Source organism: Tauraco erythrolophus, chromosome 6 (assembly GCF_009769465.1).
Source record: "Tauraco erythrolophus isolate bTauEry1 chromosome 6, bTauEry1.pri, whole genome shotgun sequence".
Classification (NCBI taxonomy): domain Eukaryota; kingdom Metazoa; phylum Chordata; class Aves; order Musophagiformes; family Musophagidae; genus Tauraco; species Tauraco erythrolophus.
In genome coordinates, this window is record NC_141470.1 from 14,528,122 (window position 1) to 14,672,300 (window position 144,179).

The 144,179-nt window shown below is 43.1% G+C and overlaps 1 protein-coding gene across 1 annotated transcript; it reads left to right on the forward strand.

Moving 5' to 3' along the window:
- Positions 1-21,108: 21,108 nt before the first annotated feature.
- Positions 21,109-65,264, forward strand: RRAS2 (RAS related 2). The gene is made up of 6 exons (XM_086612699.1): positions 21,109-21,228; positions 52,399-52,486; positions 53,221-53,323; positions 55,682-55,790; positions 63,346-63,464; positions 63,882-65,264. Exons 1-6 carry the CDS (start codon positions 21,124-21,126, stop codon positions 63,967-63,969), a joined length of 612 nt encoding a protein of 203 aa, XP_086468825.1. The 5' UTR covers positions 21,109-21,123; the 3' UTR covers positions 63,970-65,264.
- Positions 65,265-144,179: the final 78,915 nt, after the last annotated feature.

Below are 144,179 nucleotides of genomic sequence, written 5' to 3' on the forward strand. Positions count from 1 at the left end.
AACATTAACTAACTTCCTGCTCCCTGTATTTTGTTGTTTGGGGTTTTTTTACTTAAAATTACTTTAACCTCTGGCACTGTTTTCTACCTTCTAGTCCCTTCCTCCGTTGCTCGCCTCCTTCATTGCTTCCCTAACCATGCTCTTAGTGACATCCCAAACTTTTAAATCTTGTTCTCTCTCTGTGTTTGATAATGCTTAAGGAAAGACTCCAGGGTACAGATCGTAGATGATTAAGAGTGTACAAGGAGAAGTCTGAAGATACTTTCTTACTTTTCTGATGCACAATACCTTTCCTTCCTCTCTGCGAAGGGAAAACAAGCTACGACAAGCCTCAAATGATGTTCCCAACATACCTGCTAGCTATTCATCTGCACTTAGGGGATAATGGGTTCCCATTCTGTGCTCTTGGTGGGGATGAGCATCAGGAGAGCTCACTGCAAAACCGCAGTATGAGGGGCAGGCAGATGAATCTAACCTTGGTTACTGGCATCTCCATCTTTTATCCCTGGCATGTGCTACAGTTACTCCTTTCCTATACAGTTATTTCTCTTTCCGGTTTTACAGATGCATCAAACACAGCTTGAGGACACATTTTAATAGACACTGTATTAGACTAATATATGATCTCTGATTCTAGACATTTATGATCTGAAAAAAACTTCCATTAGCTGTAAATCCGTCTTCAAAGTGCTTGAACAAAATCTCTTTTTTAGCACGTTGCAGCTGAAGAAAGGAGATGATGGCAAAGATGCGGGGTTTCAGCAAGAGGAGATGCTTAGGAAAGCTTTAAGGAAAGAAAGGGGGAAATGGCAGCAATGATGTAAGTGAGATTGTGTCAGTCATTGAAGCTGGGAGACAGGAACCCAAAGGCAGGAGGCCAGCAAAGGAATTCCTTGAAAGAAGTGGACTCCAAGACACTGTGAAGGGGGAAATGACTTGGTATTAGAGCTCTACTGTGACCAGCCTAGGGGGAAGTAAGGAAGAGCTGTAAGGGGTTTGGGAGGCCACGGAGTGAGGTCAGCAATAATCCTATTGAGTGGTGATTGAGCTTTTGCAGTGAGGGATGTCTGGTGACATTTTAACTGGAGAAATGAGTGCTAGTGAAGTAATGCATCAGATGCTGTGACTCCTGACTGCGGAGAGAATAATGAGTGGCAAGGAAGACAGGAATAAGAAACAGGTGGAGACATAAATAGAATCTGTTTACTAGAGATTTGCAACAGGGTGGGCATGAGCTGCTTTTTATTGAATAAATTACTATCACTGCAGCTTCTCTGTAAGTGAACCCATTCTTTATCCCTAACATGCATATTAGCTAGGTCATGGCTGTCTGTTCCAGGATTTCAAGTGGAAGTGAAGGGCTACTGCAAACCAGACTGCAGCTCTCCTTTCACATTTGTTCAGCATCATCATATGTGATGTGGGTTTATTCTTTGCTTTTTGCATTCTACTGATTTCTGTTTCAGCTGCTGCTGGGGGGTGAGTGTTATTATTTGTGTTGTTGATGTTTGTTATATGTGTTATTTAAGGAAAAGCAAAGTCCAAGATCACTAGTAACTACTGCAAAACCATCTTCTGGGCAGGTGCTGTCTGGAATTGAAAGACTTGGGAGGCTTTGCCCTGTAAGGATGTATGGATTGAATCTCAATCCTTGTGCTTCACTTCTCCTAGGCTTGGCCTTTAAAAATGTTAAATAAATATAGATATTTGTTGCTGGACCGTAGAATACCTCCTGTCTTGAGTATCTATATTTATCATATTATTTTATTATTATTAGTGAAATAAACCCAAACATTTCATTGCCACAGTGAAGTGTGAATATCGCTTCTAAAAGCTGGAACCCAGCCCCTAGGGCAATGCCAAAGGAAGGTCCTGGGGACTCTCTAACAGTGCAGGTTCCATTTTTGATGACTAAGATAAGGTGAGTGACACTGTGTTGCCTTGAAGAAATCTTCTTTTGCATGCCCAGAGAAGTTGTAGATGCCCCATCCCTGGCAGTGTTCAAGGCCGGGTTGGATGAGGCTTTGGGCAACCTGGTGTAGTGGAGGGTTTCCCTGCCCATGGCAGGGGGGTTGGAACTAGATGATCTTTGAGGTCCCTTCCGACTCTAATCATTCTATGATTCGATGTGACCTGTGGCTTGCCCCACCGATGTGCAGAGGAAGGCTATCTCAGTGTAAAGGTGAAAGGGAATTGCCTCTGGTTATCAGTTACGGAGGACTAACGTGCTTTGTGTGAACTTACAGATTACTTTCAGATAAACACTAGGACACTTAAAAAGTAAATTTATTTCCTGTTTCTTCTTGTGCCCTTCATAGTGACTGCAGGAGCCCTTTTTTCTGTCATAATTTATAGCTCACAATTCTTATTAACTCTACAGTAAAATCCTCACCAGTTTCAATCAGTGTTGCATTAATCCCTTAATGAGGGATAGGTAAAACAGCACTCTCGGGGTGAATTGCTGAGTACTTTGCTTACCTTGCTGTGGCTTCCAACTTCCTCGTTCGTTGTGCTTGCTGTGGATACTTTGAGCTCAGGAACCCAGTATTGAGATCAAACCAAATTCATCTTAATCTCAGTGTAGTGTATCAGCAAGTGGTACAAATACATATTTATTATTCAGTAGGGAAAAACCTGGGAAACTATAGCCCGTTACTCTGATTTGGTTCTACAACTGACTTTGTATTGCCATATATTTTTCTTTTAATATGGTAATTGCATGGTTAGAAAACTCGATAGGTTGTTACACAAGTGCACATGTGTGACTACTATTTCTCTAAAAAGCATTTTAGTGCTTTGGATGGGTATCCAGTGTTTTAAGCAGGTAATTGTCTAGTTAGGGATTCATTGTCTTAATTTTTACTGTTGCAAAAGTCAGACTGACGTATAAAAGACAAGTACACACTGAACGCATTGAGATTTTACAAAAGCTTTATGAACTTGCTATGAACCTATTTTAAAATGCTTACTATGTTCCTAATATGTAAGTGCTGAGTTGAAACTACTAATACAAGACGCCACCTCTGACATTTCTAAAGAAAAAAAAAAATCGACTGGAGAAATGAGTAAATTATACATGTGAGTAAGGTGTGTGGCAGGCACGCAAGGGCTTCTTCTTAATGCTGCTTGTTGAGGTTCTCATGAGACTCCTGGGGCAGTCTCTTCATGCTCATGATTAAAAAGGTAGGAGGTAGAAGTCTGTCTGATGCAAATTTCCAGTAGTGGGGTTACCCTGTTTCCCGTGGGCTTTCACCCTCAAAATCCAGCCTTCTCAGGGGTCTTGCTACCAGACTTCTCTCCTCGCCACAGAACATTGCTGTCCTATGTCAAACACGTGCTGAAGGACACAGGAGCGTATGGCTGTGACTGGGGACTTGTGTTGGCTTAGCTGCCCGGAGAGGGTGCAGTCTGCTGGACATCCCACAGCACCCGTGTTCTTGTTAGTCATTCAGTGAGGTAAACTGCATTTAGTGAAGTTCACCCTGGTATTTCAGGGATAAGAACTCAAATCAAACTCATTCTTACAGAAAAAATAGATGATCAGTTGGAACAATTAAATTAAGAAATGCCACGTCGTGCTATTTTGGCAGTGATCTGAATCATGACACACCTTCCCCCATTTGTGTGGGAGAGATCGCAAGTGGAATGCAAGATTAATTATTTGGTGACGGTTGGGTGTTTTTCCACCGGAGATTACCTCTTTGCAGAACTATGAGCTGCAGTTGGTAGTTTCTGTCCATATCCCTAACAAAAGCGCAGCCCTTTATCATGGAAGCAAGTCAGAGACAGCTATCAGCTACGGCTTCATCTGCTGCAATAAATAGCACTTGTTCCTCTATACGCTGCAGTTTAAGCTGCAGTTCTAAATTGTTCTTATTTAGTAGTTCTCCCATGAACTGCTGTGTTTGCTCAGAGACCAATTTGGTTTCAGGAAGGTTCTATGTAGTCACTGCAGCCCGTCTTGATGTTATCAGCTAAAGGATGAGAGCTGCAGATCTTAATTCTCACCATTAAGGAGTGTCAAAAATACACAGTAGGAGCCCATATGTTAGGTGTGTGTTACTTAGACCTGCCTGTTATCCCTAGGGCAGCTTTTTTAATACTTCGAAGCACAAAAATAATACAATCATGCTGCTTGTGGATGTAATTACTATAACCGTGTCCGATCCATTCCCAAGTGGTGAGAAAGGATGGTCTTTGCACTCTGCCTCTCGTTAGTAAATCCAGACTCACATGAAAGACAGAAGTGGTGAGAATGAATCCCTTCTCAGTTACACGCCACATTAAAAGGTCAACAAAGAACAAACTCAAAGTTTTCTCTACATTAGACATTGTTCTGTTTCTTTCTGGAAAAAAGTCTGTCTCTAACTCCCTGCCCCAGAAAGCATTAATGCTTTGTTGCTCAATTATCTAGAAAGGTTCTCCAACAGTAACACAAGTGCCAAAATAGTTTAAAAAGTCTGTAGGGCATGAATGAATGACAGGTTTGTTTTTATGACTTCCTACAATGAAATGAGAAATGACTTGACTTTTCTGAGAGCAGGAATTATGAAGAAGTTTGGACAAACATGTAGTGTGAAATCTTGCTTTCAACAAACTGAGAAGCGTTTTCAGCAAATGCGAAGGCACGGCTTGCTGAAAGCGTTTGGAATCCACAGTCTCTTTACCACTTTGGGCCTAAGCGTAAATAGCGCAATGCCAGTACCAACGTGAGACTCTCTCGTTTCGATAACATCAGCTAAATCCAAACAAAAGGAACAAACCTCACCTTTTGGCTGCATCATCTAATGACTTCTGGCGATGTGATTCTCATGTCCCTCTTGAGGAGCAAGCTAGCTTGCTTCTTCCTGCCTCGGGCATGAGGCTGTTGTGGAGGAGGCTCCTTGGCCACAGCTGGCCGGCGATCCTCACAGCTGGCGCCTGCGGCTGAAGCCACACGCTCGCCTGCTCCCGGGCCCTTTGGGGATGGCCGATACTCCTGGCAAAACGTGGTTTGACTGTGCCTGTGACCTGGTCTGGTGCCAAGCTGTAATCAGGGGTCTGCTCGTTCTGTCTTATCGCGGGGCTGTATCACTGCCTTGTCCCTGGTTTGGAATTTCCTTACTTGTAGCAGCGGTGTTTGTGTTTTATGCAATGCTGGCCATCGGCTGCGGACACATACGTGGTTTGGCTTGAAGTGCTGATGTGGCTCTGGAGTGAATGCTCCCAGTTGTCCTCACTTGCTGCCTGTTGGTTTGGACCACAGAGCAGTTTTGGTGTGTGCAGACTACGTCCTTTCTAGAGTAAATCAAACTGCTCTCGGGTGGGTACTTACTGTGTGCCCACTCTAAAAGCGCTCAAAGCAGCAAGTGGGCCACACCATCACAAAATCCTCTAGCACGGACTAAAGTTCTCTGGGAACTTCTGTGACACTCTGAGGTGCTTTTCAAAGGCCCAAAGCATGTCAAGCCCCTCCTGTTCCCTGCTGACTGTCAGCCCTCTGACCTTTGCAACTGACTACTTCTTCTTCGCTAAGACTTCCTCTGCTTCATCTTTTCCCTGCTTTGCTTGCTGTACCTTCTTTTGTCGTTCTTCCCTGCTGAAGCACCTGTCCCTTTTACGTCTCTTTTTTTTTGTCTTGGTTTCGTTTGGTTTTTTGGTTGTTTGATTTTTATTTGGTAACATCTATCCTTTTCTCCTCCCAGGAAATCCAGCACAGAGCAACCTAGAGCTTGAAGGAAACAGCATTGCAGGACTATCAGGAGGTTGCCAGCTGGTAATGAGAACAAGTTCAAGGCGTCCATGTCCTTGAAGACCTGAGGGAAGAACCATGCAGGGTGATAACATGGCAGCTGTTGCCTATGTTATGATATAATACAGACACCTTGAACAGATCTTTGAGTAGGAGTAGACCACTAGTTGTTGTGGTTGAGTAGCCACTCATTTGGACATCCACGCTCTGGACAGATCATGCAGGAGAGTCACAAGGAGACGGTGCCCTTTAGATCCCGTTTCTAGATCCCACAGAGTGCCCCAGAGAAAACAAATCCAGGAAACCTCTTCGGACCACTGCTAGCCCCAGCCTGCATCAGCGATCCCCTGTGCTGGTACTTCTTGTTCCAGCCTGAGTAAATGGGATGCTTTCTATAAGCTTCTTTTTTGGGGCAATTAGTGGGGGTACAAGTGGCAGCTTCTGCCGGAAGAGTTTCTGGCTCCCTCTAGAATCACTGAGTTATGCTCCCAAGAACCGCCAGGTAGGCCAGTTAATGGAACATAAGGAAAAGTAATGCCTGCTGTGTGTCCATCTTTTCAGAGATCTCTTTAGGAGTGGGCTGAAAGGACACAAAATGGCAGCAGGCTCCAGACCACATGGTGACCGTTGGGGCATCTCCTCTCTGTAAAAGGTAGAGGCGCAACATCTCAAATGCAGGTGGCCTTTCATGAGGTTCTAGAAGGCATGGCCAACCCATAAATAGAGCGTTTTGCCCAAAAGCCTAGGTACGGGGCAAATAGCCAGTTTCTCTAGATATAAAAAAGGGATAGAACGGCACAGGACAGAAGGTCTTGTATCACTGTAGATGGGGGGAGGAAAGGTTTCCTCAGTGAAAGGTTGCCTTTTTTGTCCTATGGTATCCAACCAGCTTGTTCGACCCCTTGCCTTTCTAGCCCTTGTCGAGTCTCACTCCCCCCATCCATATGAGGTACCTACACAGCCTTGTTCCCTCTCCTGCTTTCTCCACCATCTCCCAAGAAGCAGACAGCAAGCAATTCTCTCCTTGCCCTCCCCCTTTTCCTGAGCTGCATGGCACAGCCACTTTCTGTCAGCTGCATTTTTCTCCAGCAAAGCATGTAGCCGTCAGCCTGCGATGTTTCCCGAGGGTTGTGGAGGCAGCAGGCGCAGCTGCATGACGGAATGCTGGAAAGGTCAAAAAAGACATAGGTGGCCAAGGCAGACACAGAGTAACCATGCTCTGTGGATTGAGGTCTGCTGGGGAGTGAGTGGGTAAAGCAGGCAAACCTAAACCCCTCCTCTGAGAAACAGTACGCAATAGAAAAGTCATGTAGAGTTAATTGGGCTCCACCCTAACCTGCTCAGTTCACCCCACTAACGAAGGCATGGTCAGACGTAGGGCATCATCTGGCTTCTCCAGCTTCTCACAGACTGCAGAAGATGGGCAGAAAGCCGCTCAAGAAACTGGCCCTTGTTCTCCTGGTCCAGATGGAGAGGCTCTGCCAATTCCTTGCAGAAGCTGTGTAGGACACATCAGTCATCAGGGCTGCACTGGTTTGTGCAGCTTGTGCGGTTTGCATGTTCATGTCTAGTCTGTCAGTCAGGACCTGCCATATTGCAGTCAAAGAAATATGCACATTCCACTTATCCATAGCATTTCACAGTGTGTGGTTAAACTAGCCCTGTCCTCCAGTGTCGTGCGGGTATGGCTTCATCACCCAACAGCCTCTTCCATTTTATGTGGTGGATGATCCTACTTGGGAAGAAGATTTTCAGCATCCTTTTTGAACCTGATGCTGGAGACGGGGAAAACACAGATATCATGAGACTTTTTAGTGAAGCCTCACAGAATATCTATAAAGCTCTGTTCCTGGGTCCACTGAGCCCTACTGACAGTTGAGTGATAGTCCTTCTGGGTTAAATAGTTACAGCTGCTCTGGGATGGGCACCAGATGGGACAGTGGGCCTTGTCAGATAGGGAACCTGTGGCATGTGGTGGCCTGGATGGATTCAATGGCAGACTTGTGCAGTCTAAACTAAGAAGGTTTGGAGGATGGCCTCAGGACCTCTAATCACAACTTTGCCCGTCTTGAGTTTGTCCACCACAGCCTACTTGGCCACTGGCTAGTGGGACTTGGAGGTCATTGTGAGGGGCAACCACTGCACAGTGCAGTGGTGGTGAGATGGTGGTGCCAGCAGGGTTCATTCTGAAGTTTTGCAGCTTGCTGCCAGTTGACCCACTGGTCTGAGCTCATGTTGCTGTCTCAGAGCCTTTTGCTGACAAAGGACAAAGTGATTATAGAGATAAAAGCTTTCAGAAGCTCAAAGCCTTTGTCTCCTTTCTCAGGCAAAATGTTGTCCAGGAAGAGCCAGTTCATTTTGGGTGTCCTCCAAGAGGAGCTGCCATGACTGCGATATGAAGCCTCTCATGCTGCCTCCGTCTGTGACCACACTCGGTGCTGTGAGGAGGTCTGGAGAACAGGCCTATGGCATCACCTGGAACAGGACAAGGAACAAGTGAGGCAGATATATGACCAGAAGCAAAAAGCTTGTGCATGGGATGCCTTGTACCAGGGAGGATGGCTGGGGTCAGAGGTGGCAGGAGGAAAGACAACTTGCAAGAATGCAGAGCTTCAAACTCCACGCACGGATTTTTAGGTCCAGGGAACCAGACTGCACCTTGTCCAGAACAGTACAGCAGTGCACGCCGCAGGCATAGGGACCTCGGCACAGTTTAATTTAATTTCCTGATCCACTCTTATTTCACTGCGTTCCTTGTTAGCAGGCAGTGCTCAAGCAAGAACTTAAATGTTTCCATCCGTGGCGACCCAAGTGCGCAAACATTTGCTTGCGCCTTTGATAAGCTGCTTCGTAGAAGCGCAAATCTACCGCACCGGACCCCATGCCAGAAGCCAGCAAAGCTGCAGGTCGCTCACTGCGCTCCCCGACACGCTGCCCGCTGGCGTGATAACACGAGAAAAACTCGCTGGATTCCTGCAGCAGCTCCGCCATGGCCAGGGAAGGTGTGCTGACCACAGGGTGGGATATCTCATCCCCACGGAACGTGCTGTTTAGCGTTGTCTCTGCCGATTCTCATTTTGCTCGCTTTCCTTTTTGTCCTCTGCTTTTTAAAATGTTGCTGGTTGAAGTCAGGCCCCAGCCTTGCCAACGCTGTTGGAAAACATCCACAAACAAGTTCTACCTGGGGAACCAAGAAACAATTTAGTTGGATGAGAGTTTGCTGGAATATTACTGGTTAGCATTCCTTTACTACAAGGTAGTAAAGGAAAGTGCCGTTTTAAACACAGGAGTGAATTTGGTGAGTGGTGAATGCCCCCATTTCGGTGGGCTCGCAGCGTAAGCTCCTCAACGTGACTGTTTATTCTGTGTAACTATTAAAAAGATAAATCTAGATTTAATGGTAGTTTTAATGATTATTATCATTTGTTCCATTATTACTTTTTGTGATTGCTAGGTGGTTTTTTTTTTTAAGTATACTTTCCGTTAATAGAAATTTAGATAGTGAGCCAAAGCATCTTAAAAATTTTGCCTTATTGTGTTATGGACTTTTAAAAATGGGAGTTGGAGTCGCTAGTAACAGAAAATCCTAGAGATGTGTTTGTTCAATTTTTCTGAAGGAAATTATTTAGCAAGTAGAACATTTGTCTTGCACGACGCTTATCAGAGAAGACAGAACTTAAAAAAATTATACATTGAAAAAAATAGTGTCTGATTACATACAACATGTTCTGCCGGATATTCTGAGACAGCACCAGAAGGCACCACATTTCAAGTGGCAACAACATGTCACAGAAATATCTGAAAAGTCTCCTTTTCAGTAAAATGTCTGTTTATCATGCCCTTGTTATCAAGCTGGCCTATTTGTTTTTACCTTAATTTCCCCATTCTTCAAATAGTAGGTACATTTTTGCTTTTCAGATAGATTCTGATTTTCAGTGATTTAAGAGCATAAGCAAGCATAGTATTTTTTTAAAAAAATATATATTTTAAATTAATTAATTCCTACGGCAGCAATATTGATCTCATTGATTCATATTGTATTCAGTCCCTTGTTCTCATGTACTTTAAAAATGTCAACAAAACTAAAATCTATCTCAACAGCTTCTTCACCTGTGGTGCTGCCAGTGGTGAATTAATAGGCTGATTTAAAGGAAGATACAGAGTGTCTGGAGAAGGAGTAAGGAAAGGGCTTGTGTTGTTTATCCCCCAGTTCAGCTCACTTGACTGATGAAGGCTTTCTGCATATCCTCAGGCATATTCCTTAGCGTGTTCACGCTTGAATGCCCTGTCTGCAAACGGGATAATAATATTTCTTCTGTCTATTTAGACTGTAATTTCTGTGTGACAAAAACTGAGTCTTACGGCATGTTGGTACAGAATCCACCAGTGTGATCCACTAATACTGGTTCTGTAAATTGGTGGTAAAAAACAACTTGTACAAATATGAAAAATTAAATGTTAATTCGTCAGCTGAAATGTCAGTACAAAATAATTTCACATATTTGAACAAGTGCTTTTCTTCTACTCAGCAACGGGCCTCACTGATCAAAACACTACCAATTTGACAAAGCTTGCTAGCATCACCAAAAGCTCAAGTGCCTTTGGAGCCAAACAGAAGGTATTCTGAATATAGGGCTTTGTGCTATGCATACAGGGATTCCTTGAGGTATGTAGATTGGGGCAGGAGGAAAAGGAGAGGAAGAGGAATTGCTGAAACTCTGAAACAGCCTATTTTCTTGCCTCCAACAATTCTTCTACTTCTTTTTCCCCATACCTAAATTGGGGCAAGCCAAAAGACAATAATTTCACTTGGACAGTGTCTGTCTGTTGAGTTTTGGAAAAAACATCCTTCCTGGTGTAGGCTGGTGTTCAGTAGTACCTCAGAATACCCTGTGTCCTGAGAAGGGGCTCCTTGGCCTGTTGTTGATGGGAAGAGGGTGGAAAGGGAGACGACTTCATTGTTCATCGTGTGTTGAGATGTACAGGGGGTGTGATGAGACCACCTGCAGAACTTGCAATAGCAGTGTTTTCAGCAAGCTGTGACATTTGAAAACACAGATAGACTAGCCTGTCCTTTATTCACTAGCAGTAAAGATGTTATGTTTAATAGGCAACCATGGTCGGTAGCTAAGAGTTGACCAGACTAGTAAGGGAAGCTTCAACTGTTTGGGCATCTTGGAAGTATGAAGAAATGTGGCATTTTGGTGATAGGATGCATGAAAAAGAGCGTGAGGACAGGAAAAATATCTCCTTGAAAGAAATTTGTGTCCTCAAGCAGCTTTTAGTCAGAGAAAGAATAACCTATATGTATCTTTGAAACTCTGTATGGAGAGGACCTTGCTGTACAAACCCCATTGCTAATGACAGTACTGGTTTTAAGACACCACCTAGGTGAAGAATACATACTGCTCTATTTTTAGCACCCCTCTATTATTTTTAGCTCTATTTTTTATTTTAGGAGATTTAAAAGATGATGTGAGTGTTTTGAAGGACAGCTCTTCTGGCTAGATGCTGATCCCACATGATGCGGATTTTTGGTTGCTTCAGTCGCCACCAAGAGATTGGAACGTGGCGTCTTGAAGACTCAAACATTGAACAGCTAACAACAGAGGGTTCATTGCCACCTGACCAGTTCTGATGGTTCAAGGAAGAACTCCACATTTCGTATAAACAAGGGGCAAATCTTCCATTCTCATCAGGATGTGCCTGCATTGCACAGGTAAGTGCACACTGCAGGCAGGGTGGGTAAACCAGTCTGGGTAAAAGTTTGGGCATCAAAAGCTTCAATCCGTATATAAATGTGCTTGTTTAAATATACCTCCAGTATCTTTACCCTATACTGAAATCTCAGTTGTTTAAACCACGCCAAAGTCCAGAGGAGGGCCGCAAAGATGATCCGAGGGCTGGAGCACCCCTCCTATGAAGACAGGCTGAGAGAGTTGGGGCTGTTCAGCCTGGAGAAGAGAAGGCTCCGGGGTGATCTTATAGCAGCCTTCCAGTACTTAAAGGAAAGCTGGAGAGGGGCTTTTTACAAGGGCGTGTAGTGATAGGACAAGGGGCAATGGATTTAAACTGAAAGAGGGGAGATTTCAATTAGATATAAGGAAGAAATTTTTTACAATGAGGGTGGTGAGACACTGGAACAGGTTGCCCAGAGAAGTTGTGGATGCCCCATCCCTGGAAGTGTTCAAGGCCAGGTTGGATGAGGCTTTGAGTAACCTGATCTAGTGGAAGGTGTCCCTGCCCATGGCACGGGGGTTGGAACTAGATGATCTTTGAGGACCCTTCCAACCCAAACCGTTCTATGATTCTATGATTCGATTCTATGAAGTACTGAATCTTTTAAATCTCATCATTTCAGAGTCTCAGACATCTGGTAAACTCCATCTGTGCTATGGAACTGTGCTATTTCAAGGTCATGCATTTCAGTAAATGATTCCTAGTGCGTTTTGCTCCTGTGTGGATTTAGAGTTCTCAGAATTAACCAGATGGCTCTCTGTATCCGGATGAGGTACAGAAATACTAGGACAATGAATTCTAGAAAAATTGCATCAGAAAATTAATCCATGGGAATGGATCATGAAGGGTAAAGGGAAACAGAAATGAGGCTGCAAGCGAGTGGCCTTACAAAAAAGTGAGTTTATAGGAAATAGTGGAGTTGGCAGTTTGCTAAAGAAACACTGTGAAGCACAAGCACACACCGCCTTAGTGCAAAAGGAGGACGAGAATTTTAGTAAGACCGGAATGCCTCAATCATTAGCTCTCCTTTGATCTCAGAGGAGTAAGGAGATATGCAGAAAATGAAATGTAGGTCATCATACTAAGAAGTTATACTAAAATGATAACATAAGCACTTATGGTGGAAATTACAGTGTAAGCTAGCAAAAGAAATAAAATGCAAGGAAGGATATTTCTGAAAGTATGTAAGTAAAAAAGGAGTTCAAGCTCAGGTGTTGTACAATACCAAGAAACGAGGAAAGGCACCAGGGAAGGGGAAAGTAATAGTAAAAATAATTTCTCATTCTTTTCTAATATACTAAACAGCAATCAAATAATTAACAAATTCTGTCTACATATGGAACAATGCAGGTGTTGTTTCTGAATTACATTTTCTCTTTTTAGAACTTTTCTTTTAATTCTTGCTGTCATTCAGAATTCTTGTTTTCTCCTCCCAGCATACAGCTTCTGAAAACTTAAGATGTGTTTTCTTGTTTCATCATCCAGGTTATTACTGAAATATTCAATAATATTAGATTGGGTCAGGTCTTCTGGATAGTTGTGTGATACTGTCCTCACTTTTGTCAATGAACCACTGAAAACCACCGAGTCCAGCGTTCTCACCTGCCCTGCTCCTGCTTTAGGGCTGCCATCTAACATAACACGGGGAACCAGCCTGTTTATAAGCACGGCATGGAAGACAGTATCAGAAGCTTTACTAAAATCAAGATATAGAACGCATACTGCTTCCTCCTACTCAGATGCCTGTTACTGAATCATAGGAAGAAAATGTTTTGATTTGGCACAGTTAGTTCTTGGAGGAGAACATATTGGTTTTCAGTTACCTCCTTGTTTTCTTCCAGGTGTTTACAACTAGTTTAATTATTTGTTTTAATTCTTTTTTTCTAGAAAATGAGATTAGGGCAACAGAGCCATAATTCTCTACTCTTCTTTTTGTCCCTTTTAAACATATTTATCCTCTTCAATGTCCTGGACTTCTCACCCATCTTCTATAAAGTGCTGAGGGTAACCATCCATTCCTCTGAGACTGGTCACCCTGTACTTTACAAGAAATGTTGTCAGGCCCAGCTGATTTAGTCCGGTCTGCCTAAGTAATTTCTCACTTTTTCTTTCTCTTTTCAAGCTTATCACAATTAAGTGGATCTAGAAGAGCAGTACCAGTCTGAGAGCTTTGTGAGAGCCGTGGAAATGTGGCTTTGACATCACAGCTCTCTTGGCTGCACTGTCTTACCAACTCCAGGAAATCAATAGAAGCCAACTAAGATGTGCCCACAAACCCTCAGTTTATTTACAAGGTGAGTGGCAGAGGTGTCTTGGGGCAGGTGGTAGAAGTTAACCCGCTCTTTCCAGTTTGGGGCAGCAGGATTATGCATGACTGAAAGGCGCGTGAAAATCTGGCTGTTCCCAAGCTTGAGATTCAGAGGCTGTTCTGGATATCCAGGCACTTCCTACACATGAACTATCTTTTTCTTATCCTGCCTCTCTCTCATCGCTCTGTGGAAACATCATGAATGCAAGAAAGCAAATAGGCTTATGAGTGTTAGGGGAAAATAAGAAATTTCTTATACCCCGTACGAGGGGAAAGGAAACCAGCAGTGTCTCGCCTTTTGACGGTGAAGAAAAAAACCCCCGTTTCTGTGTCTTGTGCGGGGCAGAGGCTCTGGTCGTACTGCGGTACGGGAAGCAGCCATGCGCATCAATTAAGGTAGCTCATTTTCTGGCCGAGGAAATCCAGCTGAGGTTTGTGGGACTGTCTTTCACAGCACTGCTGGTTCGTTCCCATCTGAAGCCCCCCAAATTGTGGAGGCGGCGGACAAAGTGGACTCGGCTGCCAAGCACCGTCAGGCTGAAGGGGGCTCTCCCATGGGGAGACACGAGAGCGGGGCAGCCCACTGGGGTGCGAATGTGGGCCTGGCAGGTTGGGAATCCCCCAAACTGCCCTCCCGCAGGTGGCACGTGCTGCCTTTGGGGATGTGCGCCGAGACAAATGTGGAGACAGAGAGTCACAGGTGTCGTCTCGGCTCTCAACCCCGCGCTCACCACCCACGGGTTCGCTGCAGCAGGTCAGGAGTCACAGGGCTCTGCAGCAGCTCTCTCACAGGGGCTCGTTCTAGCCCTGCATGGCAGCTCCTGACAGTGCTTGACGTGCCCCCTGCTCTGGGAAATCATGGCTGCAGTTATCCACCAAGGCATGGGCACCATAACACAAGCTCCTCTGGGATTCTGGGAGCCCCTTAGCCAGCAAGGTCTAGCCTTTCCCCATCCCTCTGGCCCAGAGATGGGTCTCAGAAGATGCCATGAAGTCCCTTGTGATGGTCTCGGGCAGCTCTCTGCAAGACATACGAACGGCGACTGAAGTCACACGTGGGGCTCACCTGCCTCCGGTCAATGCTCTTGTGTGGTCCCATGCTGTGAATAAGGTGGGTCAGTGGTGACCACAGTAGATGGAAAGAGGCTCACAGTGCAAGGGATTGAAGGCACCACGCTTCACGGTGCAGCATGGACATGCCCACTCTGCTGTGGAGGGCCCTTGCTCTCAGCAGCAAAGAAATGCCATCTGCCCCGAGCTTGCTTCTGCTGCGTATCACAACCAGCAGTTGTACCCTTCATCTACACTCACTTTATCTGTATTCACTTTCTTTGGAAAGGGTAAGGGTCTTCTTGAAAGTAGTGATTTATAGGCGATTTGTGGAGAAATTTTCTTTTTATTGTAGGCTTGGGCTCACTTTCATGTTTTTAGGATCTATGAGGAAAGTCTGAAAGGTAATAGTTTGGGTTTCTTTCCTGCTTGTTTTTTATCAACAGCAACAAAAAATGTATAAATAAAGATACATAAATACATAACGTCCAAATACATATATTAAAAAAAAAGAAAATCAAGATTAAATTGCTTGCTTTGCCAGAGGATTGCCTGAATGCCTGGGTGTGCAAAGCCTGACCTGCTCACGAAAGGCCTGATGCTGGTGCATTCTCTGGAGAAAAAATAAAAATCGCCTGCATGCTAATTGCTCAGTGCAGTTATGTAAGTGTTAGAGAAAATATATACCATCATAAACTTAAACAATCTTGTCTAAAACTCCTGTTCCTACTCAGTTTCTTTTACTCTTTTCTCTTGGGATGTTTTTGTTTTGTAATTACTATTGGGTACAAACACATCTGAATTGCTAAAGTAATCATAATAGTTAATGAAAATTGTCAAGCCAGTCTCACAAATTACAGGAAAAAAAAAGCAATACACAAAGTATTTTTCCTTTGTATATGAATTTCAAGCCTCAGAGAAAATGACACATTCTGAAGTGTTTACTACAGACCACTTTACTGGAATAGGTAGATACAAAAATAGATGAACATTTACAAAAAGTGGTAGCTACTTGGCTGAAAATAGTTTTACTTCTTACTCAGATAGAAACTGATAAATGTGTCTGAGGAGAAATAATTTATCTGCTCTTTTAGGTTGCTGGGTGCTCATTCTAAGTGTAACAAATAGTTCACATTTTTTATACACAGGAAACATTATGTCCATTTTATTCTGAATTATGTCTTACATTTCTATCCCAAGGAAAATCAAATTGTTTATAACTTTTCTCCCAAGCTTCTTGTTTTATGGCTTTGAGAAAGCTGGTTTCCTCCCATCTTCTTATGGTTGGCGGTGGAGTTCTTGGTGGCAACTGCAGCACGTGGATCTCCTTAGGTCACAATATCCACAGAGTATGAGGAGTGATGTTTAAGGCCTGCTTGAGCAAGGTAGATAAACAAGTGCCACCATTAGGTATACATGTAGTCCTAAATTAGTGAAATAACCCAGTGTTAAAGTTACCTATCATGCTGACTCGTGTCCCGAAGGTTTTGTAACTTTTTTCTGTGGTACGCCTGTGAACAAGTTTTCTTTTAATTAAGCTATTACGTTCTCACAGAGCACTTTTTAGCTTTCAATATGTCATTTACTGCGTACATGTCTTCTAACCTTCCAAACCCACATCTTTGCCAGGCTGCCAATGTAAATAAAGTTCTGGATCTTCCCCCCAAGCACTTCCTGAAATATTTTTTTTCCTGTCGTTATATAAAGTGCTATGGTGCTCTTTCTTTTAGGCTTGCCATCTGGATGCCATTCTTGGTTTTGTCTCTTTTTAAATATGCATATTCAGGCTAGACCTGAAATGACGCAGCTTCTTTCTATCTAACAGTTCTAAAAGCTGTACTTTCTTTCCCAGCCGTTTCATCAAGACTTTGATCATGTCTTTATCATCTCAGGTCTTGGTATTTCAAGTTCTTCCTCCCTGTTACGAAACCTTGCATTTTCTACCTCCCTAGGGATATGCAAACTGGTGCTGCAAAATTTATTTTCCTGACTGCATGGACTATACAAAACCTCTTTTGAATCATCTCTCCCTACCACCTCGTATCAGTCACGAGTTTCTTTTCTTCACCTTCTAGGCACCTCATCACTCAGCCGTCCCTAGGTTAGCTGATCTTGAAATGAAACACGGCGTGTGTAGTATCCTCATCTCCACGTCTTTATTCACATGTAAACCCCTTCTCTCCTGAAACCAGGGTGCACAGCAACGGCTGCTCCTGAGGGAAGACAAGGTGCTGGGTCTCTGCCAGGGCTTGGGGTGCAGAGAGACTGGCACTTCCAGGGCTGGTTCTGCCCTGGCTGCCCTGGTATCCTCGTCTGGAGGGTCTGTGTCACAGGAGAAAAGTCAGACATCACTAAGACAGATCTGATCTAGTAGTTAGTTTATTGAGTTCTAATCAGTAAATGTGGGGATGTAAAATATTTAATAAGTACAGACAGATTGGCAGTCAACAATCTACTATTTAGTACACTTAAAGTTAGTATGGGTTATAAAGATTATTGCTTATTCTTACTACACATATCTTAAATGTTACATGCATGCAAAAAATGTCACCAACCCATCGATGTCTGGTGTCACGTAAGGGATCTCTCAGCCTTGAGAGGTAACCTTCAGAGGCATCTCTACTCGAGGGGACATCACCGCCGTGCTGGCGGCTGCTATGGAGGGAGAGCTCAACGGGCCCTGATGGCTGCAGATACTTACAGCATAAAGTGGCTGATTAGAGGTCAGATTTTCTGCTGTGTTAATGCAGTTTTGGTCACTCATCAGTCCAGTCTCCAGCCAAAGCATTTTTGGAGGGGTTTGGTGCTGAATTCTCACTAATAGCCTCACATAATAGGATTAACTTTGATTAGGTCTACTTGCTGAGCATCTGCCTGCACCAAAGTTCAGATAGTTCAAGCAGGAGGAGTGCACCCGTCACAGTTCAGCTTCTGTCCATTGACAGCACGGGGAGTACAAGGCAACTGTTCCCATGTATAAAATTACTATTATGCATAGATATTTGAACACCCAAGGTTTTATACTGTAACATCTCTGTACTTGAGACTTTCTCCCTCTACCTATGTTTATACAACAAAGAGAAAACAATTTTTACTGGGATCTTTGGATGCAGTTATAAACAACAAAAAAATGCTGTTCATTATTTGCTGTCCATCTCTTGTTTTTCTGTGATCACTGCCTTATGCTTTGCAAGGATGTCACTCTATCTGTGAAACTGGATTTCCTTAACAAAAAGAACAAATGCAAAGAATTTAATAGTAATAGGTTTTTTTTCTTTTGTAATAGAGTGTTTTTTAAAGTAATGGATGATTGTGTTAATTGTTTTAATCCTTTAACATATCTGTTAGTGTTATTTTAAAAAAACCCGCAAGATTTTCTTGTAGAATTCACAAGATTAGATAGCCACATCAGCCAGAATAAATATTTAAAAGGATGTATAATGAAACTGGAATCTAAAAGAATAAGGGAAAATGTTGGGTTTCTATGTATCTTTAAACCAAGAAATCAGATATTCTGCTGCAATAGTTTGCATAGAGGTTAGTGTGTTCTTAAAACTCACTTAAAATCTGCTTTTCTGCTTTTCAGTGCTGTTCCTGACAGTGTAGTTTACTGGTTACTGTACTAACAGCCATCTGTGAGACCGTAACTGTATTTTTATCAAAAAATACTCGACAAACTACTAGCAGGTCAGTTTCTGTTTTCACTTCATCATAGTCTTTACTTTGATTTTTCTTAAGCTAGAGAACATAATTAAGAATCAGGAGAGAAGAATTGTCCTGTAGCTTAATACTCACATGGGTTCCTGATCCTGACACTGGCCAGTATGCGGTTCGTAGGCAAGAGCACCAGAGCCAGGACATGTGGAAAGTAACTCGTTTCTCACAGGCAACCCACCTCCAGGCTGCCAGTTTTAGAAACTTTCCGAGTCAAAACCGTGTCCTTGACGGCTGTGCTTTGTAGCTACTTTATTCTCTGTGACTTTTTTTCAACCTTTTGTCACTTAGATGCAGTTTTGTCTTCCACAGCCCCTGTGGCAGCGGGTTCCACAGTTCCATGATTGTGTCTGCACAAAACAGTATCTTTTTCTGTTTGTTTAAATTTGTTTCTTCACACTATCACTGAGTGTCCCTTAGTTCTCCTATTTGGAGACTTTCTCTGTTCAACTTCTCTGTGCCACTTAGGACTTTACAGACCTCTCTTATATTTCCCACTCACTTATCTCTTTTCTGAACTGGAAAATGTTAGACTCTCTATTCCTTCCTGTATGAGTTGTTCCTTATTTCTGATCAGCCAGGGCAATAAGGAAATGGATGCAAAGAAGTGGCTCATCACTGCAGGAGAATACCAAGCCAACGAGGCCTGAGTCCTGCCATTCTGCTTCCAAAATACAATGGTGAATCCCGGTGACAAAGTGTCTCCTCATCTCTCTCTGATACAGTGACCCCATTAACTCTGGAGGTATTGGTTTGTTTCCTATGTGTTGAACACTCTTCCCCTCCGCTGAGACAGAATAGGTGTTGAAAGATGTTCATTATGTTGGTTTTAGATTTACGGTTTTGTCTTTTTAAGCAGAGAAATCCAGTGAAAGAATTGCAAAGTTCAGCATGACAAAGGAGGAAATGGTGGAATTAAGGTTACAGGTACATCATTGATTTACCCTCATGTGTATATATGGTATCATGTTAGTTCTTACTTAGCTCCACAATATGTTATTTCTCTGTGGATCTCTGTTAGTCAGTGCTAACTAACGGGGTCTGTAGCGGGAAGGAGGCTCCTGCCTGTGGGACCCTCCCCTCACTTGGTGCAGAGCCGAAATGTGTCTCGAAGGCAGAAGGTCTGGGTTTCTTGGGTGAATAAGCAGAAGGTTTCTTGGATTGGTGTCCCTGCCTCCCCGCACAGCTCCAGTGTTGGTCAGGGCAAGTTTCTTCGACAAAGCTTTCACACACGGCCACTACTTCTGGTTTTGTTATTTTCTAGGCAGGAGGAGTATGTCTACGTTACAGGCTTGTTGGTCTGACTACGCCATTCAGGAATGTCGTAACAACTAACTGTCATTCCGTGCTGGAAAGAGGCTGTGTGTATGTGTATATATGTATGTAAAATTATGCATATATGATTTTGTTGCTATGTATGTTTTCAAAAAGGGGAGAGGAAAGGAGGAAGGAATTATCTGAAAGTAGGTTTTACCAACAAAAGTTCTGCTTCTCTGTAATACATGCCAATGGCCATCTGCCTGGTGTTTTGTGTGTCCAGGAACATACTGGAGAGGAAATTATTGCCCCACTAGGCAGGTCACCACCGCAAGCAGTAGCCTGCCCAGCCAAGGGAGCAGAGGAGCAAGGGACCAGGGTGAACTTACCACAGGCTGCACCCAGACTGCTGGGAGCACCTACGGAAAAGGATGAACATGGACCTGTGACACTCGGCAGAGTGGATGGCCTTGGTCTGAGTGGCCAAAACGAGTGGGAAACCCATTCGCCACATGGTGACAAGAAGACCTGACGAAGAGTGGGGAAGGGCTTAAAGTCTCCATGACTCTTTTTCTCCTTTTCCCTCCTGGCGAACCCGTGCCAGATACTAACGACGCTTCGGCTTTAAACCCCTCTGCGCCTCGGCCCGGCATCTGTACGCAGGGGCAGTAACACCTCGCCCCGACCCCCTGGGCATTCAAAGCGGCTCATTAACGTTGATGAAGCACTCAGCGGTGGCGGGACCGGCGCCTGAGTAAAGCCCATGAGGAAATCGGTAATTACCTATTTAGCGCTCCGTTTGGAGGCAGAGCGTGGGGGAGACGGGAGGCCCAGGGGTTACCACAACTCGCGCGTTAAAAACACCGAGATGTGGTGCCGAGGAGCCGGATCTGGGCACTCGCCAGCGTCGCCCCCCTCGCCAGCCCGCTCCGCTCCGCTCCGCTCCCCTCGGGGTCCCGCCGGGCCGGCCCGCCCGCAGGAGCGCAGCGCCCGCGCGCGGAGCGCCAGGCCCCGCCCCCTCATGCATATGCGCGCGCCCTCATTAGCCTACAGTTGAGGCAGGCCCCGCCCCCCGGCAGCCATTTGTAGCCGGAGCGCCGTGGCTGCGGGGGCGGGCGGTGCTCCCTCGGCTCCGCTCCGCTCCGCTCGGCGCTGCGGCACCGCACAGCGGGGCGCTGCCGGCGGCGCGCTTGGCAGAGCGCAGGGGCGGCGGGGCCTGCGGCTGCTCAGCCCCGGCGGGCCGCGGAGGAGAGCGGGAGGGAGAGAGGCGCCGGACCCGCCGGCGGCGGCGCGGCCGCCGCGATCGGCTCCGCTCGGCTCCCCCATGGCCGCGGGCTGCAGGGACGGCCCGGGGCAGGAGAAGTACCGGCTGGTGGTGGTGGGCGGTGGCGGCGTGGGCAAGTCGGCGCTCACCATCCAGTTCATCCAGGTGAGGGGCCGCGGCGCCCGAACGGGGGGAACCGCTCCGCCCGGCCGCGGCGCCGGGGCCTGGGCGCTGCCCTGCGCGCAGCGCGGGGGGGGGGGCCGGGGCCGGCGCGGCGAGCGGCAGCTCCCGGAGGCGCCGCGGGCTGGTGGCGGCGGCGGGTCTCGGCGCGCTGCCGGGCGGGGAAGCGGGAAGGCAGGGCCGGGGGGGCGGCGGCGGCGTGACCTTGAGGGGCCCGGGGCGGTGGTCGGGGCGCGGCGCCTCGGGGCGGCGCGAGCCCCCGGGAAGGTTCTGGAGGGCGGGAAGGGGTGGACGCCGTTCCCGGCCCGCCGGGCGCCTCCGCCGCGCTGCTCCAGCGGCCGGCGCCGCCGGGGCGGGGTTGCGCCGGGCCGGGCGCACGCAGCGCCAGGGGTGCGGGATGTCCGGGGCCGCCGGGGCGCTGGGAGCGGTGGCCTCCCGGTGGCGCGGGCGGGGTGCGGCCCCGCGCTCCGCCCGGGAAGCGGCAGTCGCCGTAACCAGCCGCTGCCGGGCGAGCAGTGACACTCGGCGTTCGGCTCCGAAATACCTGCCCCGGCGCGGAGCCTCCGCCGCCTGTGCCGGCCCCGCCAGAGGCGAGGGGGCTCTGGCAGCCCCCCTGGGACAGGAGAGGGACTCGCAGAGACGGGCCACGACCTCCGACCGGCCATCGCCCGCCGCCCCTCCGAGCTCTCGCCGTTCGTGCTTCAACTTCTACGTAATTCAACTTTTTTCCCTACTAACGTCTAGTAAAAACCATGACGGAATAGGTGATGTAAAGTCTGCGTGTTGGTCTTATGAGGAAGAGTCCATTTTCCTGTTCTGCCACTAATTCAGCCATAACCCTGTTATTTATTTTCATCTTCTGCCCTGTTGCTTTTAGTGTTTCTGCTGCTGTCAGGGGAGCGTTATTCATTTACCTCTCTCTGTTCATGGTGGAAGGAGGAGGTAGCTACCTGCGTTCTGCTTGCTCTTGTTACTGGTGGCAGAGGAGCAAATCTGGAGAGAATGACTTTTTGTTTGTTTGCTTTAATTCCACCTAGGAGAGGTCGAAATATTCTACCTACCCTTAAGACAGGCCATTTGACAGTGAGGCAAACTTGTCTTTTAACCCTTGAGGCAATGATGTTCTCAAAATATTTTGTTAGAGCAGATGATTAGATAGCAAATAGACTTTTTTTTTTCTTCTTTAGATTTTCTTCACTAATGCATGCATCTATGTGTTGGTTAGCTGTGCTATTCTGCTGAGAATTTAAGCTCTGCGGTGTAGACTAAGTAACTGCATAGAAAATAATTTTAAAATCTGGATAAGTACTGGATACTGAATGCTTAGAAGATCCAGTATTGTACAGAACGTTAAAATAACTGACACTAGGAGAATCCGTTCTTTGGAAATTAATTTGAACAGTGGATTTGAGATGAAATGGAAATCTGTGTTGTACAGGTGCCTTGTTCGTTGGATGTGTAGATGGCTGGTCGAAGGCTGGTAAGATATGGACTCGCTGGTCTGTTTGAAGATGATGGGGCTAGAACAGCTGCAGTCCTCTCGGTGCATGCATTGAATTCGTCATCGCTTGTATATGGAGATAATAAATTACTGTAGTTGACTGAAGCTGGTTTAGAGTGCTGTTCACTCTTAACATGGTACTGTTGCTTTAAATGGTATTGCCTGTGTCTTCCTGTGGTCACTCAAACTGGTTGTGACAGTAATGTGGCTTATGTTCAGTTCTGAGATGCTGCTGTCTTGGAAAATGTTGCGGAATGGATCTCTGGAGACCCTGGCTATGTTGAAGGCTTTTGGATAATTTTAACTTCACAAAAAGAATCGGTGTAATTTCTATGGAAGATGTAAGGGGAGGGGGGGGAAAGTGCAGTTCACACTTGGTGCCTCGATATGTCCATTTAATTTAATAGCAATAAGGTTCTGCCAAGTACTGGATAATTTCAATGTTTGCATTCCGGTAGACGTTCCTTCTTTAAACTAAAAGCTTGAGCTGCACCCATAAAGAAATAAAAGCCTTTGCTTAAGTGCTGCGTCTGAGACTTGTGTGAATATCTGCAAAATAGGAACCTGCATCTGCTTTGTCATGTATAAGGATATCTTCAAAGTAATAGCAGAAAAAGAAATAGTTCACTTTGAAAGAGCGGTGAGGGAGCAGCACTGTAGCTGACATGTTGAGGGTGAATTTTTCAAAGCAACTTATTGTCAGTTTGTATTAAGTTATCGGCATCTTTTTGCCCTCTCAGGTGCTTTGTCTTGGGATCAAATCTTGCCACCATGAAGTGATGTTTAGCAGAAAATTCAACCTTTTGAAAAAATGAGAAATAGTTGGGAAGTGAAGACTTTCTGAGCAGGACCTCAGGTGCCTTAGAGGAGAGCTCAGTATTGTTTCTGTGATTGCTACGTAGTTACGGACAATCAGAGATGAGGCTTGGTGTATGATTTATATACCACCGTATCTTGCTGAGCTCTTAAAGCTTATGATGTTATCAAGCGTGTGCGATGCTATGCAATCGCTTCTGTAGCTTCTGTATGGCAAGTGTATTGCCAAATATGTTGTTTGTAATCAATTTAAAAACCATTTAAAACAGTTTCTATGCAGTCTTAAAAGACAAACAATTCATGTGCTTCGTTTTCGGAGTTTCTTAGGATTAAGTGACAAACTCATAGTTGCTTCAGTAAAACATGGATCGGTACTAGTTCTTACCATGTGACAAATCTTGATGTCAGTGAAGGATTTAGGTTCTCTTTTACTTCTTTACTGCTTATGTTTAAATATTGTTGTCAACAACTCAATTTTGAAGCTTCAAAACTAAAGTTTCTTCTTACTAATAGTAGCAGATATTTTTGCACTTGGTCTTGCTTTCCTATAATCCTGTATTTAACTTTTAGTAAATCAGTGCTCAAGTATAGTTACTCTTGCTTCTCCTTCAGTGCTGTTGATTATTTTCTAGTAAGCAAGACTGTTGTGGTGATAGGATATCGTGGGAAAGCCTGTGTTGTGATTTGTGTTGTATCTTTGAAAGACTAAGGAGGATTCATGTTTGAAAATGGGAAAACCCTTCGTTTCAGATGGAATAAATGAAAACAAGAGGAACTGGAGATGTAGGAAGAACCAGTTCATCTTCTTTCTTTTGCCAGCTTTCTGGGGTTTGTGCACAGCCCATCCTTTCCAGCCTTGTTTGGTGGAGAAATGGATAGCGTTCATTCTTACAACAGTAGTAATGGCTGAGGTTGGACTCTTACTATGATAACAATCAGCACGTAAAGTGCTTGGGTGCACAGTGCCCTGGGTGAGAGAGTGTCAGTTCCTGAAGGTTGTTGTGCCTCAATCTGAGCCGAAACAACCATGTTTTTCTAAGGAGACTGAGTGAGCACATCCGTGTTGTACAGTGAAAGCTCTTGCGCGTACTGCGTTGAGCATGGCTGTGCTGATACGGTAGGAATGGTACACGAGATGTAAACTGGTCGGTTGTGTGTAATTGCCGGTGATCTGGGGTTCACTTTTCAGAAGTTCATCTAACAGCTTGGAGAAACTTCAGAGTACAGATTAGCAGATCAGAGCTTTCAGTGATTGGATGACTGGTGTGCTCCTCAAAATTCTTCCTCTGGGGAGATAAACACAGCTCGATATTGCTGTTGGTGGGCCAGGGTTTTGTCCTGGAAATATCAAATCATTTCCTTTAAATCAGGATATGATATATGAATTTAGTGCTGTCAAGTCTGTGCCCTGTTAAGACGGGAAGTGAAGACGTTTTAGTTGTAGAGGAGAGCTGATGGGATCTGTCGCAGCTATAAATGCTAGGAAAGCAGCAGTGAATGATAGTTCAACGTAACACCACAGTATTCTGTAAAACTTTAAGTGATAGAACTAAGCATTCCTTCTCTTATTTAAAACATACAGAAATAATCCATCATGCTCATATCCCAAGAGGCAGGAAACTCTTAAAATGCATTGCAGGCAGTTAACTGGCCTCTTAGCAGGCTGAGGTATTTGGGAGCCTGAGCTGTGCAGAGCACACAGCTGTTGCCACAATAGCTTTTCTCCAGCTGTCATGCAGAGGTCTGTCACAAAATACCCCACATTCCCTTCTAACTCAGCCCTTTGTAATATTCAGGTTTCCTTGCTCAAAGGGAGTGCAGCCTAGCAGATACCTAATCACCCTCTGTGTTTTTTTTTTTTATTCCTGCAGTTGCCATGAAGTTTACTTCATTCTTTTTTTTTTTTTAAGCTGAACAATGTATAGCCAGTTTTAGCAGCATACAGCAAGAAAGCCACTAACATTTTGTTCTTTCAAATCTGCTCTGCAAAACAGTGGATGCTTTTGATGAGAATTGTTAAAATTTTGTCATGCTGTTTTTCCACTACTTAAAACTAAAGCTTTTGTTTTGAGGCAATGACATGTATTTTTGCATGCGCAGACTTTGGTGACTTACAGAAATGTATTAATTCCTGTTAATAAATCTCACTAGAACCTTGAGGTGGTGTTGACTGAATGTAATTCAGTGTGGCTGAGTTGAGCTTGGTTTGTCAGTCAGCTTAATGTTAACTATAGCAATGCATGAACACATTTGAGACAGCTAAAATAATTAATATAATATAAAATATATGTAGGGGTTTGGGTTTTTTGTTTGTGTGCTGACTTCATGCTGTGTTTATTTATTAAGCTTAATTCTTACTGCCAAATTTGTAAAATATTTTTCCTACTGTTCTTAACTGTCAGTGACAAGTTCTAATTGGAGCTGAGCTTACTGTTATACTAACTGGTGAATAAAATGAGTTGGATGTAGATTTGTTGACTCTTCAATGTTCATATCAGACACTTTTCTGAAAGCAAGCATATATGACTTGCAGATGGGTGGTGAGCAGCTGTTCAGACTTTCCTCCTCCCCTTTCCTTTTCCAAGCTGCTACTTTCACAAGACTCTTAATTCTCATTAACTAGTAATAAAGCTAAAGGTGGGTTAATCTCAAAGTATCTTTTATGTCTGATGTAGCTGTTGGACATGAAAATAGCTTGTTCTGAATTTTATGGTAAAGCTCTAAAATAAAGTAAAGCGATTGAAAAGCAACAACTGAAAATGCAGCTGGTGTTCGAGCCAGCGTGTTGGATGTTTGACAGACCCCGATGTCTCGGTGTACCACTTTTGTATGCTGGACTTGGCATGTGCGAATCCCCCTGCAGTTTCTAGGTACTCCGACTAACTGTTGCTGACCGTCCAAAAAAGTTCTTCGAGTAAGCGCATGAGAAAATCAAAGGAGTAAAATGCCATGAATTCCGGGCTGCAAATCCATGTAGGGTTACACCAGGATTGGTATGCTTACATTTTGATAAAGCATGGGGCCTTCTTACGGTAAGTAGTACAGTGTAATGTGAGGTGACAAAACACAGTTCAGGAGAGTGAGTGACTGATTGTTGGTATCTCTTGAGGTTAAAGGTGGGAAGTAAAAATCCTAATCAAAACAAAGCACTTGTGATGCAGTCACCTGGAATAATAAGGGCTGCTTGTTGAGCTGCTTGTGAAACTCGAACCGCTGAGCTCCTCACTTCCTAGAGCACTGCTACCAAACAAAAGATTTGTCTCGCTCAGGTTAGTGTGGATCTGCAACCTGGGGAAACGTAGTAGGTGACTTCAGGCTTGACTTGCAGGCGAGAAGGAAGTGTTAGTGTTCTGGTATAACTAGCAATAGTATAACACATCATCACTTAGCCAGCAGGGATGCTGTGTGTTAAATGTACATGTAGGGTAGAACTGAGCTGGGTTTGAAAGCTGGCATAAATTTGGAGTAGCGCTTCAGTTTTGAAATGCTGTTCGTTCGATTTTGAGGAATTTACAGTCTTCTCCCAAAGTGAAATTCCTTTGGGATAACTTAAACCACACTGCAGTCAAAGCACCGTTCCATGTGTTAACCCCTAGCAGCAGTTGCTTATATAGCAAGTAAATATTGATGTACCTTTTAGTTATCAGGTTGTCTGCTACTGCCACTTGCACAAGGAGTACTGGCACAGCTTCCCACACTGGCCGGTGTGCCCTTCGCACTCTTGGGGATGAATAGGCAGCCGCTGGCCTGTAGCCCAGTTCCTCCTTCCCGTGCTGGAGGGAGAGGCTCCTGCTTCTGGCTTGGGCTGCAGCTCTGAATTCCAGTACTCAGTAGTGGTGGCAGAAGGTGGCTTTTGTAAGTAGAGCCCTTATATTGAGAGAATTTTGAAGGACCGGAATGGCTTGTGTTTGTATACCTTGTGCAACCCATCTGCATTTACCAAAAGCATTGCCAGCACTGAAAACGTGGCTGAGCTCCTTGATGTACCCGAAGAAAAATACCGACATTATGAAGTAATATGTGGCAGTCTTCTAGCCGGCTGGTAGGAAGCTAGTTCTTTTTGCAGACCTTCCTAAAAGAGTCACTCTTCAGGTCTAGACTGGTATGATACAAGGGGATAGTTTCTCCATTGATTGTGACGATGCAGATGGCTTAACTGCACTGGATTGGTAGTCTTGTCATAGGCACTGTTAAAGGAAAATGTAACGTGCAGGTAAATGCAGTACTTAACTATGAACGTGTTCTATTTCAAGAAGTATGTAAAACCAGCATTAAAACTGAAATCGTACCTGTAATTGTTTGGGGTTTTTTTTGTTTCTTTTTTACTTTTCCCTCTTACTTTGCATAAAACATATCCAAAGATTTCTGGATGTAACTCTGATCAACCAAGAGAAATTTTCGCAGAAAGGGATAGACTGAAGGGGATCCAGTTTAAAAAGCCTAATTGTAAGTAATACCGGTAGGCGATGTTTGCCCTACAAAGCTGCTGGAGTTTTATTTTGAAATGCTGACAGATCGTAGCAGTAGCCAGTTACTACAAATTTAGAGTGTTGAGTTGGATCCCAGGTGAATTATTTCCATCTAAGCAGTGAGTGATGCCCTACCTATTTGTCTTGAATTGTTGTGTTTTTTTTTTTTTTTTCCCCCCTCAGCTCTATTTTACCTTCTGTTATTTGCTGGTTTTATGTTCTGTCTCACAGCTTAAGCATGGTTGCAGCTTGGGTCTGGGATAGCCTGTAAGGAACTCTGTGGGAACAGGTAATACGAAAGAAAATAATTCTTTCCTCTCTTTATAACTTATTTACCTGAAATAGATAGCAGATGAAAAGGATGTTTAGTTAATCTGTTTGCTTTGCCTTTTCTTGCGTATTCTCCTTTGACGACACACCATGCGTATCCTTAAGCTAGTCACATCCCAGTGTGTAAACTGCCTGATACGCAGCACTGCCTCTTGGATGGAACCTCCATCAAATGAGAATTAAGTTTTTTTAATAAATTGCTTGCTTTTACTAGTCACTTAGAGGGCTGGCTGGAATGCGGAGCACAGGCTGTTCGTGGTTAGGTTAAAGAAGGTCACGTATTCGCGTTTGAAGCGCTCGATCTCGCGACTAATCCAGCGCTGTGTGCAAGGCTGCCATCGTTAGCGTGAGGTCGGGCTTTCCGAGCTGCTGCTGGGAAGGGAAAGGTTGGAGAACCAGCACTTCAGCTGCATTCGGGTGTACACAGAGCCTTGACCCTGAGCTGGGTGGAGGCTCCTGAGCTGACCATCCCGCGCTTCCCCGCTTACATGGGGCAGTGCTGTCAGCCCTCTGCACCGGTGGACATCCTCTTGGACGGTCAGGTTCTGTGGGTTTGATTTGACAAGCTGGTACTACCAGTAAGGAAAAATGCTCAACAGGCCCCTGTGCTGCCACAGCAACGTACCACTGTAGCTATTCACTCCATCTAGTTCGCTGAAACTCTACAAGCACCCCGAGTTAAAAATAACCAGGGAATGTGTTTTACCCAGGATGGGTTACCCTGTCTGGTTCGCCGTGCGGCTCTGCAAACAGCTTCGTCTGGCTGTCATGTTCATTTAACCAGGCCTGCTCCAGCTTCTCTGCTGTGTCCAGAAAATCATCGGTAGTTTCTGGTGAGTCTAGATAGGGGCGAGTTCAGATGGTAGGAATGTATGCGAAAGGGCGCTATTAAAGATTGCGTGAAGTACTAGCTGTTAGGACCAGCGTGCATTAATAATTAACTAGATGTTAGCACTGACACAAAAATGCTACAGTTAGAGCAAAAAAAAATAGCGTAATACTAATTACCACAGTATTCTGCAAAGATGTTTATGCAGAAGACCTACGAGAAGTGTTATTTCTCAGCAGATTAACCTTTGGTACACATACTCGTAACTATCATCTGTGTCACTTTCTTCAAGTCTTTTAAGCCAGAAAATAAACTTGAGCTTCCCCAAAACTTCAAGGAAATTATTTTTCCAGTCCTGTTCTAAGTATTCTGTAACTGTAGTGATGTAATATGTTGAGTTGGTAGTTATATTTGCTAGGAAAAGGTGGAATCTTAAAAGCACTGCAGTTACTGTTTTGAGTTTTTAGGGCAAAACTAACTTGCTCAGGTCGTACCACAGAGCATCTTCAGCATTCCTCATTTAAGCCGATATAAATCTATAAACCTGCAAGCAAATCTGTATATTTTGCTTTTTGTGTGTTAAGTAGACCGTGAAATGGTAGGATGCTGGTAATAAATCTGTGTGAAAAATCTGGCATCTTTGGGTAGAAAAGTGATCTGCTAAGCTTCTGCTGTTATTAGACTTAATTCTATGTAAGGAGAGTAAATGAGGTTACAGTAATATGCACTGCTTGAGGTAGGAGACTTATAAATTGTTTTTCTAATACTGTTTTTGTGTTTGTCTTTCCTTTTATGGAGGTTCTTTGTAATCGTGTGTAAAAAATAGTTATTGATAATTTACTTGTGTATGTGCTACCAGCTCTACTAATTAAGAAAAGTTATAAATGCATGGCTCTACTAATTAAAAAGAGTTATAAATGCATGTTATAAATCCATACAATGTTTTCTTCTACTCACTCACACTAAGAAGTCTAACCTGAAAAAATAAGTAATGGTGATGTAATCTAAAAGGATTCTGGCTTTGCATGACCCGACAATACTAAGAATGCAATTAAAAGTGTATTTTAATTTCATCTTGCAAATTCAGTTGCTTCTTAGGATTTTTTTTTTTTCTAGTTGCTTGTCTTCAAAGTCCTACAGAAACATCCTTGCACCTTTTTCCTGCCTTCCCCAAACTCCAAACAAAGCTATCTGAAACTTGGCCTTGTGTCCCGATCGAGATTTCCAAGACACAAGTATATGTGCTGTGTCATTTTGATTTCCCATACTTTGACTTTAAGTGATGTCCCTTCTCCCCGTGAATTGGGTTCTCACGGTGCTGGGAGTTCTCAACTTGAGGTCCTGCTTGGGGTCTTAAATATCATGGGTGGAGACAATGTCCTCCTGTAGCACTGCAGGGAATTTGGAGAACTTCATCAGTAGGTTGTATGCCATGATAAACAATTTCCAGACCCTCGAGTTTGGAAGTAAATGTGAGGCCAAAATCCATCTTAGCACATAAGCAAGGTAAAGCAACTTTATCGATGAAGCCAAATGTGTCTTGCCTTACCATCTGAGAGTATTAAAATGAGAAGTTTTAAACCGTGGAAATGCATCTTATTTCCATCTCTGTAGGGATAGGTTGTATGTGTGGTGGTATGTTGTGGGATTTGGATTTTCTTAGATATTAAGTATTCTGCCTGTGGCATCCAGTGGACTTTGAATATCCTGCCTTGCTACTTACAATACTGACCCTTACCAGGTTGCCACCGACTAACAGTGCTGTTGACTGCTTCAGTTTGGTCCAGATGCTTGTTCTTCGAGCTGTTTCATGTCCAGAAGTCTCTTCCCATAAACTAAGGGAAAAGGTATACTAAAGCTCTGTGCAATCTTGTGTACGGTTTAACTACTTCTCTGGCTTTTGGTGCAATATTGTGTTATACAAGTGATGCTGTCAACTGCCAAGGTACGAAACCTGAAAGCTCTCATCTTGTTTGACTGCTGCAGTAACTAAAGGTTTAAGCTGTGTTTCGTACCTAGATTATCAGAGGATTAATAATCTGGAGGCATGCTCTGAAATAAATCAACAGAAGGGAACTGGGCTGCTTGCTATAACTTCTTGAGCCTGATTTTAGCATTAAATGTTACATGAAAGTAGGTTTTCAGCAGTCAAGATAATTTAAGATGCTTCTGTTTTTAGCAGTTACGTGGTTCAGAACTTGCTGTGTCACATCGCTTCAGCCGTGGGGGGTAATGCTGTAAAAAGGATCACAAAAACCCAGGTAAAATTCTCCGCAGCTAATGCAGACCGACGCAGTTACACTGAGCACCGTGTGCAGGCAGAGCTTGGCAGGGAGCAACGGGACGGGACAGGCAGCAACTTCTGCAGCAGGTTAACCACTGAAGATGATGTGTGTACAACTGCATGAAGCCTTGTACACTGGGGGGAAGTTAACTTGTTCCAGCTCTGCTCAGGATGGAGAACGAGACTTAAGAGCGGTTGCTCTTATCGTGTAGAGCAAACATAAGATGACTTGCAAAATGCCTCCTGTGTATAATACTGATGAGTGAGTCTCGTTATCTGATAAGAGGGTGTTCAGCTGAAGTCTCTCAGCCTTTAGACTGTGTCAGATCCGCTAATGGAGCAAAAGGTTTGATTTCTTTCAGGTTCAGCTAGAAACGTCAAGGCAACTCTGAGGCTTCAAGCTATTGTGGTCTCCTGGCTGGCGTAGCTACAGTGGGTGCCTGCGTGTGTCTCAGACCACTAAGGCTGACAGTTTATTGCGGGTCAATGGCATAGCTCTCCGATCCCCTCAGGTGTTGGTTCTGAGAGCATCACTTTGTGTGAGGAGACGTTTTCGCATTGAGTGTTTTACTTTTAACAAGGATGTTTAAAGCCCCAAAAATTTCTGAATTCCTGCATTTGTGGCCTAAATCTACTAACTACAGAAAATGTTTTGTGTCTTTGGAGTTTCTGCTTTGTTTCTGTCGTGCTGGAAAGGTACACTCAAATACATTGATGTACACATCTCAACTTCTTTCTGTTTAAAAAAAGGCACTTCAAAGCTCAGGTTTTGAAGTAGTTAAAGATACTTTTTGCTTTTGCTCTCTAGAAGTTTTTGCACACATTAGAATGGATATAGCATGTATCAGGTACCCAGAGGATTTGATAATTCTTCTTATGTCTGTGAAACTAAGTCATGTATATTCTACAGAGGTTGATGAAACTCAGTAACGCTTGTAAATTTGAAATTGACCGATCTCTATGTTGGTGAGACTGTGTGGGAAAAGAGCCTCAGATCTGAAGTAGTCCCGCTCCCTAGTCCCAGTATTATCTGCCTCCTTCCAAGTAGGTTACATTCCACACATTTTTAATATGGCTTCCCCTCCTCCATAGCTGCTTTGACTTGTTTTGTGGGGAGACTCGAATATTTTGACTGACACACCAGAAGTCTTCTCCTAAAAGAGGAAACCAATAGTAGAAGTGTTCACTTTGAGCAGAATTTGAAAATAATCTGATCTGTGCTGACTGGATGTCTGTTCAGAGGAATTGCGAGGATGTCTGTTCAGAGGAATTGCGATGTGGGGTCTTAAAATACCTCTGAGATAGAGATTTTACTCAAGGTTTAAGAGTTTGTGATTTTTCTAGTGTAAGAGCTAAAATCGCACCTTGAAATTGTGTTCTGTGCACTTCTTCAATTTACAAATATTGTGAAGAAAATAAAAGCCCTGCATCTCTTGACATGATCTCCTGAAAAAGGTGCTGACATTGTCCCTGCGTGAAGGAGGGTGGTGATCTGGAAGAATTTGTTCAGGGTGTTTGCAGAAGATGAATAATTTAAGCTGCAGCCACTCACTTCAGACTGGCTGATTGAGACCAAGTTTTATAACAGCTGAACAGTTTACGTTAAAACTTAAAAATGTACTGCACTGCATGTACTTTTAGCTGTTTTGTACATGAGTGCTTCCATGCCACTCGAATAGCCTGAGAAATTTAAAAGTATCTCAGCTTTTCCCTGGTGCTAGTAGTTACTATGAGATACTAATGTGATTGCCTAACACTATTCAGCTAGGTGTGTATCGTCTTCTTTAACTTCTTCCTCGAATGGACTGTGATACCTCTGATATCTCCTAAGTCTAGAATAAATACATGAAACATGGTTAGTGAAAGGCTCTCCTGCTACTTGATTCTCCTGAGCAAAACCGTGTCAGTCCTAGCTCTGTTGCTGGCTGAACACCTCTGAGCTGGACCGCTGACTTCTTGTCAGCTTCCACGCTAGTGTTTTCAAGCGCGTGCACTGTCGCAAACCAGCAGCAGTCTGCTCTCCAACAGTGGGCTACCACGGCGATTCATAGGAAGATATCCCTAGATTTGTTTTAACGTCTTATCTTCAGGATCTTACAATAATTTCCTAAACCTGAAGCGCATAGGCTGTAAGTGCCAAAACATATTTGTAGAGGACTTTGTTGTAACTCTGCTTTCTTTCTAAAAAAACAAACAAACAAAACCCACAAACAAAACAAAACAAAAAAAACCCAAAACAACAAAAAAACCCAAACCCCACAGTAATGCTATCTTGATTCTGTTCAACAAGTTTGTAATGCATATGGCGCATCTAATCAGCTTTGGGTTTTGGTCCTTATGAAGATTGCTTTTAACACATGTGCAGGAAATGAGTCTAGAAGACTTACGATTTAAATTAAATATTTTCTAATGCTGGAAGAAGGCTCAAAAGAGAAACTGCTTGCCTTTAACTGGTAGCATCCACCCTGCCCTTGTAAATAATGTTAACTTTGCTGCATGTTAAAAGGTGACAGAGCTGCACGGTGGTAACGCTGCGTTCAGAGGTTACATTCACGCTTGGCTACGTGCGAGTTAACCAGCAAGAAGATAAGGTCTTCTGAGGGGAGTTTCTGCTTGTCTTACTGATGTGCTGCCTGCCCAGAGACTTCACCTGTGATTACTGGGAATCTGAACAGCACTGAATAGTCCATTATTCTAAGTATGATGAAGTTGAAGAACCTGTTTCTAATCTATAAAAATGAGAGAAACTAATGTGCTTTCCTGTGGTTTGGGTGCAGAAGGCTGGCTGCCTGTGCATTCCACGCTCTGTTTTCTCTTCACTGAATGCCTTTACCACAAGATCACTACTCGGTAGAATATGGGAGCGGAAATAGCAGTATGGTTTTTTTTAGTGGTGGTTTTTTTTTTTTTTAAAAAAAAAGACGACAAAAAAACCCTCTGATCAAAACCCGTGAATTCTAAAACCTTCTTCTGAAAGTAAACAAATTGAAGGTGTTTGCACACCACTCACATTTTAAGATGACATTCACTGTACTGCTGCCTCTTTATACCTTTAAACAAAGCATTTGCCTAAGTTCTTTGCTCAAGAAAGCAATCAGATAATGAGGTTCTCTACTTATTTAAAGTCATGCTTTATTGTGTGTGCCTGTCAGACCAGGGAAGAATATTGCATGTTACAGTTTGAATTTAGAAGTTACAGTGTAGATGATTTTCTTAATGACAGTGAGTGCTTTTAGGTGATGGAGTATGTTCTTCCCTTCAGGACAAGATGTTTTAAGCTATCTTCCCCACCAGATGTACGATAAAGCCACTTTTTCAAGTGCTACTAACCTGTTACAGTGCTAGAGGCTGGCAGCATACAGTGGATTTGGCTAGTTTGGTATGAGTTCCTCACTTCTGTACATGTTATACATTGGGCTCAGGTAATTTATTTATTAACTGCTCAGTTTCTATCAATGTGAACTTTCTTGGAGAGAGGAGAACTTGAATTTATGTTGTTTCTAATGTTTTTGTTTCAGGATTTTATAATTGCTGTATTTCATGCTATCGAAACTCTTGGGTTGCCTTCTGTCTTCTTGCACTTTGCATGGGGTGGCTAATTCTTCTGTTGCTGTGCCTTCTGCACTGTAGCATCAACCTCTGCTTGGATTATGGCCACTAGAAATGAGGTGGGGAATGGGTGGATTGCTTTGAAGGAGTTGGAAAGGCAGCTAAGAGCAGCAAGGTTACATTTCAAGAGTAACAGATTCCCTCCTGGAAAATCTTATGGGACCTGTTAAGTTGAAAGACTAGTGTAGTGTAGCTGATTATGGAATTTGGTAGTGTAAGTTTAATTTGTCATGTTAAGACAATAAACAAAAAGGATCTTCCTTGTAAGTCGCTACTAGCCTCTGTAGAAATCTAATACTTTCTGTGCTGTTTGTTGGTTTCATACTAGTATCCTCTTTTCTGAGCTTGCTATCTGCTCTAAGAGTATTCGTATAAGTAACTTTTTTTTTTAAAGGCAAAATACCTTATTGTTGAACAAATTGCTGAGTTGCTTTTGTGGCAGTGGCTGGTCACAGAATCTGTCCTGAAGAAGCTAGCTTACTTCATTGCACACTTGTTGCAAGTTAGTAATTGTAAAATCAGAGAGAGGTAACAGCAGGGAGTGGAACCAACTCATCTTAAGTGGAGAAATACAACTAGCGTGATCATTGTTGATACAACTAGGTGATCATCATATTTTTCGTCAGCCCTTGTCCTTCCTCGCTTTGATCATACTTGTACGTGGTTTAGATAATATGTTTACTGATACTTTTCATGACCCGTATTCATATGATGTGCACCTGTTTTCCAGATAGCGATGCTCTTCTCTTCAACTGATGTCTATAAAGGAATATTATATAGAGAAGTCAGCATGTGTCCTCTAATGCAAACGAGGTAAATCATGTGAGCTGGCTGCTCCGCGCAGGCTGATGGCAGCTCGTAAGTTTAGAAAACAAGTTTATTTGAGAATTTATGTAAATCTTTGTGAAAATGAGAGCACACAGGAGACAAAAGGGAAATCACCTTGCTGGAAACCCCCAGAACACATTTTGACTATATACTGTTACTAAACTGAAGTGTCTGAATGTGAAGCTTTAGTTTTTAAATTCACACCTTTGAGCCTAAAAATCCAAAAGCTTGCCAGTCTTGAGGATGGGATGATGAACTGGTCAACATGAGTAGAGTGTAGAAGAATCACAAATGCTTTAACTTGTTAGTGGTGTGCATATGTTATTTTCCTTTAAACTTGAAAGCCTGCTAGAATACAAGATTGTGTTTTATTCAAAACAGGAGTAACAGGAGAGGGAGAGAATAATTTAATCTATTCAAGTGAAATTTGATAAGAAGCTGTCCTTGAAGTTTTGCATGGATGTATGAGTGGCTCTGAAAACTTAGCTGTGCTCCTCTTAATAAGCAATACCAACAGAAAACTGGGCTCAAATGTGTTTAAGCATAGAAATGTGCAATGTTGTAAAAGGATGAGGAGGAAAAACACTTTGCTTGACTGAATTGAGCTGAGATCTGTTGTAGGTAAACTGACAGTGCTTCTGCCCTCTTCTAGTTGGGATGGAGCATTTCCCTAAAGCAAAGTGCAGGAAAGAATGAGTTACCATCAACAGGAAGGAAAGACCTTTGGGTGGGGAGAGTCTGCTAAGCTTTGGAACACCAGCAAAGACAATACTAGAAATTCCCTCTGTGAAAGATTTGTGTCTCTGCAGCACGGATGCTTTCCTGAGTGTTTTAATGTGAGGGTTAGGTGAGGAGCCAAGGGAAGGATGCAGAAAGGAGGATGAGCGTTTCCAGATCTGATGGAGGTTTGTGTTCTCTTAATGGTCTTAATTCCTGTAGGTTCATTTAACAGTCTCCAGAGAGTTTGCTGCTATACTGGAGAAAGAGCATTTTGATGTTAAAGTCCTATTTGGAGTATTAATTTGCTAACCAGTTACTTAAGCAAAGCTGTGTTCACAAGCGTTAGATGACAGAACCAAGAGCAGAGCATGGCTGTCCCAGTGCCCTGCTGTCACAGCATGTGTGGGTGGGTTAATGTTTGGAGCACTTGCGCTTCAAACAATGAACTGCAAGACCCATAGTTTCATGAGGAAAAGCTGTTCACTGGAGAGCCCGGTTTTTGCCTGAGCACCCAGCTCTTCAAAGAGATTAAATGCTGTTTCCTTTTAGCAGTTTGTGTGCTTCTGAATGGGGCTGTCTCTAGCGTTTGTGCTCAATTTGATCTTTAAGCTCTCTTTCCCCTTGGAGAAACCTCACTTGCAATTCTGGAACCTGCTCTAACATACTGCTAAGCAGGATATTAGAGAAGAAAATACTAGACCTTGCTTTTTCAGTGATCTGAAGGTCTATATGACTCTAGTCAATGCTTCTGGCTCAAACAGTGAATTCCTTAAACAATGAGGGATTGTCTGTGGATATAGTGTTTAATGCAAATCGTGAATTTTAGCTGTTACTTATCATCAACTCCACCATGGGAAGTCATGTTGCTCAATGTAAAACTGCTCCAGTCTTTCATTTGCTTCTTTACTGCTACCATAAATGGCCATACTGTGAAAACATGTGTTGACTGTGTGTGGCATTGGATTATGTAGCACCTCAGCTGAATGTTTACTTGCAGTTTCTTGATGTGGTTCATAATAGATTTGGCTTTTTGTAATGTGAAAGTAGGTATTTACACATAAAACTGTAGTTTGTGGCATCATATAATGTGAAGCAGATCTCGATATGAGAACAAGTCTGCTAATGCTCATCTTTAGCATTCTGTGTCGCTGGGTTTTGTTAACTGAATGAGGATGGTGCCTTATAGGAGATAATGTTGTTTGTTGTTTTTTTTTTTACCTTGTTTATTACAGCACTTGGTTTGAGGGTAATTATATTCTCACCAAGGTAAAACAGTCCTTGTTATCAAAACAACAAATCCTCTGAAAATGTAAAAGACAGGATTAACACCTAACTGCTTAGGTCCTCTAGCTCAAAGGTCAGGTGAAATATTAATGTAACACTGTTAATGCTGTAGATGTTAATTAATGTAGGTAATCTCTATCTTTTTCTATTCTGTGCGGTGTCTATGATAATTCCAAGCAAAAAAGTAAGCTCCCTCTGAGCTTCCCCTGTGTCTCCTTGCCCTGTGATTTGGAGTGATGCTGACTAAGAGCAGTACTACACCTGCAGGTGCAGAGACGAAGGGGAAGAAACATTGTGGTTGGTTTTAGTATAAGCAAATGTTTTGCTGGTAAATATGCTTTTTTAAGATGGAAATTGATGCTTACTTAAAAATGTAGGCTGAATACTGAAGGCAAAAGCAGTTTTAATTAAAATTGGAGAACATAAGCGTGTTTCCATTTGACACTCACTCTTGACTTTAAAGTTGCTGAGGCTGAAAATTCTGGCGCTGCTTAAGAGTGTTTGAATTGTGCCTACTGGGGCTTTAGGATATCTTCCTTTTCCCTGTAGATCAGCTACCGAGCTAATTTTAGCAAGACAGTGCTTGTAACCAGCTCTGCATGAGGAATCTTGCTCACGTGTCAGGATTAGCAGCTGTGAAACCGCTCCTCGATAGTTTCTGGTTCCTGGAACTGGAGTCTGTATGCGTTCACCCCATATGTAAGTTGTGACAATATCTGTCATGCTGTGCTTTTGAAGTTTTCTTTAATTGGGAGGACAGTGCCACTCAAGAACTTGCTTCTGTCGACCTCCCTAGTGAGCGTTCCTGTTGTGAAGGATGCGGCTCCACACCGGCCACGTGGCTGGGATTTGCCTGTGGGCAGCCGCTTGCTTGGCCAAGCAAAAGGGAGGGCCATCCGTGCATCCTCTGCCAGGGAAGCATCTCCCCCTCGCTTGTCGTGTCCTTCTGAAGTTCGTGTGACTTCGTGCACGCTGTAAAAATAATTCAGGTGGAATAGGTACTGCCCAGGTTGATACTCTTGAGCTAAGCGTAAGCAACTATGGATTGGGGGTGAGGTGCATAGAAAATGCTAGGTTGTATGTAATTGTCAGATGTTAGTCTGCAAATTTGCTCGTTTAATAGTGAATTCACTGATTCTGAGCGGCTTTGTGCCGCTGAGGTACAGATGTAAGTGTAGCACAGACTTGGGCACAGACCTTGAATAGAAATAGAACATAGAGGCTGGAGCTACTGCAGGGACAGTGTGTTTGGGTTCACTTGTGGAATGCTGACACAAACCATGGAACTTGTAAGCCTTTCCAACCATGAGTCTGTGGTTTGGGTCTTTTTTTGTTGTTGTTTTTATTTCCGTTTAGGATAAAATTGTCTCTGTTACCTCTTGTATTTCTTGTTAGGAACTCCGGCTGACTGTCTCTAACATAAAAGTTCCAGTACGCGTGGCTTTGCCCCTGAAAGGTCAGAAATGAAATGCTACGTTTCCTATTGTAAGCAATCCTCATGTTCTGTACTGCAATTTACCGCTTGATGAGAAAAGCAGTCTGAATTACACTCTTGTCAGATGTGAAGGAGTAATCACCTTTGATCTTGAAATCTGCTGCTCGTGCTAGTAAGAGACACATATGAAGATCTAACTTCTCTGCAAGCACTGATGAGGATGGAAAGAAAAGCATTGCACTCCACTGATATCTGTGATGGAAAATACTCTATTACTTTTTTCAGAGTGGTTCGTCTAGCTGAAGCTTCGTTTCAGTTATGCGAGTCCCCGCTGCAGGTTCCTTGAACTCTGTATATTGAATTTCTAATCTTTTGTTCTTACAGAAACCTGTAAATACTTGTGCTTTTTGACAAGCATTATGCCTCATCATGGTTTTGGGTCAGCCTGCATCACTGAAATGTCTGTTAGGTACCTCTCTGCTGAGATGGAGTAGGGTTTCTCTGTCTTGCTTCAAGGGGTGGAGTAACTTACCACATCACTCTGCTAAGTTTGGTTGACAATGACCAAGTCCGGTGTTTTTTTCTTTCTCCCTTCCCTCTGTCAGAATTGGATCTGTCGAACGCCGTGCTCAAGCAGTTGAACAAAACAAAGGGACTGCTTGTGTGCCAGGAAGATCTGAACACACTGTCTCTAGCATGAAAAGGCTTACACAGCCTGCCCTGACTTGGGAGAGATCCCCTTCCCTGCTTTTCACTCTCACAATTGGGATGGTTAACCTGACACCTTAGGTTAGAGACAAGGCAAAAAATATTCTTAAGCTTTTTGTTGTTTGGCTCTAAATCCCAAAGTAAGGTTGTGAGTACTTCTCCTTGATGTGTCTGGGTTAAAAAATCTGATGCTGAAATGTCAATCTCTTGAAAAAACTTTCCTTTGCAGAGAGATGTTAAGGTTATGGAGCTTGTGGCTGGACGCAGGAGTGACTGGCACGTAGGTGCTCTGTTCTCCTTGCTGGTCCCTGTGGGAGCCGATGCGCTGGCCCTTCCCGGAGCCGCCAAATCTGAAAGTACAGATCGCGTGGAAAAAAAACCAAACACACCACTTATTGACCAGTACAAATTTCCCCCCATCTGAGGTTTTACTGCTTAGCCACAAACTTCTGAGAAATGGTTTCAGCAGGGGGAAAGCATATTTTCATCTTAGAATACAGTGTGATGACTGGTACGGATGTGCAAAAATACCTGGTTTGGTATGGCTTTCACGCTGTGTCTGTTGTAGTGCGAGGAAATTTTAAACTGCCTTGTTAAAAGGGTGTGTTTTGCACGTTAACACTATTGTAGTTTTTTTAGCATGAACTTTTTGTTGATAGCTTGCCACCTGCAAGCTGTTCAGATACCCTTTTCTGAGGGGAAGTTGCCTGGTATGTTTTCATTTTTTGCTGCACATTTTACCATTATAATATGTGCATCATGCAGCTTCAGATGTTGGCACTCTTAAATGATTAACACACTTTCAAGAAGTCCATTATTTCATAGGTATGCAACCAGTTCTTTAATTATCATTTAAAATTCTCGTGCCTCAAGAAGATAACTAGTTTTACTTAGTTGGGTAAGGATTTTGAGGGAAGGCTAGTAGTAATTAGCCTTGCTAATGAAAATAGATGGCTAAATAACACAGCTGCTCAGGATTCTTGGCATTTCTGGTTATGGCACTTTCAAAATTTAAAGATTATAGTAATTGTCTGTAGTCTGCGAAATGAGTCTAGACAGTCTCGTCTCAGGCCAAAAGGTTGGAGTTGAAAAAATATGTGATTTGGGCAAATAAAGCTATTAGAGCTGTGCTCATCTTCTGACACAATAGTTCTTATTAGGTGTAAGTGCTATTTGATAGTTTTTCCTTAGTTTTTCCTAAATAATTAGCTTCTAATGATCAGTCAATAAATCTTTGAAAAATAAAGTACTCCAGATGACACTAATGAAGCTGAATGTTTTCATGTTGGATATTGTCCAAGCTGGTGTTCAAAAATTTCGTAGGATTAACTGTAGTGATGGGGAAAAAAATTGTAGGACAGGAACTAGTGTATTGCTATCTATGACTGCAGTGATCTCATAGTATAAATGGAGTGTGTTACCGGCTCTGAAAGAGTCATCTTAACTTTTGATTACCTATGTGCTAATGATTGTGTCTTTTTTTCTAACAGAACAAGTGTTATGATGAGAACTTCTGGAAGCTTTCACTCCTTTGGTTCAGTCTCTGTTTGGCACTATATATATATGCACAAATTATATATTAAAAATACTTAATATGTATGTTAGAGCTGGGGCAAAAGACATCTTTTAGTGATATGCTGTCTGCTTTTCTGAAGTGTCTGGATGTTTAAAGGTGGTTTGCAGTTGGCTAGTATTTGGATGTGTTTTTTTTTTTAATTTTTAGCTAGTGATTTCAACTGTCTGGTCGCTTGATTGTGCTGCAGGCAGCAGGTATCCATGGTGAAAGATCAGGAGTGGGGATGCCAAAACCTCCCTCTTTCATTAGCAGGAAGATGCTAGTGTAGTTCAATTGTATGGTGACATATTATCCTACAAATATTTAATCCTAACTTGAATCATTCTAGAAAACTGTAGGTTCTGGGTTTAATGCACTTGTTAGCCTAGCTGTATCTCTGTGTTAAATCTTTTAAGAGGAAGAATGTGGAGAACTTGCCTTCCTGGCTCTTTCTGATGAACTGTGGTCTAAGCCCACATCTGCTTCCAAGCTATTGCAAACCTGCACAACTGACAATAGCGCCTGGCTATTTCAGAGAACCGAAATGTCATAGTAAAGATACGAAAAGGCTCTTAGTACCTAAAACTTCCTACTTTCAGAGTAAGAAAGGTATTAACTTCAGAAATTTTTGACCCTAGCTTGCTGGGGAGTCCCAGGGCTCAAACACTTTCAGGGATTTAAAATGTGAAGTAGGAGTTAACATTGCTAAAACACTACTAGAGTTGCTGAAGTGTAGCTTTGTTTTACTGGCATGTTTGGGCTAGAAAAACTTCTTACTGCTTTAATGTAATTGTATGAGTCCAAATGTCCATAACCTAAGCTAGACAATCTGAAAAGTCCAATTAACAAGCAATTTGTTTGCAACTTGAACCTATTCTAAAGGTTGATATTTGATGTGAATACCTGCACTCTCCTCTAGAGTTTTTTTACCATGGAATTAACTTTCAGTTTGCATTTCAGTTCTTTAGTACATTCCTCAAGGAGTTGTGAAGTGGCTTCTTTCTTAATAGACTATAAATGCCCTAAACATGGGTGTTGTCATAGCCTCTTCCTTGAAATACGTTGCTGGCTGTGTTTTAGTTAGATTTAAGTTACTGAAGTGAAGAACTATTTTACTTGATCGTAATTCTTACTCTGTTACTGTACTTACATTTATAAATCAAAAGCTCTTACATTACACCATATATTTTGAGATGTTCTAATGATGTCATGTGTATGAGAAAAGGTATTCTGGTAACTTTACTTCTGCCCCACCAGGGAATTTTTTTTGAGTAACCTTACTTTCTTTTCACTTATAGCTATATTCTCTGTTACCTGTTTATACACATAGCCTAAAATCAGATATGTACTGTTTAAAAGATATCATGGTCATCTTGAGGTAAAAACCTGAGTTCATTCTGAATAGCTTGTGTGAGCTGCTGTGTCAAAAACTGACTGAACCTGATAAAATTTTATGGATGAAAAGATAGCATGTGGTGAATATTTTAACCATTCCTTGAATTGCAAGCAGCCAAGATCAGGAAGATGAAGTATTTGGTGTGTTCACAGTTCTTGTGCATATTCACTGTGAAGCAAAAATGAAATTAAAAGGAATCAAGACTCGTCTATGCTTGTAGTATAGAGTACACTTTGCAGTCAGACATGTTTTGACTTGAGAAATTGCATAGCTGCCTTCAAAGAATTTTGTAGGTGCTTACTGGCATTAAAAGGCTTTAATTCAAGGCATTACAAAGGAGTCTTAACAGACAATGAAAGTACGTTCTCTGATCTTGAGTAATGAAAACTGCATCACCAGGAAGTATTCAAGAGGCCAAAGTTTAATGCATATGTTGCCTAAAACAAGTCTTTCTGTGAGTGTACTTGGTCTTTGGTGTGGTTTGATCTTGAGAAATTTGAGAATTATAAATTGGAGGTAAATGTTCACAGGCTGGTGAGCTGCTAGTACTGAGTTGATGTACAGTGTGGAGAACTGTAAGCTAGTAACTGAAAGGAAGCTTAAGCATGGTGCAGATTCAGTTTGAGTTAAAAAGATGAAAGCTTTTTTTTTTTAGAAAAGTATTGATCTGTTGTTTTTTAAGGAAGATAGTATTTAAAAAGATGGTCGCATGCATTTCAAAATACGTACTAAAAAAACCCACTCTCATCAGTATTCATGTTATATGCATGTAACCAGTACCCACTCTGTCCATAATTCAAGTGGTGAGGCTGCATTAACGCTTTACAGGAGTTACCCTAACAGTATGTTTAAGCTTGGCAGGATATTAGCAAAAAGGCGTGCAATTTCGCCATAAAGTAGCTGTAACTGTTATTTTTTTAAACCTCTATGATTTGAACATGCACCGAGAGGCTGCCTTAGTTATTTCAAAGACACTGTCTTTTCCCTGAGCGAATCTGCTGTCTCTGGGTGGATTCTTAGTTTTTTACACAATCTTGTAATTATCTGTTTAGCAGTTAAAAACTCTCCAGTTTTCTGAGCCTGAGCTGTTTTGCAAGTCATGCCTTGGGTTCCAGGTTTGAGGGAGAGAGAAAAAGGGAGATTGTTTCCTGTGCTGCTGCAGCCCAGACTGGGCTGGAGAAGGTAGAGCTCCTTTATTGTAAGTAGCAATTAGGGGAAGGCCAAAAAATAACAGGCAGTTTTTCTAGGAGTGCTGAAAGGTGTAAAGAGCTGGTGAATGTTCCCTTTCAGAACACAAAAGTCAGTTTAATTTCAGTCTTTGATCTTCCTGATTCTTAGTTGACTGTGACCTGCACAAGAAGTTGATGCTCCAGAACCAATGTGGCTCTTAAATCCCTGATGCGAGTCAGTCCTGCTGAGCTGTGGATGAAATCTGTGGAATTTCCTAGTGTGTGGCTATCTAGAGAAACATCATTGGAAATTAGTGTGTTTGTGGATGCAAAGTTGGAGCATTGGTTTAGGAAATAAAGGTTCATAGACAATTTGAATATGTGTTTAGTGTTCAGATTGAAGACACTTTACCCTCTATAACTCTTTCTCTCCTTGCTCCCCCCTGTCCTAACTCATGTTTCCCAACTCCTGTGAGGGAAGCAAAGTTAGTTTTGTTTTCAAGTACTTTTGAGTAGTGACCACAACAAAGCCCATAAAGAAAAGAGCTGTGTTATATTTGGCTATGTGCAATAAAGATACCTATGCACTGAACACAGATTTCTGCATGGTTTTCTTTCTCTGGTCTGCTTTTTCAGTCATCACTGTACAGGGAAGGGCAGGGAGTGGGGAGAGAGAGAAAGAAGAGTATGTGGCTGTATAATAGGACTAGCTCATGCTTGTTTCCAGACCAAGCACAAGCTCTTGACAATCCTTGCGTTGCATAAAGAAGTTAAGGAGAAGACTTACCTATACTTAACCGAGGCAGATATTTATTTTTGTATCCTACCAATTCTTACTCAGAGTTTAAGATTTGTGTTTCTTCTGTCTTCAGATTGTTTTGGGGGGTAATCTAATGGATGCGCTTTGAGGCCACCTGGGGTTATTCAAGAATTTTGTGTTCTCCGTTACTATTTTCTTCTTTAACAGAGCCAGTAAGATTTGATTAACCATGTATTTACATATAATACTGATATTTATTATATGTAATGCTAGTTCTTCAGGAACGAATTAAAAATTTTCCAACTTGTGTATGAATTTCCAAAAGATTTAGCTTGTATATGGCTCATGGCATCTTTCTTCCATTACAACTTTATTCAGTTTAATCCTCTTCTCTCTTTGTGACTCAGTTTTCACTGTTCATGAAATTATCAGATGTTTCTCATCACTGGATAATTGCAGTAATTGTAGTTACAAATGACATCTGTTTCCCTGGATAGCCATAACAATGCCGGCGGTATACATTAGAACAGTGGGAAGCAGTGTAAATTGAGGGAAGCATCATTGATTGCTTAGAAGCACTGACTATATTTTAATTTATATTTTTTGGGAGAAAAGAACAGGTCCTCTTGCTGTTTGTTATTTTCTTTTAATTATACAAAGATTTATATGAATACAGGACAATTGGAGGAGGATGCGTCTGGCCTTCTGTAGCACAATCCAGTGTTTTATTCCTTCTTTCTGCAGTCCAGCCTTACCAGTGTAACTCTAGATCTTTCACCTCTCACTCTCCTGTATGTCCAACACCAAAATACTTCCCCTTGTTCTACAAAGCATGACTCCTTATACCAGCAAAGCATGCTCAATGCTATCTCAAACACTTCTGTTCAAAGCGATGCTGGGTTGCTGTGGGTAGCTCCTGCAGTGTTTCTGGTGTGGTTTTTGTACTGTGCCTGAGTCCTTTTCAGAGGTGGCACTCCACGTTGTTGACCCAGCAGCATCCATCTCCTGCTTCCCCAACACCAACCAGTTAGACCTGTGTGGAAACACCAGGTCTTAATGAGGCACCTGCTTTTGCGAAGATACATGTTGAGTATTTAGCAAGGTTATCAAAGGCTATCTAATCAGCAGTGTGAGTTTTTCGTTTGTTTTTTCTGTGATCCAAGTACATGGGGCTCTGCAAAATACTGTATTTGTATGTTTTGCTATGTCCGTTCCTTTGTTCTGGAATGCAGTCTGTTTTTAAGTTTGCTTCCAGAAGTCAGTGCAAGCTTTTTCCCTGTATGTTTTCCTTGTTTTCTAGCCAGCCAATTCAAATATTGCTAAAGAAACTACTCAAGAAGCCTCCTTTGTCCTGTGAAAGGAGGTTCTTCAGGTGCTGAGGCTTAATTACCTAGCAACTGCTTTGCTTAATTACCTGGGCATATTAGCTCTGGATCCGGGCCAGGGTAGTGGTTGAGTGAGGTGGCAGGTTATTGCCACCTGTCCTCGAGGAACATGTCTGGTGACACTGTATCTGTTTGTGTGTCTCTAGGGACAGGGAAGGAAATGTCGTTTAAAACTGCTTTAAACAATCTCCGACCTCCTCCCCAGCCTGGAGGAGAGCACAGAGTGACCCTGTGGTCACATTAGTATAGGCTTGGCTGCTGTGTCTCTCTTCTTAGGTAGAAGAGCTGAAAGGCAGAGGCTGTAAGATTTCCATAGGTGGCAAAGCAGTGAAAATTACAGACTGATTTATGCAGTCAATTATTTAGATCTTAATTCATGGTCTGAGAAAGCTTTTACCATGGAGCCAAGTACTTGGAAAGAAAGGTGTCTGCTTATGGTCCTCCCAGCTGGCCAGGGCACTATAGTTCTGGTCTTAAACTCTGGCACTGACTTTGCTATCACTTGGAACAAACATCAGAAAAACTAATTTAAGTGAAGCAAAATGTTTAGAACAGAAGTTGGTCAGGTTTCTGTCTTTTTCCGGATTAAGTGTTTCTGATCTCTGATCAATGTGGTGTGTGATAGGGCTGTAGCTGATACTGTTATTTGATCTGTGCCCACGGTGTGTAGACATGCCACTACAGATCCTGAATTGGACTTTACACCTGTCGAGTGGGACAGGAGCAGACAAATGTTAGTGCTGAAGTTCAGAGGAAACAAGGAAGAAGCTAGGAAAGAGCTCGTGTTAGTGGTTGTCAAAGGAGAAACTGCCGAAAGAAATACTCTTGTCAAGTAGTGCTTATAGCCTAGGAGATGTCTTGGGATTGTGTGTTTCAGGTACTTGGGAATGTACTCAAGACTAAAGCTGAACCTGTGGTGTGTAACATTCACCAACACGTTCCTTTTAAGTTCTGACTTACAAATTACAGCTAGGAAGGATTTTGGGGCTGCCTGCAATGCTGAAATTGCAGATGTTATTTAAATCTAGAGCTGGTCTGTAACTTCAGCTGGAGGACGGAAACCCTTCTATTTCCTTGCCTCTGCTGGGTTGAAAGCAAAAATTTAAACATGGAAAAAATTTAAATAAGCAAGTAGTGACTCTTTGAAACATAAAGTGTATATTTAGTAAATACAAATGGAGATTATAGATGCAGCAAGGATGAATATATATTTTGGCATGTACCACTCCTTTAACTTACTCATAGTGGTGTGCTTTCACTGCACTGGGCTGCCTTTCATTGCATGCCCTTCAAGCTTTGTGCGAAGATAAAAGGAAGCACGTTATACAGCCAGCCTCTGGGCTGTAGCTTATAGTAGCTCCCTGTTGATAGTGTCTGACTTCACTCTCATCTTAAAACTTAATTTTGGTGCAAAAGAAAGTAATTGCATGGCTTTTCAACCTGTGAACTGTTGATGGCCTTATGGAGAGTAAATAAAAAAAGCTGCGTAAAAGCTGTGAAACTTCACTGGGGTTCTCCATCTTCCTATGTAAGATGTGTTTGCTTAGGTAATTGTTTTTATTAATTTATGGAGTGGGACTGCTGAGCTTGTAAGCGAATTCAGCTAATGGAGGAATTCCCTTCTGTGTATTAAAGGCAGTATAACAAAGGGGGAAGATGATAAACTGAAAGCAGATTTTCACGCCTTCTCCTTGCCAAAAGACTGGAGTGATTGAAACAATGATTTAGGGATTGCTATTACCTTAAATGGAGAAAGAGTGCTGGAGTAATATTTGGTATAGTAGCATCATCGTTCCTAAGCACCGCGAGTGGAAACTCCTGCAAAGGTCAGGAGACTGTGTTTGAAATACATTTTAAGATGGCAAGAGTGTGTATAGGAAGGGATAATGGTGGTGGGTTGCCCATCTGCAAGTCATGTAGGTGGTGTGAGGGGTTTTTTTGTTAGGGTTTTTTTTGTTTTATTGGTGGTGTGTGTTCCTCCCCCGCAAAAGAACTTGCATCCTTGGCAGGCTTTCCCATCTTTGGACTTGATTGCCTCAGCAGTCTTAGAAAGAGGAAACCTAGAAAACTTGTTGCATAATATTTTGGGTAAATTGAATGGCTGATGAGACTACTGGGCTTGGCTTCGCATTTCCCTTCTAGGAGGTGGGTGGAAAGAGCCTTCATTTCACTAGTGATTAAAGGAGTGGTGTAGCAGAAGAGCATGTTCAAGTTGCTGTCTTCGTAGGAGAAATTTAGTTTCTTCTAATTATTTCCCGCAGGCAGTGGCCAACTGCGGCGGAGCCAGCTGAATGAGGCTTAGCTCCTCCGATTCGTCATAGAAGCTCAACTGCTCCTGGGAGAGTGAATCTGACAACCTGGTCTGTAGCGGGTCACCCTGGAGAGTGGTCCGCTGTGTTTTGTAGCTCCTGTCATCCGGGGTGCCTGCTGTAGCATTCTAGTGTTTCATGGGTTTGCAGGGCAACTGCTTTGAAGAGTTAGGGCTCACACATACTGCTGTCTCCTTTGTGAAAGCTGTAAGCAGCCCTGGGCATTCAGAAGCTGGCATGGCGCAGCGTCGCTGTGCTCAGCGTACGTGTGCCCTCCTTTGTCTGGGCTCGGCATCAGCTTAAAACTAGTAGGTCAACGGTGGTTTGCGTCTGCTGGATTTGCACTCCTCTTAGTCTTTTAAGCGGTTCTGCCAACAAACTCCTTCACTTCTACCAAGCTACTTAGACCAGTGTATGGTCTTGGACTTGCTGGATGTGCAGGCATCTTCCCACTGTTGCAGGACAGTGTTCAGAAGTCAAGGTACAGCCTCGTGGAGTATGTCAGGATATGCTCTGCCATCCCCTAATTCTTTAAACACTGACTGTATGGCAGCAGTAAGGTCCGTTTCTGCTCGGATTGATAAATACTGTGTCTGCTACATCTAATTTTCGTAAATCAACCCTGACTGACTGAGGCCACCAAGCTGCGGTTGACGTGCTCCCTGTGGAGCGCAATTTGGGAAGGCTCCTTCAAAACCAGCAGCTATTTCAGGCGCATTAGTTTTGTCCAGTGCCTAGAGGTAAACCGCAACGCTAATTGCCTTGCAAAGCTCTCCTGCAGTGGCTGCGACAGCAGGTTTGGCAGCGCAGCTCCATGGGAGGGAAGAAATTGCTCGTAATAGGCTTATTAGATGGAGAAGCTCTGGCATCTGCTCCTTCTCAGTTTCAGATGTGGCTGGTGCTGGATCAGGCCAACTTAATCTTGTTCCTTTTTTCAAGGGAGGAACTGCATTCTATGTCTCTGTACCTAGTCTGGCGCTCTTGCTTTGTGTGTAGTTTCCTTTTTTCAAAAAAAACCCAAACCAAAAACAAACAAAAAGCAAGCCAAAAAGGGTGGAGGGAATCACAGAAGTGCCCTGGAGATTACAGAACATGCTGCAGTTCTTGGCCTTTGGATAGATAATAAGGAAAAAATGAAGAATCCCTCTGAGATTATTATAATTTTCTTTTTCTGATCTCTCTCAGTGGAAAAATACTGCTCTTGTTGGATATCAACTTGGTGCTTTAGGTGGTCTACTAATACTGATTCATGAGAGTGAAATAAATCGATTCCAAATTCTCTCTCTTATTTAAGACTTGGCATACTTTACTGCTTTATAGATGTAAAGGGTCAGACAGCAACTTTGACTTCTGCAGGTTAGAGAAATTAAAGTTGAAGCTGGAGAGGGATAGGGAGCAACTTCAGAGAGTATGCTTTATCTTCCAAATCGGAACCTTGAATTTCTAGATATACTGGTAGTGACACTGTTTTAGTCACCTATTATTTTTTTTTTTCATAAATACCACTTTGTTTCCTTAATGAAACATAGGACTTAAATTACCTTCCTTGTGATCTTCCCTGCTAAAGTCAGATTCTGTACACATTTGTATGTTCACGTAAGTGAATATCTCTTCCATCCTTCAAAGGTTCTTAAAGGCATAGAGGACTTGATACCTAATTTAGAGTTATGAATAAATTAATTCCTCAAAAAGCCTGTTCTTATGCTCCTGGATAACACTTTTTAAGTCATGGATACAGGCAAAAGAAAAGACAAGAACAGTTTTGAAGGCTGTGGTTTTTCCTCCTCAAATCTTCAGAGAAGCAATGTAAAGGGACAACTTATAGTCAGAACAGCATCTTCTGGAGGCTTTTTCCATGGTGAGATGTTCTGCTGCCTGCAAATAGGCATTCTTTCGCTGCAAAACTTGAAGGTTGGTTGTTCTCCACTTAGGATCCCATGCCTTTTTGAAATTTTTTTGGGGAGGGGGGCGGGGCTGGTTTGGTGTTGTGGTGTGTGGGTTTTTTTTCTTTTGGGGAGATGGAGGTTGGAGGGAGGAGATTGCTTCGCCTGGGTGAATGTTGTAAAACAAGGGAGAAACCATTTCTTAGCCAGAAGTGAACAACTTGACTTACAAGAAGCACTGTGGGAAAGGAGTGAATTATAGCATCTCGTGTGTCACAGGTATCTCCAGTGGGACAGATTGCTGGGATTATATCCTCCTCAGAGAGGAACACGATTGTTTTAATGTTATTGCTATGTGAAGGTAGCTGGTCACACAGTGATGCTGTTCATGTAGAGCGACCAAGACTACTGCGTAGGTGTATCCTGAGAGGACAGTTTACTGATGTCTACATAAAATGCAAAGGAGATGTGCAGAGCTGTTCAGTGTCTGCTCTAAGGGTCAGCCGTTTTTCGGTACGGTACCAGATGTAAAAGAATAGATCAACAGCAACCTGTACATGCTCTTCCTGTCGCCAGTGGCATGATGGTGAGGCTGTGGTATATGAGCGTACGTTATATATAGTATACGCAGCTGGTAGAGCATGTTACAGCTGGTGACGTGTTCCTCTCTATAAGGTGGCTGCAGCTCGGTTGATGAGCTCTACTGGAAACCCATGCTCATGCTGTTAAACCAGAAACCTGGCACTGACGTGCCCGAACGTTGGGAGTCAGCTAGGTGCAGTCAGGGCGAAGTACTGCAGCCAGCCCTCCTGGGCAGCTCCATCCTGGGCAGCTCCACATTGAAACTGGGCAAGAACAAATACAGCCACATGAATAAAACTGTATCTGCAAGATGAGAGTTAGTGGTATTCTGCACTGACAGTGATGTGTCTGGAGAAGGTTACTGGGCTAGTGCTGTGATTTCAGGCTTGTGGTGGTTTTTTTTTTGACATGAATAAGGAGATGAACCCTATTTTTGGTGATATAAGATAGCTTTGCTATGACTGCATGCAAGCTAAAAATTCATCCTTTGAAATCTAAATTTGTATTCTTCAGATAGTATTGTTATCCCAGTATTCAATACTAGGCCACCCAGTCTCTAGAAAGATGTACCAGAACGTGCTTTGCTTTGCAGTTCGGGTGATAACTAACAGACTGGTAGTATCTGGTGCAGCCTTATGCTTAGGCAATGCGTAACACGGGCATTTCATGGCTTAGTCTGCTTTCTGGAGTTGTCTTTTTGGAGCAGGTCTGTGTTTAAAGTCATTGAAACCCGGGAGAGAAATTCTGGGGATAAGGATGATCCACTAAACTGTATTCAGCTTACAAACTAAGTGCTACTCGTGCTGTTCGGAGCTCTTGCTAGAAATTGTTAAAAAAACTGCTAGAGAATTCTAGAAACCGCTAGGAAAATCCTGGCACTTCATAGAAATTACTGGCTCTGGGAGCAGGGGAGGAAATGCTGGAAACTCTTGAGAAGTTCAAAAACCTTCTGAACCCTACCAGAAGTTCAGAGAAACTTAGCAGTTACTGGAGACCTTGAAAGCTGCTAGAAACTAAAAGTTTTTAGGGCTTCCTGCTGGGAAATTCTAGGAGTTACCAGAAATCGCTAGGAAATGCTAAAAAAACCCAGTAAATTCAGTGACTCTACTAGTAACTTCTACGTTTTACGAGTGTTTACTAGGAATAGGAAAGCTGTTAACCTGCTATTTTTTTGGATAAAGTAGAGCAAGTTTTACCCACGTGCAACTGTTCGCATCTTCCCGAAGCTGTCAAGTGTACATCTTACTCGATGAGTGTCCTGTATGTGCTTGTCTTACACACGAACTTGTTTTGTTTCCTGCAGTCCTATTTTGTCACGGATTATGATCCAACGATTGAAGACTCCTACACCAAGCAATGTGTGATAGATGAGAGAGCCGCGCGCTTGGACAGTGAGTAGCCGAGTTAAAGCCTGGTACTAACAGCCTGTAGCTGTTGGTGCCTGTGTTTACATCTGTATGCATAAAGTGTAATGCATGTAAACAACTGTGCAGCATGTGTTTTTTTATGTAAGTGTGTGGCTGATAGAAGCTGCCTACCTTTGTTTTATTTATGAGATACCCAGCAGATGAAGTGCTTATGCCTTATGTATGTGTGTCTCTCTTTAAAGTAAATTGGCCTTTTTTTTTAAGAATTATTCCTGAAGCCTTAGTGCCTACAAAACTAGGAGAATTTGTATAACTCCTGGCAGTTACCTGGGTGACACAGTGGAATGACAAACGCATCTCTTGGCTGTTGTGTGCTGCCTCTCCCAAGTGCGATATAAATGCTTTGCTTTAAAAGTTTCAGTTCTCCCTTGTCAGTGATTTCTTTAAGGACAAACCAGCAACCCTCCCAAACCCCATCCCCAAGTCTTTCTAAGCATTTTCCAGCTGTTTCAGCTGGTTGTGAATTAACAGAAGTCCACCAAATTTTGTTCAGTTTGTGTGGTAGATCTTGAATTGTACAGTCAGGTCAAGAGCTTTTTGGGAATCTTAGCAAAAATCCAATAGTATCTGTGAAAAGCAATTTCTGCTTAGTTATGATGTACAGGAGAGGCTTGCACAATATCCTATTAGGAAGGATTTTTTTTCTCAGTCTATACTTGAACATGAACTGTAGTAATCAATGTTTTGCTTATGTTCAGTTCTGGATACAGCAGGACAAGAAGAATTTGGAGCCATGCGTGAGCAGTACATGAGGACAGGGGAGGGTTTTCTGCTTGTTTTTTCAGTCACTGATAGAGGAAGGTAAGCCTGGTGTCAAGTTTTTAAAACAAACAAGTTGTAATTAATCTTAAATTGCTGCTTATCCTTTATTGAAATAACCTCAAACAGAAAGATTCTATGGTGCGATGCTCATTCAGCACTGATGAAACCTCATTTTAAACCAATCACTTATTGAAAGTATCTGTCTCTTGCAAGAGATGACTTGAAAGCATACACAGAAAAAATGACAACTCTATTCCAAGCACTTAATTACAGTCCAGAATACTAGTTAACTGGAAGTGACAGAAATTTAAACTAAGGGCAACATGCTGTGATGTGTTCTTAGAAATATCCTCTTGCTGTGTGCTTTTCAGTGTCGAGTGGCTGGCTCTGGATTTTTAAATGGGTGTATCTAGTTCAGGGTATTTCTCTGCACTCTTCTGCAGGCAGTGCTCACCCTGCTCACTTCCATGGAATTGACGGGAACATGCGTAACTGATTGACCACACCATTGAGAGAAAACATGTCTTTTTAGAAGCTCATGGAGCTGGGTCCTGGTAGCTCCTGATCGTTGTAAGAGTAGGGAGCTGCTATGTATATGCAGATAATCACGTAATATTTTGGCTGTGATCTTCCTCCATTGAACTTACCAGATATGTAGTAATGAAGGAGAAGTGCTCAGGGATCTGTCATTCTACTTGTTTAGAGTTGAAACAGAAGAGCAATAAAATGACAAAAAAAAAAATTTAAGATTCCTCCCTCCCCTTATAGATTCAATCTAGGCTCTAATAAGTTACTTCTGATCTTATTAATAGCTTTATCTATAATGAGAATTAAGATAAATACTCTATGGAGCATGACCATGTTTCCATTGGATCTGTATCTTAAGCATGCTGCTAAATGTATAAATTCTTCTTGATGTACTGTCCAGAGGAAGCTCTTACACTTCTGTCAGAGATCCGAGTCTGTGGATTTAAGCCATACTGAGCACTTGTGTTAACATGAATATTTTTGCTACAGAGGATTGTAGAATTTTTTTTGAAGTCATCATGCAAACTCCTTGGTTTGTCTAAAAATCTGAAGTTTTATTTTACTTTTCTGTCTGAGGATCTGCCTTGATTTTAAACAGGTCTTGACACATTAAACCGGCATATTGCACTCTCTCTGAAATCCTTCAAAGACTTCTGAAGAGCAGAGTTTTCATTTCTGTTCTGCTATCCATTTGATTCAAGACTTACCTTACTTGTCAGTGAAGTATCTGCTAGTGGTGTCTGTCCTGCTTGTGTGGTGGAAAGTAATTCTGAAGCAAGAAGAAATACAGATTACGTAGTTGATAACTTTCAACTCTCTTCCTCCAGTTGCTACAGAGTTCTGAGCAGAGTATTAAAACAGCATATCTAAATGGAGGTCCAACTAGGCATAGTGGCATATCTTCCTTCTAATTCACCTTTCTCTCATGATTGCTTTTTATAGATGAGGTGGATTGGCATTGTCATGACTGACTACGTAATTATTTTTTTTAATGAAACTTTCTTACTGATGATCATCTTGCTTTTAAATTTTAGTTTGCAAATCTTAAGTGTAAATGGCTTCAGATTGTATGTCTGGAATTAAATACGTGTCTGTGCTCCAAAGGATATGTAACTTGTCTGCAAGCATCTGTGCTGAAGCTCTGTATGTATTGATGCAGCTTTAACAGTGTTTACTTGAAAGCAGTGAATTTTTTTCTCTTTTTTTTCCTCCAAAAATCCTTGTTTAGGCTGAATTAGCTTGTTTAATATACTGTTCTTGGAGAAACTTTCTGGGTTGCTCACCTTACCTTAAGCACTGCTGGAATATTCCTAACTGCTTGAACAGCATCTGTACCTGATATAACTTGGTAACTGGAAAGCTTTTAGCCCTGTCATTTTTTCTGTTCTTCAAGAAATAAAATTTTCCAGCTTTGATAGCTTCCCCCAAAATTCCTAGAAGTAGATGTGGGGGTTGCCAGCTGATACATTGATCACCAGGATCTCTAGACTGTAGTTTGAATAATCTAGCCAGAGTTGAACTCCAAAGTCAATATTTGTAGAATAGACTGTGGTTGCTTGATTCTCTGCAACACGTTGGCAGCTGGGTCTTTCTAGATCAAGACACCATAAATGTTTTGATTGCCCTGCAGCCCCACCTAAGTCCAGTGCATAGCACACTGCTAGCTGGAGGATTTTTTTGATTTGAGTGTTGAATGATTCTCTAACTGGTCATGCTGTGACAGTGGACTCTGTGGTGGAGTGCCTGCAGCTGTTTGCTTGTGTGGCATGACAGGGCAAGTCCAAATAGGTGACTCACCACTTCTGAACTTCTGCAGAACCTGCGAATCTGTGAATTAGTACACTGATGCTCTGCTTCATTCTTTTACAGTTTTGAAGAAATCTATAAGTTTCAGCGACAAATTCTTAGAGTGAAAGATCGCGATGAGTTTCCTATGATTCTAGTCGGTAATAAAGCAGATCTGGACCACCAAAGACAGGTAATTCATTTGCTGTTAGTTACTGCTCACTTTCTTCTGGTAGCTTTACAGTTCCTCCCAAAAATAGCATGAGAACAAGAAACAAATGAAAAAAAAGTCATATAATACTAATTCTAATGTAAGAAACAACCACACTCAGTTTCTGAACTTGAATCTTAGAAGCATGATGGCATTCCACATAAAGCACATCTTCTGTCTGACTCAGAGGGGTTATGTTGAGACCAAATCTATTCACATACAGAGTTGAGAGCTTTCTGTCATGACTTGATTACTCAGGCATGAACGTGTCTAATTCCTTCGTTCTGTTACTCACCATAGCACGCTGTGCCAAGCAGAGTGCATTCCAGCACTAGCTCTAACGATCCTGAGACTTCAGTGCTGTTGCTTTTACTGTTCACTGCTGGTATGTATAAATGAGTGGCCATTCGCTGTTTTCTGTTTGACTGCTCATCTTCTGCACAACTGACTTAGAGATTTAAAAGTTGGAAGTACAGCAACACAACTACTGTCATATTTATGTACCTTAAAGTTTTGAATCTGGTAGATTTCAACTCCACTTGTAGTGGTAAGAGAGCTTGAAAGATTTAATTTAGAATGATTTAAAGAAGGAGCTTTTAAATTTGTTTTCCCTGTTTACTCTTGATTTTCATGAATCAAGCTGGTTTAAGCTGAAATGAGAATAATCTTACTACATCAGCAGGAAACAAGCAGGCGTCAAACTTGTATTTTTCTCCAGCAGCTTATTTCAGAAGTTTAATATTTTCTCCTGAGACGGTAAGATGACTCTTAAAGCTTGGTAGCAAGCATATGATTGACCTTCATCTGAAAGTAAACTAAATACTGCTAAAACTAGTGTAATTATTTAAAGAGTTTCACAAGTAAAACAGAACTTTAAACAGTAAGATATTCTCAAATTTGTGTACCAGGACATGGCTTAGTTTCTGTCCATAAGTGCTTACACAGGTTTTGTTCTTTGCTAAATAATATCTTTTCTCTGTCAAAAAACGGTGGCTGGAACAAGAAAAAATTAGGCTCAAAACAAATAACATTAAAGAGTTTAGTGGGTTAGTACGTTGTTGCTGAATGAATTTCTTGAATACTACAGAAAACCTTCAGTACAAAAAAGTTCCTGTTGAGTGTGCTCCCTCGGTTGTCACAGCCTCTTTGCCCCAGAGTCTGAGTAGAAGGGTCCCAGCTCTCGAAGGATGCCTGCAAATGTGGTTGATAATCCCGTAGATCCCTTTCTTGAAACAGTTACGAACTTTGTTCTTTCTCCTCCACCCTCCTATTGTTATTACACAGCATCTGTCTCTCCCTTGAAGGAGAGGGTGCCTGTCACCTGTTCCCTTGGAGTCCTCTGTACCTGATTGCTGGCTGCTTTTTCAGATGGACATTTCATACACATTCAAGCTCAAAGCAGCTGTGTTCAAACTGCTTAACTTTGCAGTTTTGCTGCTTATATCTGAACATAAATAAAAGCATATGTCCCCAAAAGCTTCTTTTGCTTTTTATGGCTACATTAATTACCCTAATTGATTAGATGGTGACAAGCATAACTTTTGGTGCTGCCACTCACGTGAGTTACGTGCAAATTGGTAGATCTGTGACTTGCATCTTAAGTTGGGGCTTAGCCTTCGTTAATGTAGCTGAAATAGCACCTCTAGGTTTGCTGAAACAGCTAGTTACGTGTTCTTAACTGTTCCCTGCCCCTGCTCCATCACATGGTGTGTTTCAGTTGCCTTAAGTCAGTCTGAAGGAATGGTTTGGGGCTGCTGAGCTGACACAGTCAGTCCCCAGAAGGGCTCCCCTCCCTCTTGACTTCATGTTCCTGCTCTTTCCTTTGCTGGCCCTAGCTCTCACTTGAAGCACTCGGTGAGTTGAATCATCTCTCTAGATGGGGAGAAAAACGAGCTGGAATGGCTTTCTGGGACCTGTGTGAGTTAAATCAGCTTGCAGGAAGATTGAGTGCCAGCGCTTGAAGCATGGGAAGGGGTGGGACTGTGGCTCGGAGCAGAGCAGGGAGGAGTTAGGGTGGGGGGAAGAAAGTGAGACCTCGCCTTTTGGCAGCACCAAGCAGTTAGATGTTATCAGCTGAATGTTAAACGCAGCCAGAGCCTCTGCTTCGTCGGTGGGGTTGTTTCTGCTCCATCATGTGAACTCTTGATGCAGGCATCCAGTCAGTGAGTTGGACCAGCTTGCTGATCTGGCTGAAAACTAGTCCGGCCACCACATCTCCCTAGGCATGGAAGAACTTCAGCCTGACAGCAGGGTCATCCTGCTCTGGCTACTGGTTTGCTGCACAGGCAGCCATGATGGGAGGTCTGAGGGCAAAGACGAGAGAACTCCTTCGTCTTGGTTAGGAGTGTTGGGGTGAGTGGGAAGTGTGGGGTGTCCCAGACTGTAACTTGCAGGCAAAAAGGTGAGATGTGCTAGTTTACTGCATTTTCAGTCTGCTGTGGTGTGTCGTACCTCACTTGAGTGTCTCTGTAAACCTGGTCAGCTAGGCGAGTGTCACACTGCTATCTGCTTTCTTACCTGGCAGTTCTACAAGAAGTCACCTTGCTTTTTTAAACTTGTTTAATCACAAATATATGTGTTTTTCAACTTCAGAACTTAAGTAGCATTTATAGAAATTCAGGAAGTTGGGTATGTGTTCTTAGAGCAAAACTGCTTGTACTAGGCATCTGCCTCCTTTCAGGAAAAGACAGGAGGCAACCCAGTGAAATGATAGAAAACACGTGCTACCTCTGAGAGCATAAAACTAAGTTAAAGTAATTTAGTGTGTGTTTTTTATTGGCAAATGATACGCAACAGAACTAACACACAAATCATCTTGGAGCCCAAGAGTTAAACGCGTATGAAAGTTTTGGATGTCTCAAGGGTCTGACCACACCTTTATGCAAGTAACTGTATCTTGTAGTTGAACACAGTACAGAGTACTATGATTATGGTACCATAAATTTGGAAGCAAATGATGTGTAACTAATAATCTTTCTGTGGTGGCAACTGTTTCTCAGGAAATTCATGAACTGGGTTGTACAGAAGTGCACTGATGATAGTATGATCTTGATGAAGTGTTAGGAGCATACCAAAGGTGTAGTCTAAAATAGTGATGGCTGTAATATACTATAGGTCAACTTGCAGGTGTTCTTGGAAGAAAAGAGGTGAAAGAGGAAGTTTAGAATACCAATTTTTTATGGTAATAGTTGTATAGATAAACAGAGTTAAGCAGACTTACTGTGATTTTATGGCCTTTGTGATATGGCAGGTAAAGTCCTTAATATCTACACCTTAGATTGACAAAGAAAAATGAGTTATTAGAGGTCGAGCAAGCATTAATCTTTGGAATGTCCTTGTATGATAAGGAATAAGGTTAGTAGTGTTTCCAGATTCCTCAATGCTTGCTCTTTCCTCAAAGTAAGTGTTGTGTAGCAGTCTTTCTCTTAAAATGAGTTAATTCCGTACAACTCAGACAACATTGGATGTTTCTACAGTAAGACAACTCAGTAGAGCACCAGATGTTTTAGTAATAACCACTACCGACGTAGGAGTAGACTTGTCAGTGCAGGATATGTATGACTTTTTGTAGATAACTGCTAGCTTAAACTGGGTCAAGTCTGATCATTCCCCAGATAGCAGGGTTTCAAGGAAAAATCCAAGTTGCAACAGGAAAGTGCTTGGGTTTCATTAAATGCTATTCTTGCTTTTCCATCTTGACTGAGCTAATACAATGGCCCAGTGCTAAGATCATGTGTGTTGCTAGATACCTTTAAAGCAAGGCGTTAGAGAGAGGCCCATGTGACTGTGGTTTGTGCACAGACAGATGACGAGCAAAGCTGATCCGAGACAAGCAGCCTCGTGCTGAGACTTTGATCAGCATCAGCCGAGATGTTTGCAAACAAGCAGTTAATATGTTGGTTTTGCAGACTGGCTGCTTCACAAATGGCTTGACCTGAGATGGCTTATTCTGGGCGGTGGACTGGTGTGGGGACTCGGGTGGTGCCCTACCCCAATTCATTAATATTTCTTATTGACCATTCTCTGAGCTGTCGTGAACTTGTATGCAAGTGTGATGGTAACTTCTTGAGGTGGTAGATTTTATGGCTGTGTTCAGTGATGTTCTCACAGATGGATGGTACCTTCAGGTCTTCCCATAGCTTGCCTGGTTCTGAGCTTTCTGGATAACTAGCCATCAGGCATCTGATTCAGTATTCAAATACAGCAAGTCTGTCTGAATATATGTAAGTGCTTCATAACCACAGTTTGTATGTACTAAAGTGACTTTTTACATCAGAATGTGGACAAAACAGAATTAGCGGACAGTGAACTACCCCTACAGGACAGCATTATGGTAGACCACTGTAAGCATGAACCAGCAGCACTCGTCGTGGGTGGACTGGTAAGGCAGAAAATCAGGATGAGAGGTGCGCTGTTCAGGAGTGATGGAGCTCTTTGCAGGAATGGATGATGTGTCTGTGCAGGGAGCACTGTAGGGTGACCGCAAGGAGGTAGAAATGGATCCTTCCTAAACTTAGGGAAGCACTTGACTGTTAACCTGCTGACACGAGTGCAATGTGGCCCTTTGTCTGCATAAGGATCCAGGCAAAATACAGCTGCACTGCTAGGTTAGGCAGCCTTGAAGAGTTGTTTTAGGTGGAGGAAAGAACAGAAACTTCAGAAATGAATATCTAACAGTTCTCAGATACCGTAGTGAAGAGAGAGGGCTGTGTGAGATAATGTTCACGGGATTCTTGCGCAGATACTCAAATGGAAACTGTTTCAGTAAGACGACTGTTACTTAGGGAGTTGGGGAATAAGCTTTTCCAGGTTTGATATGCTCACGTATTCTATAATGGTGTTTAATTTGAGAAGCTTTTACCAAACGTCTGAACAACATGAATGAATGATATCTAAAACCAAACAGTAAAATATGCTAAAACAAGGATAAACATCATGATTCCCTTTTGTATTCAGCCTTAAACTTATCAAAATGAAGATATTTTCTCTGCAGAACCGACACACGCACGTACATACACAGTTACTACCAGAAAATCTGTGGTTCTCTTTACTTCTGTCAAAATAAAATACAGTGTTCTTTGAATAAAAATGATTTAGCTTTTATTTTGCTGGGGACATTTAATAAGCTCTCCAGTCATGCTTACTGAAAAGTCTGTTGTGACATAGGGTTGTCATACTTGAGGAGAGAGAATAAAAAGTTGAAAACAAAAATATGAATTTACAGGTATTTCTATGGTACTTCCTTCATTTCCTGTAGCTATGAAAATGGAGCTGGTGTGCTCTAATTTACAGTTTGGACACTGAAAATGCTTCTGTAGTGTGCCCAAAACCAAGTATTTTTTTTAATCTGACTTCGTTGAGGTCACTAAAATTGACCACAAGCTACTTGACAATGTACTTGTAAGACTGACAAAAAGATTATTTTGGAATTAAGCAATTATAGGTCTTCTAACAAATGCAATAAGGGCTTTGATGTTGCATCTGTAGTATTTTAAATGAAGAAACCTGAGGAAGTGTAGCTTAAGGTTATTACAAGTGTTATTTTCACTTGTATCTCTAATGTACTTTAATGAAGAAAGTAGTAACCATGCACATTTAAAGACTGGGTTCAGTTTCTCCTAAGTACTATACGTTCCTTCCCAGTTATTTGTTTTTATTCGACTTTAGCCTCTCACTTTGGGGGGCTACAGTAGACTGTGCAGGGATGAAGAAAAGTAAAGGGGGTTAGTTTTGCAAAAACTGCTATATCTGTACTTTTAATTTTTATCTGATGAGTGAGGCAGAGATGCATAAAAGGTTGTGGAAGCCCTGATGCAAACTTTAAGGGATTGTGCAATGCCGTCAACGTGCCAGGAAACAACTACAAATAGTTCTCATTAGAATAGGATATTGCAGTTTCTGGTAGTGAAAGGTAGAAGTAGTAGCGGAGCAAAAATCTTGAATATCGTTTGGTTTTCAGACACCAGTGGAGGACTGAAAGATGCCAGTCATTCTCACTTGGTACACTGGTTTTAAAAATGCAGCTTCAGTAGTTGATCTTGGGGTTGGGTTGGTTTTTTTGTAGTTTGTGGGGTTTTTTTGGCTTTAGCAGATGGCAGTAACACTGAAATAAATGTAGGGTTTCCGTGACTGTGCAAGATCAGTGGATGCATCCCAGGTTACTCCAGCTAATGGCACAAGGTGCTGAGGTCTCCTTGTAGAGCTTCATGAAGATGTAGTGGGAACAACCTTCAGTTCAGGAGTAAATGTATGAATATAATAGTAGTGGGGGTGCTAAGGACAAAGGAATCAAATGTGTTGAGATTCCCTGCTTGAAGGCTCTCAAAAACCATGTGCGTAGCTGTTAGGAAAGTATTTTGCAAGCCAAAAAGTACTTTTATGTCTTACACTGTGGTAAACGCTCCCAGTGATGCCTTTCTGCTTCCATCCATTTCTGTGTAGCTGCTTCTTCTGAGTATCTGAGTGTCTTTTCAAAACTTAAATTAAAAAGAAGCTCTTTTTTTTGTTCTCACTATATCAGTCCTCTGCGTGCTGGTTTAACGTCTTTTGTGAAAGTAGTGTAATCTTTGATGTTTCTTCCACTAGCCATTGTCTTGGCAAGCTCTGCTGTATTTCCTTTGATCACTGAAAGCTGCCCTTTCCTCCCCGGCCCTGCGGATGACCTTCCCGTTGAAGGCTCGCAGGTCTTGCACTGCTCAGGGTGGCCTTCTGTTGTCTGAGCCCGCTCCAGCGATCTCCTTTGGTTTTGCCCTGTGACCAGCTTATTTCTGCCTCCTACCATGGTCTGCTAGCTTCCTGCCTTCTGCTTCAACACTTTCAGTTGTATACCAACTCTTTGCGACACTCGTTATGTCCTCTTCATCTCCCCTTCCTCTCTTGTCTCAGGGAATCAAGAGGTAGACAGGGTGTCTTTAATATCTCTGAAGGCTTCATGGATTTGTGAATCTGCTTGTAATTTAAGCTATGTTTAAAACTGACTATATTAATATCTGGTTGTCATAAATAGCTTATTTTTTTCCTGACTTTTATAAAGATTCAGAAACTAAACATCAGTTCTTGTTTTAAAAATAGTAATCAGATTGTGTTTTCTCTAGATTTAGCTGGAACAAGGAGAAGGTGAGCTTACCAAGAGTATTCACAGTTCTGTTAGTAATCCAGCAGATTCTATCTGACTGAAGCATTTGCTTTGGGGAGGAGTGAGAGATTCTTGTCTGCTTATGAAGGAAAACTTGGTCTTGTTACACAGAAGTGAAGGGAAGACAAGGCAGCTGCAGTGGGGGAAATTACTTAGAGGGTCAGTCTTTGTCTATTGCAGAAACTTTTTTTAAAAAAGTATTCACTTGCATTCCAAAAGATGTATTATGTGGATTTGTTTCCCGGTTGTATTATGTGGACAGCATGGAAACTATTCTGTGGCCAAATAAGCATTATTGTTTGCGGGAAATAGACTCCTAAGATGCATATGCAATGTCTATACTGATACCAGTGTGCCTGCAGAAGCCTTGAACTCATCAATATGAATTGATGTCGGTTACAGGTGACGCAAGAGGAAGGTCAGCAGCTAGCGCGGCAACTTAAAGTAACGTACATGGAAGCCTCAGCAAAAATCAGATTGAATGTAGACCAAGCTTTTCATGAACTCGTCAGAGTTATAAGGTATGATAACTTCAGACCAAGTAATTAATTCCCATGCGTTAATGAGTAGCTCCAGCAAATGTGTTCAAATGTAGTGGGAAATCACTGAGAAAATTCTGCCTGCTGTTACCTGCAAACTTCAGCCAGAGCTCTTCCTTATAAAATATTCCTGTGTATTAGGAAAAATATTTACGTGAATGTTATGTGTATTTGAAAGTAAGCCTGATAAACTAAATCTGAGATTAGCCTTCTGTAGAAAGTTATGTTCCTTTTGAAAAATAAAAAAGCAAACCCAAAAAACTATCACTCATTTAATCAATGTGTCAAAAGTAAGTCCATCCTCTGTAAAAGCGTAAGAACAGTAACTTTAAATACAATATTTATTTTTATTCAAGTGAAAATGATTCTGTGAATTTAATTTGAAATATCTATTTCCAGGAAATTTCAAGAACAAGAGTGCCCTCCTTCACCAGAGCCAACACGGAAAGAAAAAGACAAGAAAGGCTGCCATTGTGTTATTTTCTGAGAATCCCAAGAACCAAGCTATCAACTGCCAGATTATTTTTTTTTTTTTCTTTCCATCGTTTTACATCACTTTTGGTATTGGTCTAGCCTTATATGTGCATGTTCTAAAAGTGTTCACCAGTATAGCCTTAGTCCAAGAAGCTGGCAGAATAGTTCTTGAAGAAGACTCAGTCATCCTGGGGCAGACTTCAAAACAAAACACTAAGGCTGCTTCTTTAATACCACAGTTCCTTCCTTCTCTCCCTTAAGAGCTTGCACCTTGTGAAGTTTTATTCGCAAAGGAGATGAAACAAAACCGTGTAGGACAAGGTGTTGAAGTCATGCATAAGTTGTCTCTTGTGAATTAATTTATTTTTACTTGTGATGTTTCATTAGCTATTACAAAGAGATATATTGAAGTATAGAGAATACTTTTTTTTAAAAAAAACAAAGGGGTGGATTGGCTTTTTTTGCCCTCAGTTAAATTAGACTTGAGTATTCAGCTAGCCTTAAGAAACCTACACTGAATTTCATTGTCAGCAAAAATTTTCATCTCTCATTTATGCTGCAGTTTTATTTCAGTGGCCAAAACAGTCTACTGTATTTATTTTGTGAATCCAGAACAGCTACAGGATGATTACTACTACTATTAGGATATGGCCAAATACCTGAGCTCATTCTGGATTGAGGCATTTCAGCTTGTTAAGAAATTTCACATCATTTGTGTGGAAATAAATTGTGTCTTCCTTTGTATTTCTGGGTAAGGGGTTAAGGAAAACTAAAATTGTAGCTGTTTTTGTTTCATGTGATATAAAAATGAATTTGATCTTTCCATTGTCAGAGATGATTAAATGTTTTTGCTATATACTTTTATACATTATTTTCTTATCAAACTAGTTAACAAGTATTTTTATATGTTTGTAAGCAAATATGCTTTCACAGCATAACTTGTGTATATGTAAAGATGAGTATTTAATTCTCACAGTTCACTTTTAACTGACAAAATGTGGGATTTGCCAAACTGTGGTAAACTTCTCCTTACTCTTCCAGTTATGCCCGAGAATGGCCGAATATGTGCCTGCCCAACACACCCATAGAGTAAAATCTAGTGTTGTGTTTTAATGAATTTCAGTATCCCTTACTAAAGACTGACCGTTATGTGAATTATTAAACTGTAAGACTTTTAACTGATTGTTTAGTTAAACTGTGGATGGTTGTTTAATTTTGAGTTCTGTGGATTGTGTTTAAACAATTCAAGAGTACGTTCCCTGATATTGAAATACTGAGTGGTATTGCACAGTTGTCACCTTACTGAATGTGTCCAACAGTTCTTTGAAACTTGATTATTAAGCAAACCCTTGTATAACTTCAGGTGCTAGAATTAAAGATGATCTAACCATTATCAGGGGGTAAGCATATTGCCTCTTTCTGACTCTCTTCCAAAACCTTAATTTTTTTGTGGGGTGGAGGGGGAGAAGGCGATGGTCATGGAACCTGGTTAGGAGATGAGTGTGCACATCTGCAGGAGTTTCTTCAAGCTTGGAAGTACAGAAAAGCCATTTCAGTTTAAATCACGATAGATGATAAAAGCTGATGTTTGCTTTGACTTAAAGCTCGTAGTCAGTGGTCCAGTCAGCAGTTCCTGTGTTTTCAGGCTGTGCTCACTGTCAGGGGCTCTGCTGTAAGTCTGTGAACACGTGCTGAGAAAACAGTGCTTAAACAAGTTTCGTTACCTTTACTGCAGCGAAGCATTAAACCTAGAAGTAACCCAAGTGCCATGGAATTCAACTTTTTTATGTAATTTAGATTAGGTTGTGTAATACTGTTTCGAGAGAGTTGGTAGCTTCCCCCTCCCTTTCACTTTAAATAAAGTTACTGGTTGATAAAAGGCTATTTCTGAGTAACGTGTAGAAGATTCGAACAAGAGGTTACAGTAGAAGTACGTTTGGGAGATGGATCACAGCTTTCAAGTCAGATGTAAGAAATTACAGCCTGTAGCGAACACCATGTGTTTTCTTAAGTACGTAAAGATCTCTGCAGTTAGGTCACTAGCTCTGTGTGGCATTAGAATGAGTTAAGACAAATTACAGCACGTGTGTTGAGACTGAGTTTGTGAGGTGCAAATATCTTTGTTTCATCCTTTTTTTTTTTCCCCTTTTTTTAACCTTTCACTCGTGATAGATTGGCTTTAAAATAGTAGACTGTTAAGATAGATAGGTCCTTTATTATGTAACTCTGTAATACACAGAGAAGATGGAGAGCACCACACCCTTGCCTTTTCTTATATGAAAAGCAGAATAGCTTTGAGGTGGTTGATGCTAAGCAACCTGCTCCTGTCTGCTAAGCCACATTGTAAACATGGTAAACTTTATAAACAGGTTAAAAAGAAGTGAGACCACCAGCTGCTGCTGTGGAAATCTGATGTAAATTTATTAAGACAATATATTCCTGTGCATGTGTGTTTAAGGATTCTGCTGGAGAGAACATGCAGGGGGATCTTCATGTAATGTTATGGTCTCTTTCTGAGACTGGTTCATATATGGCACTTTGTAAGCACTTTGTTTTAATCCTACTTTTCAGACTTGAAGTAAGTATTTAGGAAAAGTGATAGGAGCTTTTGGCCAGTAGTGGTGATGTAAGTGGTTGTGAGTTTGAAATGGCTTAAGGTATTTCAATGATTTGCTTTTCTAAGTGTTGTACCTGAAGTTAATCGTGAAAAACGGCCCTTCTGTCCCTAGTGTGGAGCTTGCAAAGTGCAACAGGGACCTTGTCAGTCTTCTCAAAAGTAGTAGCCCCTATATATACACCTTACATGATTTGTGAATTTACACCATTGCCACCTTGCCGTAGGACAGCAGTTTAGCTGACAACCTGAGGGAGAGTTTCTTATGACTTTACCTGGCAGAAGAAATGCTTGAAGATTTGTTGCTTATGCTTGTACTTACATCAGTTTAAGGCTGTATCCATAAATCACTTAAATTGACAGTTCAGGAATTTGGAGTCGTTAAAATGTGCCACAAATGACCTCCTGCTCCTCCCAGAGCACTGAGGAGGGTCTGGATCTTTGTTTCAAAGGACAAAATAATTTGTCTCTTTCTAGAATCTCACACTGCTGAGCCTGCTGCTTCACTGGATGAGGAGGATTGACCTTCTCATAGGCAAAAGCCTTTTTATACAATTGGTGGAGTTTTATGGGTGATCCAGAATCGAGGTAATTCCGTCTAAGTACGCTGGAGTTCCTTATGCCTGCTCTGGTTAGTGCATTTGCTTTCTCTGAACTAGCAACTCTCGTGCATCAGTACTCACATGCTAACTCACGCATGCAGGTGACGAGGAGAATTTCCAGAATTCTCTTCCAAAATCTGCTCTTTTTTGTGACATGGCCTGTTGAGGGAAAATAGAGCCACTGATACGGATGATAACTATAAATTTACCTTGATTGTGCAGAAAAGAGAAAAATAAAGGGAAAGGACTATTTGCTTGCTCTGTTTCTAGCCTGTTGCATTGGGCATCTGCCTGAACTGTGTGTCCACAACTGGTCAGACTTTCTGCTGCAGATTAAAACTCACCTAGTGGGGTAAAACTGCAGAGCCACGTAGGAAAAATCATCCACCTCGTATTCCTATCAAAGTTGTTTCCCTTTCCTTTTTCTAATAACGTAAGTTTGCAGTGTGCAGGATGCGCTGTATGATGCACCCTGGCAGTGCCCTCCTTGCAGAAGGAGGAAGGCTCCTCCACCATCTCCCTCATTACTCTGATGAGTACTGTTGTTGGCCCTATATAAGTGCTCCGTGTTTAGGCTATCTGGCAAGAGGTGATCAGAGAAATGCCTGAAGTGAGCCGAGCTAGCCCGGTGTAGGAACATGTAATGAGATGAGCTGTTGCGAAAGGGTTAATATTAAGCAAAATATATTTGGAAGGAGTTAACATCCGCCAAGGCCAAGGAAAACTGGTTTATGCATGGCCGTGTGGTTAGTCATCATTGATAAAGTTCAAGTCTGGATTCAAACAAAAATATTAGCTAACCCTCTTCTGACATCATTTGTGACAGCGTTTCACCCGTGCTGTAGCTGTAGCCGTCGTTGACGGGCCTTGCCACGTAATCTCATTACAAAGCTTTAATGAGCTTATTCCAAACAATATTCTTGAAGTCAGTTGCCACAAGTCCACGCTGCCAAAAGTTATCTGCACTTAGAAGTTTGTTGCCTGGAAAAGCTCAGGAACATGCTAAGTATGGAATGCGTTCATTTGCTTGATTTAGGCCTAATAAATTCTGGAAGTTGATTACCCTCCTGTTCCAAAACCCTGATAAAAGAAATGCTCCAGCCAGAAATGCAGGGGCACGGTGGTGGTTCCATGTCACTTGGCTGACCTGCTGCAGGGCGGCAGTCTTGGCCAAAAACTGAAGGCTTACAATCGTTAAGATGGGCTCTTGCTCAGAGCATCTCCAATAGTAAACGCAGTGCTTGCCGCTTCGTAAATTGGCTTCTCTGCCGTCCTTACCTGGTTCCATTGGAAAGCTGAGTTAAAACTGGAGACTGGAAGCAGGCTCTGGGTTTTAAGTTGGGGGTAAGTTAGAAGTATGTTCAAGGTCTTAATGGCAGTGTTGTGTGGCGCATGTTGTAGGGCCAGAAAACTTGTGAATGGTCTCGATGTTCCGATATTCTAGAGCTCTGACCACGGGAACACTTGGTTGAAAGGAATCGATTTTGGTTCTTAAAACTTTGTGGCTGTGTAGGCTGCTTTCTTGATGTTTCTAGGCTTCTGTTCAGGCAGTATGAGGAACAGTAGGAAATGGGAAAAATCACCAAGGAGTCATATGAAGAACGAAAATAGCCTTGGTGCTTTCCGATGTGCGTGCAACAGATCGGGTGAAGAAGTGAGGATGGACAGGACTGTCTTCATAGCCTTTAGCTGGGAAGAGAAGAGCTTGAAGTGAGAAGCAGCCGATGTGGAAAAGGCAACGGATTAAACTACAAGGAGGACGTAATACTCAAACAGCATTGTGAATGCATGCTATGCTCACTTTCTGTAGGTGTGCTACTAGACTTTTAAGACTGCAATTATTTTGGAGTGTTTGAGAGATTTTTGTGGATTAAGTATAAAGGGCAGATGTCTCACACAAAAGATAAATTACTCTAACGTGTGTAATATAATTAGTAATGTTCCTGAGCCAGCCGGCAAGTAGTATGCAGAACTAAATGAAACATCTTGCTGCTGGAAAGCCAATAGTCGTCTGTTAATCTACATTTTAAACTGAATTCTGTGAATTGTATTAAGATACACAGTATTTGCTACTCACTAGTTTGTAGTGACGTTAGCACTTCATAAATTACTACATTTTTTAAAAAATGCTTCTGACATGTAAGTGTTGTAGAGAGGGAGAAGTTACCGTAGCAAAGTACAGCCACCAAAAATGCAAGTAGAGGCAATAATAAAACCTCTTAGTTCCTTGCCTCTTAGTCGCAGGCAGGAATTAACACATATTCGAGACAGTTTTCATTTCACTTGAACTGGGCTGCTGAAGAGCAATAGCACGGTGCAACTACTGCTCTGAATGCATCTCACGTTTCTTACCACAAATGCAAAAAAATGAATGTATTGTGGTGATATGAGTAGCTTATATGCTTTAAAAAGTATTTTGTAGAGTACTGCTTTGAGACCTGTCTGAGACTATACATCCAGTCCGCCACGCAAATGTAACACAGGTTTGTCCGTGCTGTAAAAAGCTGAATAAGGAAGACAAGCACTTTTGTAGAAGAATCTGGTAGGAGAAAATGGTGGCTTATCTTTTTGTTGTGATTATTTATTTATAAAGCAGTGGACTTGCTTAGGCAATCCCCACCCCCGCCCCCCAAAGCAAGGGGTGAAAGGTGGGATTAAAACAACAACAACAAAAAAGCCAGGAGTAGTTAGAGCCATGTTGAGTGAAGTGAAGGTGAAGGCCACGGGAAGTTCACCCAAGGTTGTGGCAGCCCCTGGGTGCCTACCCGCTGCCCTCTCCCGCTGCTCCTGAAGGGTGGAGCGTCCGGAAGGCTTCCTGCCCTACGGCTCGGGGTAGAGGGGTCCTGGGTGTGCAGTAAATCCTACTGTGGATGTGACATGCACAGGGAACTATTTTGTTGACAGCCACAAGATGTCACTGCTGGTAGGCGCCCGTGGGTATTTAAATAGAGTTTTAAGTGCTGCTTTTCCCAAGACCCTTATACAGAGTTAGAAGTCTTATTTTTACGAGCGGGGTGGGAATGAGCTACAAGAACCTTAACAAAGCAGGGGCCATGTGTCGGTGCTATTTCAGAGTATTTTGTTCTGCAAACTCCGTAAAATCCGGCTGGTCAGTAGCTAGGGAAGAAACAATCATTTGTAAATAGGGTTCTGAAGAAATTTCTGTGAAAAGCAGGAAGGATGCTTGCAATCTGAAACATTAAGTACATGTTAATTAAAATATAGTAGGAATACAGGAAACAAAACAAGTAATGTTTGTATATCGTCAGTAATGTGTGGAGTTGGCAGCTGAAAGTAAATAAAAAAAGTATAATGTATATATATGCAAAGTATAAATGCTTTGTGCACAGTTAAATAACACAGCTAAATGAGGATTACTGTTAGCACGGCAAAAACGTAGTCCCTCTCGTCTAAGTGCCCGTCCTGGCCGTTTCCCTGAGGAGCAGGGAAGTCTCTTGAACGTGGTGCTGACTTTCGAAAGTGAAACAAAGTTCTGATGCTTTTCTCCTTCCTATTGCAATCTTCAGGCAACACCTGCTGTGATTTTTAAAGAGTAAAAGTTCGTGTGTGCTCTAACATTTCTCCTGCAAACTGTAAAATCTCCCCATCCGTTGTTGCCCCGCAGAAGAATGTCATATTAATTTTTGTCTCGCCGTAAAAGGCATTCTGTTCAATCCCTTTCCTTGTGAGACTAAGCCATTCTGTGTCTCAAGCTGATTTTTATTATTTACAAGAGAATCAAGTGCCTTAATGCAGATACAAAGTACTATACTGGCAATGTGAACTGGTACTTGTGCTGACATGGTTGTCCCTCTCATCAGAAAGGCTGACTTTCGGTCATTCTGAGGGCTGCCTTTTCTAGGTTTTGTGAAGTACTGCGTGCTTGCTATATCTTTCTGTTCCTCCCTAATCCCACTTTTAAAGTATCCACTCAGCCAGTTGTGTTTCTGGGAAATAGGATGGGGAATACCTTGTGAATTCTGAATGTTTTGTTTGTTTATGGGTTTTTTTCTTGTCTGGTGGATTCCTAGTGTGCAAGTTGCATGCTGACATTGTGCACCTCTCTGCTCCAGTTGTCTTTATGAACTAGTTGTCTTAACTTCTTGATTTATTTTTTTTTTTTTAATTAAAAGGCAGGGAGACCTCTCTTGTTTATCTTTTCTTTGAACAACCAGCTTGAGGTCATTCAAATCCTTGTTACAGTAGCCAACTTAATGATGCTATTGATGTCTGCCAGAGTCTGGTACCCGGTTTTGTTGGCTTTGTAAAGGGTCTGGGAAGGTATCTGTCACTGCTGAGTCCTAAGGCCTGGGCTCTGTTGCTGTGTGATGACTTCTTCCCAGTGGTGTTATTTCTAATGTCTTTGGAAGACTCTGGATGTGCAAATAGAGAACACACGCCTGTTTCCCACTTGAAGCATCAGAGCAATCTGTTAGCAACTACTATTTGAATTCTTCATATTACTAGGGCTGAATCTGACCTACTCCTCCAGGCAATTTACTAATTGATATGCTGCAGATGATTCCTCTCTGATTTTGCCTTTCAAGAGTGATGTATGATGTGCTGAATGAGGAGAAGAGGGGACTGCTGCTGACTGGGGTGAGTGATTTAGTGACAGCAGGCACAGGAATAGCTAAGGATTGAGATGGGGGTTACTTCAGAGAACTCAACCCATACAAATTCATGGGGCCTGGCAGGCTCCATCCAAGGTAGTGAGACAACCAGTTCATGTCCTTGCAAGGCTGCCTGGTCATCTTTGATGACCATCTTAGTGGAGATGAGGGGAATTCCTGGTGATTAGAGGAAAGCAAGTGTTGCACCGTCTTCAAAGAATGCCTGAGCAGCGTAGGGAGCTGCAGGGAGTCAGCCTTGCTTCTGTCCCTGGGAAGTTGCACAGTGAGTCCTCCAGGAACATGCTTCTGGGCACATAAAAGAGAAGTGATTGGAAACGGTCCACGTGAATGTACCAGTTTACCATGGTCAGTCACACCTGACCAGCATGATTGTCTTGTGTGATAAAATGACTGAATTTGCAGATGAGGGGAGAGCAGTGATGTGTTGTACCTCAGCTCAGCAAGGTTTTCTCCGCTTTCTCCCACTGTGTTTTTGTATGAAATTTAGGACCTTAATGGTCAGGGTAGATGGACAACCAGATGGATCAAAAACTGGTTGGTGAGTTGGACTCACTCAGAGTGTAGTGGGTGGCCCCAGTAGGTAATGGGCTGGCCTTCAGGTAGAGTACAGTGACAAGGAGAGCGCTACAGGGGTTGAGCCTGGCACCTGCCATGTTAAACACTTGATCAGTGACCTGAAGGAAACAACTTGAGTGCACTCTCATCATGTTTGGAGGTGACACCGTGTTGGGGGACTAGTCAATATACAGAAGGACCTTGACAGGCTGGAGGAATGGATCCCCAGGAGCCCTGTGGAATTTAACAAGGACAAACACCAAGCCCTGCACCTGGGAAGGAAGACTGTCTTGCAACAATACAGGCTGGGGACTGTCTGGCCAAACAGAACCTGGGTTCTTGGTGGACAGTGTGCTGGACATGAGCCAGCAGTGTGCCCTGGCTCCAGAGGCAGCCAACAGCACCCTGGGCTGTATTGACAGGAGCGTGGCCTTAGATCAAGGGAAGTGATTAACATCCTTCCTTTTTCTGCACTTGTGAGACCTCATGTAGCAAACCACATCCAGTTTTAAGCCCCCTGCTACAAGAAAGATGTTAATTGTGTTGAGCAAGCCCAGAGAAGGGTAACTAAGGAGGTCTGGGAGCTGGAGCACTTGTCCTGTGAGGAGAGGTTGAGGGAGCTGGTCTTGTTCAGCCTGGAAAAGGGAAAGCTTGGGGTGAGAAGAGGGAAAGAGCAGCCTTCCTGCACCTGCAGGCAAGTCAGTGAGAAGATAGAGCCAGGACCTTCACAGTGATGCATGATGAGAGAAAGCACAAAAATTGAAAAGAGAGGTTTGACTGAATATAAAGAACAACTCTTTCTCCATGAAGACAAACTGCCCAGAGAGGCTGTGCAGTCTTCATCCTTCGAGGTTTTCAGCGTCTTTCTGGATAAAGCTCTGGACAACCTCGACTGACCTCATAGCTGTCCCCAGGAGATTGAATAACAGACCTCCAGACATTCTGTTCAACCTTAATTGTCCTATGATTTTTACAGAAGACCAGCATTTGAAAAAGGTAGGTACTACGGAGCAAGAGCTCAGTTTGAAAGGGAAAAAAAATTCTCCCACCGAATCTGGTGATAGTAAGATTATGATAGTAATCTGATGCTAATGTCTAGCATGAGCTCAAATCTGTTATGTCCATGAGGGAAATTGCTGACAATTCTCATTCTGACAGTTCTGGGAAAATAGGTAAGAATGTCATTTAACTGATATCCTGGGGAAAGGTGTCTTTGGGATGAAGGACGCCGGCTGCAGTGAATAATGCAGCTGCCCTGAGCCCAAGCTGGAATAACCGGAGGCCTGTATCAGGGTCTCACCTATTAAAGCCTTTCCACTTGGACCATGACAAGCACCCACCATGTGCTACCTTTGGCTCCATGTGTGTGACTGTACACCCAACCTGTTGCGGCAGTAACCGAACCCACACTGCAGCCTGAGCTGTGGAGCGCACGCTTCCTTCGACCGGTTGCAGATGTTGCAGGCTGGATATACCACAACCTGCTCTGGACCTAGACAGGACATCTTTAGATGGTCTCTAGAAAAACATTCTTGAGAGAACTTTTAAACCCAGACTTTTCACTTAAGGCAACTTAAGCTGTGCCAGACCCTGGTGCCAGGTGTGCACTCATGCACATCAAGAAGGATGTAGCTGCACCGGACTACAGTGTCTGCCCAGGGCATGCCGGGCTGGAGTCGCTGGGTCAAGTTCATCAGAGATCCAGAAAGGACAGACTAATAACTAGGAGCGGTGACTTGTGCAACTAATGTGTTTTAGGGGGATAATTATGTACCTGTGTTATGTTTTTCAGTCTGTTAAATGCTACCTCCTGCTATGGAGAAGTCGGTTATTTATTGGCAAGAAGCGGGATGACGAGATGAACGGTGGTAGTTTGCAGCTCAGGTTCAAATATTTCAGGTGAACGATGAAGCAGGTGTTGTACCTTGTGTGTGGAAGAATAAGGCACTTTAGTCTTTAATGAATTGGAAATCAATAGGTCATGAGGCTTTAAGTTCAGTTTCCAACTAATCATCTGCCAAAAGTTTCTGCTACTTAATACCCAGATTCGGGTCCTCCGAGATCAACGCCCCGTGCAAGGGCAAATCTCTGCTGTCGTTTTATGGTCTGGTGAAAGGTTTTGCAATTCAAAGCTCTTCTCAGCCAGAGCAGGACCGAGTGGCTTTTTTCCATATCTGGTAATTATATTATTCATGCAAGAATGACATTAAAATGCCAGCAAGTATAATTGGGGTGATAAGTGTTTTCCAGTGTGAAATCTGTCATTGTTTTGTATAAACCCCCCTGAGATGCAGGAGGGCTGACAGCTGTGTGGGGCTGCCTCCGTGCTTTTCTCAGCTCTCCCGAAGACACGTTTGTTTGAGGTGTGATGACCACCTCCTTTTGGGCTTGTGTCACTGCACTGAGGGTGACAAAGCTCCGTCTTTCCAGCCTGAAGTACGAGGGTACATGGGCGTGTGCCTGTCCAGGATTTCATTGTAAAATCTCAAATTAACGCTTTGATATTTTTATGTACTCCACATTCCGTTTGATTATCTTCCTAAAGTAATCCCAGTTTTCCATGACATTTAAACAAAAATGACTTTTAAAAATAAGTTTAAAAATTAATTTTAAGAGGGTAAGTTGGCTTATTTTCGGTTTTTTTTTTTTTTTTTTTTTTTCCTTCTCTTCTCTTCTCTTCCAGATTCAGACTTAAAAAACCTGAGGGGAACCCCTGCTTTACTGTTCCTGAGTTTCTTCTCTAGCAAGGTTACAGTTGCTTAGAATTTGCTGTATGAGAAGGCAGTCAGCGACAGTCGTTACTGCTGCGCTGCTGTAAGGACAGGGCTGCTCGACTGTGCAATTTATCTGCTGGACAACCAAAGAAGACATGAAGAGTTTTCTTCTGAATGCTGAAGCTGGCAAGAACCGTGGAGGAACAGCAAGGACAGAGACACGTATAGTGCAGGGTGGGGATTCAAAACACTTTTTGGTGTAAGACCCGGTTCAGTACTGGGGCTGATGCCGTCGCTCCTGCAGGACCCTGGGGTCTGAGGGATGCTCGGAGCTGTGGGTGTCCCATGGAGCAGACGCAGATGGTGCAGGGAGCCAATATCCTCCCCTGCTAGAAACCATCCTTCGGACTTAACCTCGCTGTTGCTACGGGGCATCCTCTGTGCTTGTTGGCCTCCTTGTGTGGAGCTCACCCCTGGCAGCGAGGGCATTTATCTGGTTTAATTCTCCTGGCAGAGGGTGCGTGTGAGGTGAGAGCTGGCTGGGAGCTTCTAGGGGGAGCGCTTGGCACCCACGGCAGCTGTGGGGCTGGAAGAGTGGAGCAGGGGGACAGGGCACCGTGCTGGTCAGCAGCCCCACTCTGCCAGTGCGGTGGCACTGACATGTCCCACCGCTGCGGGCACACGCACCAGGGGCTGCAGGCTCCTACCCGCCTGTGGTGAAGTCCTTAGTCTTTTCTGGTGCTCAGCTTTTTCCCTCTGTTCCTCACAGATGATGTGGATTACTGTAGGCACAGTAACTGTCTCAACCAGGCCTCTTAATATTTAAAAAAGCTTCTGTGTTTTTGTTGAACCTGAATTTCTGTTGATAAAGGCAGGAACTTTCACAGCTACGAGGATGAATGCAATATAAAAACACCCAGCAGATGGGGACTGGAATCAAGCTCATTTTTCCTTTTTACTTTCTTCCCCCCTCCCTCTTTTTAACAAAGAACAAAACTTCAAACCCTCTTTCAATCCTCTCGAACTCAGGGACAGTTTCTTCACAACCTGTCTCTGGAGCTGAAGCGTCTGATACACCTGCTGGACCTGAGTGGTGGATTTGGGTCTTGCATTACTCACCAACATCTTTCTGTGTTGCTGCCTGCCGCAGTTATTCATCTTTCCTCTCTACCGCTCCAGGGCCCTTTCTTATCCCATTTTTTGCTCTCTCCTCCCTGATTTTTTTCTAGTTTTTATATCTCTGTTGTTAGCTGGTCTGTATGAATGATAAGCTCTACACGAGCAGAGCACTGCCTTCTCAAATCACGTGCCCAGGTACACCCCAGCACCGTGAGGGCCTCATAACTAATAGAAACAAAACCCTCTGAAATGCAAAGCCCATATGCAGCAAGCACCAGGCTGGACAGATGCACTGTGTCAAATTTTGGTGCTTTTCCCCAAAGAGTGGAGCTGAGAGCTGGCTCCTGGTGGAAATTGGGGCTGATTTTCGCCTGCGGCCCAAGGTGAACACTGGGGAGCTGCTAGTACCCCAAAGGAGGGGGACATGGTTGAATGTAGCATCAGCATCCAGAGTGGCTTTGTACCTTCTTTAACCCAAGGGAAGTTCTGAACGGTCAAAAAAATTTTCACGTTTCATTTTTTTACTTGTATTAACAGAGCAATGCTTTGCTGAAAGCTGCTATAACCATCTATCAGCGGAGTTAGAAGTACAAGAATTTGTGTGCATGTGGGAAATTAGCAAATATTAGAGATGAGTGGGAGAGGAAAAGAGCTAACGAGCTCCTAAGAGAGTGCCTTAGCAATTAGGAGTGTGTGAATGGATGAAACCAGCGTGCTGTCCCTTCAGTGATGTGCTCTCTGAGAAAGGCAGGGTCTGCTAAAAGATACAGATCAGCACCCATGCTACTATGGACTTTCTCTGGTTTAGTAATTAGAGTATTTTCTATAGAGTAAATACAGCATACATGTAGTATGTGCAGTAAACACATTATTTTCTAATTGCTCAAAGGGAAGAAAGAAGTCAAGCTTGGGCATCTGCCATGGTTTCTGAGTCCCGGTTGGGAAAGCTGTGCTGCTTCGGTTTCCCTTCTGTAAGATGTAAACAGTGATGCTGGCTTCTTTGCAAAGCGCTTGGAGACTGACGAGTGAAATTGTTTATTATATGGGGAGCAGAGTAAAATTATAATGACTCTTGGAGGAAATTTTTAGAAGCTGCGTTATGCTTTGAAAGGAAGATGAAATACAGAAATATGCCAGATGCTCTTAGGGATGTAAATACCCTTTTTTCAGACAAAACTGTTAAGCCCAACTTTCATGAGCTTTACTTTGGCAGGGTAACATGAGGGCATGTGGAAAAACAAACAGCAGCGTTCCTCCTTCCCTAGTTCCCCAGTATAAAAGATTGATTCAAAGCACTGGCTTATTAGTCCCTGGCACACATGTTAGGTGGCCTAGAGTCTCCACTGCTTGTCCCATCAGTATGTGTTTCTCCTCATTATGGCTAGCTGCTCTCCAGCAGCACAGATGCTTTTATGCTGTTTTCTTCTGCTGTGGTAGGATGTGATGTACCTTGCAGCCTGTCTTTGGGTTTTTTGGGTGTTGTTTTTTGTTGTTTGTTTTTTTTTTTTTAGTAAAATTGTGTAGTGTTTTTTCACAGGCATCTTGTGCTTCCAAGGCAGCAAACAAAGCCTCGTGCAAAGGGACAGACTGTGGTGCTGCTCTTGCACCCAAGGGCACATGTAGTATCTTGTGCTGCTACTGGTCAAGTACCTTCAGGTGCAGGAAGAGCAAGCAGTGCTGACAAATGGTTGAGGCTCCTGATTCCTAAGTCTGTCAGGAGAGGGTATGAGGAGCTTTGGGGCTCTCTGCCTTGCTTTATGGACCTCACTCAGGGAAGCACTTAAACCCTGGGGAATCGCTGTGTTTGGACTTAGGTATAAACCCAAGTCTCCTTCTTAGTGCAACCCAGATCTTTGTTCTGCAGAGAGATGCAAAGGTGTTTGTCCAGGTGTCAAGGGTTTATAACTGTTTTTTTTCCTGAGGTTTTCCTGTTGCCGTCTTCAAGTCTGTCTGGTTATTGAAGGAGAACATGCATGTTTTGTTCAAGTCAGCCTGAGTCTCTCTGAGCTGACAGGCACACTGGGTTGCAATGGTCTCCTGCCGGTATCTCACAAACGTCTCCCCTGCAGCAGGGTCTCAAAGCACACTATGATGACTTTCTGAAGAAGCCCCTTTTCACAAGGGTACTCAGGAGGCCAGGTCTCTGCCTGTGGCTTGGTGCCCTCTGTCCTCACTCTCTCCTCTCCTTATCTCCCCATCACCTGGAGATCAGCCGCCACGAGGATGAACAGGGACAGCCTCTCGGGAGGATGAGAGGAGGAATTTTTTTGTCGAACCTGCGGGACAGGGGTGGTTGGTGCCTCATTGTGGGTCCCCATCACAGGCCACTGCCTTCGGACCAAGGAGTGTGGTCCCCTCCAGGCAGCAGCCCCGAGGGCTTGCAGAAATCCTCTCCTTTGTAAGCACTAATTAGCGGTGCTGAAGGACTCAACTTTTCATGGTCGTGGCTAGAAAATAGCCCGAGCAGTGCTGGCAGGTGCAGCTTCCAGCCCTGTCTGATGCAACGAGAGATCCTGGCAATTCCCTCACTGAGCGTGCCCATGCTGGTTTTTGGAGCAGGAAAGCAATGCTGTAGTGGGCTCCAGCCAGCGCCTTTCTGGCTGGACAGAGGCAGAGACCTGTCTGCCTCTCTCCTGAGCTCACCTCTGGACCCAGGCTGGGCTCTAACAATGGGATGGCTTCTGCAGCCACAGGTGCCTGATGACGGGACAGATGGTTGGTCATGAACATGATGTTTGGCTAGAAAATCTTCTGACTGGGGGTGCCCAAAATGTACGCTTAAACCTCATGTTGTTTTGAGAATACCTAATCTGGAGATGTTCTGTGTTGGGTTTTTGGACCTTCCACTGTTAAAAATGTTAGGCACCATCCAGTGACTCAGCAGCTACTTTGTCACCTGTTTGCAGCATGGTATGTGCCAGCACGAAAAGGCAGGAACAGTCTGTTTGCTTCAATGCTGCTGCCGGTTTAATTTCTGTGATATTTCAACAGCTCAAGCCAATATTCCAAATCATGTTTATTCAGGTGATAAGGTCACTTGCCATATATTAAACACCTGAAAAAAGGAAGGTTTTGTGCTTTCTCAGTGCTTGGTTCTAACCTTTCCCCGAGCTGGTGCTGGGATGGTGGCTCTGTGGTGCGGCTCTCCAATGCGTGTAGTAAAGAACTGTAATTTTGTTACTGCTCCAGCATTAACGTGCTGTAATCCCAAAGCCTGGTGCCTCTGCTCCCCTCGGATTAAACACGCCTGCTTTGAGATGCCCCCATATCTGCAGCATGCAGGGGGAATCTCTTGAAACAGGGAGCAGACATGACTCATTTCGGATGTGCACAGATGCGCCCGTGCACACACACACGGTGACACACGCCTCGCGGCGCTGGCAGCGGAGCAGAGCAAATGGCAACAAAAACATTTCTCTTTCTGGCTGAATTCCAGCGTGGATCCAATTTCTGTCTCTTCACCTTGCATGACCTTATGAGGGCCCCAGCTTCCCCGTCAAAGCTCTTTTGAAAATGTCAAGTTCGAAGTAATATTGTCAGCAACGCAAGTTGTGGGGTCAGGTGGTGGAAGCGGAGCCGGGAGACTTGCAGAAGAAGGGCAGAGCCCAGCGGGAGCTGCAGGTACTCACCATCAATCAATCACGGGCAAAGGCTTCACTGTCAAAGTCATCAGCGTTTGTTTTCAATTAGTGACACAGGAGCTGAGAAACCCCTGAAAGGAAGAGTTGAGAGGTTATTGCATTCAGGGACCTTGCCATCCATACGCAGAAAGCAGGGAGACCCTTGTGTCCCAGGAGGCTAAATCTGCCACCCCGAGTATTTTTCTGAGGGGTCCCAAATGGTTGTTCACCTGCAGCAGCAGAGTGGTGGAGATTGCACTTGTTTTATTCTCAAGCACCTCTTTGCCTGAGGACATGTGTAGAGGGCTCTCCCAAAGCTGGCACAGGCAAGTTCTCAAAGCACTGGTCTGCCAAAGTGATACTGGGTTTGTGTGCGGAGCTTGGATGTGGATTTTAGTTTTTGATGTGTTACCCATGTGGAGACGCTGCATTTGCTGTGAGCTTCGGCAAACTCAACCCGAAATCTTCGCAACCCACCTGCCGCAGCGTGCCAGGACAGTTTTCATTTCCAGCAACAGTGTAAGTATATAAGGCCATTGGGACAAGACAGCTCTGGGTGTGCAGCTGCATTTCCCCCTGTCTCAGCACAAGCTGCTGAGGTTGGTTGACGTTCTCCTGCTCAACGCTTTGGTCCAGAATGAGTAAGGAGGAGCCTGAGGTGATAGTGAGCTGTGATTTGGGTGAGGCATGTGGAGAGGGGAGTCCATGCTCCAGCAGCTAACTCGTGCTGCTTGCTTTTCTTGATGCGCCTTGAAGTGCTTGCTTCTGCCGGAGGCATCCCTGAGATTCAGGGGCTCGTCACGGCGATTTTCAGCTGCTCCAGTGTGGAAAACGTTGGCCTGAGTAATTCAATCGCCATGCAAATGCTCAGGTTTCCATTTGCCCATTTACAATTTTCTTCGCGTTACCACAGCAGTGAGCAGGGGCAGGCAGGTGGAGGAGATGTGCTGTGACTAACTGCGCTTCCCGGAGCGTTCATGTCATCCAGGTCACCCAACGTGGGTTATAAATGAGATAAATGGGAATGTGCTGTCTATACGTAACATAGACAACAGCATCTGTAACAGGAGGTGGGACGATAAACTCACGGGACATAGAGTTATGAGGAGCGAGGCTCAGGCAACTTAATTGCCATTTCGAGGAAACCTGGATGATCTTTTCCCTGTTTGAAAGAAGTATGGCTGGGTACCACCCACACTCAGAGCAGGTTTGATTTGGATTAAAGCTGGTACATGAAAAAAAGCTCTTAGGCTGGTTCTGCCCATCTTGACATGAAGGGATTATGGGTTTGGCCCATTCACCCTCCTGAAATAAAGACTGGAAATTAATTTCCAGGAACGCTGCGAACAGGATTGTGGTGTGTCAGCCAGGGTGTGGTGTGGGAGGGCATCTCTTCAAAGGAGGGGTGTTCCGCTGGCCACGTGGGAGACTTGAGGTGCACATCACCCAGCAACCTGGCACTGCTGTGACCATCTGCACAGGTCAAGGGCACCCATCCTGCCTGACCCTCAGGGGAGAACGATGGGTGCTGGTCCAAAAGCAGAGACTGCAGCTCTGGCAGGGAATCTGCACCACCTAACCCAGCGGTGGCTGATGCCTCCACCCAGGCGGAGCTGCTGAAGGGAGAGGCTGCAGGATAGACCCTGGACTGCAGAAAGGGCCAAGACCTTTCTCCTGCGGGAGGGACGGGCGGCAGACCTGCCTGTAAAAGGTGTCCCCAGGTGTCCCACAAGCTCCTGCAGCAGGTGGTGGGAAGGCTGTTTCACATTAGGGAGTCTGAGGAGTTAGATAGCTGGTTCCAAGCACAGCTTGCCGTGGACACATGGCCAAACAGCCAAAAACTCCCCCACCAGTGCACACAGAAGGGAGAGGGGTCAGTGATGCAGAAGAATGGAAGGTTGCCACGTCAAGGACCAGAAGGAGGAAGAGATTTGCCCCGAAGCCTGACGTTCCCTTGCAGAGCTGCTTCATCGCTCTGCAGACTGAAGAGGAAAGACCCATCACATCAGGGGAGATGCTTGAGCAGAGTAAGGCAGGACCATCTGCTCCCTGTATAACAACTGGCACAACTAAGAAAAGGGTGATGGGTGATAGCAGCAGGCAACACTCTTCTCAGGGGTATGGAGACACCTGTTTGCTGACCTGACGTGCTTTCTAGAGAGGTGTGCTGCTTACCCAGAGGCTCATCAGGGATGTCACCGAGACACTACCAACCCTCGTACAGTCTACTGACTATTATCTGCTGCTGTTTTTTCACATGGGCACCAGTGGTACAGCCAGGAGCAGTTGGAGGAGTATCAAGAAGGATTGCAGAGCCCTGGGAGCGATGGTAAGAGACTCTGGAGCACAGGTAGTTTTTTCACCAATCCTCTCAGTCAAAGGAAAGGGGTTTCAAAGGGCCAGTTGAAACTGGGGAATCAACCAGGGGCTTGGCTAATTAGACCATGGGACTCTCTTTGAGAAACTTGATCTACTTGGGGCTGATAGGGTCCATCTGTCAAAGAAGGGGAAGAGCACGTTCAGTCATAGGCTTGCCAAGCTGGTGAAGAGGGCTTTAAACTGAAGTTGCTGGGGAAGAGGAACCTCAATCAGTCCCACTCCTACCAGTTTGATGCCAGTGCCAGCATTAGATGCCCAGATCCTGGAGAGGGGATCACAGGTCAGCAGGAGAGCACCTGAGGGGCAGCAGAAAGGAATTCCAGCCACTCCAGGCAGTAAGTCAGCTTCATCAGGGGCCCATCTTAAATGCCTCTATGCAAACACACATAGCATAGGGAATAAACAAGAGGAGTTAGAGAGGTGCACATGCCTGCGGGGCTATGATCTCATTGGCATCACGGAGAAGTGGTGGCATGCCCTCTATGACTGGAGTGTCAGAATGGAAGGATACAGGCTCTTTAGGAAGGACAGGCAGGGGAAATGAGAAGGAGGTGTTACTCTCTGTGTTAAAGACCAGCTGGAAGGCAAGGAGCTCCATCTGGGGATGGATGAGGAGCTTATGGGTCAGCACTAAAGAGAGGGCAGGGACACACGACATTATAGTTGGGGTCTGCTACAGGCCACCCAACCAGGAAGACCAAGTGGACGAGGCCCTCTGTAGACAGATAGGAGCAGCCTCATATTCACAAGCGCTGGTCCTCATGGGGGACTTCAACCGCCCCAATATCTGTTGGAAGGGCAGCACAGCATGTTCCTAGAATGCATTGAGGGTAACTTCCTTCTCCAAGTGATAGAGGAACCAACGAGAAGAGGTGCTATGCTGGACCTTGTTCTCACCATTCTATGATTCCATGAAAAGATTGATGGCAGATACTCAATAGAAAGAGGATTTAACTGAAACTAAAGGGATTGAATGGTGAAAGAGCAAGTTAATATCAGATATCCATGAATACCTTTGAGCTAGAAACAGGAATGTCTCTGGCTGTCTGCAGGGTGGAGGTCTAGGAGCTTCATGTACCTTCTGGAGATCTAGGAGCTCTTCGCTATCAGCCTCTGCAGCTTCAGCCTGAGACCAATCAGCAGATACATTCATTTGTGAAATGAGGGGCTGGAACTGATTAACCAAGTCCCTTCCAGTCCTTATTTATGAAAGTTTGGGATTTCTAGTAATTTCTGCTTAGGATCTCGGATTGCATAAGATGGTTTAAGAGCAGGGCTGAGCACCTGGCTGGCCTTGCAGTAATGGAAGGGGCTAGGAGATGCTAATGTGGGCCAAAGAGCCAAGGCTGTCTGGGAATGATTTGAAAGCAGTCCTCCCATCCCCTACACATGTACATAGACATCCCAAGTCACCATGGGTGCTGATCTGACACTGCTTCTGGTAGTACCTCTATTGGTCAAGGTATCATGAGGTCCTTTCAGCAGTCCCTTGTGCGGTGGTGTTACAGGCCATTGGGAAGCTGTAACTCCTCAAATCAAGAATGAAGCGTGGGGCAGAGCGTGGCGCTCTGGGGCCATGAGCGGGACGCGGTGTCCTGAGCGTAACTGTGCACAGTGAGGTTTGGGCAGCTCTGAACCGGCTTCAGGAGGGACAAACCTCTGCCTGCCTACACCTGACCCCAGATCCCCTCGTATTGGGGTTATCAGAACAGATCAGAAAATATTGAGTGAGCAAGCAAGATCTGGTTCCCACCAGTGATCAGGCATGGGCAAAACCAGCAGCTGAAATGGGGTATGTGAAGTGTTTTTTCTGTATTCCGAGTGCCCCCTAGAGAAGTCTGTATGCTGACCTGTGGGCTGCAGGGGCTGCAGCATGCATTGCGGTGGGACGAGCGACAGGGCCATGTCCCCGGCGAGGAGCTGATCCCGCGGAGCTCCCTGACCACAGCTGGCTCCCAGCGCTGCCCCTGTGCTCGGTGGGACGTGATCGTCGTCTGCCTGGAGGATCACATCGGCGAGACCCAGGGATCCGCGGTGGGGTGGGAGATGGCTGATGTCAGAGCGATGGACCCGTATCTGTGGCAACCGGGATAAATAAATAAATAAAGCAAGCAAGCGCGTGTGCCGGAGCAGGAGGCGTGCAAGCCGCTGCTCCCCAGCGCAGCCTCGCTGGATATCTCTTAAGCAGCTTAGCACCCTCGCTCCAGTTTATTACCTGAGCGCCGTTGTGTCTGCTGGGTGGCTGGGAGTATCCTGCCCCCCGTCCCTCGGTGGGGGCCCTGGGAGCCTCCCCCTCCCTGCCTCCATCCCTCCCCGGTGCAGGCAGTGGTTTGCTCCGTGCATCCAGAGCTCCATCCGAAGCCACAGCTCGGTGGTGTATTTTGGCCTCGCTGTGCAAGGCCGGAGGCATCTGCCTGCATCCCCGCGGCGGGGCCGTCTTCGGGCAGGTGTGCAGTTTCCAAGCCCAGCAGCTGGTGCCTGCGGGAGGCAAGTGATGCTGGAAGTGCCGTAGCCGAGACGGAGATGGATGGTGTCAGCAGCAACAGGACCATGTCTTACAGTAGATGGAGTTACAACAGGTATCGTCTATCTCATTATGGTTTGTTGGTTGCTTTTGTTGTTTTTTGTTTTTTTTTTTTTCATTCCTGATATTGTAAAACTGGGGAGCTGTTTATATAAATCCGAGATGGAGAGCCCTCTTCAGGAAAGCAAAGAAAACCCTTCTCTGATGCTGCTTTTACAGTCTGAGAGACACTTGAGGCACCCGGTTTCTCAGTGACTCGAGCGGCAGCGGTTGCTGCTGTTGGGCAGGGGTCTGCCTGGGCACCCGGGTGGTGTGGGACCCCGCTGCGGCAGGACGGGGGCTGCCCCCAGCCCCCGGCAGCGCAACACAGAGGCTCCCTGAGCCAGGCAGCTGAGATGTGGTGATTGCCTGAGCAGCTGCTTGGACTTCTGCAGGGTGATCTCTAGTGACTGCTCTTCAAAGCCAGCATCCAGACATCTTCTACAACTATGAACTAAAGCTTAGGAAAGGAAGGGACCAGGATGTGGCTAAAGAGTGATATTTTCAAGCAAAAACTGTCAGGAATGCTGTGTACAGCCTGGGTACCACAGGGCTGAGGGAACTGAATTAGGTGTCTTGCTGAGACAGCTGAAATAGTCACACTGTGTTTTGTATCAAGATGCAACTATGTCTGTGTGTTTTGCCTCTCCCGGGGAATGGAAAATTGTTGTAGTATTAGTTTTGCTTTTATGCCATTCATGGTTGTGATTGACAGGTTCTTCAAGCCTTGATTAGAAAAAAAAAAATAAAAGGTACAAACTTCATACTTTTTTTTAAAAAAAAAAAAACAAACTTTTTGTCTGTGTAAATGTTACACCTGAAATGGAGCCCGATGCTAAGCGGTATTAGCATCTCCCTGAATCACTACCGCAAGCCACCACAATATTCTGAAGAAATAACCTTTGGAAGTGGTTTTCGGTGCTTAAACACGTATTCAGTGTCGCCCACGCTCCCTGGGTGCGTGGATTTATATGGTTTATACGTGCATCTAGAGAGTTACACTCATTTTCAGTGCGTTCGTACTGCCTCAGCAGAAAACATGTACAGACACATACAGTGGTGGCAATGGGAATGGTGTCGTCTTTAAAAAAAGTGTATATGTTTATGTGTATGCAAAGCTGAGTTATACAACAAGCTGTGTTTGAATGCATATATTCTGCACACAGAGGATGCTTTCCATCTGATGCCGCGTCCTCAGAAACAGCAGCATTGAGGCCCCGTAGTGCTCAGGTCTGTCCCACGCAGTCCAAGTTTGCAGCAGTTTTGATATCCTAGCCCTACAGAAAACAATCCAGGAATATCACAAAAACTCCTCTTTGGATGCTTTCTCCCAGTGCTGTCACCTTTTGCTTTGGCCTTATGTTCTGCTTGTGATCTGTTGCTCCAGTTTTCAGTTGTCCTTACCATGACAGAGAAGTCCCTGATGACTGTTTAATAGCTTTGCACCCGGGAGGTGTTTGGCCTTTGTACTGCATCTGGGGGGAGAAATGCAATATTTCAGTGCCCAGGCTGGTGGTTTCAGTGGCCAGTTCCCAGGTGTTGAGTTTTTTTCCTAATAGATCCAAGCTCCATGAACCGATGCCTGCATACTGTGTATATTTTTTCAGTGCTGGGAGGCTGGGGAGTGAATCGCAGTTTTTACTCACAGTCTTCCCTTTCCGCAAAGCGGTGCAGAGTTGCTCTCGCAGACTGAGCTCATCCTCCAGCACCCCTCTCGTGCCCAGGCCTGTGGCAGGAGAAGGACCTAACTCTTGCATATCCAAAACCCCCGTGAATGTCATTTTAGTTGGAGCGTGTTTGCTGCCCCATCTTTGGTCTCACTGAGCAACGAGCAAGAAAAAAGGTTTGGGGGAACTTTCTGCCAGGGAGAGAAGGAAGGAAGAGATGCTCACTTTGAGCATCTTTGCGCAGCTGCGGTGTGCGCCGAAGCCCCGGGGCCGTGGGCTCTGCCCCCCGAGCTCTGATCCGGCAGGGTGCGGGGTGCCTTTTGGATCTACGGGCTGAGACCCTCCTGTGACTCTTACGTGGCTGCTGGGGCTTGGAGGGGAGCAAGGAGTTATTGCGAGACTTCATGAAAGTTGCTCTCCAGTGTAGCAGGTTGTAGGAGCTGTGCTGGTGAGCTTGAAAAACGTAATTTGCTTTTTCACCAAGGGACACTTGTAACCTCGGGCAAGAAACGCTGCTGCTCGTAAAGCAGGGTTAATGGTGCTCACCTCATTTACAAGAGTCCTGTGAAACCAAGTGGTAACGCTGGAGTTATTCCTCCTCTCTAGTGGCCGCAAAACGTCATGGTGGCTCTTGGGGTAGCTGTGCTGGAGCAGAGCATTTCGGGCCAGGGCTCCTCCAGCGTCGGCTGGCAGCAAAGAGACCATAACTGGTATTTTTTTGTTGAGCAAAACCATAGTAATTACAATTCTCTGCTACTCAGTACTGCGTGACCTGCAGAGATCACGGTGCATTTTTGCTTGTGTCATCCCCGCCGCTACTTCCCTGGAGGCAGAGGGGTTTGGGCACATACCTGTCTGCACAGATACGTGGGGCAGCACCGGGAACATCCAAGCACTGGGCAAAAGCCGACAGCTGCTCCTCTGGATGCACGCCCGGGTGTCTCCTCTTGGTATGGCCTGTATGAATCAGCATTGCGGTACGGAGGGACAGGGATGATGGAGAAGGTGCTGCCTCCCATAAATACAATTGCATCTATTATTTTGAAAAATTCTCACTGTCAATTGAATCAGATGAAGGGAATTAAACAGAGGTTTTGGCCTCTGGACTGAATATAAGATATACAATGGTAGAAACCCATGGAAAAGAGAAGAGTTGCTACAGCCCTTCTAAATGGCCAAGCGTGTGCCCTGCAGATGAGAGCACCTGTGTGCAGCACACAGGCATTTTTCTAGCACGCATATATCTGGCATTTGTTGTTTTGTTGTGTAGCTACCTCAGTGTTTGGCCCAGTGACTGTGGGATTTCCTTAGACCTGCTGTGCAGAATTTCTCTTCAGGAAAACCATTGCTCATTCCTGCAGGTACTTTATGCAATGAAGAGAAAGTCCAAACGCTGACTGTGAAACCCGAGGTGAGGGAGCCCCATGAGATGAGAAGGGGCTGTTCAAACAAAGTTCACCTCAGCTGCTCTCCTAATCAAAGGAAAGATGCTTTTTTTTTTTTTTTTCCTCTCCAAACGACCAGTTTCTACGTGAAAAAGCTCTTAACGATCGCTTGTGGCATTCCCACATCTGACTTGTTGATGTTCCTAAGAGGCCAGCCTTATCTCAAGCACGTCTTTGCCTTCCTCCCATTTCAGTGCTGTGGTAATTTCCTCATCACTTTGAATGTTGCCAGCTGAAAACAGGGGATAGGCAGTGCTTTAAGCAAAAACTGGGAATGTTTTGAAGGTCCTAGAAACACTCAGGACTTGTGAAGTCAGCCAGCTAACTCCTCGAGTAAGATAATGCCAATTTTTCATCCTCTGCCCTTGGTGATATGCTGTTTTCTGGACAGTTGCTACTCATTTTTATTCGATTTATCTTCCTCCTGATCAACGAATGACCTGCCCACCATGCTTATGGCCCCTGAGCGTGCAGAAACGTGTCTTCCAGAGCAGAGCCAAGCCTGCCATTTTTCATGACCTCGGTTTCCAGCACCATTGGAGGTTTCTGCAGCTGGACTGTTGCCCATCAGCACTCCTGCTGCTTCCCTCAGCTTTGTCTGGGGTTCAGCACCTTGCTCTCAGGATGCTGTACAGGGACTGACAGAGCGTTTCCCCATTGAGCTCTTCAGGAAGTGTTCACCCATCCCAGTTCACTGATTTCAGATGTTGTCCATGCAGGTGTAAGAGTCACCATGTAGTGCTTTCTTCAGGTTAGCCTGTGACGAATTTTATTTAGGCTGAGGGCATTCCTGTAGGAGTTCATGGTCTGTATGCAGGGAATTGTCCTTTCAAGGGGCTCTGCTCTGTGCCATGGCAGTTGCTGGTGGGACCCAGCACTGATCAGGTAGAGCTTGAATGCTGTGTGAAGGTGATTTCCTCCAGGCAACTTGCAGATGAGCAACTACTGGAAATATCCAGCTTCAGGAGTGAAATGAGCAGCAGATGATGGGGTATTCAGAGGCCTCCTCATGCTGGAGCTCTCTGGAAATGGAGGTGACAAGTGGAGGTTCTACAGAGTGCTTCCTGTCGTACCTTGGTAGAAACAGAAGCTTAGTGAGAAGCATCATTAATACGATAGGAAGGTGAAAATGGAGAATGGGTGTTGGCTGGTGTAAGACTGAAGAGCCATTCTTGTGAGCTGGGCCACTCGATTCCTTCATAGCACTTCCAGCAGCTGGAGACCAGATGAACGAAAAATTGACTCTTAACACCACCCAAATTTGACCATTGAAGTTTCAAATGGTGCTCATGAAGGCTTGAGGGAGCTCTGACACTGTGGATGTAGTGGAATCCAAGCTCCGGGAAGGCACCATTTAGGGAAGTGTGCAGAATTAGGTCAGCCCATGGACACAGGAGACCAGTTTGAAATCGAATATATGGGCAAAATTCCGCAGACTGGGAATCTGCGGTATGTGTTTGGAGAAACTGTGCAAGGCAGTGGTGGACTGCAAGGTTTTGCCAGGTTTTCCAGGTGTCAGTGAAGCGTGCATAGCTTGTGTGATGAGGGTCACAACTAAACAGCTAGTCCAGAAGAGTTTTCTGCAGGAGCAGTAGAAAGTTTTGCGGCAGAAGGAAAGGGTAACCTGCAGGCAAACTGAATACTTATGCATAAACAAAGATGCAGTGTTGCTTTTTTTTAAAAAAAAAAAAACAACCCAAACAATAACCAATAAACTATAACCAAATGCCAGCAGTGGAGGCAGCGAAAGCCACGGTTGCCTCCCTGCTTCCTCACATTTCTTCCTGAGACCAATATGTTCACAATCTTTCTCCCCTATCCTCTTTGCTTTGTTTCCATATTTTTTTTTTAATTTTTTTTTTTTTAACCTCCTGGAGAGCTTTAGTACAGCTATGCTGGGCGTGTGAATTACCACATTGTGATTAATGTAGGTTTTATCTGCTAGCATTTGGAAGTATATTTTCAGGAATTTACTCCCAGGAACTTTAAACTGTTGGAGACAGCTGAAAACTTTTTTCTATTGATCTCTCTCTTTGGTCTATTCTGGATGTCAGTGCTGTTCGTGACTCCCTTTTGAAGCTGCTATTTCTGTTTTACCTTTTTTATCCTGTGTTGAAAAGTTGTGACTGTGTATTTAGGTCATGGTGTTGGAGGGTTTCGATCTTAAATCTCATTTTTGAAAGTTTTTAAACTCTTCTACCTTGATCTTTTCTGAGACATGCTGTCATCAATGAGTAAATAGGGATTGGTCTCCAAACTTAGGGAAACTGTAATTTCTTCTTTCTTCTCTTCTTTGAAGTAACAGCTGTAAAATACTGAAGCACATACACTTGTTACCTCCCCGGGCTTGCTGCAGCAAGAGCGCTTTGACTGCACGGAAGAGCAGCTCCTCTCTCCATTCGCAGCAGAGCTGTCTCAAGCCCTGTGTGCTGATCTGTCATCCAGAGATGGAGGGCACATCATGCCCTGAACCCCTGTTGATAGTGATTACTAAGTCTGCTCTTAAGGGGAGGTGGCAGGTTTAGGAGTCCCTTAGCAACCACCCCCTTCTCTCCTCTACCATCTTGTGTCCTTAGGTGTTTCCTGGAGCAGATGCCTTTATAGCTGTAGCCATTGGACAAACCACTTGGGTGGACAAGAAATGGAAGTTGTCCTACGGGACAAAAGGAGGGGGTAAAATCAGCCACCCTGAAATGAAGCCAGAACAAAACATTCACGTAACAGATAAACTTAGAAGGATTTATGTATCAACGTTGCACATTTAGTTTACTGGAAATCTGTTCTTTATTTTTCTTTCATAATAAAGTATCATAGTATCAATTACACAGGAGAACCTAGAGTTTGGGGAGAATGTTTTCTTCCTCGAGTCAAAACAACAGGAATGATCTGCGGGTGTGTTCATATGCTGAACACATCATCAGCATGCTCATCCCATGCTGAGGATGAACATTTTGCATTGGTTGGCAGCACATCCTCGAGGTGTGCAAATTCTCCAGAGGCCGTGTGGTGGCTTGTGACAGCCTGGGAGAGAGGTGTGAGAGAGGAAACTTCTGCTCCCACTTTGGTGAAGGAGAAATATTGAAGCTTGTTAAAGAAGTACCTGAGAAAATATTTTAAACTTACTTGGCTCACGTACAGCATTGTGACTCTAATGAACGTAATAATTGTGTTTGGAACAGTAAAAATCACTACAGGCAGCTTGGTGACGAGAGTGAAGTTTTTTAAGTGAAAGCCAATATTACAGCTGATCTTCAGTTTGTCCATAGTATGTAACCTATTAGTTAAGATTTTACAGTGAAAAAGAAACATCGCTTATAGGAGTTAACTCAGCTTGGAAGATGCCGCTTGTGTGCTCTCAGTCATTTCATTCTCTGCTTTTGTATAAAAGTGCACAAGCTGGGCCATGGCAATTGATGGACCTCACTGGTGTGTAAAACTTGACACTCCATCAGAAGTTTTCAATGGGCCCCCTTGCAGGGACAGTAGCGCAAGGCTTTGCGCTCTCCATTAAGAATTGGACTGTGATCCTTGAAATCCATATCAACAAACCTAGAACAGACAATTCCTGTTTAGTGGTTGCCTCCTCATCTGCACATACTTTAGACTTCCTTCACATCTCGCTAAATTGAGCTCTGAGTATTTCTAGTCTTGGCTCAGTACCAATGATACTACCTCTCTCAAACATCAGTGGAAGGAAGTGGAGAACTGCAGTGGTTAAAGGTATCATCACGCAGTATAGACCTGCTTCTGTGCAGTGCATCTGCTCTGGGGTAGATGGCTATTGAATAGAAATGTGGAATAAATGCTGTTGTCAGCTGCTGTTACCCCCTACACATTTAGCTATGATTCTAGTGTCAAGACAGAGAATTATTTTTATCTCTTTTATTTTTTTTAGAAGTCTAGCAGCAAGTCTTAAGTTTAAACTAATTTTAAAAGGCATACTAGTAAAAATGTAATTTTTTCTTTGTGAAGATGTGTGGTGACCAGTATAGTCCCTAAATACGAAAAGTGAAAGGGCAGTATAGCAAACTATCTCAGCCTCGGGTTGACAGTCATCTTTCTTCATGGTCTGAGAGCTCATTAACAAATTTCCATGAACAGATTTTATGACAAGACTTCTTTTAGAAGAAGATAGAGAGAAAAATAGAAATAAAACACACATATCTCTTGTTGGCACATTGGTAGACCTCTATACAAGTTCCAAGGCTTCTGTGAAGCTTTATGCTGAAAACCTGCGTTCAGGGTTTCTCTTGAACCATAAAGACAACTCAAGCATTTCTTCAGAGTACGAGGGCCAATAGGAAACCAGCAGAAATGGCCATGAAGGGAACAGGATGTGATATGCCATAAGAAGTGCTGCTTCGGTATCTCTTATTAGCACTTTTCTCTTTCCTTCTTCTTTGGTTCTGTCGTATGGTCTGTGAGTGCCTTTTGTTTCCATGCCTAAAATACCTGCTAAGTGCCTCATCTGCAGTGCTGGGGCACAAAATTGACAGTCTCTTCTGTGCCTGAGCATATGTACCATACAAAGAAGACTGAACATTGCAGCTCTGAGCTATTAGACACTCTTTGTGCCCTTGCTGCAGCTTTCAGAATTAGATTGTGTCTTAAAGAAAAATCAACCACGTCTCTCATGATCTGCATTATCATAAATTTTTTTTTTCTCTCTGATATCTAATCTGTGTAAAAGTCATTACTAATGAAAGTCTGAGAAACAATATTCACTGCTGTAAACCAACAGAAAAGGTTTCCCTCCTTCAGAAAGTGAATCAGGACAGAAGAGCAATCCTGGCTGTCGACACGGCACGCCGTGGGTGCTGCACGTGCAGCCAGCTGGCGAGCGGCAGTGCGAGTGCCTGTGGCAGGCTGATGGGGCTTGGGGAAGCAGCTTCATCAGTGATTTTAGGGGATGTTTCTGCAAGACGAGAAAAATAATATTCAGCTCATTCTGCTCTTCACAAAGACTAAAGCTGATCTTTATTTTGCCATCCCCAAGCAGGTGGGGTCCATTGGTCCACTTCAGACATCATACCACCGGGCTAAACCCATAGCCTCACACAGTCATGTTCATCCAGTTAAGAAGGACCTCTTTGTTTTAGTGTATCCATAACCATCACTTTCTAGGAAAGCTTGAAACAGGGGTGGCAGCTGGTTTGTTTCCAGCACGCTGAGAGCATGTTGTCTTTGGCTTTATGCTCCTGGCTAGTGGCAAGTGCAGTACTTCCAGCAGGCGTGGGACACTGCCCATCTCGGAGACATCCCAGTGAGCAGAGCCTGTGGCCCACAGGGAGGACGGCTTGCTGCTCACGTGGGAAAGTATTCTGGTACCCCAGCTAACCAACCTTGAATGCCTTGAGCCAACAAATTATGTCGATTTATACCTGTTAAGTTTTGTTTATTCTTTGTGTCTCTGAAAAATGAGTTTATCATGAGGCTTTGAGATGACCAGACTGAGTTCTGCCAGCAGTCACGTGTTTTGTAAAAGAGAGGGATGTCAGTCAACACTTGGATATATCTGAAATGGTTGAATGCCAACAGCGAGAACAAGGGAAGACTTCAGCAGTTGGAACGGAAACCAAGATACTCCCTGACGAGCGCAGGTCTTTGAAGGGTAAAATGACAACAAATTAGTTCAAAATCAATTTCAAAAGTTTTTTGCAATTGCAATTTGTCTCTAGGAGTCTATTACATGGACAATCAGCCAGGTAAGTTACCTTGCTTAAAAAGAAAAAAAATATTTCCTTGTTTTTATAAACTTCCTATGATATGGGTTTGATTCCTTTTATCCTACCTGTGGTATGTCATGTTATTGTCATGTTACTCTGACAAACTGCCACACCGTGTCAAGCATCCAGCTGCTGTTCAGGTAAACGTCTCAGTTCAAACTCCTGCACCAATTTGTGGGTCCTTAGAGAGACGAGCAGTGTGGTAAGAGTCTTCTAGTTGTGCTTAGATGCTGTTGCTCCAGAGATAGCTCTCTTTTGCTTCAAGAAGTCCAGTTTATTTTGAAATCTCACCATTCCATGCACCACCAGCAGCACCCTCCTTCCTGCTGTGCCTTTTTGTTGTTTGTAAACACAAATAGCTGTGTTTTTCAGGATGGAATAGTTCCTTATAGTCCCCGTGGGCACTGATGACATCGATATTAATGTTAAACTATTGATCTCTTCTTGGTTAACTGCGCACACTCACTAGATTCACTCCCATCTTTGCAGCTTGTTGACAGTCCTTCTGAATGTATTTTTGAAGTTGAACTTTTCCAGCTTTAAAATCCTATTCAAAAATCCTATTCAGACCTCTTCTGCTGGGACCCATGAAGCATCAAAGCCCATTCCTTTATGCTTAATGTGGCTTTTCTATGTATGTTCTTGCAGGTTATTTTGCAGAACTGTAACCTAAAATCCTAGGAAAACACAGGGAATGTGCCTGACAGGTTAAAGTTGCTCCTGGAAAGCTGCAGGAGCTCTGATTCTCTGGAGTCTGGGGCTGCCTAAGGAAGCTGTCCAGAGGGACACAGCAAGGGATATTAATCAGATAATCATTTCAGGAGAGGCTGGCTCCACACAGACCAATTTGTCTGGCTGCAGGGTGCTGCATTTCTTAATAATAAAACTAGATTTGTACTGTATTCCTCTCGACTTTTTTTTTTTCCCCACATAGTACCACTGAAGTGCAACTGTATGGACTTTCTCAAGCTGACATTGCTGGTTAAAGTTAATTGCTCACTCCATCGTATTTTCTAACATCTTTGGTGGAACAAATTAAGTGTTCTACTTTTTAATACAACATATTATAACGTAATAGTAGCTTTAGGAAGAAGTAATGAAACTTGGACATTGTAACAGGTTTTCAGAATGAAGTTGTCATCTCTAGGGTGAAGCAGGGCGTTCAGACCTGAACAGACTTTTTTGGTGGGAAGGTGCAGATAAATTTGAAGGAGGAAATAGAGAGGTGCCAGTAGGGAAACTGGTAGCTGCTCATTATTAAGCAGATGCTGTGTCTCACCATAGAGTAGGGGAGTTGATTTTTGTGTTCATGCAAATCATTGTTGTCTACCAAGAATGACATATGTGGTAAGTGGATGCGGTTGGTTTTAATTAGATAGGTCTGAATGACTCTCAGAAGAGCTAACTCACACAATGCAGCTTTCTGAAGATGAAGCCTTCCAAATAATGAATTGTTTATAGTTCTCCCTTACTAGCAATGAGTGAGTAATAGGTAAATACTGAGAGGGAACTGGGAAGCAGTGGGACTGGAGCTGGGCTCCAACATCCGTTGTGAACAGAAGCTTCTGAGGTATTCACGGTAACTCTCCTTCCATGATGTATTGTGCTTAAAACAGGCCTAAAATCCAGACGTTGATAGGGAAGTGTCACCTTCTTTTGGAAGCTGTGACACTGAAGGCAGCAGTGGTTTGCTTCCCGGATGTGTTATTCGGTGTGCACAGACACATTGTCACGTTTTTCCAGTAATTGCATCGCCCACACCACCACCACCCCTACCTAAAAGTTCACTCCTTTCATCCTGGGCATGCGTGGTATAAACTTCTTTTTCTCTCTGGCATGCTTTATTTTCCTTCTCTCCTTCCTAGCAATCCCTTAAATGTATTTAATTAGTGGGGATTTTGAAATGGGTTTGGGCCACTCACACAAGAAGTGTAGGAGCCAGTCTGGGCTATGAACCCAGGCTGAGGCCAAAGCCCATTTAAGTCCCTCCTTACAACCCTTCTGTTCTTTTGCTAATCACAGTAAGAGGATTAGCTTGAGGAGCACGGGGATGTTGAATACTACAGTCAAAGATGTTCATATCAGACTCTCGGCTGCATTTTCATGCATCCTTTTGCAATTGTAAAATGATTCCCGAAGCAATGAGTGAACTGAGATCCAAGGCAATTTACTTGTGCTTGGAATATATAGTAAGAAAAGGAACTTTGGACTGAAAAATAAGAACTGGCCTTAAATCAGAGCTGAGATGTAATATTCCAGACTCGTTAAAAGCCAGAGGTTTTGCTGCCACTGTCCACTTGTATTTGGAAGAAGTTGTATCACACAGATACTGTTTGCTTTCACTTATGAAAAATAATGAGCAACCATATAATATTACATTGCTTTTGTCAGTGTCTGAGCTCCTGGTGCAGGATGTCCTCCCATCAGCTCCTGGTGCAGGAGGGCTGCTCTTTGCAAGGGTGCTGGGATGCAGCCACAGCTATTTCTGTTCATGATTTTTGGAGCTTCTAGAGTTGAGCTTCAGACTGACTACAGGGATTATTAAATATATTATCTTAAATACTGTATCATTAAATGCAAATACACTGCCTTTTTCTTGGGAGGCTGGGAAGGAAGGCAGTGATATTTTCTTGATGCTTACTGTCTCCTCTGGGCATCGGCTCTTGGCCGCCGATAAGGCAAAGGGGAAACACTGGTCCCACTGTGTGCAGCCGCTCTTGTGCTCCTGAGCAAATGAAACCGGAATTTGTCCAACAGGCATTCCCCTAGGCAGGCTGGGCCTGCAGGCATCCCAAACGGACATGTCTGTGCCTTGAAGCTCAAATGTGGTGACCAAACTCTGTTTTGTTCACTGGCGTGTCTTTCCCATGTGTTATGTACATTTGATTAATTCACTGGAAAATCTATATGGACTAATGGGTTGTTTTAAAATGTAATTAGGGTAAAAGGTCTGCAAAATCAGAAGCATTTTTTTCTTTATTCATCACAGTGAGGCTTTTCTGTTGTCTTGGTTGTGCTGTAGATTTGCTAACGTAATGCCAACGAGATGCTGAATTAAGAGTCAGACATAGGGATGCTGTATGTGTGGGAGACAAGCTGTGTCTGTTCCCATCTCAGTATGCAAAAGTGCAGTTGTTTAGGTAAGTTCTCATCTTTGATTAACAAGTATGGGCACTCTGCTGTGTTTTCTCTGTTTGTCCTGTGTGAAGTGTTGCCACCCTGCCCAGGGGAGCTGTGCCATGGGGACAGCCCCGGATCCCAGGTGCGGGGTGATGCTGACTGCTGTTCCTGCTGTGATAAACCTGCTTGTTAGAGGAAGCAGTGCATTTACCTGTGCATTTACCTTTGACTCAGCTTGCTTTTTTGGCATTGACAATTATCTTTCTGCTAAAACCCTCTCTTTAACTTCACTTTGCCCCCATCAAACTGTGGGATTGCCTGCATGGTTTGAAATACATGCCCAAGTCCCTTTTCTGTGGATCTCGCGAGTCTTGCCAAGAACAACACTGCAACGAATATTAGTTTGCATCTTATCAGTTACTTTCCTGGCTGGTTGCTTGGTCCAGGCTCTTGTCACAAAAAGCAGCTGCTGGTATTTTTATGCATTTAGCGTTCTTATGTACTGAGCAGCATGAAAGTGCTTGTGCCTCCAGCAGTGGTGTGAGGCTCCGTGTGCATTTGCAGGTCTCTGGCTTCTTTACCGTATCGTTGCTCTTTTTCTACAGCTGTAACAGCTGAGTTTACTTTTTTGATGTCATCTGAACACAAATTCTGAATTCTGTTACAGTAAATTAAATCATGTATGTCAGTGTTGAAAATAGTGAACCGATTTTTTTAAATAATATATGTCAGTGTTGAAAATACAGTGAACTGATTTTTTTTTTTTACTAAGTTTCTCTTCACCACTCTTGTGTGGGTAGTTGGAAAGTCAGGGTATGTGACTTTGATAAGAATAGGCATGGAGAGAGGGAGTGATAAAACAGACTATTTAGCAGAGAACAATACTAGAGCCCTTTAATGAGCCTTTTCTGAAGTATCTAAGATTCAGGCTTTTAATATGGTGCAGAAATTATGCAGAAAGTTTTCTAATGTCACTTGGATTCTTTCCACATGTGCTAACAATTTTTTCCATGCATAAGTTACAGGAGGTCTGTAAGTTATAACTTATGCACTGTTCTAACTTATGCGCTGTCAAATTTTTTCTCGCATGAGTTGCAGCAGGTCTATAAGTTATACCTCATTTTTCTTTGAGACAACTGAACCCCCATCCCTATTCAAATATGTACTCAGATCTCGCTGGATGCCATACGGTGAGACTGTTCTTAAATGCTTGTTAGAATAACTTAAAATTCACCTTCCCCTGAATGTTATGCAAATGTTATGCGCCAGGGTGGCCTCGGTGCCCGTCTCTGCCAGAAAAAGTGAGAAGAGCAAAGGTACCAGGGGAACATCTCACTGTAGCGGTACCGGTTTGTTTAAATTTGGATTCAGCTTTGTTGTAGTTACAGCCTTGTGGGCTGACATTTAACTGCAGCTTCATGCTCTCCATCCTGGCCCCAGATGGGCTTAGGAGTACTCTGTTCTACGGATTTAAAAAGAAAAGTAATCTCATAATATAAGACACAGAACATTGGTGAAGAAGCTAGAAGTATTATCCAGTATGCTTTAGGGAATTTGGTTCCTGAAGTCAACCAGCTGCTCTCCATCTTTTGCTCTCCCAGGCATAGGAGGGATGTTTTTTATCAGATGCTGGGAGATGAGAAGTCTCTAGAATTAGATGTTTACAGTGAAGTTGACTCTGTGACACTCCCCGAGAGCTGTCAGTGTGCTCCATGTTACCTCTGCCATCCTGCTGGTCCTGTAACTGCAAACTTTACCTTTCCTTCAAAGCTTTTCGGACACCCTCTGGGTACCATAGGAGACTTTTAGGGCCACTAGATGAGCCATTTTAGCCAAAACCATATTGTCATCCCCCGTTCTGGAAAGGTGTTGGTGCAAGAAATGCCCCTTTAAAAATACATGAAGATTAGGAAGATGGTTTGCTTTCTCCCATCTCTTTCAAGTCCTCTCCTTTGTGTTCCTTTTTTTCTGCTACTCTGCTGTCTTCTCTTTTCTTTCCAGTTTTACTGCAGTTACATCTCTGCTGATGGACCATCAGAAAAAAAAAAAAAGGTATTATTTTTGTTGCACCTTAGCAGTGGATAAGGCTAGAGAAAGCGAGGGTGGATCTTCACAGCTCTTCCCTTGGTTTAGCTCTTGCCTGAGCTGTCGCATGGAGGATTCAATTGCCTCCTGAATTAAATCTGTGCTGTCTTACTTGCGTATTATCTGACAGTTGGCCAGAGCAATATGAGCTGTTACGTTGGGATATTAATCGTGTTCTGAGACAGTGTTACCTTGTGGTGGTTGTGCAGCGAGCGCAGCTCTGCCGTGCGGAAAACCTTGCATGTGCACTGGCAGGGCTGCAGCCAGGCATCTCTGTAGTAGGAGGCATTTACATCATGACTGACCTTTTTTGTGTTTGCTTTTGTTTTGTTTGTGTTTGGTTTGTTTGTTTGTTTGTTTTTTAATTACAAATACTTCTCGATTACTTAGTAACAGAAAGTAATTATTTTCTTCTTTTAATTGAAAATATTTTAAAATATGGAGTAAGTTTCTTTTCTTTAAAAGGTCAAATCAAATTAATTTCATTTCAGAAATAACCCATAGTTCATAAGGATAGAGATGTCATTGTGTCGCAGTCTGTAGAACCATGCTCCCTTGCTTGCCTTGGCCTGGATAGGAGGAGGAGGAGGAGGAGGAGGAGGAGGAGGAGGAGGAGGGAGATGAGGAGCGCTCCCTGTGCCAGCAGCCCAGCTCTGCAGGCGGCACTAACTGGAGATGCTGAGTGGGGCCTGGGTGTCTCGGGGAGTGCAAGGAGCTGTTTGGGGTGAGCACCACGGAGCACCTACCCAGCAGAATGAATGAGAGGAAGGGTCCCTTGATGTCTCTCCAAAATACCCAGCACTGGGCACTGCTGGAAATGGCAGACTGGCATGCCTTATTTTTGAAGTTTAATCTGAAGTAACATGATTTCTTAGTGGTGAGTGACTGATGACCTGCTGCTGATGGCATGTGATGGTGCTGAGGGGACTCAGCCCAGACTCTCCCAGGAAGACCAGCTCTTGGTGGAAGTGCCTCTTAGGTGTTGGGACCATGCTGGCCTCACTCTTTACTGCCTTCTTACATTGCATGTACTGTTGCCTAGGAGAAGCTTGTTTTTAAATGAACTCTTTTGCAGAAAAGGGAGGGGACCATGCATGCTGGGACTTCTTCACAACACTGTTCTTTGAATAGTTCCTCTGTTCCCAGGGTACACAATCTCTGTCAATACAGGTGGGTTTAGTCTCAGACTGAAGAAATATCAACAGTAAGGTGTGCAGAAGACGTGTTTGTTTCTTTGTTGTTGTTTCATTTTGTTTCTTTTAACCATGCAATGTAAAATAAAGCAGGAGCAGAAAAAGGCACCATCCAATAGTGACTGCCACGTGAGGGCAAGTAGCAGCGTAGATGCTGCCAGCAAAGCCATCTCCTGAGGACCTGGCTCCAGAAGCTGGAACAGGCTCAGCTCATTCCAAATTTCCTCCTGAGCTGATGTGCAGGTGGGGAGAGGTGCTTATAGTATTCACTTGCCTTTCCTCTCCTCCGCTCTAAAAATACCTGTTACTGAAGGGTAGAGGGAATGGGGGACCCTCCTCCCAAATATGTGACCAAATCCTACTTGTGTATTCAGCTGCCATAAGTTTACGTAGCTCCCCTGACTCAAACCCTGCATGTACATTCTCTTTTTTCCTCCTCTACCTACCAATAGATATAATATTCAGCTGCCTTCCTGTATTTTGCAAGGCATAATTCCTTCACATTTTTTTGATTAAATCAATTTCAAAGTTCTATTTAATTGAATAAATGTACCTTATTCCTACTTCCTGACTCAAGGCGCTCATCAGAAAACATTCCTCTTATCTGGAAATTAGATCTCCTCCCCTGGAGTTTGCATCATGAAAAACATGGTCCGTGTCTTCGGCGGCCCCATGGACTAGATGACAGGCAGCCCAGCTCTTCTGTGCACATCACGGCCCTTGCTGGAACTGCTCAGCACTCCTTGTAGCAGAGTTGCCTGGAAAGTTAGGAAATATGTCTACAGAAAATGGACTATCCTTTACTCTCCAGCTATTGCAAAGCTTTGGGGAAGCCAGTCCTGGGCAGTTTCCCCCCCTGTTTTATGAGCAAGCCCCCAAGAAGCTGTTTAGTCACCAAGAATAGGTGTTACCAAGAAGTGTTACTCCAGAGTGCTCAGTCACACAGCACTGAGAGCCTGTGGCAAAAAATAGCTTTATGTAGAATGCACGAGTTACTGAGAGGAAGCTGAATTCCCTGAGGCTCTTGTAGGAGGGGGGGGAAAAAAAGACTTTTTTGTCCAACTATGTCATACTCATGCAGTCATGCCAAAGCACAATGGTGTGCTGCTCCTGCTTTTCAGAGGCCTCCAGATTAGTTGTTTTTCTTCTGAGAACAAGATACCTGAAAGATGAAGTGATTAATGGCACAGCAGGCTTCCCCTGCTCCCTGCAGGTCAAGCCTTCATAAGCAAGAATGAGGAGGCTGCTAGTGTGGGGCTGAGATTTCTTCCTGAGACCTGCCAGATCCAGAAACTTTTTTTTTTTGCTCTGTGCATTTTTTCCCTTAATAGAAACTGTCATCTGTAATTGAGACTATCACATTGAAAAGTGAGGGTAGTGCAGAAGTGTATGTAATTTAACTAATTCTGAGCCTGCTCATCCCTCTTGCTAAAACAGACAAGATTTTTAGCAGTCGTATCCAGTGCTTTCTAGCCAGCAACATTTTGCTACAAAAACAAGGCAAATGTCCATCACTTCTTGTGACTGCATGTCCCTTGGCTGGTGCTAAAGGGCATCAGAAACACGTTGTCAAAACTAGAGCCAAACATTGTTTTCTCAAAACTAGAGCCTCATTGCACGTGCCTTGGTGCAATCCCAAGCACAAATACAGGCTGAGGAGAGAATGGATTGAGAGCAGCCTCGAGGAGAAGGACTTGGAGGTGTTGGTGGATGAGAAGCTCAACATGAGCCGGCAATGTGTGCTGACAGCCCAGAAAGCCAACTGTATCCTGGGCTGCATCAGAAGCAGCGTGGCCAGCAGGTCGAGGGAGGTGATTCTGCCCCTCTACTCTGCTCTTGTGAGACCCCACCTGCAGTACTGTGTTCAGCCCTGGGGTTACCAACAGAAGAAGGACATGGAGCTGTTGGAGTGGGTCTACAGGAGGGTCATGAAGATGATCCGAGGGCTGGAGTACCTCTCCTATGAAGACAGGCTGAGAGAGTTGGGGTTGTTCAGCCTGGAGAAGAGAAGGCTCTGGGGAGACCTAGCAGACTTCCAGTACCTAAAGGGGACCTACAGGAAAGCTGGAGAGGGGCTTTTTACAAGGGCATGTAAAGATAGGACAAGGGGCAATGGATTTAAACTGAAAGAGGGCAGATTTAGATTATATATCTTTACTCTGAGGGTGGTGGGACACTGGAACAGGTTGCCCAGAGAAGTTGCAGATGCCTCATCCCTGGCAGTGTTCAAGGCCAGGCTGGATGAAGCTTTGAGCAAGCTGATCTAGGGGAAGATGTCCCTGCCCATGGCAGGGGGGTTGGAACTAAATGGTGTTTAAGGTCCCTTCCAACCCTAACCATTCTATGATTCTATGATTGTGCTAGATCCTGTGCAAGCACCTTGGCTGGTTTAGTCTAACCAAAAGAAATATGCAGAAGTAGAGACTGATTTTTATGAGTGCCAGGTGAAAGTAAATAGCTGGGGAACATGAATTAATAGTCTGCATGAGATTGCACGTGCACAGGCCCAGGAGTTGAAACTGCCTCCCAGTTTCTGAATAGCCACCGAGTGGGATTTCCAGCTGTGTAAATTAAACCACAAGACAGAGGAAAGATGGTGGAGACAGGGTTAGCTCCTTCAGCCTGGGCTATGTCTGCTGTCCTTAGTGGTGGTGTCCCCATGTGGCACGCAGGCCCCTGCACAAACCTTGTGATTTTAAAAATGTTGTTGCAGAGCGTGGGGTCTGCACCCTGTGAATTGGATGTGTGGGATTTGGATAAGCAGTTTAATACACCTGTTGCTGGAGGTATCTGAATCTGATTTGACTGACGTTGATGTTGGTAAAATGCCAGGTGTATCCTACACCATGTACAAAAGAACAGGACAGACAAAGTAGCTGAACCAACAATTTTTTTGTAGACTGGTATTTATGACCCAGCAAGTTTTTCTTTATAAGCCTCTCACAGGATGCAGATTTGACAAAGGGATATTCCCTTGGTCAAAGTTTCAGTATATTTTAGATTTCAAAGAAGTTGTCTTCTAACTTCAGTTCTACAATTGGGGGCATAAAATCTTTTGTTACTAGGTCATCAGGAAGAGGTTGAAGAAAACTCACATACATTCATCTTGAAATACCTTCTAAGTTTTTAAATGCTAAAGGCCGAAGTCTTGGAGCAGGGAGAAGGAGCATGAGTTTGCCTTCAAGGCTTGATGACATTAAAAAAAAATGCTTGTTTAGCTGTCACAAAATAATTGGGTTACTTCTGAAACATTTTTTTCAGCTTTTACTCTCATGTACGTTGAATGTGAAACTGCTCCTGTTATTGGCAGTTATCTTTTGTCATAAATCTATCTCTCATCAAGAGCTCTTTGCCAAATATATGAGATAATGCCTTGTTTGCTGTTTAAACAACAAACTGATGAGATGCTAGTTACTTTACTGTCCCTAATTAAGTAACTACTTCCTCTGGGAGATACGTTGTTTATTTTCTTGGACTGGATTTTTCAGACAAGTTGAGTTTAAACCCAGGTCTCTCGAATTTACTTTTTTTAGCCATGATTGAGTCAACAAGTTTGCCATTATTGGTCCTTTTTTACTTAAAAAATTTCAAATCTTGTTCTGATTAAGCTGCAATTTAAGCAGAGCATCAGTCTGCTAAACAAATTCGAGTGTGTTTTTCAAATAATAACCCTGGCATACTGTGAGTGGGCTTAGTTGACCAGTCTTGAGAATCGTTGATACAAAAAGTCCATTTAGGGGGAAAAAAAAAAAAAAGAAAGAAAGGGTAAGTGAATAGGAAATCTAGCATTTTAGAAGTGTAGGAAATTAGTAACATTTTGGCTGAATGCTGAAGAAGTCCCAATGTGTTTAGAGAAGTGCTGAAATTCCTTGGCCTCCTTAAAATACTGCATGTAGCTTTTCATTCCTGTGTCATTCCAGATCCTCTAAACAAGAAAACATAAGCTTGATATTTGCACACACAGGCTTGGAAGGAGAAATACAAAAATAGCCACAGGTCCTCATGGAGAATTGAGAGCACAATGATTCCTCTGACCTGTTGTGTGCAGGAGTGATGTGGCTAATGCTGTGCTTGGTTGCCTACGGCTCCTGAGGCTGGTTGGTAAGACATCATGCTATAACTTGTTCTTGTACTCCACTGGGCAACAAAGTATTGACTAGAAAATGATCATATTGAAAAAAAGCCAGTTCCTTGTAAGTAGGCATACATTTTTCCAAGACACTCAAGTGACTCAATATTGGGCAGAAATCTTGCTTTTGAGCAAGAATCACTGCTTCCGAAGCAGAACACGCCAATCCCCCAGGTGCCGGCTGTCCCTGAGGCACTCGGGATGGAGGACAGTCCCACTGCCAGAAGCAAAGCTGCTGCCACACCGAGCTGGCCTGAGACTCAGGGGTGCAAAGGGGTTTGGAGGGGTATGGTTTTTTTACTACGAAACATTTCTCTGTGTTGCAGTCGTTTTGCAATATTGGCAAGGGCTGGCGGAGAAAGGGAACAGCCAAGTTCCCAGCGGAGTGTGATTAGCATTGTCAGAGCTGGGCTCGCCGAATGCCTGGATTTCAAGCATTTGGTTTAAATTGCAGTCTGGACCATTGGAAATCCAGGGAAGTCTGCCTCATAGCAATTGCAGACTGGCTTACATACAGGCGGGTGACACTGCTTCACCATGATCGAACTGTTACATCTTCTCCCTGTCCATGCTATCAAGGGAAGATTTCTAAAGGATATCTTTCTTACGGAGCTGGAAAGAGCCAGATACCCCCAGCAATGCTTTTTTTCCCATACTTTTGACACCTATTGAATAAATCAAGGGTAATAGGGCAATTGGAAATCATACAATCGCAGTCATATGTACGTTCTGCTCAGATGGCCCTGTTGGAAGCCTAGTAGCAAGCATCACCCTATGTTGAAGAGTGAATGGTTGAGCCCTGACAGCCCTACTGATCTTCTTGTAATGGGCTTTGGAGCAGCCAAAAGTGGCTTAAATAGGACCCTGACATCCAAATAACGATAAGCAATAAGGAAAATTGTGGCAAGTGAAACTAGTCTAGAACGTGACAGTATTTCCTAATGCCATAGCAAAATGTTTCACAAAGCAACCTATTGCTCACATTAAAAATACAGAGACTTTAATACCAGAAGTTTCAATGAGTTCGTGCAGTCCCTGATCAAACAGGAACATTTCAATCAAAATTCTTCGTTATAGCAGAACAGGATCGATATGAAAGAACAAAATATCTAGCTATAGACTTTTCTTTAGGCCATTTGGAAGCAGGGACATCGGGGAACTTAGCAGAGAGCACAATTTGTCAGAAGTTTAGGAGAGAGCAAAATAAAACAAAAGCCTTAGCCTCAACCCCCAAATCTTTAAAATGGCAAAACCACACTTTAAAATATGGACCCCTGCCTTTAATTCCATGTAGTTAAGTGACGAGGTGTCTTCTCTTTTAGTCTTTGCAGTGAACTTGGTGCTGGGGGTCAGATAGCCAAGCGCGTCTGGCGGATGGGATGCTCTTTTAGGAAAAGGAATAAAGAGCTGGATGAATGGATATAGAAATAAAGAAGCCTGACATAACCTGGACAGGAACAGCAATATAACTCTGGAACAAGTCTGAGTAAGACTCTGAAACCAAGTCTGCAGGTGCTGACTGGGAGGAGTGTTGGGTCTTGGAGCTGGAAAAGTTTTTCTGATGTACGCTATTTTAGGGAGAGAAAAACAAACTCTCAGCTATAATTTTCTTCTTCCTTAAGCAACTTCTCAGAGAGACGAGATATGAGAACATGCAACATGCAGAGCACCGGTGAGGGACCCAAAGATAGTCACTCAAGAGCTCTGCCAGTATTCTAATTTGCACTATGTGATTTCTTTATTGGTTGAGAGACTTGGTCAAATAGAATAAGTAGGTATTTTATTCAATTGCAATTGTACTGTTTGAAACACGTTGGGGAAATTAATAATTGATATCTCATAAGACTGGCTAAATTAGGAGGAAAAAAAGTTTCAAATATTTTCAAGAGCTTATAAAGTAGTTTAAATAATAGATTACTACATGTTACTGATTCCCACCCCCTACTCCGTAATACTTTTGGTGTATGTATTCATTTTCTTAAAGTGCAAATATTCTAAAAGAAACCATGGCGGAAGAAATATTTAAAATTGGAATTCAACACGTTGTTGTAGGTCAACAAGAAACAGAGAGCAAATTCTCCGTGAAACAACACAGTCAACTTCCTTTCACGTTACATCAATGATATCCCTCAAAAAAAGTGGTGACAGTGTAAACAACGGCTGCTGCATACAAACTGTTGAAGGGCTGTACATAGTCATGTTATACGTATACATAGTATGTTGAGCTGGAATTATTTTCTTTACTAAAATATTTTTATTTCCTTATGTGAAGTAGCTGTACTCAATTTTTTTCATGTGAACAAGTGCAAAGTATCAGTTTTAGGCTTAAGAAGCAGACACCCCAGTGAAAGCTTTTACCTTTTTAACTTGCAATGTTTTTGGGATGGCCTTCCATGTCTGGCAGCTGTTTCTGCTGCACAACAATGCTGTTCAGCCCATCCCAGGCATGGCCAGAGACGGTTGCCCTGACAATACACTGCTGATGAATCAGACTTGTTGTCTAGGCAACTGCCTTCAGCTCTCACTGGGAAACGAGAAGTTAAGTCCATAGTCTTAAAACTGCAAGGCCTCCAAGCGTGGTCTCATCACACTTCAGGCTCTTCTAAATGTTGATTTTTACAGACATGTGCTGTGAAGACGCAGTCTGAGGACATGAGGGGGAATATGGCATCAATGAGAAATGGGAGATGACTTGCTGCAATGGAGAGCTGCTGCCTCCTCCGCAGGGCAGGGATGGGGGGGCAGGTCTGATGCCTGGGCACGGACTCCGAATCCCCATGGGAGGATGCAAAAGGTGGGGTGGGAACACTGAGTGCCCTCTCGTGCCCTGCAGACATCTGGCATTTCACTAAATGATGCAAAATGCCAAACTTTTTCCCTACTGTCAAAATTTGTGTTCTGGGCAGAGCAACTTTTTATAAGGGCCAGCATAGATGGTGCTTGGTAAGTTAATGGAGGGGAGACTGTTTAAGAACAGCTATGCCCGACTGACGGTGGTGCTGCTGCCAACTCTTGAGGATTGCCAGCAAGTTTCTTGACAAGAAAATGAAAAAAAATGTGTTTATGGCTTTTCGATATAGATGTGTGCAAACCTTATTGATGTACAGTGCTTCATAGCAGGTACCAGTCCCAATCTTGGGGCCATCCTGGTGTAAGGGAAGATGACAGAGGACACAAATAGATTTCTTGTTTTTCTTGGATACACACATCTTGAAAAAGGTTTCTATTAGACTGGGTGCTTCTAACACAGTGCTGGCAAAGTTGCTCATTCAGAACTCGTGAAATCAGCTCCGACGTGAGAACCTCATTGCGCACGTTTGGGTGAGCAGCTGGGCAGCTGCTAAATAGTATAAACCAGGAGTACTGAACCTGGGTAATTTACAGGGAACGTGCGCGTGTATATATTGACCTTTGGTAGTTCTGGTTGGCTTTAAGCTATGTGCTAATGTGCTGAACTGACAATCATTTCAGGAATTGCATAAGTGATGAAAAATATGGCTCTTCTCTCCTGAATTTATGGCTGTGGTGTCTTTTCTACACCTGTGCTTTGCCTGTGAGGATGCAACTGCGGGGACTGCAGGTGCTCTGTACCAGGGAATTTAGGGATGGTGGTGTAGAACAGAGGTGCTGGGGCAGAGGAGCTGTATGAAGACAGCAGGCTAAGGAGTGAACTACTGGAAGATAAGTAAGGGAGAGCCAAAAAAACATATCCAGCATCATCTGGTAAAGGTTTAAGACCAGCTTCCTCCCTGGGGGAGCTCCATGCATAGCCCATTTCCAGGCACTCAGCTGCTCGTGAGCATGACTGGAAATAGAGGAAGTACCATTTTTTAAGAAGCTAAGCTGGCTATTGAGTGCAACTTACAAGCTTTCATTATGTTTTATCCCAGTACATATGAACTATCTGTCTACATTTATGAGCTGCCAAATGTCTGTCTTGTACACTGTGTTGAAAATCTATGTGCCCAGACAGACACTGTAGTATAAGCCTGAAAAAAGAGTAAAAAAAATTTAGTAAAGAGTAGTCTTTGGAATTAGAATATAACGAAATGGTTTTGGTTTTGGTTTTGATTTTGTTTTCTAGTAGAGCGGAGACCATTGCTTCTGTCTAGTTTTCCTTGGAAGCCTGTGAAGTCTGCATATATGAGGGTTGCAGATGTTAACAGAACTACAAAAGTCATCTGAAGCTTCTTCCCTTACAATGTCAAATGGTATCCATAATATAAAATCTATTCCCTGCTTACCACAGTAACAGATTACGTGTCACAGTTCAGACAGATGAAGCACATTTTGTATTAACACCCAAAAACGGTCACCTGAGACCTCTGAGAGATAATAGCTTTTTGTTGCAGTGCTGCTACCAGGGCCATCAACAATCTTGACAGTTCTAGTTTCCTGCTGAAACTGAAACGTTTTGTGGGAATAGATTAATTACCACTGATAGTCTTGACAGATGTCGTCAAAACATCTTGTTTTGATTTAAGTAGAATATAGAATGCAAGTCAAAACAAATCACTAGTGCTTGAAACAACATACTTCGGAGTCTTAAATTTTTTCTCAATTCTTCATTAAAATCAGTTCTTCATGAAAAATCTGGAATTTCAGACATGGAAAATTGTTCCCAATTGATTTTAGCTCATAGTTTTCTTTCCTATTTATCTTATATTTTAAACAAATATATCCAAGGCATATAAAAGAAAATTTATTCTTAAAATGATGATTATTGATGTTTTTAAAATCTGTATATGCATGTACTATTGGCTGTAGATTTAAAGCCTTGAAATATATTGGATATTTTAATTGATGCTGAGGATCAATGTAATATGTTTATCACATTTTTGGGAAAACAGGATCATCCTTTTCTTGATGACATCTACTGAAACTCTTGGAGGCCCTCCCTAGGAATGTACTATGTATGACCAAGAGGCTGAGAAAATCTTTCATTCTGCTTACCAGATAAGTCAAGTTCTAACTCCATCATTTTTCTCTAGGAAAAGATGCTGTGACAGACCTTCTTAAAAGTGATGCTGACTACTTTATCAGGAAAATGTAACCTGTTGTGGCACAGGACCCTAGCACAGCTGTAGCCCCCTGCTGTATTGCAAAAGGATTCACGGGATCTGAAAGCAAAACAAGCGGAGGCTCCTTTTTGCCCAGCGTCGTGTTTATTTGATAATAAAATAGGTGTCACTAATATTGGAAGAGGAGAGGAAGAATGATTAAATCTAATTATAGATGGGAACATGTGTGGAACATGCTCTAAACCAGCTCAAGACCTATGTCCACAGTCACACCGTGTCTAGGTCTTTTCCAGCAAATACTGGCAGTTGGATGTGCAGGTGTGTCTGGGCAGTACTGGTTTGCAAATCCAGATTTTAAAAGATTGGTTGAAATGAAATGCTGATGAATGCTGCTTCAGGCTCCCTTTGCTGTTTTAGAAATTTCCTCTCCCATTGGAGTCACATGTGATAAATATTCCCCTGGCTTGAGTAGCCGTGCTCAGTGCCAAACTTCAGTAGAGAGCTGGAAGTGTATTGCGGGAGTCTGTCAGAACCTCCTATGTTTAACATTAAAACATCTTGCAACGGTGCATGTTCTATAGAGACATGAACAAATACTGGGTTTTTAAAAAGATAAAGTGAAAAAGCAAATTCAATTGGGTGAAAGTCCATGGAAGAACGTTGTCTATTTCCCTGGGCTGAGGATGAGGCATTTTGTGATGATTTGCCTTAGGCTTCCGAACAAAAACTGCAGAAACGCCTGGCTGATACTTTTTTTTAACCTCCATGAGAAATAAGAATTATTTATGGCAGCATTTAATTGTTACTATAAACAAGATTTGTTCAGCAGCTTTACAGCCATTTGCTTTTTATAGACTTGCTTTGTACGATATCTTTGCATCTGTAAATATCCCAACCTGCTTCTGTGAGCCATGAAGCTCACAGAGCACAAGACTTGTAAGGGCAGCTAAAGAAGCCCAGCTAAGAGCTGCACAATTATATTTAAAATATCACTGTGGCTCATAGAGGAGATTGGTGAGCATGACAGAGCAGGTATTTTATCAGCATTTTGCCTGATACTTAGCATGTGGGTGAATGCATCCACACTTGCTTTTCTGCTGGCATTAAATGGATGAGGGAGCTATTTTGGACTGCTTCCAGAAATGCTCTGAAGCTCTACATGCTGTACTAAGCATTGCTAGAGCTAATTGTTGTAATCATAGAAGCCATTATTGTTTACATTCAGTAATTGATTTTCACAGTCTCACTTCATTGCTTTGCAGCTTTATTTACTTTCTACTTTTCCGTGTTTTTTTCTACAGATGTAATGAGCATTGTGGTTTCCTTGGTTAGTATCAGTTTAAATTATTCTAGCAGAAAACTTCATACGTAAAGAAAAGTTAGATGTAGGATCATAGTTTGTTGGATGTAGTAGCAGCCTATCAACTAAGTCAAGTTACAAGGTGAGATGTAAGGAATTTGCTGTATGTAAAGTGGAAGGAGGAAACATTCTAAAATCCAGTCCTGATTTGTGTTTTCTGCACATACAGAATGCAAAACAGTGTTTTAACTACTGATGTAACAGGGAATGTAATCTGCATTCCCTGCAAAAGTATGATGTTAACATCTCTATGAATAGGGGACGATATGTGGTTCCAATTTTCTGTTTGAGGACTAGAGGTGTCATACTGAAATATATCAAATAATTAATATCCATATTTTGAATCTCCTGATGTCTCCAAGTCCTCCTGTAGTACTGCAACTTAAAGCAGAAACATTAATTATATTAATTTATATTATATTTAATTATATTAGCATTTATTATTAATTAATAAACAGCGCTTGTCAGTATAGACGGAATGTGCCATCAGAAGGTTTTTAGCTGGAGCATCTGCTGCCCTTCCCAGCAAACTTTGGTTTCGTGATGCAGACAAGAGGTAGCTGAAGGTGCCAATTGCCAAGTTCACCAAGGTGCCAAGGTGAATGTTTGGGCAGCTTAGTGCTTACGGGTTTCTGGCAGACTTATCTGTAAAGCCCATGGAACTGAAACCCATGCTTCTAGTGGGGAGAGAGGAAGAGGAAAGGAAGGAAGGAAAAGCTGCCACAGGTTCAAGAAGTGACACTCTTGTCAGCTGCTGTGAATCTATCCTGGCACTTAGAAGGTGGTTTAAAGGGGATACTCATTTTATTTGGGATTCTGGGCAATTGTTCTGAACATTAAAAAAAAATATCTCTGTCTGAGGCTGTTAAAAGCAATGTTTTGTCCAAACTTCAGCTCAGGTAATTGAAGGGGGATTTTTCCCCTCATTGTTTTCCCTTGGTATTTTAAGAAAGCATAATATTTGTATATAAATGCTTGCTCTCAAAAGATTTGGGAGGTTTGCCAAGGTCTGTTTTCCTCTCTTATTTAGTAAGAAAAGAGAACCCTACATATGATGAGCCATCTCATCATATGTAGGAAATCATATGTAGGAAATCTCTTTCCTTCCATTTTTAGTGTGTACTTAAGCCTCGAACTATTTTCTAGTACAAGAACAAGGAGCCAGCAAATGAAGCCAGTGGGAGATGCAACCCAAACAAGGAAAAGGAAGTATTTTTTCACACAGCAGGCGACAGACGTGTAGCTGCTTGCCAAAGCAAGCTGTGCATGCAAAAATTTTTCATATGGATTCAAGGAGATTTGATTCAGGAAATGCCCTGAACTGAAAATACTTGAAGGCTGGAAGAGGAAGTATCCTTTTTTTTTTTTTTTTTACTCATTCTTTTCCCTGGGTGTCCATGTATTGCTTCTGCTGCAGATGGGATTCTGAGCAATGCAGACCCTTGCTCTGAGCCCGTACAGCTCTTCTGCTGTTCTCACTGTGTTTCACACTTCTCACTGTTGGTGTTTGCGTGGCTTTTATGGAAACAGAACAACACCCCAGAGGTAGCCGCGTGTCAGCATTTGCTGATGTCATCCATCTGAAATGAAAGGAGCTCTGTAAGTACATATAAAGTCATGCTCCAACCTAGCACTTTTGATGAGACAGGGAAATGATTTAGAGACCACTAAATGCAAATAACTCTGTTAGCAGTTTTCTTGCCGCTATTCACACTTCAAGCAAACAAGTGTTTTTTTCTCTATAGCTCATAAAATCCCCACTGAAATAGTAATAGAACGGTATGAGACTCTTACCCAGAGATCTGTGTGTAGGCAATAAAAAGTGCCCATTCTCCACACATAAATAAAGAGCCATTGAACCTGTCAGAGTTAGAGAAGAAACACAAACGGTATGGACAGAGAGGGATTCTGCAGTGCTGGGTAATGCATCTCCTTTCCAGCCCCTTGAGAGTTTTTTGAGTGCCTTCATGTGCTCCTTCACTCCCAGCTGATTCTCCCAGTGTCAGCAAGTAATGGTCTTGAGGTGGAAGCAGAACTTGCTGTCCTGGAGAAGGAAAGATGCCTTTCCTTCTCTGCCCCTTTCACTTGCAGCATGGCTTCAGATCAGGAAGGCGCTCACTTTGTTTTTCAGGGCAATTCCAGAGGAATTTGATAGCCTCGTACTTGGAGGGAAAAGAATTACAGCACTGCATGTGGCCCAGCAGGACCAAGTCTGCAAGACTATGCTCCCAGCTGTGGTTATTTCCCACTCACCCAAACAGGTGTCCAAGAAGTAGTCTTGCCTTAAATCTCTTCATTTAACTGCATGTGCCACATATAGTCAAAATGAGTTAATCATAGAACCATAGAATGGCATAGGCTGGAAGGGACCTCAGAGATCATCTAATCCAACCTCCCTGTCATGGGCAGGGACGCCTCTCAACTAGATCAGGCTACTCAAGGCTCTGTCCAACCTGGCCTTGAACACCTCCAGAGAGGGGGCATCCTACACGTAGCCTGGCCTTGCTTTCCTGTCTCTTGCATATAAATGTGGATGAATGCAAGCAGACAAAAACCAGGAGTTGTTCCACCGTCTTGAGGGTACATTGTGGTCAAAAAATACCTGGGCTACCCTTTGACCTCCATCTGCTCTTGCATCGACTTCTTAGTTATATTTAATCAAAGAGTGTGTTTCCCTGTCAAAGAACTAGAAAACTTTCTGCATAAACTGTTTTTCCATGAAGCAGCATACGAGCCATGTTGCCCCTGTCAGTGGAAGCCACAGAGAGCATAACAGAAAAAAATAGGGGAATACATCATGGTATGGAAGGGAGGGTAATCTTTTTTTTTTTCAGCTATATGTCTTAAAGCACTGGTCATGGAGGAGGACGACTAGATCCTGCTCTCTTCAAAGGAACAGGTGGGATTTATGGCCTGTTGCTGTTGCTTCCCTCACCTGGAAGGATCACCATGAGGAGATATTGGGATCTCCAATGTTAGTCACTAGCTAAAAGGCTGAATGCTGTGTGTTAAAACAGAAAGCAGAATAGGGATATGTTTAAAACAGCACACAGAAAGAGTATGAGGGAGAAGCAGCTCAAAAAGGAAATAAAACTTGGCAACTCTTCTGGAGACTGATGCGTGGGGAACATCTCGCCTAATCCATCACAGGAGAACTCTAACAATAGGGGGAGGGGTGAGAACCAAGCCCCAAAACAGAAAAAGAGTTAATTGTTCTGCTCTGTGTTTAAGCGCCAAGAGGAAATTAGCGTAATGTTTCCCCATCTGTTCCGCTGGGATTGCAGTTCTTCAAAATGCTTCTCTCGCTTAGTGGGCAGGGAAATGCCAGAAAACATCTAATATTAACAAATCTGCTATATCAAACTGCTCCTAGCCTAGACTTAGATGCATTAATTTTAACAGTGCTCTTCTCTATGTTTTTGTTATTTGACACTTTAATTCTTGTACGGGCAAGAAATCTCAGCTGTGGGATTGGAATCTGTTGCCCTCCACACTCTAAGAACAGCCACGCAAAAAGACTTCTGTAACAGATCCATGCTCTGGAGAGAGGGACAGAAAAAAAAGAACTGCAAAGTCATATGAGCACAGACTGTGTATTGGCATGTTGTGATGGTTTTATGGGAATACGAGATAAATATCTGCATCTACTGCTTTTGTCAGGGTCATGGCACAGCCCTTTCATCAGAGACCAGCAAATGAACGAACTGCTGCATCTTGGCCCATCTGTCTTTCGTTTTTTGTCTCCGATACAAGCAGGAAGAAAGCTTGATCCAGCAATGTGAATGAGCTCTTTGGTGCTCACTGCAGCTGTTGCAGAAGAGGTTGCTTCCTACAGGTGGGCAGTGGTGTGTCCTTGTGTTGTTGCAGAATTTCTGCCAGCAATTTGCTCATATGCCTCTCCCAGGAATAACAAGAAACAAAAAGCTGTGAGGCTGGTAGGGCTGTGGGCCAATAAATCCTTCCTTTAGCACGTGACGGCATTTTCCTACTTGCTGTTACGCTGGCTAATGCAACAGGCTCATTTTTGGAAGGCCACTCAGTCATGTAAAGTTGCCTGATTTTGCTTTTATGTTTGAACACTGATTTTTCTTTCGTAAGGGTTCATTTGCTGTTTTCAAACAGTACCTGTACTTCAAATACATCGGTGATTTGAGTAACTTACTTGAAAAATACCATAACATTCATCACATTCATGATATATTAGTGTCGTAATTTGGTGCGTTCAGTTACGGCTGGGAAGAAACTGAATACCTCCTGTGTTATTAATTGTAATAGCCTAGTATTTTGGCATTAAAGAAAGTATCTAATTTCCAAACTGTCTTTACATGTCTCTCCAGCCAGTCCTCCTTTAATGCTGTTACTGATCTTGTTCCAAGAGACTTGATTGTTTTTTCCTTAAGATTGGAGGAGGGAGATTTGTTATGCAAAACTGCTTTTTAAATGGAAATGTTGGACAGATCTCATTACATCAGCAGTGAGAGCTGAGAGTTATTTTAAAGGATACACCAGAAATTACGGGTTTTTTGTTTAGTGATGTAGATATGATGTATATTCTCGCAGTAGGAATCTTCCACTGCCTTGGTGCTACCTGATGAATCTTGATATAAAATTTAGGCTCAGTTCTCAGCCACCTCAGTGAGCTGGCAGAGGAGACGAGGAAGGCTCTTCCATCTCTTGTGGAACCAGTGAAGCACTTGGACCCTGACAATAAGAAGTCATAAAATGCAATGTTTCCATAATGGCAATGCGGGGAGGTACCCAGGACCAGTGTGTCCCCAGAACACCTGTGGGCATGGACACAGCTGCGAGCAAAGAGGGCTGGTTCCTGCGTGACCATCCCTGCTTCTTGTCTGAGGGTAGTATGCCTTTGTGTCTTGCAGTGTTTATCTCGAACAATGACCCTTGTAAGCATGAGGATTCGTATGCTTGCGTCCTCCTATCAATCGGCTCTGCAAGCTTAAATAAACACTTAAACATGTTCAGGGTTGGATCAATACTCTGCTGTGTTCTGTTACTGACAGAGCAGTGGTTTTGTTTGCCAGTGGATCGTTGGTTACTGCCTATCATCGGTGAAATTTAACTCACTTTCTCCATGCAGCAACTTGTGTGTGTCACTTCATTTGCATTAAGCATTGCAGGCAGCTATGGAAATGACCTTTTTTAATTGAAAAGGAACCATTTTCTAATCAAGTTCAATAAACCAAAGCTGGCAAAAACATCTTCTCTGGTTTGACAGTGATGAGAATTTTACAAATTCAACAGTAAAGTTATCCCAGTGCTTTTTTTCCTTGGTTATAAAACACATGCATTAGGCATTTGCTAGTAGAGAGAAGCATGAGGAGCTGGAGCGTATCTGTTTGTGCTCAAAACAGGGCATCAAAGCAGAGACAACAACTTCTGAAACACAGCTGGTGCCACCAGGAAGGTGATTGAAATAGGCATCAATGTTGTAGCACGTAAAGATGGAGGCCTAGCCCACCACAGCAATCAAATGCGTTTCTGACCTGGTAGACCTTAAAGCATGTGATTTGGGGTGTTCCTAAATTAGGATCAAAAGACGTAAAATGCCCAAATGCTATTGATCTTGATTAAGGAAACAATAATTAGATTGTTGCAGCCCTGATTTCAATGTTTTCTAGACAAATGGCAATGCATAGCAGCTGAGCATCTGTCTCTCATATCATTCTGTAGTAACACAGATGTTTACTGCAGGGCTATTCTGCAATCAGGTGCTCTTAGAGCTGACCATGCTTTATCACGCTCCTTAAATTAATCCCAGCTGAATGGGTTGAGGTCAATACTATTTCTTGGGAAGGAGTTGGCTGATTTTGTCTTTCTTTAGATGAAGAGGAGGAAGAAAATATGAATCTGCTCTGCAAGTAAATGTTCATTTAAGTTTGAAATTTGGGGTATAACTCTTCTGTCTGAGTTATGGCATGAACACAGTTGCTTTTTATCTCTGATCAGATAGGCCTGGGTATTTAACAAGTAAAATTTCTGTAGGTGAGAAATGTTTGTGGGAAATTATGGAAAGGAAACATTTGCAAGAAAATGGAGCTAGGTAACTCTTATCCTGTGAGGATATTGTGAGAGGAGGATTGGCTGTTGGTATGAATGGCTTGTGTATGAAAACTCAGGCTTTCAGAGTGGCTGGACTGTTCAGCTGTACCCTACTTCAGAAATTGTGTGCAGTCTCTTGGGGAATACAAACTCAAGAAATACTGTCCTATACCACACCATTCTTTGGAAAAATATTTTAGCAGTAAAATTTTTTGGAGAAAACAGATGATTTGACTAGACAAGGTATTTCTATACTTAGGTGTTCTAGGTTTTTGTGGACTTGCTGTTTATGCCATTTAGGAATTTTTTATTTGAAGAAGCTCTCTCCCCTCTATCTTGACTTAATTACATAATATAAACTCAATGAAGAAAATTTCTTTGTTTTAGCGTGGAAGAAATGTACTTGATTTAATTCTATAGTTTCATCAAAGACTGGAGTTGATAAACAAACGCAGGCAGTTTCCAAGCATTTTCTATTTCTGGTTATCTAACAAGTATTAACTAACTGAGGTAGAAAATACTGCTAAGAGGGAGGTACTACAGACCATGAAGATGTGTCCTTGTAACGTGTGGTGTTGACACACATGTAGAAGAGTGTTTGGAGCTTATATTGGAAATTGGGTCATTTCTGCTGTGTGTGTTTCAGTACTTTCTATTTGTTGAAGCTGCTCAAAGTATAGAAAAATACTCTGGCTGTTGATTGTTACAATGTTGATGCATATGAATCAGCAGTATATTTTTGTGCTGTGAACTCGTGCGACAAAAAGATTGCCTGTAGTGAGCTCTGTGAGAGCTGAATCTGTGCTTAACGGCTCTTGCAACTTGATTGGGAATGTGGATGATATTACAAAAGCATGGTGAAGCTCCACGCAGATGCTTTAGTGTGGAGATCTGGTGCTAGGAGCTAGCATAACAAATAGCGTTTTCTTGTCTAACGCTGTCTGGAAGCACACCCTTTACTAAGAGGGTGGAAGGATGTGAACACATCCTATAGCACGGTGCCTTGCATCCCTGAGGCAGGAGAGAATTTTCAGGAAAAGCTGGCATGTCTTGATTTTTTTTTAAAAATGTACTTTCTCAAATTTTGTGACTTAGAAATCTCCAATTATGAATACACGCAATACTTTTTTTACAATTGCTCATCAGAGAACCATCTGTCTTGTAAGACATTCTCATTTTCTAGCTGTGGGCATTATTAAGAGGCACCTTACAGAGTCTGAAGGTGCCTCTGGAAGTTTGGTTGGAGGCCTTCATGAGTAAAGGGCTCTTGCAGGTCTCAGCCTTCTGAAACCTGCCCAAGAGTGTAACTGTGGGAGGATCAAGAAGAACTTGTCTTCACAACACCTGGTAGTGCAGAAAGAAAGCCTGGAGGGGGCTGCTTCCTTGTGCAGGTTGCAAGTGGAATAGAGAGGGTAGGTGCAGGACAAGAAGATGCAGGAGCATGTATAGCTGACTGATGAGAACATGACAAAATGAGAATGGGTGTTTTGTATCTGAATTTTTCTGGCATTAGAATTACAGTGGGCTACAGAGAAGGATGGGGCAAGAACTGGGAGTAAAGAGAACAAGTAGAAGAGGATGATAAATAGATGAAGAGAGGCAAGAAGGCAGACCTGAGGGAGACTGAAACAGTTTTGGAGAGGCCGAAACAAACAGGGAGAGGCTCGGTCAAAACTGCTTTCTTACAGATATTCTCTGATGTCTTCCTGGTTATGTTTTTTTTTCTGCAGAAGCTGAGTTGGTTTTGCACCCTGGTTGGTCCATGGTGTCTCATGCGTCCCCAGGTGCAGACTCTGTCCTGCCTCTTCTCCAGTGTAGCAGCATTTGTTTGACTGCCTGTTGTAATGACAACACCGGTTATGCTTTCTAGCTGCAAAATTGTAACTGAGAATTAGAGTCCCATTTGGGGGGAAAAAAAAAAAAAAAGGTATATGGGAGTCTGTCACTTTCATATGTTTAGATGTTACTTGAAATTCTCATAAGAAAGTAATCCATTGCAGGAGATATTCAAAATGGCCTTCAGCTTTGTGTATCTTCTGTAGGTCAATGTGTTTTTTAATTTTTTTTTAATAGTCAGTCTACAGTGGAAACCTGACCAATCCAGATAGCCAAAGAATGGCTATCTTTGTAGAAATAGACACAAAGGTGATATTTTTGTCGAAGTTTTCTAATTTCTTCTCTTAAAAATTCAAATACACTAAGTATTTTCTCAGTTATCAGAGCCAAATTTCAGCATTAGAGGTTGGTTCTGTTGGAGTTTAACCCAGTATTACTAGTTAAAGACAAAAGTTATTTTTCTTTGCCATTTCATTTAAGATACAAAGGTAAAACAGGCTGTCAGTTTTTTTCAGATTGTAAAAACTTTGGCTCTGATGAATCAAAAATATACTTTCTTAATATGGTACCTATCTCAAAGGATTTGAAATTATACACTTGGGTCAGATTTCAGTACTTAGTGGAACTTCTATTTTATACTCTGTAAACATTGGTGGTGTTTTTCTTTGAATAGAGCTGCAAATTAAAAGTACTTACAGTAATGTGCCTTCCAGTCCTTTTATGCCAAACAGTGTAACTGAAATTTTTCCTTCCTTCTTTAGTCTGAAATGTTTTCATTAAAATAACTGCTCTGATGAGATTTTTGTTATCACAAACATGTTCAGAGGTACTGACTTGATCAGGATAAAAATTGCCAATTACAATCTTGATCTTACAACCTGGTGTTCTTAATAAACATAAGTGGTGTTATCTATGGTTGCTGTTTAGGAAACTTTATTTCCTACCTGTGAGAGAAGACTTTTTTCAAATTCAGATCTAGTTGGAGTGAGAACAAGAGCATGGAGCTATATGAGGCACTACAAGTTGTTTTGATACATGACATCCTTGTCCTTGACTTACTTTCTTTTTCTTTTTGGTCTAATTGCCTTGCGCTTCATGCAGCTAGAAGTACAGTTTGTGAAATGACATTTAGATTCTGTCCTGTTTCTGAGGGTCTTCACATTGGTCTAAGTCATTGCAGAAACCTGACAAATAACATCTCATGGTTCCCAGTCATGTTCTGCATAAAGTTTCTGAGTGAACTACTGGGTCAATAGGAAAGAAAACGCTCTACCAAACACTCAGGGAAGCCACTTCATCCAAAATACATGTGCACATGCACAAAGGAAGCCAAGCAAACATGTGGAAGGAAAACAAATTTTATCCCTGGTGCAAAGAACAAATGAAATGTTTTTGTAGGCAAATGGGACTTAGGGTGGCCATGTACATTTTAACTACCTCTGAAGGACCTTGGGACCTTTAATGCCTGGAAAGAAACTGTAAGTGTAATATATAAAACCTTAATGCTAAAAGGGGAGCAGGTGTTTTTTTCTCTCTTGGTAATTCATAATTAATGTTTTCAAGGCTGAAGAAGGTGGAGTTCTTTGCTTTTTTTTTTTTTTCTCCTTGTAACTTGGGGAATTTCGGAGCGCGGCAAACAACGGGTTTTCCATTCCAGCGAACAAGCCGTTCTGGGCTCTCAAGCTGTAGCTTTTAGCCCATTAGATTGAATCCTGCTGGAGTGATAGATGCTGCAGCCATCGTTCAGTGCTGGCAGTCTGGTGTGTCTCCATGCTTAATTAGTTAGTGAAATCAGCTTGAAAGGCAGCAGTTGCCTTGACAGAAGCCCTGAGAGAGGTTAGTTGTTGTGTGTTGTGTTTTTTAGGCAGTAAACGTTTGGTTCTCAGGGGATGACAGTTGGCTGGAGCCTGAAGTGAAGGGGGTGGAAGAAAGAGTGAGCGTTTAGCCGAGAGGTGCAGGAAATGCCTTACAGTGAAGAGCAAACAGGATTTGGTTCTGTTGGCACAAGCTGAGTAACCAGAGAGCAGTATTTCAAAAGCATATAGGAGCTGGGCAAATTAAACTCTGGCCCTGCTTTCTGAGCAGCTGAGTGCCTGCCTCAGCATACAGAGCAGCTACGAGATACCATTGCAATTACATAAAATGACAACTTTATTCTCAGTGCAGCTCCTGAGCCAGACACCAACTGGTGCTGGTGGTTGGGCTATGTGGGGAATGGATTCAAATCACACATCGTTTAGAGTATATCCCATGCCCACCTACTCCTTGGCTGTTTTTCAGGAGAGACTGCTCTGTCCCAGTCTCTGTAAGCCGAGCATCAGCTCTGATGGCAAGAAGCTGTGGTAGCAGTTTGCTCTCGTTGCAGATAAGGCAAATTGTGTTCTGGGCTGCATTAGAAGGAACCTACCCAAGGAAATCAGGGGAGGCATTTATCCTGACCTCCTTGGCACTGGTGAGACAGCACCCAGAGTGCCAAACCCAGTTTTAAAGAAGTGATTCCTTGCCAGCTGCCTCTGGCAGTGACTGCAGGCTCTCTGCTTTCACAGGCTTTGCAGTGGCCATTGTTGCTTGCACTGTGCTGGAGAAGCATGAGATTGTTTTGCAGGTTGTGTAAAGGGTTCTGTTTCCCGGCTAGCTGTTGTTGTTTTAATCTTCCTTCCTCACCTATCTCCATTTCAAGTGTTCCACAGTGACTTCCTGCTATGCCCCCAGGACTCAGATGGTTCGAACTCTTGCGCCTTTGTCATGTTTATTTTAAATAAATAAAAAATTAAATTACTCTCTGGGTCCAGTCCCTGCATGGAGTCCTTGCTGTTAGATATCACGTGGCAGAAGGCATATCTGCAATGTAAGTCTGGCAACAGACATAACAAACACGCTAATTAAAGCAACTCTTCCAATGATGTCTCTCCAAACGATGCTCTTAGATAACTGACTCTTTATTGTTATTATACTTTCTCCATAGCATCTCCTCAAATAGAGGACTTCCTTCTGCCTACATTTGTTAAGAAGAATGGCTCTTTTGTGGATTGGCAGATATTATATTAGAAACAGTTTTTGTCCGTGTTCTAATACAGAGTCACCTATTGCTAATAAAGTCCATCAAGGTGCCTGGAATTTATAAGCCCACTGGGCAAGGAGAAACACTTGGGAAGTGGCAAATGGCAGAGAAGGCAGTTGCAGTTTCCTGAATGAAAGGATTTGAGAGATGCCCACAGGGAGAGTGGGAGAAGCACTGAGTGAGTCAGGGAGATGAGCGTTATTAGACAAACACCCTCCACCCATGGAGAAAGAAATGCCTGCTACCCATGTCTGAACAAAATCACTCCTTTTCTGTCATTCCCTGACGTCTTCGATGTGCATTCTGTCCTGGTAAATATAAGAACACCATATCCAATGGGGTTTTTTGTTGGTGTGTTTTGGGGTTTGTTGTGTTGGATTATTATTTTTTTTTTAGTTTAATGACATTAAAGAAATTTAAAGTGGATTTTTCTTCATATGAGTCTAAATTGGTAGTAGTAAGAATAAAACCAAGAGTATAAAGCTAAGAAATCAGGAAACTCAGGAGTTATTCTTATTTTGGTAAAGTTCAAGTCTAAGGGTAGTGATTTGAGTGATCTGATTACCTCCAGTACCATGACCAGATCCATAGTGGAATATTTAAGAAGTAGTACTAAGTGCCTGTAGACTAAATGACTTCTCAGCACTGGGATGTTTTCCTTCTCAGAAAGACTTGTCTCATTTTCAATGGACTTATGACAGCGAAGTGAGTAGCATACTCAGTCTTCATCAACCTTACCAGGAATTTGGAATGCTTAGCAGCTGTTGGACTGTTCTCCAGCTGTGATGCAGAATTTTTGTATACCAGAGCGTGACTATGTTGCACAGTAGGTTACTTACACTGCAGTTAGGCTTGAGAAGCTTTGGAGACTTTGAAATACAAAGTGTGCAAGCCCAGGTCTGTCCTCATCCAAGTGAGAAAAGTAGTTGCCTTCAGCTTCATGTGTAGTTATATGTATAACTCAACGGCCAAAACCAGTCCATCTAAGAACCGTCTCACAACTCAGATGCCTTGAGACACTTAAACACAGGTAGGACGAATCCAGGTTGTAGCTAAAAATCCTGAAGTAGCCTTTGATCCTTACCTTGTTTAGTTTTCTGAATCAACCTATTGTGTTTATGGACACACCTTCTGTGTCTTCCTGCTGCTATTATAAAAACATTGCCTGTGTGAAGGAGGGATTACTGCTCTCGCTCCGTTTTGGCTATAGCCCGACACAACAGCAACATCACCAGAGTGAAGCTTGCCTGTGTGCTGCTGTGAGCTGCTCTGAACAGATGAGTGGGTTATAACTGAGCCAAACAAGCTTCTGTCTTTTGGGTTCTTTGTCTTGATCTTGCCACATGTTTTGTCAGGTCCTTAAACAGCTAAGTATTCCTGACATGGTGCTAGTCCCAAGCGTCCTTTTTCCAACAGAATTTTGCTACACTTGCTTTCTTCAAACGGTTCATAATCATGTTATTAAGAGCAACATGCTGAAACCTTAAGCAAAGATCTAACTAAGGCAAGCTCCTAAATCTCTTCAGAATTTGAAGGCAATTTTACTATTTTGTACTGGAAACACTCAAGTGAAGGTAGAAAACCTAGCACCTAATACCAGGCAGCATCTGAGCAACACCACATACATGAAAGGACCTGAAAGCTGAAAGCCTGTATAGTATAGCATACTGTTGTTTTAAAACAAAAAAGATGGCTTGTGGCAAAGCTAGACTTGAGCTAAGAAAAGCTGTGAAACTGTCACAAGCAACAAAAGATGATCAGGCAACAGACTTCCTTGAACCTGTGCCTTGTAAGGGCAACTGGAAATGACAGCTATGCTGTTTGGTGGCAGCTTGAGTAAATTTTGCTTTCTTCTGATGCAAAAGATGGCCTTCTTACAGTTATAAAGGTTAACACGGGCAGTTCACAATGAATCAACAGGACAAATGCTAACAGAGAAACAGCAAAAATATCCAGAGGAGCTGGTGGGGACCATTCCTTTAAAGTATATTTGATAAGGTGAGCCCTTGTACAGAGAACACGGACAACCTACAGACAGACACCAGGTTTACAAACAGACCTTGGAAAATCCAAAATTGTGAATTTTTCAAAACTTGACTTCTAGCTGAATCAGCTTCTGGAGAAAACCATTCCGTATCGTATGCCCCAAACTAGCTGTGTAACCTTCATCGCTCACAGTAGGAGCTGCCTGAAAATAATGCTTTGAACTAAAACTAGCTCTTTCACATCTCTCTTGCTCAAATTTGACTGCTAATCTTATGATTTGTACATGGATGTTATAGACAACAGAATGTCAGTGCTGTCACCTTTTGCCAGTGCAAACATTTTAAGCACAAATAAAAACCTTTGATGTAAAGAACTCTTCTTCCCTGCAAAACTCTTCAGGCCTGGCTTGCTTGTGGCTTGGAGAGGTTCACAGGAACAGCTCTATCCTCCCACATATCTCATAATAATCTTCTCTTCAATATGGGATATTTTTTTCTGGAAGCCTTGCAACTCTGTGTTACAGAAATGCTAAACTACTATAAAAACCACTTTGCTATAGAACCCGAAAAAAAGAGCTTTATTGCTCACTTTGATAACATAGCCAAATGTCATCAAGGGCTTCCACCCTTTGTGGCAGAACAAAGGGCCAAAGGTGATAGAAGAAGCTGTGCAGAAGCTGTAGACACATCGTGTTATATTTTAGAGCATTCATGAATTGGTTTCTCTTTGCTATTATTGTATGAAAATTCAGGTATGGAACAGTATTTGTTTGACAAGTGTGTTTCTGCATGTGCTGTGCTCTTAAAGCATGGTAAAAGGTTAAGACTTTCTAGCGTTCATCTCTAGTTTTGGCAGAGAGGAATGCGTTTTGGTAGACTTGAAACCTAATGCTAGATGGAATTATAAAATCCAAGAAAAGTCTTGGACAGCATGATGGAGTGAGGAAAAGGAGATTTTGGTAAAAGTGTAAATTTTGTTCACATGATGGAGGGGCACAGAAACCACTGAACACCTTGTTGGTAATAGTTGTTGTCCTGGTTACTTAGTATTGTAGGTTGTTGAAATGGTTATTTAGTATTCAGATGCATATTAAGTTTCAGGATTTTGCTTGTTGTCTGGTTTGGGGTTTTTTTGTTTAGTTTTTTAATTTGAACAGAATATCTATTTGCAAATTTGGGGGTTTTTACTCTGGATACTTTTCCTTATTTAGAAATATATCTGACTTGTTCTTTTAGTTTTGTTCTGTGAATCATTTTCATTCCGATAAACAAGGCTTATAGATTAAATTGTGAAAAAATAGATTGGCTTTCGGACTGCAAATTATGAAGAGAAAACACACTTCAGAAAGCTCTCAGTAGTTGAAAATGTAATACGACTTTCCAGTTGAAGTTCACTCTTCTTTTACTGTAAGGTGCAAGACTTGACAATGGCAGTTAAGAACCTCTATGGGGGAAATGCAGAAATTTCTGGGGGACAGGTACACCTTAATGTGCTCAAAGAGAAAGAAATTCCACTTTGTTGCCTTCAGAATGACACATGATACTTCAGTAATACCAGCCGTCAGACCAGCCTCTAAAAAGAGAGAAACATCGCCATCTCGAGGTTGCTGTTCTGTATGGTGACTAAGATAAGGTAATGCGAGACATATTCAGCTACAACTAACTAAAAATAAAATATCTTAAAATCCTGCTTCAAAGGCTCCGATGGAACACAAAAATAAAGTTACTGCAATAGAGAACTTGATTTTTCCTTAGCTGTACCCTTTCTAAAGAAAAAAACATCGATGGACAGCATTTGTCAGGCTGTCAGAATCCTATTAAAATAGTAAGTGTTCTTTTGTTAAATAAAAGGAAGAAAGTCCAAGTCATATTTTAAAAATATTTCTTAAAATTAAGAGAGCCTAAGTACCACCTGTGCCTTTGTATAAAAATTCTGCACTAGTTTTTACAGGTGTCGAACCACAGTAGATTCAAGGTCTTAGTAATTGTTAACGTGTCGTTTTGCGTGTTTTAACTCTATAAGCTGATTCTCTTTTGAGAATTGTAGCTGTAAGTTCTACTATGCCCAGAGCCACACACACAAAAAAGAACTTGTTATGATTCTACTTTTTATCACCCTGACACTGATCTACTATATACGTAGGGATTGTTCTCTGAAAGTCTAAGCTGGGAGGGACAGAGGAATGTAATCTGAAATGTATGCCTATTTCTAATCCGTAAGGTTATTGAAGTAAATGATCTAAGATCTAGGTGAACAAATTGGAGACAAATGTTGAATTTTAACTCTTAAAATGTTTATAATTTCAACACAATGTATGTGGAGTTGAAGTCCAACAGAATTTCACAATACTTCAAAGGCAAGCTTTGAATGTGTACTTCCAGATGAAAATAAAAGATCACCTGGGAGCGATTTTACAAGTCTGTCTTACGTTCTTGACCTCATCACCGGCTTTCTGATTAACTTTGATCCTGTTGTTGAGTGCCTGTGTGCTGGCTTCTTTGCTTATAAAAAGAGATGACTGACTACCTGAAATGCATACACGCTGTGAGATCCAGGGATAATGCCCAATACTCTCAGAAAATTGCTTTGCTGTGTAGGTGCTACTAATGGTAGTTGCCAGGATGTTTGGAACAGTTGGGAAAGGCAGGGTGTATTAGCGGTGCTCTGTGCTGGTTCTTTGAGAGACTTCACTGCAGGTCTCTGAATGTGGAATAAGTGCCTCTCAAAACCACCTCTGCTGTCCTAGGGAGGGCTGCATGATGATCATGGTGTCATCTTACTTTTAAAGGAATTCCGTATTTCTGAGTTACGGCTGTGTGTGTACTTTGTACTATGTTTATATTTTTTTATGGGCTAAACTGCAAAAAGAGTGTCTTGGCTTTGAGACAGAGTCTATAGGAAAGAATTAATGGAAAAACAGAAACTGTAGTGGATTTTACAAAGGAACAGCTTTTCTCCTTCCCTCTGTTCTGCCTCCCTCAGATTTGTACATGTTAACTACAGTGATTTTATTTATTTTTTAATGGAAAATGGATTTCTTCAATATACTATTTAGTACCTCCATTTCTGTTTAAAAAAAAAAAAACCAAAAACACACAGAGCAAAGATACTGCTCAGAATAAAAGCTTCGAGAGTCTTGATTTCTTAACATTTAGGGTTGTTTCAGGTCAGGACAGAGGCCCGACTGGTCCACTAATTTTTCTGACAGCAGCCAGTAGAAGATTCAAAGAGAAGAGTGTGAGAAGCAGCTAAGAATATTTCACAACCCGTTTTTCCACTCAGGTTATCAGTCATGGCAATTCTAATATCAAAGAGCAATGTGGACATATTTATGTATTTATCTATATTCATATACACAAGACTTTGTTGGGTTAAAGAAATCTCAGCCATGCCAAGAATCAACCTCCTGGCATTTAATTCAAAGAGAAATAGTTTTTACCAGATAGAGGCATTAACACAAAAAGCTACTGTCAGATATGCTAGTGAAGGGTAGAAAACACGCATCTGCATTACTGGAACCCTGACAAGCCCAGAAAAGGAGGTAATAACCCTTTAAAATGAGATCACACTTAATACAAGAAAGAAGTAGACCATTTATATGATGTATTTCCACTGTCATTGCTTGTCAGGTGTTAACCCTGGCACCAGCAACGTAGTGAATGGCAGGTGACTGTAAACATTAATATCTGTCTTCCAAAAGAGCAGTGCTGATGTGGCTGTGGCACTGAGTGGTTCTGGGGTGCGCTGGTGATTGCCCACCATCCGTGGTGGCGCTCTCATCGTTTCAAAGTGTGTGATGTGAGGGCCTGGAAACAGAATGGAGAAACTTCTGAGTGAGAGCTATGTCTTTTGAGCTTGTCATCCCCAATACGACAAAGACTGTGTGCCTATTTGTCTTAGGAGATATCTAGCTAGATTTTAAGCCACGCCTGTGCAGATTGGACTCAATTTTCCCTTCTAGACCCCCCTTTTGGGTCCTAGAAATCAGACTGAAGCAGAACTGACTGGCAGAATTGAATAACAGAAATGTCTTGCCATTTATAAGAAAATAAACTAAATGGATCTAGCCCTCTGGCTCTCCTTCCTGTCAGGGGAAATTGTGAGCCCATAACTGTTCTTGGACTGTGCCCTCCAGATGGCAATTACTGTGATTTAGTGCTAAACTGCAGTGTTGGCAGGTCTGAGAATTTACACATCGACAGTAAGTATTTTTCAAAAAAAATCTGAGTTTAAAAATTAGTTTAGATACTTTATTTTGTTCCAAGACTTTTGAACATTTCAGAGGTCATGGTTTTCAAGCTTTCCTCCATAAATCTGGCAGCAGAACGCCTTTATAGGGAAGTGGATCTTCTTTCTTTTCTTCTTCTTTTTCTTTATTTAAAAAAAAAAAAGGTTAACTATCCTGAGAATCTGGATAAATTTGTTGTTGTCAAAGCTCCCTTTACCCTCTAAAGGAGATGACACACACTCCTTATGTATCAGACCAACTCCGCTCTAGTTAAAGCCAACTCTGCTCTTAAATGTGTCTCTGTGTTCTTGGTTCTCCTGGTCACCACAAAGACTTGCAGGATCTTGCAGGAATGCACTAAGGATTGGAGATTTGGATTAAGCCTGCAGTCTGTGTCAAACTTCCCTGCTGCCTTGACCAAGCCCTTTAAACACTTTGTCTGGGCTCAGCGGGGAATGACAACGATGCATTAATGGTGCCCTGAGCAAAACTGCATTAATGGGTAACGAGGCTTTTCTATACCATGGTGTAACAGAAGGCATTCTGGTACCTCAGCTGCTTGGGCCTTGGTCTGAGACTCCTGTCCCTTACTTCCGGTAAACCAGTACTAAGCTCTGCTTTATATTTGAAAAGATTTCCAGTGTGGAGGTGTTTTCCTCCTGACAGAAGATAGATGGAAACACAGCTTGCTCACAGAAGCCAGAAACTGGCCTCATGAGAGCATCGGCTGTGCAACAAAGGTAGGAGGGGAGGAAGAGAGCAGAGTGTGCTGTGCTATTGATGCTCATTCCAAGCCACAGGTTTTGCATTTCTTGTTTTTCTTGCCAAATTATAGATCAAAGTACAGGCCTGAATGTGCATGTTAGGAAAAAGCACCAAGATAACATCTACTTGATTATGTTACAGCCCGTTATTGCATTAAGACATAATTGTCAATTTCATTAGAGTTAATTGTTGCAATTTTAATGTCACTATCAAAGTGAAGTATCCTAGCTGTAAGAAGCTGCACATCATCTTCTGTTGTGTAATGACCCACGTGTTACTACACGCCCAAGATCAAGACTTGGCTGTCTTTCTGAAAGACAGATCCGATTTTAACAACAAATCATTGGGTTTGGCACAGCAATTATGGGGTGATACTCCAGGACTCTTTAGGCAGGAGGTCCAAATGACTCTGCAGGGCTAATGTGTCTGATTGTGGTAAAGCTTATATACCTGTGGTTCTTTTTTTAACTGCATTTTTTAAGGGAAGCCACTTAGCTGCACTAATGTGGTGTTAAACAGTTAGGCAAGCAGCTCCCAAATCTTGTCATGGATATTGAATTGCCTTGGTTTTGCATTCCCAGAGGATGCATTGCGGCCGCTTTGCTTTGGGATGTAAGCAGGATGTAGACTTTCTGAAGTAAGTGTCTTAAACCAAAAGCTGTCTCTGGCTCATCGTGTGGAATATGCAGTGGTTTGCTGCTTTGGATCAGCATGGGTTTTTGAATGGTCAAAACCCCCAACATAGTAGGAATTAATTCATGTGTATTTTAGGCAGGTCAGTTTATTATATTATATAATCTTATAATTATTTTTAGCATTGTTGACTCTCTGCAAAAGACACAATAACCTAGATGCTATCTGTGTTAGAATCTAATATACTGCTACTACAGCTTCTTTTCTGGGAAGGGGAAAAGATGCTAATATGATTTAGGAGGTACTTAAAATTGTACAGCAGAGCTGCTCTTAGGAAAGCCTGTGATAAGACCGTCACTTAAGGCTAAAATTAACTGTTTTATCTCAATAAAGGCCAGGATTTGCTCTTCTAATGGCTTTTAGCATCCATTTCCTTCTCAACTAGGCAGAGAGGCAACAGAGCAACTGGAAAATCCTTTTCTGAACTGAATTAGCAGATCATAGAATCATAGAATGGTTAGGGTTGGAAGGGACCTCAAAGATCATCTAGTTTCAATCCCCCTGCCATGGGTAGGGAAACCCTCCACTACACCAGGTTGCCCAAAGCCTCATCCAACCTGGCCTTGAACACTTCCAGGGATGGGGCAGCCACAACTCCCCTGGGCCACCTGTTCCAGTGCCTCACCACCCTCTGAGTGAAAAATTTCTTCCTTATATCCAATCTAAATCTGCCCTCTTTCAGTTTAAATCCATTGCCCCTTGTCCTGTCACTACATGCCCTTGTAAAAAGTCCCTCTCCAGCTTGCCTGTAGGCCCCCTTTAAGTACTGGAAAGCTGCTATAAGATCATGCCGGAGCCTTCTCTTCTCCAGACTGAACAGCCCCAACTCTCTCAGCCTGTCTTCATAGCAGAGGTGCTCCAGCCCTTGGATCATCTTCGTGGCCCTCCTCTGGACCCGCTCCAGCAGCTCCATGTCCTTCTTGTGTTGGGGACTCCAGAGCTGAACACAGTATTCCAGGTGGGGTCTCACGGGAGCAGATGAGAGGGGCAGAATCCCCTCCCTCGACCTGCTGGCCATGCTTCTTTTGATGCAGCCCAGGATACGGTTGGCTTTCTGGGCTGTCAGTGCACATTGCCAGCTCGTGTTGAGCTTCTCATCCACCAGGACTCCCAAGTCCTTTTCCTCGAGGCTTCTCTCAATCCATTCTCTGCCCAGCCTGTACTTGTGCTTGGGATTGCCCCGACCCACGTGCAGATGTTACTGGGAGGCTGTAACCCGTTTTGTGACTGATATATGTTTTTGTTTTCCTTGTTGACTGCTTTGGACACTTATTGCTAAGGTGTTTGCCCTTCAGTGAGGTCCCCATAAGGACACCAGTGGGAAGGCGGGGAGCGCGCTGCGGGTTTGCATCCCGTAATGGAGGAGCTCAGAGGCTCTAACAGGCACCAAGCCAGCGAGTTCTCCTGCAATGCAATCTTTTTCTCCAGGAATTTCGGGTTTTGCTTACAGGCGCTAATAGAGCATCTTTTTCAAAGGGCCCGTGGGCGGCACCGGCCCGGTGCGCTCCGCTCTGCGCTATAACACCTCGGTGAAGCGGCGGGCTCCGGGGCTCTCCCGGCTGGAAGGCGCCGCCGCGGGCTGGGCTCGTACCCCGCGGCCCTGGCAGGACTGCGGCGGGTACGGCCGCCTCTGGCAGCCGGTGCAGCGCCGCGCCCGCCGCCGCGCCGCGCCCCCGCCGGTAACGGCCGACCGCGCGCCGCGTTGCCGCGGGAACGCCGCGCCGCTGCCATGGGAACGGGAGCCGCAGCGCCCCCGCGCGGCGCGGCCTCGTCGCACAGGCGGGGGGGTCCCCGGGAGCGGAGCGGGGCCCGGCCCGGCCGGCGGCCCGCTCTGCCCAGCCGGGCCCTGCCCTGCCCGCCTCCCCGCCGGTCTGTGGCACGCTCGGCCGCCCTCCGGCTGCCGTGCGGCGCACCGCTAGCAGCTCCCTCCTTCGCCGCAGGGGAAAAGCAGCTGATAAATCATTGTGAACGGTGGCTTTTTCTTTTTTCCTCCACTCAGCTTAGTCAGGAGGAAGAAAGAGCGAGCATGGTGTTAAATGTCGGCTTTGAAGGAGGGTGGGCACCAGCTGCGCCTGGTATCACGCCCCTCCATCCCCCATACACTTTAGACACACCGCGGGCATGAGGGGTTCCTGTTCAAGGACAGCGGCAGCACAGGGAGTCACACCTCGCGCCGAGCCTCCACTGCTGCTGGGGCCGGTTCCAGTGATGCAGGAATAGACCTCGGAGAAGCGAGGCTGGGTTCCTGAGGTGCTCCTAGTTCAAAGGGTTTCTGGGCATGATTCAATCAAAGGTCAACGGATCGTCTCTGTTCAGCACCGGCTCTGTTTGCTCTTTGTGAGCGGCGTTTACAGCCGCACGGAGATGCGGTTTCCTGCAGCCTTGGCTAACAGGTCTGTGTTGTTAAAGCCATGCAGTGGCCAACAGCAGATGCTTGGGAAAGGGCGCCGGAGCAAGGTGGCATCACTTAACCTGGGCAGTGAAGACTTGTGTTTTGCACAAGGAGGTGGCTTTTCAGACAGAGTCCTTGCTTGTAGCTGGCCCCACTCCTGATGTCTGTATCCAGCCTCGAGCTTCAACATGGCAGAGCAGAAAGGTTGTGCCCTGAGCCCTGGTGGGTTATCCCTGAAGGACAGTACAGGAGGACAAAGTTGCCTCCTCTCGGGAAGTCAGGAAGTCTGTATGTGCCTTCCAGACCAGTAAGCAGCAGTAAATCACCTCTGTAACTGGCAGCAGTTGTTATCATCCCAATCAGCCCTGACCTAACCGGCTATACGTTTTGCAGCACCTATTTGCATTCTGCAGCTTCTTTCAGTCGGGGTGTCACTCATTGCTGAGACCATTCTGCCAGCAGTGCGACGCCCGGGGATGCCAGCGCAAGAAGGAAAATGACACTGTGAGAAGGATGTAATTTCTTCTTCTTCAACACTGCAAAACATCCACCCATCTGTCACAAATGCATGTCTTCTTTCCTGGCACGTCGGCATCTCTGTATCAGTCACATACGAAGTATAGCTCAGCACAGGGGAATTTATCAAGTTAATGTTATCAATCATATGCCAGTTCACATTACTTAGGAGTGCCAGAACCACCTTCTTTTCACCCCTTACCATCAGGTTTGGGCTTTTATTTTAAGCTTATCCTAGAGAAAAGAGCTGGAGAAAACACAAGTGGGGAGGTAGCACTGAAGTGTCTCTGGAAGACCAAGCTGGCTTGCAGACAAACGGAACGTCTGCATCCTGAAGGAAATCTACTGCCAGATTGCAGAATCAAAGGTGGAACGCCTAAAGCCACACATAGCTGGTTGCTCCCCAAATTGTCCTGCTGCGCCTTTTTGTTTGAAACTCAGGATGGCACCTTCTGGCTATATTAGAAGGTGCTGATCCCTTACAGGAGAAGATGCCATGTGACTTAGCTGATGAGCTGTCATGCTAATAGCAAATCAAATAGTCTTTCTGCTGTTGATTCTGGAAAACATGTTCAGCTTAATAAAACACTGAGTTGCAGTGTTACTTAACATCTTAGGATCTGATCGATGTCTTTCAGTGTCACCCTGTGCAGTTTAAGAAAGGTACTTTGAAAAGCATTCAGTTAACTGTTGGTAAAACACTCTCTGGCTGTAATGAAGTGTCAGGTGCACAGTAATTAACAACATGCTGCAAAGTTCTTGCTGTCTGAAAATACAGTATCAGGTGTGCCTTTATTACCAGAAATACTTTCAGTTCGGATCCACTTGAGATTTTTCTTCATTAAGCTGTCAGCAATTCTCAACAACTATGATAAGAAGAAAACACAGATTAGTAGCCTCAGAAACTGCAGGCGTGTTTATCACAAACTCTGATTTGGCTCTATGAACAGGAGCTGGCTGTAAATTTTAGGTTTATTTTAAAATTATTTTTTTTTTACTCATTACTACCATATCGATCTTTTATGGAACTTAAAGAAGTCCAAGTCACACTATTGCATCAAGCCATGTTGGAAAATGAACATTACAGCATCATTAGATACATGGGAGTCAGAAACAGAGCAGAGCAAAGAGAAAGCAATCTAAATTAATGTAGAATATTACACTTTTTGTATATAAATTGATATTTGCAAAGTTACCTGGACCAATTCCATTGGTATGCTATTCAAGAATAACTTTATTAAAAAAGTATAAAGAATACAGGGTGCACACACTCTTACTGTAAAGAAAATCAGACAATTTGCTCTTTTGTCTGTGGATTATTTAATTTGCTGGCGTTTCTACTGATGTCTTCCATTCAATCCCTTATTGCTGCCTTCAGAAATACGCCATTCTTTAAGACAAGAATTTTATTTCCGCTATTGGGCATTTGTATATGTATCTTGGGTATCTGTGTCACCGCTGAGTGAGATATCAGCCATAACAATACTGGAGAAAATTAATTCTCCTTGTTTCTCAGTCAGTCACCTTGAATGCCAACTTCTAGAAGTGAGATAGCATTTGTCATTCTGAGAGTGCTGCTATTTTGTCGGCAAGATAAGATGAAAACTGGGATTAGTAAAGCACGCACATGGCTTATCAAGGCGGTTCAGTGGATGCGTTTTAGGTTTGGAGGGCTATGAAAGATGGGACCAAATCAGGAACTTTTATGCTTAAGCCTTTGAAAACTTGGGATTTTTTGAAGCATCTCTGTTTATCTGTAAAAAAGGCACTTGGCCTTTATCTGACCGCTCCTTGAGAAGAGACAAAACTGAAACACCACCCCACTATGGAGAATTGATTGACATAGGGAGCACGCTTCCAGTCACTGGTGGCAAAAATGCTTTAAATTTAATGATTTTTAATGAAGTCATTTATTTATTTGACTACAGAAGATGGAGGCCTCTGCTATAGGCTGCTGGCTGGAAGGTGTGCTCATGGGAAGGAGTGCAGAACAGGAAAGGTATAGTAGCAAATACTGAATGGAGAAGTCAGCCTGCATGTTTTGCTCTATGTACCAGTGAATATCTGTCAAGGGTGATGTGTGCTTACTAAGCAGGCCTGTAAGGTGGCTCCAAAGGTCCTAAGAAATTACCTTTCTTTCTTCCCCCTCCCCTCTTTTCTCAGCTTTTTGTCTCCTCTTTACATGGAGAGACTCAGCTCCTGCTACTACAACCCCTGACACTGAAGGCTCCCTTTCTCAGGGCAAGAAAGAGGCAATGCTACCCCAAGGGTATGTCCATATGATACAATGCTGAGATTCTTGTGGAGCACCGAGGGAACTAAATTAGATATGAGTGTACAAGATAGTAGTATTCATGACTTTGCTGCCCAAACTCATTTGTCCTGATGAGCAACAGAGTGGTTAGGTCTGGAGGATCCTGTGGTACAGGACCAATGCTGTTTTGGCAGCTCATGCACCTGGCTACCCTGGAATCGTATTGAGGTTGCCTGTGATTTATGACTAAGGAAGTTTTGCAGATGAATAAAGAAAAAACAGAGATGGGTCCAAATTTGTTTTGTTCCCAGTTTGTTGACATGAAAACTTCAAACAGGGGAAGTCATATTGCCTGTCTCTATAATCAGTATTACATCTGCCAAAGAATTCTGCAACTCTTGCTCCTTTCCGTGGGGCACCACCATCAGCCAACACTGTGTCTCGTACGACTCTTAGGAGACAACAGGCTTACTTCTGTTTTCCTCGTTCAGGGGCGCATGTATGTCACTGTATCTGATTGCTTCTAATGGGAAAGGCTCTCCAGCTATTGCAAAGCTGCAAGCTTTGCTTCTCCTTCACGGCTCTGCCTTTCTTCTAGTCACCCGTTAGGCCTCCACATTGGAAGAGGGATTAAAAAAAAGATTCAGCCCCGCTCCTCTGAGAAGAGGGGATTTTCCCCATGCCCCACAGATATGAAGGAAGATGCATAAACAGAAGACAGAGATTTTCCTTGCTCCTGCAGAATAAATTCTGCTGACTGAAAAAACTAATTATTTATATCTCTGAAAACTTCTTCCAGCCAGACCAGCAGAGGACACAGAGACTGGCCATAAAATTCAGACTGGATTGCACCTAAAGGTTTATTACTGGGATGATGGTCCGGCTGGACTGAAGAGACGGGCAGGCTGCGTTGGGCTTAACCAATGCATGGGGTCAGTGGGAGTGCTCTGTGGTTCATGCAGCGCTACCTCCGAATGTGCGGTCAGTTTGCAGTGTGATGAGTGGTGAACTCTTTCAACCCAAAAGCCCAGTCTCTTAGTCATAACTACAGATTTAAAAGAAAGGGTGAATTATCAGACTCTTTCAGCCAGAGAACGCTTATCAGCTGTTTGTAATTCAAAGCCTGTCTGTGCCTTAAATTGTCTCCTTAGAGAAAAATTAAAACCACATCAAAAACAAAACAAACAAAAAAAAACCCCACACCAAAAACATCTGATCATTTTATCTCCAGTATTGTGATCGGCATAGCTGAGTTAAGGCCAGAACGTGAAAATAGCACCCTCAGAATTTGCTACTTCTTTTGTAGTAATAGGTCTATCAGCAAACGTCAATCAAATACTATTTGTTTCAAAGAAAAGTGTGATGACAGCTTTTCTGCAATAGAAACTCCTTTATCCATCACCTGAATATGTTACCTAAACAATGCAACATCCTTCAAATGTCCTGAATCCTTCTATATGTCTTGTCTGATATTTAGCTGCTTTGAATACATTTTACTTTTGACTAAGTCATTACAAAAGAATTCTAGTCCTCTCTGCTAACAAAACATACTTAATTTTAACTTGGACAATAGGATGTGGCACTTGTACTGCCCGAGAATATCTTTAAAGATACAGCAAATGCTTTATGTCAGGTTATTGAGTGCACTTTTGAATGAACTATCTGAGTGAGAAACAGGAAGATTGATTGTGGGGGTTGGTGTTAGTTAAGTGAGTACCTGTCAGGTGGGAAGCTGATGGTTTGAGGGAGCAGTTAGTTGCCTAGAACTGTTACAGGGATCTAGAGTGGAAATATGTAGAAAATGCTGGTTGGTAGAAAAAAATAACAGCAAAGAAGGGAGGAAGCTGGCGCAGGGAAAGGACATGGTGAAAGGATGTGATGCTGGGTGGGTTCTTGTGCCCTCATCTCTAAGCACAGGCTCTGGGCAGGAGCAGACACGTAGTGGGGCAGCGGGGACATGGGGCTATCTGACCTTTCTTGGCCATTAACCCACTATTATTTTTGGCAATGGACTGGTGATAGTGGCTCTCTTAAGCTAGAGGACTATTGTGGCTGCCACAGTGGCAAGGCTCAGGAATTTAGTTTTGAACCTTTATAGAGAGAACTACTTCTTTTTAGAGAACCTTTTTTTCATCTGAAAGGAGCTGGTGCTGTGTGCTGAGAGAGGGCACATGTCAGCAGGCAAGATCCCTGCAACAGAGTGTGCAAGGGCCACTCCGAAGTTTTACACTAGCAAACTTTCAGACTTCAAGCCAGGGCTGAAGGACAGTTTACAGAAAAATATACTGGGTTATACAGTGCTGAGTCTTGACTTCTTGGGAAGGCTGGTGGAGAAGTCAGTCTCTCCCCTTGTTGTCCTGCACAGTGTCCAAATGGACCAAGCCATTTTGGTATTCTGAAACTGTGATATAGGAGGAAATACCCCTCTATTCATGACCCAGGCACAACTAATGCATATCTATAGATAAATAGTTGTTACAAATAAACTCGAAGTCCGATGTCTGGTCCTGTTTGATAAAATAAGCTTGCAGTTCTAGAATTTAAATAACTCTGAAGGCTGGTCACACAGGCTTCCTCTGATTTCCCTTTCCAGTTGGTCTGGAAGTAAAATGTAAGTCAGCTTTTGAACAAGCTGTGTGTTTTAGTTTCCTCATGTTTATCCAAAAGCACTTAAAGAATGTTTTTTAATAGAAAAAAGTTTTTAATCTATATTTTTTTTTCTTCTTTTGAGAACTTTAATTTACTCCTGCTTAAGCAACATGCTGGCTGCTCCAAATGCTAAATGTGCAACTTAATTCAGTAACGACGTCTCTCAGATGAGTACTGAAGGAGCGTTTTAAAAGTCCTAATCTGCTTTTCTAATTTAACTATTAATAGTCTATGACCAAGGGTTATAAGAAATTCATCTGAAGCTTCAAATGAGACGGAGCCAGTGAGGGTACGTGAGACAGGAAGGCTGTCACAGACAGAAGGATCCATACCAGTAAAAGAGGAGTGTGTGAAAAGAAATTCATGCAGGCAAGAAAAAGGGCAGGTGTATCATGGGAATAAAGAGCTTTATGTGTTGACTTGGAAAGCAGTATGTGAGAAGGAAGGCAGAAGCTCTCTACAGACAGTCTGTAACTGGAAGAACTGTGTCAGAGAGATAAGCAAGCCGCAAGGATCAAGTTGAGCGTGGTTATTAAGAAGCATCAGAAAAGAAGTTGATTTGACTAATGTCAGTTCAAATGTGGTGCTTAATGGTGAAGGATAATATGACCAGGAAAGAGAAAAGAGGAAAATGAGATGAAATTTAGAGCCCTCTTTCCATTTAGGTTCAAATTGCGTTACTGAATCTGTTACTCATTTTGCATAAACTGGAAAACAGTGGAAATTAATGATTCTCTTGGTTATTTAGTTTTGTTACCAGTGGCTTGAAAAGACTTTAAAAGTCGGAAAATACAGATAAAGCGGTTTTATTCAGTCTTGTCTGAATTAAAACATATATTCCTGTTCAATTTCTGCGGATTTCTCCCAAGTTTTCTCCATTTTTTAAAAAGCATATTAAAAATTCTTTTCTATAAATACTTTTCATTAGTTCTGGTGACAGCTCTTAGCATTTTCTCAAACGTGACCTTAATTAAGGAATCCCAAATCTTAAATATAAATAGACTGGGCAGGAATGTTTTTATTCAAGAAATGAGGTAAATGCATTAGCCTCCTATGAAATACTACACCGCAGGTTCTTCTTTTAGATCTTCTCTTGGAAATGTTTTGTTTGAACTTCTGCTCCTGCTGTATTTTTGTTTAACTTAATTATTCGATATTTACCATAGCGAGCAGTCATGCTGGCATCATGGGAGTGGTGCCAAGAAGGCAGAATTGAGTGGCCCAGGGGTGTGATCGTGTGACTGCTCATCTTGAACCTCAGCGTCCAGCCTCCACCTCTGCTCTGCTCCTCCCGTGTGCCATGGAAGTGCTGCTGCCACGCTCCCCTGGCCAGCCCAGCTGTTGGCACAGTCTAGGATAGGCAGCATGCGCGGTGCTAAGGGAGCTTCCGAGGTCTAGCCACATCCTGGGCGTTTTGAGCTACATCCTTTGCCCTTTACCCATTAGGCTCAGTGGTGGAGGAGGCAAGGCTGTCCTCTGATGGGGTCAAGCTGTCTCCACATCATCTGAGGTTTCAGATGGTACCAAGACCACCAGAACTTATAGTGTACAGCTAAGGTGTTTTCTCTCTTATTGTACACATAATAAACAACTTAGTTTGCAGAATCATAGAATGGTTTGGGTTGGAAGAGACCTTAAAGATCATCTGGTTCCAAACTCCCAGCCATGGGCAGGGGCACCCTCTACTACACCAGGTTGCTTAAAGCCTCATCCAACCTGGCCTTGAACACTTCCAGGGATGGGGCATCCACAACTTCTCTGGGCAACCTGTTCCAGTGCCTCACCACCCTCTGAGTGAAGAATTTCTTCTTTAGATCTAATCGAAATCTACCTAACCTGTCAATGTCAGTTAACTAATTGCAAATTAACTTGTTTTAACTAAAACAGTAGCAAATTCTGTGTCTCCACAGAGTTTTGCCCCAAGACAAGTTGTTATACTTGTGAGTAGACACCAGCTGTAAACACCAGTCTAGGTGCAGACGTTATAGTGATTGATAACGTGATCCGTAGGCAATGCAAATCTAAACATGTTTAAACACTGTAGTCAATTTGAGTAGAGCTGTGTTGAGAGCTCCTTTAGTCCACCCTAACAATGAAGAAAAATTGGAGAGATTTGGTTGTGTTCATTTAGAAATGCAAAGTGGTTAAAAGCAGTTAGTGAAATAGCTGAAATTTTTTATGCTGGGTTGCAAACTGTGTAGGCTACCAGCACTGAAATACTGGGAGGGAAAATTCTTATCTGGGACATTCTAATACAGTGTGCTTGAGAAAATCAAGCTGTGTAGTTTCTATAATTTTCTGCATCTAAAAGTATAACATAAAATGGTGCTGCATTGCGGATTAGAAAAAAAATGTAACTTTTAAACTTAATTTATACAACTTCAAGCAACATCTGACAATGTAGCTTCTAGATGTTTGGATGGTAGGACAGCAATAGGAATTTAGAGTGGAAATTATTCTTTCTGATTTTATGGGATTTTTTCCTATAGATTACAGAAAAAGAAATGTGAAATACATACTAATTGGCTATTCTTAGCTTTTATTTTTGAGTTTCATTCTTGCATGTAATTATTTGAACACACAAACTATAATCCTCCTGCTGAAAATTGTAACTGTGCAGAGAATTACAGCATTTAGTTTATCTTAAAGAATATCCAAAATTACAGATCAACATCAACTGAATTATAACCAAAGGAAGTAGACACTTATTTTCACTGTTGTAAATTGAGAAAATAGGCATCTTGAAAAAAAAAATTAATTACTTAATCTATGGAGAAATGTTTAAGAGAAAGCATGTGAGGAAAACCCAGAAGGTTTCTGATGAGATGCAAACCAGAAAGAGTCATCGTTATAAACCAGTGATAGCCAGAAGAACTATGTAGGAATGAAAGCAAAAATCACTTGCGAAAGCCCATGTCTGTTTTTTCAAGATGCCTCATGTTTTTGTCTTTCTTTTAGTATGCTATTTCCAAAATCATCTGAGCCTTTGGAGTTAAAAACCATACTTTGGTTGATAGCCAGGTTTTTCAAAATATTGCATATTTATGAAAACATTCAGTATTATCTGTGGCCAGTGACACTTACTGGAAGATTGTGTAGATGAGGCTCTTGCCGCTTTAAACTGAAAGAGCATGAGAACAGCTTGGCAAAGTGATTCCTGATTTATACATGCATGTCAGCATTTCACAAGTACTAAAATATAGCATTTGCTTATTTGCATGATGATGCCTGAGCTGAAAGATATCAATTTAACCACCACTGGTTTATTGGCTCCTGGATCATGCTTCTAGATATATTTTATAAATATGAAACAGTTTTATCAGTCTAGTGCTTTTTTAAATTTGCAGACACTAGTATATGGAAATTAATGATTGTTTTCTTCACTATAGTATACTATTGTGTGCATGAACATTGCCTGAAATACCGTATATCTGAATTTTGCAGTTGTCCTTGGCAAATGGAGAACAACATGGCTTATCTTTGGCTCTAAATCCGTGCCCTTAACTAGCAGCCCTGCTGCTTGCAGTCATGGCTGTGAAGGCCACCAGGGCCAGCTGAGTAGATGCCTTGTCACAGGCAACTCAGAACATAGGGAGAACATCGGGTGAGGTTTTGTTGCTTGTTACAAAACCTCTGAATATTTCTGATAAGGAGGTGCTTTTGCTAAAGAAAGTGGAGCCCTCTGCAGCAGTTGTATAATATGGAGGTCCGGCACATAATGCAAGGGAGTTCCTGTTTGCTGCTTTTCCAGAAGAAGCCTCAAGATTCTAAGTACTGTGTTGATTTCATTTAGGCACGTAAAATGCTTTCGTCTATTTGGCATTCAGCCTGGGTTTTTTCTGTTGTGCCACCTGATGGTGCTTCATCAGGCAAAGGGCTGAGCTGAAAGGATGTGAAGGATGTGCAATTAAAACATGCCGCAGAAGTATTTATTCATTGGGCTTAAACCAAGACAGAGATTTAAAAAGAAACATCATCCAGGAGCTGGAGTGTTGCAAGAGCTGGTACACCTTTCCATCTGAGGGAAAGGGCAGCATCATGGTTGCCAAAAGAGTCTGAATTTCAAAATCCAGAGTTCAGTTGAGTGAATCATATGTTTAAAGGTTTTAAAAAATGTATGATAGAACAAACTCTTCTGGGTGTTCCTTATTTAGAGCTAATTAGGCTACCTTGACCTGCAAGGAAATTAGACTAAGTGTTGCAGGGAACAGAGAAAGTATTTTTATTTCAGTTTTTGTCTGGAGGGACAGTTCTTGCATAGCACCCTTCTGTAACATTGATCTTGTCGCATATATAATTTTTATCATACATGTATCATTTTGATTTACTAATTAGATTACTGTAGCTCTAGAAGGTAATCAGGACACTTGATTATTCACTTTTTATAGCTGTGGTAGAGTTTGGGAGAAGGAAACAAAATCCACAAGCAATCCTTAAGTCTTCTGTGCAATACACTTTTGCTGCCATTTTCCTCTGCAGTCTGGCAATGATAAATGGGGAGCACAGAAATTAAGCAAACTGCATATTTTTGAAAGTCTCTAAACCACCCATCTGGATTGCTTAGTTTCACAAAAATAGAAAACGCTGAGCTTAAACTGGACAGGTTTTAAAACTGGAATCTTTGTACAGGCCAATGAAAACCATTAGAGTGCATGCAACGGAGAAATGTTTGCTGATGCATTTGTAAGAGACAATCCAAGCATTAATACACTGCTAACGATGTTGAAGACTTTGTAAACACACATTTGTAAGGATTCGTTCCCATAATTAATTGACCTGTTTTTAAAATATGAAATCAATAACTTTTTTTTTGATTGGGGTAACAAGTGAAAGCATTTGGGGTTTTTTTGGGGGGAGGAGTTTGAGTTTTTTTCTGTTTTTTTACAAATGTTAGAGAGGTAGAAGAAATTCTCCACTTTACTTCACTATGTCTTATTCTGAGAAGTTAAGGTCATGAATTTGCCCTTAAATATATTTATTTTTCACAGCTGTCTTTCACTATTTTCAAGGGCAAGCGAAGTCTTCATTATAAATATTAAAGTCTTTTTTTCTTAACCAGATTTTCAGAAACAGAAACAAATTCTAGCATTTTTCAACTCAAACATTTTTTTTCTGTTGTGAGGGAGAAGACAGAATTCGGTGTGGCTCTTTAGAGGGTAGGTGAGCATCTTGGAGTGATGGGCCAAAACAATCTCTTCTTACAGCATGGTGAACATGCTAGGTGCTGAGTGTGTGCCTGCCTACTGCTCTCAGGGCACGTCCAAGGTGGGATGTTGCTTGTGTCTGGGCTCCAGCCCCCTCCTCGTCCTATGCCTGGGCGAGACGGTGGTAACAGCGTTGCAGGAGGATCAGGGATCCTCAGTACCCCCCACTGATGGGCTCCCTGCGAGTGGCACAGCCCCTCTCCTGCCACCAGAACCACCCCCCCCCCCACGTCAAACCATGACACTCATGCCTGACAGTGGCCGAAGGGGAGAGAAGCACCCAGACGTCCGGCTGGGAAAGGGAGGCGCAGCTGGTGCAAGGTCTCCCAGCGCTCCGTAGAAGAATTGCTGGTTGGTTTTGTTTTCCTTTCAGTATCTTTTCTAGTTTGCTGAGTCCTTTTGGAAACGGGAGGACTAGGACTCAGTGTTTGAAATATGGATGCAATATGTATTGAATTGTTGAGCTAAAGGTGTTCGTATTTTGTGTTCTATTTCTTTCCTTTTAATTTCAAACCATCTATCGGGTGTCTCCTCCACAAAGTTTCTTTGAAACTTTGCTAACTTATAGCCATAAAAGTTTAATTGTTTGTGTAAGTAATGGAGTATTTCTCAAAAATGAATTTCCACTGCGGCTGACATTTGTGGCCTGAACAGGCTCTTCTGACACTGAAGAGACCGCTACATCATCTTTTGTCTTCGCATAAGATTTTTATTCTATGTCAAATTGATCTAAAAGCGTGGCTAGGAACTTAGTTATTTCTGAAAATGTTATTTAGTCCATAAAATTTGTGTTCCTATGCTTGATTTACATGAAGTGTCTGTTTTTAGGCAAAAACAATTCAGTATTTTTCAAATGCCTAATGCAAGCAGCAGAAACTTGTAATGAGTTTTTCACAGGAAAGGAGCAGACCAGGAATGAAATTCCTGGCTCTGTGAAGAAAGCAGTAATATTTCCATGGGTTTCAGGGATGTACTCCCTGTGAGCTGCTGAGTAATTTCAAAATACTGAATAAATTTCAGACCATTGTGGCTACCTTCAAATGCAACTTTTGAGCAAAGCAGCGGCTAATAGTTTGACAAATGTCGTGGTTTTAGGCTGATCCAGCAACTAAAACTCACACAGCCTCTCCTTCTCCAATAAAGTAGAGAGGAGAGAAAAAAAAAAACAAAAGGACTGAGGGTTGAGGCAAGAACAGAGGGAGCACCCACCAACCATGGTCCTGGGCAAAACAGGCAGCGCTTTTCTCAAAGCAAAACAGTTTATTAATGATTACTTAGAAGGACAAAGGGAAATAAAAACCGATTACTTGAGAGGACAGAAAGAAACAAAACCAGATCTTAAAACCGACACCTTCTCCCCCCCCCCCACCTTCCTTTTCCTCCCGGCTCTACCTCCTCCCCCCAGCAGCACAGGGGGCAGGGACTGGGGGAGTGCAGGTCAGTTCATTCCGTGCTGTTACTGCTGCTTCTTTCTTAAAGGAGAAGGAGTCCTTACACCCTTTTCCCCTGCTCCAATGGATCCCCTACCCACGAGGAAAAATCCACAAACTTCTCCAACGTGAGTCCAGCCCACTGGAAACAATCCTTCCCCACAGATTGCTCCGGTGTGGGCTTTACCACAGTCTCGGGTACTTAGGGAGCTGCAGCCACTCGCTCCGGCGTGGGTCGTCACGAAGACTCCAGATGCCTCTCTGCCTTGCCGTGCCCCCAACACGACCATCCTCGGGCTCAGGCATCTTCACCCCACGGGCTGCGAGTGGGTCGCTGCTCCACCGAGGCCGTCCTGGTTGCAGGGGGGCAGCCTGCTATCTCACCATCAGCCGCAGGGGAAACTCGGCTCCGGCACACCTCCTCCCGCTCCATCCTCACTGACCTGCTGTCGATGTGGCTGTTTCTCTCAGATCTCAGTCCTCTCCAGGTGAACTCAGCCCAGTGGGCACCCTGGGAGTGGGGTGCCCCCGAGTTCCCCAGCTGGCTCCGCCGCCGCCATTCTCCGTGGGCGGCGCCGGCCCGACGCAGGCAGCTGCCCGGCC

Coding starts and splice junctions, on each gene's coding strand:
- RRAS2 (XM_086612699.1), top strand. CDS start 21,124: ATGGCCGCGGGCTGCAGGGACGGCCCGGGGCAGGAGAAGTACCGGCTG. Junction 21,229..52,398: donor TCACCATCCAGTTCATCCAG/GTGAGGGGCCGC, acceptor TGTTTCCTGCAG/TCCTATTTTGTCACGGATTA. Junction 53,324..55,681: donor TCAGTCACTGATAGAGGAAG/GTAAGCCTGGTG, acceptor ATTCTTTTACAG/TTTTGAAGAAATCTATAAGT.